Source organism: Myotis nattereri, assembly GCF_964212035.1.
Source record: "Myotis nattereri genome assembly, chromosome: 15".
Taxonomy (NCBI): domain Eukaryota; kingdom Metazoa; phylum Chordata; class Mammalia; order Chiroptera; family Vespertilionidae; genus Myotis; species Myotis nattereri.
The window spans coordinates 49,649,027-49,753,969 of record NC_138090.1 but is presented as its reverse complement, the minus strand read 5'-3'; the positions used below and the strand labels follow the sequence as shown (position 1 = coordinate 49,753,969).

Genomic DNA, 104,943 nt, shown 5'->3' with positions numbered 1-104,943 from the left:
TTTGGTGCCTTCTCATCTTTATGAAACTGGACATATGTGTAACTCAATATATTTTTAATATTAATTTTAAAAAAAACCAAGATGGTGGGAAAACCTATATAAGTGAGTTCTGTGTACCCTGAGACAAATACACCTTTTTAGAAGGTCTCTCTTTTCTGATAATTTTTCTTTATAGAGGCAGAATGTGGGCATTTTCCTCACCCAAGACAGATTCACAGCTATTAGCGTGTTGATGTTTCAGCATTTTTGCCTTAAATTTTTTTTTCAATTTATGTTCTGCTACTTTTGCCAGATCTGCTCCTTTGGGGCCAAGGTCTCGTGCATTCCTTGGGCATTTTTTAAGAATTTGACTGGGGCGGGGGGCGGGGGGAACCATCCAGATGTGGGAAACATCGATTGGTTGCCTCCTGTACACAGTCTGACAGGGGAGGGGCGGGTGTCAAAGGCGCAACCTACGCATGTGCCCTGACCGGGAACGGAACACACAGCCTCCTGGTGCATGGGACGACGCTCCCAGCCACCCAGCCAGGGCCATTTCTCAGTCATGCTTCCAGCTCTGGATACATGAACAAAGAGCAAACTAGTCGAAAATGAAAGGTTTCTGGGCCCTGGCCGGGGAGCCGTCGGTAAGAGCACTGTCCTGATACGCCAAGGTTATGGGCTTGATCCCCAAACACATGCAAGAATCAATTAATGAATGCATAGCTAAGTGGAATAACCAATCAATATCTGTCTCTCTCTCTCTTAAAAAAATAAAAAAGGAAAGAAAAAGAAAGGTTTCCTTCCAGTCAGTCACTCGCCCAGTTACAACCTCCAGGGACACTCGGGTGATTCTGACGAGCTTTGCCCAGCACACCTGGCGTCTAAGAGTGTTTGGGGCCAGCGATGACCACAGTGGCCATAGCAGGTCTCTGTGGTGGGCGGCTGTGCTGAGCCTGCCAGGTGGCCAATCCTACAGGGAAGTCACTTCTTGACAGATGGGGAAACTGAGGCTCACAGAGGCACAAGGACCTGCCCAAAGCCACAGAGCTAATCAGTGCTGGGGCTGGCATTTTAACCTTCCTGTTCTAAGGTTTTTGCTAATTTCTACACTTACACAGTTTTATCGATACCTGGCACTCAGAGAAAAACATCCCCAAAAGATCTGCTCTGTTGGCATTGGCTGGCTCCAGTGGGCACGCCAAGCACTTCCGCCTGACGTCTCTACCTGGACTGTGAAATGGGGAGGGGGTTCTGTGTCTAGACCTCTCCCCACTCTTTGGGCATCTTGACCCTGGGCTTTTTCCTGCTTTGCCCTGTGAATATGGCCCCGAGATGGGAGCCCGACAGTCCCGTAGGTTCATCTAACTGGGTGTTGAGGTCCAGAGGGCCTCCCTGGCTGGAGACGACCAAACCAGCGGCTAGAAACATTTATTTTCCTTCAGCTGGTCCTGGACCCAAACCTGTGCTTCCCTGCAGGTTAACCTCCACCCCAGTGGGAACAGTGCTGGCTGCCCTCCACCGTCTTCCCCTGTTGGCCGCTTTGGACACAGTCCATCCCTCTCTTTTCAGAAACACTCAAGCTTCCAGCACACACTCGCCTGGTCTCCTGTCTTCTGGCTCCCTCCCTGCCCGACCCTCACCCGTGGGTGTGTCTCGGGGCTCTGTACTCATCCTCACGTCTTCTCCTTCTTCCAGAGGTCGCAAATGGCAGCCCGGCGGCCTCATCAGACCCACCAGCAGATTTTTGTTTGGTCCTCAGTGTGTTTTGTCTTTAATTTGAGTGCCTTTGGGCGGGGCAAGCACTCTCCAAGTTCGCCACAGTCCCCATCATTCCCTACCGTCTTACACCCGTCCGCTTCACACATTTCCATCACCTGCCTGGTCCGTGAAGCCATCCGAGTTTTCAGAAACCCCTGCTACACACACTGTCTGGGAAACCACGCCCACTTTCCCTCCTCGAGTAACACCAGTGTCTCCTACTCCACCTTTCGTTGGTGTGGGAATCACGGTCCGAAGTCCCCGGCCTCCCTGCTCCCTCCCTCCCCCAGACTCAGCAGCTGTAGGCAGGGATCGGAAACTCAAAAGCCTACAGGAGCCAGGCAGGCCACATAAATGAGTGAACTAGCCAGGTATAAGGAAAGTCAACGGCCAGAAGTATCATCAAACTGCATCTTTACTGAACTATGGTGAATGCATGGAACATAATACAAACATGTTGGGTACTGGACTTTATATTTCAAATTCAGAGTTGAAAAAATACAAATTGAAAAATAGATCTAATTATTAAATTTTTCTCTTTTGTCATTCTCTTGCTCCTTTGAGGTGAAGCCAGAAGGCTGACACCACCCCTTCCGCCCGAGAAGGAAGCGTCAGGCCCGGGGGGCACGGTGGGATGGGCTCTAAAGAATTCAGCCTTGAACCCTGGGAGCGGTGTTTAATTTGATTCCGTTTGGTAACGGAAAACCGCCTTTCACAACGGTGGGGACCTCCGCTCGTGGGGACTCGGGACAACTACTGGAGAGCCGCGGGGCCGGCTCCGGGACCAGCTCCCTATTGCACTGTGGCTCCGTAACTGCGCTGCGTGGCCTGCATTCGCACGCCCAGCATTGCCCAGCAAAGGCAACCTGGCAGTGTGAGTCCATCCTCACAGAGTCTGGATGCAGAAAGCCTTCGGGGAATTCGGTCTTTAACCCCACAATTTGGGTAAATACTGTCGGGTCATGTCTTCCATTTCTGGAAACCAACTGCAGCCAAGGAAACGGAGGCAGAATATTCCTTGCTCATGGCTTCCCGTCTTTGCCAGGACTGGGCAGACATGATCATACATTCAAGTCGCTGTTGTGAATGTTCTTGCGCAGAAAAAGTGTTCGAAGGGTCATAACCTTGACCCCAAGTCTTTGACCAACTTTCACAGGGAAACCAAAGTGTGGCTTTTGCCTCATCGGAAATGAACCAAGCAGACTGGTTGCAGCAGTTCTGCCTTCTCCCACACGTCACGTGACGACCAGGCCAGAGGGCTTCTGTGGAATACACTGGCTCAAGCTCACCGTCAACCTGCCTGTGACGAGCGCACAGAAGCTCCGTTCCAGGTGACTGATACAATCACCTGACTGTCCTCACCAAACGCTGCCACCTTGGACTGTGAGTCCCGACAAGTTCCCCTGTGACATAGGTCATTACATCACCACAACTGTCTGTGGCTGTGCTTAGGAGTTCGGACCTGTCTACGTAAAACTTTTCATTTCTGCAAATACACAAAAACAAGCCTTTTCCCAGCGTTGGGCCTGCCTGGCACCATGTCACAGGCTTCTTCGGTCACATGAAAATTCTCAACTTCACAAATAAATAAAGCTCACTGGGCGGAAGTCGTTCATGAGCAGAAACAGAAAAGGCCACAACAGATCTGACTCTTTCGAGCAACTGGACTTGTCAATCTTCTGATTTCTCTTCGGCACGCCGCACAACGCAAATCAACGCCTGCTCGACTTAGATAATGGCCCAGACAGACATGTCATCTGCTCCTTTATAAACTCGCCGTGTGTCGGAGGTTTTAATGCCCAGGTAATTCTCTTCACATCACTGTGAGACTGCATGTGGCAGCCACGTCATTTCTCTGGTTGGCTTTCCAAACGCTACTGACACTTGAGGCCCTTTTTCAGTTCAATGAGCATCGCATCTCGTGTCTGGTCTGTATACTGGTCGAAGTTCTTACTGTGCTTTGATTCATAATGACGTTTCAGGTTGTACTCTTTCAACACAGACATGATTTTTTTGCATATTAAACACGTAGGCATGTTCTTCACTTCCACAAAGAAATAGTCTCGCTCCCATTTTTTTCGAAACACGGGGCCCTCTCGTTCTCTCTTTGGTTGTGACACTTTGATAGAGACATGAGTACAAGAAAGATTTCACTTTCCTCTGCACGCTACCACAGGAACAACTACAGCGACAACGGTGGGAGAGCCAAGAGGGAGTGGTGGGGACTGTGGCGAATTAGAGAGCACACGCCCCATCGAAAGGGGCAGCTCCAGCCCGTTGTTGCTAGGCAACAGGGCAGGCCAGGGGTGCCAGATCTCCTGACTTGTCAAGAGAAGCCAAGACTACAGATTTTGTGTGTGTGTCTGTATGTGTGTGTGTGAGAGAGAGAAAGAATTATCCTGATTTTTACAACTAACTCTTTAGGAAAAAATACCACGTATGCTAACACAGGGAAGGCCAAACAAAACCCATCTGTAGAGTGGCCCATGGGCCACCATATTGCAACCTCTCTCCCGGGACAGGGCCCAGGAATCTAATGTTAACCAGCGTCCCAAACAACGTGGATGCTGGTGGTCCATAGTGGACCACGCTCTGAGCAACACTGGTCTAGAGTTTGACAACAGACAGCTGACTCTCTGCCTCCAGGGAGACCACCCACAAGCCCCGCACCTGGGCCTATTACCAGCTGCCCTCTGGACTTGTCTCTGAGGACACCCTTCAGATCCTTTGCCTCACCACATCTCGAACCTGCTTCCTGCTGGGGTTCCACCCCAGGGACAGCCCCACTGTCCATCTATCCAAAGCCCCTGAAGGTAGGTCTCCGACTGGGACCTCTTTCCACATGTGATCTCATCCACTCTGTGACTTCAACCACCAAACACACATCTTCTAAGGACACATCATGAGCTCCCACCCTGGCAGCTGTCACTTGAACATACCTTAGACCATCAGCATTCACCACTGGCTCCTTCCCCCAATCCCCTAACTCAGAGAAGCCCCACCACCTACCAGCACCCAGGACAGGTCCTGGGGGCCCACCTCAGTGCCCCCAAGCCCCCAACTTCCTTCACATGGCACACCAGTCCCCAGCCTCCATCCCACCCCAGCCTCCTCCCCATTTCTCTGACTCCTGGCAGACCAAGGCCCATCCCCTGCTAGTAGCTTCTGTGGTTCTTATGTCCCCAGGACAAACCTCAAACTGCTCAGTTTGGAGCCTGAGCGCCCCCACCTGGTGCCTGCCTGCCTCACGTCTCCCCGAGCCAGGCTGTACCAGACCGCCTGACTCCTCACTGCCGAGGCCAGGCGTCACCAGCCTGGGCCTCGGGATGTCTGCTGCAGCAAGAACAAGGACAGAGATGTCTCCCCCCGGTCTCCTCCTGCCCAGTCCTAGGGGACGACAGTGACGGGAGCCGGGGCATGTGTTAAAAGGAACTTTATTGGGTGTTGGGGGTTCAGATGAGATCCATGAGGATGTCGTCCTCCATGACGCTGGGCTGCAGGCCCGGCTGGGGGACCGGGCCCCGGGGACCCCCGCTCAGCAGCATCTGACCTGGGGGGGGGGGGGCGGGGGGAAGGGACTGCATCTCCCAGTCGTCCCTGGGGCCCTGAAGGGCCCTGGGGCTACTTTCTCCCTCCTCCTCAACTTAGTCCAAGGCACTAAGTTGTCTAGAAAGCCCTGGGGGGACCCGTCAGAGGCGCTTTCTGGCCCCATCTGGACAGAAACGTGCTGTTTCCCGTATGCCTTTGGAAGCCCACCCCCCAAAACCTCTCTCTGGCCCTAAGCCTACATTTCCCAGCAAACCCCAGAGAACACACAAGAGAGGGATCATGGGGAGAGCTCTTGCCCTCTAGGTTTTTGGGCCCCTAACCCTCAGAACTCCCCAAAAGCCAAGCAGGGATGCACTCTTCTTGAATTCCAGGACTTTGCTTCCCAGGAGCTCTGGTAATGTTAGGGCTCCAGCCCAGGGGCTGCTGGGACACTCAGTCCAGACCCTGGCCTCCCCCAGACCTCCTTACCTGGCAGTGGAGCCCGCGGGGGAAGCTGTGCAGGCCAGGACTGGGCAGGTGGCGGGTGCAGGAGGGGGGGTCCCAGCTGGGGCTGCCCCAGGCCCTGGTGTGGTGGGGGCAGCAGCGCAGGGGCCCCTGGTGGCTGGAGGTGGTGAAGGGAAGCCTGCTGTGGGGGCACCCCCGTCTGGGGCTGAGGGAACAAAAATGTGGCTCAGAGGCCCCAATGAGGAGACCCCGCCCAACCACGGGGCCTCTGGCACAGAAAGTGCTCAGAGCGTCTCAGCCAGTCATCTGTGTGGCGTCTTCCTTCAAAGAAATCTGAGCAGAAGCCCAGGGAAGACACAGACAGGAGCTGGCGGGCTGGAGCTCACACCTTCTATGAAGCCAACCTCCCTCCTCCGAGATGAAAGGTCTAGAACTGTCAGAGCCCAGGACCCGTGTTCCCAGATGCCCCCTTCACCCCAAATCTCACCGGCGGTGGGTTAAGGAGGAGGCTCCGCAGTTGGGGATTGGCCCCAGGGTTCTGGGGCCGAAGGATGGGTCCAGGAGGGAGCGGGCCAGGAGCTGCTCCGGGAGGGCCTTGGGCAGCGCCTGGGGGAGCCTGGGCAGCACTCTGGGGCTGGGGCTGCCCTACGGCTGCAGAGGCCCCCACAGTGCCCTGAGGCTGGGGCTGCGGTGGGCGGAGCTGGAGCTAATGGGAAGAAATGCGGGTGAGCAAGAGGCTCCAGACCCCTCGGCCTCCACAGCCCTGGCCCTGGCCCTGCTGGCTTTGTCCTCACCAGGTTCGGGGAGGGCCTGGCCTGGTCCTCCAGAATTGGGCCCAGCCCGGGCGGTGCCTGCTGCGCCCCCATCTGCACAGGGAGAGAAGGAGCAGGTCGCTGAGTGCGTGCGGAGCGGCTCTGAGAGGATCACTCACACGCCAGAGATCTGAGCCCGGAAGGGAACCTTTAAGGAGCTGGGAACATTGCTTTGAAGGTGAGGGTCTGGGAAGGAAACTTTACGATCCCAGGTCCCAGGAGGGGCCTGTGTCTTGGAGATTCCATGAGGTCACTGAAAAGGGAGAGAAGGGTCGCAAAGAAATGTGGGGATGGGACCGCACCTGGATGCCTGCGTCTTGGGAGAGGAGTAAGTGGCTGGTGTTAGAGCCCCAAGGGGTGCCTGGGGGGTTGGCCATGAGTTCTGGGGCCCAGGTGGGCAGGCACTAGGAGGGGCGGGGATGGGCCAGGGACCTGCATCGCTCACCCCGCGCTGCTGCTCCAGCTTCTGCTGCTGCACCTGCTTGTGGTTGGTGATAACCTGGCGGATGCCGTTGACAAAGCCGCTCTGGTCGTAGGGGATGAGGCCCATGAAGATCTTCTTCTTGGACGAGTACAGGAGCATGAGCACGCGCACCTCACAGGGGGCTGTGTGGGGGAAGTGCACGCAGCCCGCCTGGGGAGAGAACCAGAAACAGTCACACCCTGCAGGAGGAGGTATCCCACCCTCCCGGTTCTAGAAGGTCCTAGAAGCCCCAGTTGAGGAGAGGCGAGGTTTCTGCTGGGAAAGGCTGAGGAGACTGGAGCATTGCTTGAAGTTGCTCCAGAAACAAACTGAGTTGCTTAAAGGAGCGCTGAGAGCCCCGAAGGCCAGGGCCAGGCCCAAACACGGGGCTGGGTCCCGCTCCGCAACCTTGACGCCCACCTCCACCGCGTGAGGCTGCTGGGAGGGCTCACAGATGAAGAGAGGCTTCAACACAGAGCGGGGACCTGAAGCACATCGGACCCATGGGATGCAAGACCCTTAGGGGATGCCACACCCTTCCTGGCCGCAGCCTCTGCCAGTGAGAACGGAAGACAGCAGCACTAGCATCACACCATGCACACCCGGCATCCTGGCCACAGCTGGGCACACAGGAAGTGCCGAGAAAACGTTATCAAACGTGAAGTGAGACCATAATACACGGAAGCTCAGAACAGGGGCTCTTGCAGGAGGTGGGGCTGATGAGGTTGAAGAGCCACCTCTGGGACCTTGGCCAAGTGAGTTTCCCTCTGAGGCAGATCCTGCGAGCTGCCCTCCCCGCCCTTCTGCCCGGGGCAGCAGCGTCTGGGCCCCGGAGCCCTGCATCTGCCCCAGAGATGAAGCCTGCTCGGGGGCGTGGGGAAGTGTCTGCTTTCCTGAAGAGACAGGGACACATGACGGATGCCACACTTCCTTCTTGCCTTCCTGCATCAAGTCACGCAAGATGCCTGCAGCTTCAGGACCATCTTGTGACCGTACGAGAGAAGCCAACAGAATCTTGGCCCTGACACCCTGGGGCGGCAACACTCACTCCAACGGCCGCCTGCCTCTGGACGTCCGGCTGTGTCAGAAACAAACGCCTGCTGGCACAGCTCGCTCTGGGGACGTCCTTCTCAGAAGCTGGCGGCCACGCTGTGAGGAAGCCCAAGTCACACGCAGAGGCCGCGGGTGGGCACTCTGGGGGCGGGCTGAGCTGAGCCCCGAGCCGACAGCCTGTGCCATGTGAGTGAACCTCGAGCCTCTTGCCCAGTGATGGCGAACCTTCTGAGCTCGGCGTGTCAGCATTTTGAAAAAACCCTAACTTAACTCTGGTGCCGTGTCACATAGAGAAATTTTTTGATAGTTGCAACAAACACTTATATTTTTGATATTTTATATATTTAAATGCCATTTAACAAAGAAAAGTCAACCAAAAAAATGAGTTCGCCTGTCACCTCTGACACGCGTGTCATAGTTTCGCCATCACTGCTCCAGCCCCTTCGAGCTCTCAGACAGGTGGCCAGCCTCAGCCATCACCGGATGACAACCCCACAGAAGCTCCCAGCGAGACTAGCCCCGCTGAGCCCAGTCTACCCACAGAACCATGAGGGAAAATGGTTGTAGCCCCATCCCTATCATCTGTTTGTTCTGCTGGCTGGGTGTGTTCTTGGAGCTGGCAGCACTCCTGACGCTGAGGATCGCCTTCTGTGCAGAATGTCCCCGAGGATTCCATGAGGGAAGCCACCAAAAGTTCCCTGTCCTGGAGGAGGGCTGGGCCCACGGGACGGACTCGGCATTGGACCTGTTCGAGCGGAGGGAGACCTGCCTCGGGGCTGTGGGCTGAACTGTCCTCCCAAATACATGTGACCTGATTTGGAAATAAGGTCCTTGCAGATGTAACGAGTTAGAATGAAGTCATCAGAGTGGGCCTTAGTCCAATGGCTGGTGTCGATATAAGAAAGCAGGACAGGGGACTCTTCCCCCTCCCTTCGTGGGAGTCTGTGCTTGTTTCTCGATAAATGTCCACCCTTTGCTATAAAAAAAAAAGCAAGCAAGCGGGACACACGGGGAGGAGAATGCCACGCGCAGGCACGGCACAGACAGTGAGGGCGGCCATGGGAAGACGGAGGCAGGGACTGGAGTTGGGCTGCCCGCTGCAAGAGGCCATGAGGGTCCTGCCCGCTGACCCGGATTTCGGATGCTGGTTTCCCGAACTGTGAGAATAAAGCTCTGTTGCTCTCAGCCCCAGGAAACCAACACACCCAGCAAACCTCTGTCAGAGCCACCTTCTTCCCGATGCTCCTGCCACATCTCACCAGGGAGTGGAGTCCCACCGGGCACATGTTATAGTTATAAGCGAGCGAAGGCTCTGGAAGAAGCTGAGGGGGCCAAGCTCACAAAGCCCACCAACCGGAACAGTCCGCAACCCTGGTCCCCCCGGCCCAGGACTCACAAAGCCGTTGCCCATGATGCGGTAGAGGCCTTTGAGCGACTCCAGGTCCTTGTTGGTGAAATGGAACTGGACCATCCTTGAGTTCCGGAACAAAGGGCCCAGTGTGGTCTGGGGAGACACAGCGTGCGGAGTGGGGAAGTGAGCACAGGTGGAAGGGGCAGGAGAGGGGTGAGGAAAGAAGGAAGGGGTGAGGGGAGAGGGGAGGGGTGAGGAAAGAAGGAAGGGATGAGGGGAGAGGGGAGGGGTGAGGAAAGAAGGAAGGGGTGAGGGGAGAGGGGAGGGGTGAGGAAAGAAGGAAGGGATGAGGGGAGAGGGGAGGGGTGAGGAAAGAAGGAAGGGATGAGGGGAGAGGGGAGGGGTGAGGAAAGAAGGAAGGGGTGAGGGGAGAGGGGAGGGGTGAGGAAAGAAGGAAGGGATGAGGGGAGAGGGGAGGGGTGAGGGGAGAGGGGAGGGGTGAGGAAAGAAGGAAGGGATGAGGGGAGAGGAGAGGGGTGAGGAAAGAAGGAAGGGATGAGGGGAGAGGGGAGGGGTGAGGGGAGAGGGGAGGGGTGAGGAAAGAAGGAAGGGATGAGGGGAGAGGAGAGGGGTGAGGAAAGAAGGAAGGGATGAGGGGAGAGGGGAGGGATGAGGGGAGAGGGGAGGGGGGAGGGGAGAGAGAAGGGGCAGGGGTTGGGGCTGCTCCTGCCTGCCACTCACCAGCAGTTGCTGGGGGATGAGCTGCATGATCAATTTCTGGGGCCACTGCTCTGTTTTCCTGGGGCGACGCGAAGAGAGGTGTCAGGAGGATGCAAACCCCAGCCCGCCCCGCCCCCCGACAGTCACCTACAGGTTCTCGCCCTGATTGACGTAGACCTGGCAAGGCAGTGACCGCGTCAACTTGGTGTTGGCGTCCACGGAGGCAGGTTTGGGTTTCTGAGGGGGAAGGAGAGGATATCACAGCCAGGGGGACCCAGGTCTCAGTCCGCTCACCCCCTCCTGCCCAACCCTGGAAGCCCCAAAGCTCCGGATCGCCCCAAGTTTCAGTCCTAAGAACCCTGGGCCCCTCCTGAGTACCATCTATCCCACAATTCTCTAGTCTTTCCACAGATGTTGAGATCCCCTTCTTGCCCCCACATCCCACAACCCTCTGTCTCCCTCATGCTACACCCCCTGGGTCTGTCTGCGCCCAGAATCTGAGACGCCTTGGTTCTTCACCTGCAATACAATTCCTACCACCTCCTTAGTCCCAACCTGGGCGTCCGGGGGACGACCTGGGACCACAAGCCCATGACCCTGTGGGGGCCCTGGTCTCACCTTGCACCCCGCCAGGCCCAGCCCTGACCCACCTGCCCAGGACTCCTCAAGCCAACTCACCTCCTGCCACTCGAGGACCCCGCTCCAGGCCAGGAGCTTGTTGGAGACGGACTGCTGCCCCCCGAGGGCCGAGGCCCCTAGCTGGGCTGGGGAAGGGCCACTCACCCCACCTGGGGCAACCGTGCCCGCCTGCTAGAGGGTAGAAAGGAGGGTGGGGAGGGGGTCAGACCAGCTCCTGGGAGGGACTGTCCTGAGAGACAGACAGGCCAGCAAGAACGGGACAAAGGCCTCTTCCTCGGTGTCCCCGTGGCCATCCCTCAGATATAAACACTCTGATCCTGGAAGATTCCAGGACCCAGAGCAGGAGCCCGTGGGATCATCAGAATAATCTTCGTCCACCAGGAACCACACCCACACCCTTGGGCCCTCCTCAGGCAGGCAGATTGCTTGTCCTCTGCACGGTGCTGGCCGGGGGCAGACGGGGGAGGGGGCAGTGGCAGCACGGGGAGGCACAGGGACACCTACCATGGACGGGGCCCCAGGCTGCGCACTGGGGGCCAGGCCCTGAACAGGAGCCACCGTGGAGACCAGGTTGGGCTGGGAAGTGGGAGACGGCTTGGGGGCGCCAGGTGGCCCCTGTGGCAGCGCAGGGGCCTGGGCTTGGCTGAAGGGGGGACCCACTCCGGGAGCCGCCTGCTGGAGAGGGTTGATGGGCGAGACTGCGAGAGACCAAGGGAGAGGTGGGGCAGGTGCCCTGGGAGAGGCCTGGCCGCCCCGCTGCCCCCGCCTGCACTGTCGCCCCCGGACTCACAGCGCGGGCCCAGCCCAGCCTTCTGGTTCTTGGCAGCCTCCACTGCATTCTGAGCAGCCACCTGAGCTGCGCTCAAGTTCCCGGGAACCTGGAAATAGAGGGGAGGGGCTGAGGAGGACCATGCACCCCAGTCCTGGTGTCACGTGGGGCCACCCCCCCACAAGGCACAGGCACCCCGACTCCAGGATCACAGGAGCTCACGACTCCCATCGCCCCACAAGGACATGATTCCTCGTCCCCAAGAGTCCCACCCTCTGCAGGTCTCAAGGGAAACCCCCCTCACTCCTCAGGTGCCAGCATCCAGCCAGGCCTCCTCCAAGGGGCAGGGCTCCCACGAGGCCCAGAGCCTGTCCCTTCCTGGGGTGCCCATACCTGGTACTGCTGGGGGACGGAGGGCAGAGGCTGCTGGGGGGCTGCCGAGAGCGCAGCACTCGAGGATGGAGCCGGAGGCAGGGAGACAGGCTGCTTTGGCTGGAGGGGGCCTGGGGCCGAGCCACCCCCGACTGAGAGCCGAGGACGGACAGCGGAGCCCCGTGAGAAGTGGTTGGAGAGGGAAAGGAAATCCAAGTCAGAGGGAGTCAGCCGGCGAGAACACCCCCATCCCCCAGCGGCGGGCAGGCCTCACCGGGCAGCACGAGTCCCCGCACCAGCACCATGTGCCGTGGGTCCTGGCTCACGTCTGCTGGCGGCTGCAGTGGCTCCAGCATGGCCGGGGGGGCTGCCTTTTCGAACAGAAGCCGCAGGGCAGGCAGCTTCCGAGGGGACACGATGGAGAAGTGGATCCCTCGCTGCAGGAGAGGGGACGAGCAGTAAGGACTGGGCCACAGGGGCCAAGCCCCCGGCTACTACACACACCTGCTAGGTGGCTGGATGGCATGGACCCTAAAACCAAATTCCCATCAGGCTATGGGACAGGGGACCGCGAGACCTCAATTAGCTGCCCCAGGGGATTCTGCGACCCGAAAGTCCAGCCCCCCCCCTCCCCCACATCCGGGGGTCCTCACCTCCCCAATCTTTTGCACAAGATTTTCCGTTGTGCACCCAGAGTATGTGGTGCTCTCGACAGCGGGCAGCAGGTATGGGGGCGAATTACAGATGAGGAGGCAGACGCGGTGTGTCTGGCCACTGCCAAGAACGAGGACAGATGTGGAGCAGGTGGCAACAAGGCCCTGAAAAGGGACCCAGACCCAGCACAGCAGAGGTACAAGGACTCTGCCCACAGGAAGTCAGGAGGAATGGCCCCATTTTACAGCGGAGAACAGAGGCCTGAGGTTCCTGACTGACCCCAAGTCGGACAGCGCACAGGGGAGACAGGAGTCCGACACCCCCTCCCGATGAGGCACCAGCCGGGGGCCACTTCCGGGTTCCCAGCCCTAACTCCCCGGTGTGGGACGGGGTGGAGTCCTGCGACAGGCAAAGCGGGTTCTGAGCCCAGTGGACAGAGACCAAGTGGACGGGACACGCGACCCGCACCGGGTGCACTCACATCTGCTCTCGCATCTTCTTGAAGTCATCGAACAGCTGCAGGGCCGTGCTGAGGCCTTCCGCAATGAGGCTGCAGCTCTCGCCGCCCCCGCCCATGAACCTGCACGAGGCCAGGCTGTCAGTCCTCAGGGTCCCTGTGGCACCTCCCAGCCCCAGGCTACACGTGCCATCCCCTACCCGGCACAGGACTGTGCGCCTTGGGAGGGGGACGCTGTGAGTTCCCTGCTCGATCCCCAGTGCTGGCACAGTGCCAGGCCAGGGGCCAGGGGACATCTGTCATCTCCGGCGAGGGAGTCTCTCTAGGAAGAGGCCCCATCAGAGGATGGACCAGGGAAAGGGCCTGGGACCCCAATCCCCGTGCGCCTCCCGCCCCGGGCCATCTCTCCCTCCTTAAAGCCAGCCCCAGCCTCGCCGTCCCAGCCTGGGACAGAGGCCCCTCTGCTCCCAGTGCTATGGGCTGAATCGTGTCCCCAGGAAGAGACACGCTGAGGCCCTAACCCAGGACCTCAGAATGCGTGGTATCGGAAAGCAGGGCCCTCACAGAGGTGCTCAGGCCACACTGCGGGAAGGGCCCGCACCCAGTATGACCCGTGTCTTATAAAAAGGGGGAACTGGGACACAGACAGACACGCTGAGAGGAAAAGGTGACGTAGAGACACAGGCAGAACACCATGTGGAGACGGAGCGACACTGCCACCAGGCGAGAAATGCCTGGGGTGACCAGAAGCCGGGAGAGACAGGAACGCTCCAGAGAGCACCAGGCCTGTCCACCCCTGAGCTCGGACTCCTGGGTCCTGACCTGAGAACCGCAGTCCTGCTGTTCTGAGCCACCCAGCTTTTAGTACTTGGCTCCGGCAGGTCAGGGACGGAGACCAATTGGACGGAGCCATCCCTAGGATGTGCCCGAGGAGGAACAGGGTCTCAGACACCATCGGACACCAGCCGAGCTGAACTGTTCACGTCTAAATGATTACTTTTGCTATGTAAAGTTCAGCTCAATTTAAAAACATAATTTACGAGGGAACGTGTAACCAACCAACCACTTCGAGATCCTAAAAGTTGTTCCTTACCGAACACTGAACATGAGCAATCTGTTACCAACTCAGAGAAAGATATGTGACAAATGTTCTGCCCAAAAAATGAGGACAACTTGAAAATGGGAAGCAAGGAAAAAATACAGTCAGTTGTAAAATGTTTTGTTTTAAAAATATTTTATTGATTCTTTACAGAGAGGAAGGGAGAGGGATAGAGAGTTAGAAACATCGATGAGAGAGAAACATCAATTCAGCTGCCTCCTGCACATCTCCCCACTGGGGATGTGCCCGCAACCCAGGTACATGCCCTTGACTGGAATCGAACCTGGGACCCCTCAGTCCGCAGGCTGACGCTCTATCCACTGAGCCAAACCGGTCAGGGCGTAAAATGTTTTAAACGTCATAAAGTTGCCCGGCCAGCGTGGCTCAGTGGTTGAGTGTCCATTCCGTCTATGAACCAGGTGGTCACAGTTCGATGCTCCATCAGGGCCCATGGCTGGGTTGCAGGAGACAACAGATCAAGGATTCTCTCTCATCACTGATGGTTCCATTTCTCTCCCTCTCTGAAATCAGTGGGGAAAAGAAGAAGAAGAAAAAAAAAGCCCAGCCGGTGTGGCTCAGTGATTGAGCGTCGACCTATGAACCAGGAGGTTATGGTTCGACTCCTGGTCAGGGCACATGCCCAGGTTGTGGGCTCCATCCCCAGTGGGGGGTGTGCAGGAGGCAGCCGATCCACGATTCTCTCTCATCATTGATGTTTCTCTCTCTCTCCCTCCCTCCCTCCCCTTCCTCTCTGAAATTAACGAAAATTTTAAAAATAAATAAATAAACATAAAATTTATGATACACTTTAGCTCCTAATAACCCCGCTGACACAGACACAAAGTAAATAAAAAACAAACTGAAAGTACTCTGGGTGCTCCCACTTGCCCCATTTGTCCAGCCCGATGTCATCACCTCAAAACCTACAGTGCCCACTTTCACCAGCTAGTAGGTCCCTGGAGGCCCCCGCGGTACAGGTCCAATGAAGGAGTGTGGTCAGCAGCCAGCCCTGACCGAGGGCTCCCTGCGAGCCAGGTCCCCCGCCCAGGAGGGTCGGGACTTGCCCGTCTTATGTGCCTGACTCCTCAGTGCCTCGGACGGTTTGCTCTGCAAATGTCTGTTGAATGAATGAATGAACGAATGCCTGTCCCAGTGCCACGGGGCAGACTCCAAGGGCTCTTCCCCTTCTAACTTGTCCCTTCTGACCTGAGTCACAAGCTGTAGGAGGGAAAACCGCCTCTTCTGTAAGACAGGAAATGTGACATCAGAAACGCACCTTCCCAAACCAAGGCCGATTAAAGTCACACTGCGTGCTTTGTTCCCGAAGTTCCCACGCTCCCGGGGAAGATAAGATCCCCCCAGTGCGAACAAAACCTGCCGACTCTCTTTGTGATCTGTGACCGACCTGCCCGGAACATCTCAGAAACTGAATCCAGATGGTTACACAGGGCTGATAAGAACGGTGGCGACAGTGAATGTAAAACAATAGCTTAGAATGTTTATCAACCGGCTGCAGCAGTGGCATACAGCACACAAAGCGCTCTCAGTTGCCTGAGGACAAAGCACACGCTAAGCTGATGACCGGGAAGGCGGCTGTGTGGTGAGGGTGTTCGGAAAGCACTCCCAGCCCTGGCCAAGCAGCTCAGGAGGCCAGAGCATCACCCCCTGTGCCAAGGTGGGGATTCGAGCCGTAGTCAGAGCACATACAAGAACCAACCAATGAATGCATAAAGTGGGACAGCCCTAGCTGGTTTGGCTCAGTGGACAGAGCATCGGCCTGCGGACTGAAGGGTCCTGGGTTCGATTCCAATCAAGGGCACATGCCTGGGTTGCAGGCTCGATCCCCAGTAGGGGGGCGTGCGGGAGGCAGCCAATCAAGGATTCTCTCTCATCATTGATGTTTCTATCTCTCTCTCCCTCTCCCTTCCTCTCTGAAATCAATAAAAACATTTTTTTAAAAAAAAGTGGAACAACACATCAGTGTGTCTGTCTCTCTCTCCCTTCCTCTCTCTCTAAAGTCAATCAATCAATAAAGCTTTAAAAATAAAAAAATCAATCGATAAAAAATGTCTATTTATATATATAAAGAAAACATTTCTCTCTTAGCTTCCTAGTGCCCTTAAGTTTTTAATTCAGGGGGTTTGACTGCTTTTCCCGATACTTAAACCCCCATCGGAAGATGTGGTTTGTGGTGATTGTCCTCCCTATAGCTTTCACTCATTCATTTATTCAGCCGAGGTTTCCTGCCCCCTCTTGGGTGCCAGGCCCCAGCTGGAAGCCAACACCCAGGGTCCTGGACATGCACAACCCAAAGGTGGGTGTGGGGCTGTGACAAATGAGCACCCTGAAGTCATGGGGGCAAAAGAGGGAGCAGCTGGCTGCTCGTCAGAATCAGGGGCGGGCGCTGAAGGTGGGTCTGGAAGCCCATAAAGTTTGCCAGGGAGAGTCGAGTATGAAGTGCCTTCTGGGCAGTAGTTCATTCACCCACTTGTTCCATCAGGCTTTCCTCCAGCCCCCTTTGCGCCAGGCCTCCCGGACTGAGTGCTAGAAACTGAGGGACATCAGACTTGGACTCAGGCGCCAAGGAACCCCACTTAACGCTGTTCATGTCTTGTCCACCACAGTCTATCCCAGCTGTTCCCAACCGGGGTTGGTTTCACCCGCAGGGACATTTGACGGTGTCTGAAGACATTCTGGTTTGTCACCATTGGAGGGAAGTGGCTGCTGACATTTGGTGGGTAGAGGCCAAGGATCTGCACCAACAGCGCAGAGGCGGAGAAACCCTGCTCTCCCCTGACCACGAATTCTAATGGCCATGAGGGAAAAGCAGGTGTCACCTGCCCACGGAACCTCCGGCACCCAGGCCAGCACACAGTCCGGAACAAAGCGAACAACTGCTGAAGGAACGGAATGAAAGGGCTCTGACCACTGACCAGACCTGACTTCACACAGGACAAAGACCAGCTCCTGTGATCCTCCCAGCAATACTGGGATAGGAGCTACCTACCGCCATCCACTTGCAAACCAAGAAACTGAGACACAAAGTAACAGCAAACACTCAGGTGGCACTGGATCCATGCCAGGCACTGATTTAAATCACCCACTCACGCCCTGGCTGGTTTGGCTCAGTGGATGGAGCGTCGGCCTGCGGACTCAAGGGTCCCAGGTTCGATTCCGGTCAAGGGCATGTACCTGGGTTGCGGGCACATCCCCAGTGGGGGGTGTGCAGGAGGCAGCTGATCGATGTTTCTCTCTCATCGATGTTTCTAACTCTCTATCCCTCTCCCTTCCTCTCTGTAAATCACTCACTCATCTCATCCCCAATGCACCCCTATGAAGGCATGGCAGCCAGGCCCCCGGTGATCGCCACCTCCTGCTCCTCACCCCTTAGTATGCCCACCCCTCAAACACTGACTACAGCTGACTGTGCATCAGACGGAATGCGGCAGAAGTGAGGATGTATGGCTTCCAAGACTTGCTTTTAAAAAGCCTGTGGCTTCCTCTTTACTCTTTCTGGTGGATGGCTCCGTTTGAGGAAAGCCAGCTGCCGTGTTGGGCGGACACTCACGCAGCCCCGACGGGAGCCCTGGTGGCCAACAGCCAGGAAGGCGGTGGGCCCTCCAGCCGACAGTCACAGCAGGAGCCACCTGGGAAATGATCCTCTGAGAACCAATCAAACCTCTGGTGACTGCACCGTCATGAGAGAGAGCCTGAGCAAGAGCTACCCAGCTAAGCTACTCCTGAATGCCTTACAGCAAGGGTCCTCAAACTACTGCCCGCGGGCCACATGCAAATACAAATATTGTATTTGTTCCCGTTTTGTTTTTTTACTTCAAAATAAGATATGTGCAGGGTGCATAGGAATTTGTTCATAGTTTTTTTTTTTTAAATTATAGTCTGGCCCTCCAACGGGTTGAGGGACAGTGAACTGGCCCCCCTGTTTAAAAAGTTTGAGGACCCCTGCCTTACAGAAACCGCATGAGATAATATATGCTTGCTTTTAAGCCACTGAGTCTTGGGGTAACCTCTTATGTGTCAACGGATAAGCAATGCAACAACTGACGAATACAAGTACAGATGCTCCTGAACGTACACCCAAGGAAACCCATCGTCAGCTGAAAATATCACAAGTTCAAAATGCATTTAACCGCCCTGACCGGTTTGGCTCAGTGGATAGAGCGTGGGCCTGCGGACTGAAGGGTCCCGGGTTCGATTCGGGTCAAGGGCATGTGCCTTGGTTTCGGGCACATCCCCAGTAGGGGGTGTGCAGGAAGCGGCTGATCGATGTTTCCCTCTCATCAATGTTTCTAACTCTCTCTCCCTCTCCCTTCCTCTCTGTAAAAAAAAAAAAAAAAATCAATAAAAATATATTTTAAAACAACAGAAAACAAAATGCATTTAACCTCCCGGACACAGAGCTTTACCTGGCCGGTTTGCATTGAATGCCTATCGCTTGTGCACCATCACAAAGTTGGAAAAATCTTAAGTCAGGAACCGTCTGTCTGATTAGCACACACACACCCCTGAAGCGTAAGTTATATTGGGCACAGAGAGCTCAGGGGGGCCTGGGCCTGGGACTGCTGCGATCTGGCTCCAGGCTGTGTGCACCTGCAGGAGTCTGCAACGTTAACTGACGACATTCCGTGCAAAGCCCAGAGGGATCCGTCCAGGCCCGGTCCCCTGCCCCTGCACTCGGGCCTCAGTGAGCCCTGGAAAAGGACTGGGGTAGAGATGAGGAACCGCGGGCAGAGAGTGGAGAATCACGCATGGAGGACCAGGCGGTGCTGAGCTCCAGGCCGCCTGGAGCAGGCATTTCTACCTCCCAACCCAATGGCAGCATCGCGGAGCACACAGAGCCCATCCCAGAAGTGACTGATGAACAAAAACACAATCCCCCGCCCCGCCCCCCCCAACCCCAGGCCCTTCAGCCACCCGGGGTGACGCCGGCCTCCATCCGCCCACGGCCCCTCACAGGGCCCCCCAACCCACCCCCAGCACAGAGGGAAGCTCACTTAATGCCATCGAGCCAGGTGACGAACTCATAGGCGCTGCTGGTGGGAGCGTGACACTGCACGTAGGACTCGGGAGCGCAGTCCACCGTGTTGAACACCACGAGGCTGTACTGGGTCCCCCCATACTGGGAGGGGGGCAGGGAGCTCAGCTAAGGTCTCAGAGAGCAAGGAGTGGCTCCCGGCCCCTCCTCCCTCTGACCCAGGAGCCCAGACCCCCTGACCCTCCTCCCTCAGACCCAGGAGCCCAGACCCCCTGACCCTCCTCCCTCAGACCCGGCGGTCCGGACCCCAGCCCCTCCTCCCTCAGACCCGGGGGTCCGGACCCCAGCCCCTCCTCCCTCAGACCCGGGGGTCCGGACCCCAGCCCCTCCTCTCTCAGACCCAGGGGTCCGGACCCCAGCCCCTCCTCCCTCAGACCCGGGGGTCCGGACCCCAGCCCCTCCTCCCTCAGACCCGGGGGTCCGGACCCCAGCCCCTCCTCTCTCAGACCCAGGGGTCCGGACCCCAGCCCCTCCTCCCTCAGACCCGGGGGTCCGGACCCCAGCCCCTCCTCCCTCAGACCCGGGGGTCCGGACCCCAGCCCCTCCTCTCTCAGACCCAGGGGTCCAGGCCCCAGCCCCTCCTCCCTCAGACCCAGGAGTCCAGGCCCGCAGCCCCTCCTCCCTCAGACCCAGGGGTCCAGGCCCCAGCCCCTCCTCCCTCAGACCCAGGGGTCCAGGCACCCAACCCCTCCTCCCTCAGACCCGGGGGTCCGGACTCCATCCCCTCCTCCCTCAGACCCAGGGGTCCAGGCCCCCAGCCCCTCCTCCCTCAGACCCAGGAGTCCAGGCCCGCAGCCCCTCCTCCCTCAGACCCAGGGGTCCAGGCCCCAGCCCCTCCTCCCTCAGACCCAGGGGTCCAGGCACCCAACCCCTCCTCCCTCAGACCCGGGGGTCCGGACTCCATCCCCTCCTCCCTCAGACCCAGGGGTCCAGGCCCCCAGCCCCTCCTCCCTCGGACCCAGGAGCCCAGACCCCCTGACCCTCCTCCCTCAGACCCAGGGGTCCAGGCCCCCAGCCCCTCCTCCCTCAGACCCAGGGGTCCGGACTCCATCCCCTCCTCCCTCAGACCCAGGGGTCCAGGCCCCCAGCCCTCCTCCCTCAGACCCAGGGGTCCAGGCCCCAGCCCCTCCTCCCTCAGACCCAGGAGCCCAGACCCCCTGACCCTCCTCCCTCAGACCCAGGAGTCCAGACCCCCTGACCCTCCTCCCTCAGACCCGGGGGTCCGGACTCCATCCCCTCCTCCCTCAGTCTCAAGAGTCCCAAGACTCACGTCTCCCCCGAAGTCCGTCTCGGCGGGGGGACCACCATTAAAATACCTGTGAGAGTCGGAGATGAAAAGTTCGGGGTCAGGCAAGAGGCTGCGAAAAACGAAAGTCGGAGGGCGGGGCTGGAGTTGTGCAAATGGGACTCACTCGATGGCCGGGAGCAGGTAGTGCTTGCGGAGCCCCTCGAAGTAGGGCCCCAGGTTGGCGGTGCCCTCAATCACAAACACCACGTCAGCGACCAGGCCCCCGGCGCGAGCCGGGCCCTCGGACCCGGGGACCATGCCCCGCGAGCTAGTCGCCACCGCGGCAGAAGCCTCCGCGAGCTGAGCGGAAGTGCGCCTGCGCTGCGCGTGCACCCGCGCCGAAAACCTGTGCGCCTGCGCTGCGCGTGCACCCGCGCCGAAAACCTGTGCGCCTGCGCTGCGCGTGCACCCGCGCCGAAAACCTGTGCGCCTGCGCTCCGCGTGCACCCGCGCCGAAAACCTGTGCGCCTGCGCTGCGCGTGCACCCGCGCCGAAAACCTGTGCGCCTGCGCTGAGCGTGCACCCGCCCCGAAAACCTGTGCGCCTGCGCTGCGCGTGCACCCGCGCCGGAAGGCTGTGCGCCTGCGCTCCGCGTGCACCCGCCCCAAAAACCTGTGCGCCTGCGCTGCTCGGGCACCCGCGCCGGAAGGCTGTGCGCCTGCGCTGCGCGTGCACCCGCGCCGGAAGGCCGTGCGCCGCTGGGGACGCGCGCGCTGCCTTAGTGCGGGGCACCCGGGGCGCGTCGGTTCTATTACCTCCTCCGCTCTCACCCACCGGGTGCAAGACTCAGAAAGGGCATAGCGAACGCCTCTGGGGCCTGATGTGAAAGAATGAGTCCTTGGTAGGACTGTTGAGAGCGGAATACATGGAAAGCGGCACCGTCGGCCGTCATCTTTGAGCGGGCTCTAGTTCCGACTCTAGTCTCAAAGGAAGGGGCTGAAGACCTAGTTGCTATGCAACGCTCACGCTGTCCTTTTTCTTTTTCTAACACAGGTTCTCAGTGAAGTTCTTTCTGGAGCAGGGAGATGGGGGTGATTTGGCAACGCTTTGAGGTTGCCGTCAACTCGGAAGGCTTTGCAGCTGTTTCGTTTTTCCACGCCCCACCCCCAACCACCGGAAGCCAAACCCGAGAGGAGGTTGCCAGGCAACGCTTGATAGTTGTCTTCTGGGAGCCGGGCCGGACACTGGCCTAGAACCTAAGTACATTCCAGGTGAATAAAACATGTAAATGCAACAAGTGAAACCATAAAAAATATCTGAAGGAATAAAGAAACACACTGCATAATCCTGAAGACTTGGGGAGAGTGTCTTACCGTTACAGCAAAGCCAGAAAACGTAAAATACTGATTTGTTCGCAAAAGACTCCCTAAAACAAGTTGGGGGGGAAAAAAAAATACGACCAACTGGGAAAGTCAGTGTCACTTACGTGTTGACAGAAATGTACTACATAAATACATCTTACCAATAAATAAAAACTCTTAGGAAAATAGAAATACTTTTATTTTTTCATGGGAAGGATCATAAGCAGGCTTTTCTCACACAAAGTAAAACAGCAAATAAAAAAAACTGTTCGCGTAAAAAGGGCTAATGGAAAGTGCAATGATAGAGCATTTTACTTTGTCGCGTTAATTCACCCTGGAAAGAGTAATGTCCACGGGGCTGGTGTAACCAGAGGGTTCAGACATGGCCCAGTGCAGGTGTCAATCAGGTCAACTTGTTCCAATGCAGATTGTAAATATTTGTTAAAATGGTGCCTATCCTTGGCACGTCGTGGGATCGCTGTTTTGTCACATTTATGTCCTCCATTCCTTCTTTTATATTTTCTTTCCTGAAGCCTTTTAAGTCCCCAACATATTTTACCTCTACATGCTTAACTGCCATCTCTAAGAGCTGTATTTTTTTTTAACATAACCACTTTGCCATTATCAGACCCTAACAATATTATTTCTTAGTTTCATCTAATTTCCTCAATTATCTCAAAATATATATTTTTTTAAATTGCTGTTATTTGCATCAGGATCCAAACAAAGACTAAACGCATGGACATTACATCTCAATTTTCATCTAAATTGGGCTCCTTTTTATGCCAGTGTGATTCAATTTTTAATAAAATTACAAGATTTTAAAAAGGAAAATGGAGAAAGGAAAAATGATCCACAGGTTAAAAAAAAGATTAAAATGGTACCTAAAATCAAAATCTGCCCTCTTAACTATAAGAAAACTTTTACTTAGATAAGGTAAATGTAGGACTGGTTGAATGAATGATTTTTAAACTGGTGTTCTTCAAGAATCCTACCCTCCCCCCCAAAAAAGACAGCGAACCAGAAATTAATTTTTTAAAAAGCGAGAGGTTGGAGTAGAATTGTCTGCTGGAGGTAGGAGGCTACACTGGAGTTAGCAAGAGCCTGAAGGCAGCTGTGAATTGGAGAACTTAAGGTTGGTTCTCCCACCGTAGCTGGTTCGGCTCAGTGGATAGAGTGTCGGCTTGCAGACTGAATGGTCCCGGGTTCAATTTCGGTCAAGGGCACATGCCGGGGTTTCGGCTCAATCCCCAGTAGGGGGCGTGCAGGAGGCAGCCCGTCAAGGATTCTTATCGTTCATGTTCCTATCTTCCTCTCCCTTCCTTTCTGAAATCAATAAAAATATATTTGCCGAAACCAGTTTGGCTCAGTGGATAGAGCGTCGGCTTGCGGACTGAGAGGTCCCGGGTTCGATTCCGGTCAGGGGCATGTGCCTGGGTTGCGGGCACATCCCCAGTGGGAGATGTGCAGGAGGCGGCTGATCGATGTTCCTCTCTCATCGATGTTTCTAACTCTCTATCTCTCTCCCTTCCTCTCTGTAAAAAATCAATAAAATATATTTAAAAATAAATAAATAAAAATAAAAATATATTTTTTTAAAAAAAGATTGATTCTCCCACTAAGCAAGGGCCTTCTTCCAGGGCAGCTGAATTCGTTCCAGATTGGTAACACTCCTGATAACCTGCAAAAATAGAAGCAAGGGCTCAGGACTCAGATCAGCATTAGCACAGGGATCGTATTTGTGAAAACGTGTTATTTTGTTAAACTGTCAACTTTCTACTTTGGAGAAAGGATTTGGGGAGGAGTGTTTGCACATTCTGCACGACACACGATCCTATAAATTCATCACAGAAATATGTTTGTGATTCTGGGACGGGATCTCATCTTCCTTTTTCTCCTAACAAAAACAACCATCTCATTTGGTGGTTACTAGGCAACACTTGCAGGACCAAACCATCCTGGAGGGGGAGGAAGGAGATGGTGTTTCTCTCCGTTTTGCTCTAAGGAAGGGTGCTATAGCGATTCCTCCCGAGGCTATGTTTGAGCTGTTTACAGCTTTCGGATGGAGATTAGGCTGATGGGCGGTTGCTAGGCAGCACCTTGGCACCAAGGCCACCTTTGAGCAGAGCACAGCTGTTTATCAATTTACCCACTTGGTGGTTGCCAGGCAACGCTTTGGCCTGGTCACTGCCTTCAAGCTAGGCTCTTCGGTATCTTCTGTAAATAAATGAAGTGAAACTGTTATCTGAGGGGTGAAAGTCCTCTTTTCGAGGACCCCAAGCTGGGCTCTTTTTCCCTTTGTGTTATGAAGCCAGTAAGAGACCGAAAGCATTAACAGTGCAAACTTTATTCAATTAAAAAGCAAGAGCTTAGCCGAAACCGGTTTGGCTCAGTGGATAGAGCGTCGGCCTGCGGACTGAAAGGTCCCAGGTTCCATTCCGGTCAAGGGCATGTACCTGGGTTGCCGGCATATCCCCAGTGGGAGATGTGCAGGAGGCAGCTGATCGATGTTTCTCTCTCATCGATGTTTCTAACTCTGTCTCTCTCCCTTCCTCTTCATAAAAAATCAATATATTTTTTTAAAAAAGCAAGAGCTTAGCTCTCAAATCGGCTTCTCCCAGGATCCAGGAAGGAAATATTTAGAGGGGGGCGGGAAGGGGGGGGTGGTATGAATGGTTTTTCCAGATTCTGCCTTTTTTCTGTCTTTTTGTGGTTCCTTCCATCATCATGGTGACTGCCATTATCATGGCACCTGCAGGCGTGTCAGATTGGACTTTATCAGATTTCTGGTCTCTGCAGGTCACTTTGGCAGCCACCTTCTCTTAGATGTATTTTTTTTTCCCTCCTCAATTACAGTTTACATTCAATATTGTTTTGTATTTTTACAAAATACAGGTTTACAGCAAATTCAGGTTTACAGCATCATGGTTAAACAATCTTAGACTATATAGTGTTTCCCCCCATTGAGCTCATTTTAACTAGTTCGTTCTTGCGAAGGAACTATTAACTGCCGGCCTTCCTGTTCTCAAAGATAAGCATAGAGTTAGGGTGGGGTAGGGGCTCAGCTAGGTTAAATAGATCTTTTGTGGGATAGCTGATTTTCCTCTTTCTTATTTTCACTCATTCTTGAGGGGTGCTGAGGGTCGAAGGTCAGCCATCCATAACTTCTTTTGGCTGAACGTGAATCCTTTCCCTTGATAATCTTCATATATGTCATTTCAGAGAGGGAGAGGGTGAGATAGAATCATCCATGATGAGAGAGAATCATTGACCAGCCGTCTCCTGCACGGTTCCTACTGGGGGCTAAGCCCTCAACGAGGACATGTGCCCTGACCGGGAATCGAATCATGACCTCCTGGTTCATAGGTCAACACTCTAAGCCACACCGGTGGGCTGGAAAATTGGTTGGGGTATATAGGGGATTGTGCAGCCATGGGGCATACCCAGTCTGGTGGCGGTGGATGGTGTGTAAGGGGTCCAGGGGAAGGCCTTCCTTGGGCAATTTAAGGAAAGGCTAGCCTAGGACCCCTGACCTGTAAGGTTTACACATCAAAGACGGGTCTTAGTCCAATCGGACAGATGTGGGTGGGCAGGGTGGAGCCTATGGGACAGAGGTCAGATTGAGATTGGGGTTTCCTGGAGCTCCTGGCTGAGAAGGGGATGTCTGGGGATGCTGATGACATACCCAGCAATGTTTTATTTTTCCTTCTGCGGCTATTTGGGGGATGTTAACCAAACTACTGCTCTCCCAAGGCAGGAGAGCAAAACTGGCTGGTGGAAAACAGGACAGGAGAAGGAGGAGCCCTAAGAACTCCATGTATGTCTCAGCAGATAACTGCACCATAGCAACCGATGGGATTCTCTCTTTCAGGTACAGCACAGGAAGTGCTGAAGTCTTAGGGCTGGAGCCCGCTCGTGAGGCAGGAGTGGCTAATATCCTGGTGGGTGTTCCTGCGGAACAGCGGCTTGAGGTCTGATACAGGCTCACGCGCAGGAGTAGCGTGGGTTCTGGGCAGCCTCAGGTTCTGGGCCCATCGCCTGTTTGACCCTGGTGAGATGGACCCAAGGCATTATTCCCTGCAACTTAAGGGCAGACTTGGTAGTTAGAATTACTAGTAAATAAGGCCCTTTCCGTGTGTGCTCCAACTGACCTTGGGCCGTTCTCCCTCCAGATAATTATTTATTTATAAGGTTTCTTTTCCTTTTTAATATGTTTTTATTGATGTCAGAGAGGAAGGGAGAGGGAGAGAGAAATAGAAACATCAGCCGAAACCGGTTTGGCTCAGTGGATAGAGCGTCGGCCTGCGGACTGAAAGGTCCCAGGTTCGATTCCGGTCAAGGGCATGTACCTGGGTTGCGGGCCCTTCCCCAGTGGGGGATGTGCAGGAGGCAGCTGATCGATGTTTCTCTCTCATCGATGTTTCTAACTATCTCTCTCCCTTCCTCTCTGCAAAAAATCAATAAAATATATTTAAAAAAAGAAAGAAAAAAAAAGAAACATCAATGATGAAAGAGAATCATTGACTGGCTGCCTCCTGCACGCCCCCTACTGGGGACTGAGCCAGCAACCCGGGCATGTGCCCTTAAACGGAATCAAACCCGGGACCCTTCAGTCCACAGGCCGACGCTCTATCCACTGAGCCAAACCGGGTAGGGCCCTCCAGATTTTTTGCTAAACCCAAGGGAAAGAGGCTGAGAAAATATGAGGTCTAGCCCTGGCCGGTGCGCTCAGTGGTTAGAGAGCCCGGCTGTGCATCCAAGGGTCGCAGGTTTGATTCCCCGTCAAGGGCACATCCCTGGGTTGCAGGTTCCATCCTGGTAGGGTGTGTGCAGGAGGCAACCAATCTCCGTAATCAGATGTTTCTCTCTCTCCCTCTCCCTCCCTCCCTTCCACGCTCCCTAAAAATCAATGGAAAAAATATCCTCAGGTGAGAATTAACAACAAAATGTGAGGCCGGGTCCCAGCGAGCTGGGAAGGAGGTAGCAGAGAAGGAAGTGACGTGACCATGGATCAGAACGGGGCAGGCCCGGCGGAACTGGAAGAGGGTCAGACGTGTGAAGCGACAGCGTTGGACAGACAGTAAGAAAACACACATTACAACAGAAACAGGATATGCCTTAGATTGGGCATCTTACCCAGGAGCTGCCTGAAATTCCTGGGCTTACGGTTTCTCTCACCTTTTCCGGGGCCCCAAAGTGATCTCCTTACTCCGGACGGAACCGAGACCTTAAGCCGGGCGCCCCCAACCTACTTGGTCCAGGGGGTCTTCTCGGCGCCCACTCCCTCCTTGACCCGTGCCCAAATTTTGTTTTTGGTATCACAGCCCTCTCCTCCCCCGCCTCCCCCGCCCGCCGCACTTAGCAGCCGAGAATCAAACCACTTTTGGGGACGGGACAGACTCCGAAGCTTTACGTGTACAATCCGCCATCTTTGTTCGGGGCAGCGTGACTTCCGGTCGGGGAGGAAGAGACCCTCACCGGGTTTCCGGGAGATGCTGGAATCGAGTTAGTTAGAGGAGAGGTTTGCGTTGGATTCTTCCAGTCAGCATCCCATCTCGCCCTCTGGCGGTTTCGGATGGCAGCCAGATTTAGTGGGACTCCGGTCATTCTCCAAGACGGGCACTGACCGCTTTCACCAAGGGGTTGGGGTGGGTTCCAAATGGGGGAGGAGGGGACGGAGGGCACGGTGCATCTGCTGTGCCTCGCGGCCTCCAGCGGAGTCCCCCTGTTCTGCAGAAGCAGCCGCGGCGGTGCTCCCGCCCGCCAGCAGGTGGGGCTCTGGACGTCTGGATCTCCGAAATTGAAGGGGGGTAGGAGCTTGGCCTTGGGTCTTCCAGGGAGCAGGGGCTGGGGGAGTTGAGTTTAGAGGTCTGAGGGGTGCAACAGACTAAAAACTCAGTTTCCCTGGCCAGGAGGCGCCAGGGGACCTAGAAAGGGGAGGGGATTGGGGGCCCCTGTCTAATGTCCTCAACCTTTCCACAGCTCCCGTTCTCCGTCATCGGCTCCCTCAATGGAGTCCACATGTTTGGGCAGAATCTCGAGGTGCAGCTGAGCTCTGCGAGGACGGAGGACACCACCGTGGTGTGGAAAAGCTTCCATGACAGGTCTCCAAGTGTCGCTTGCAGCAGGGACTGGGCCCTGTTGAAGACGACCTCAAGGCCTGCCAGCCCCCCAAGGCCAGCTGTTACCCTCTCTGATCTCTGAGTTTCTCTGTATGAGAAGCGGGTTGTGCCGGAGGAGGAGGATGTAGCTAGCAGCCAGGATCTAGGGCAAACTACTGGCCTCGCTGCCCTGTTCCCTGGCCTGGACTCATTCTTCCTTCTCACCTTCCTTTCTCACAGCGTCACGCTCATTGTTCTGTCATCTGAGGAGGGCACCTCGGAGCTGAGACTAGAGAGGCTGCTCCAGGTGGTGTTTGGGGCCATGGTGAGACTCCCCAGGCCTCTTTTGCAAACCAAGGAATCTGAACTCTCAGCATCCTTCTCCCTGAGACCCAGCAGTCCAGCCCCCAGCACCTTTCTCCTCCAAAACCTAGGAATCCTGGCTCCTAGTCCCCCCTCCCTCCGACTCATGAGTCCAGATCCCCAGCCCCTGCTTTCTTCTAAGACGTCCAGGGCCCCTGCTCTCTCATATGGTTCTTCTAGGTTCTTCTTGTGGGACTTGAAGAACTGACCAACATCAGCAATGTAGAAAGACTGAAGAAGGAGTTGAGGGTGAGGCTACTGATATTTGGGGACTACAGTGCCCAGCAGCCCCTGGGGCAGCCTGCCCCGTGGATTCTTGGGGCAGCTCAGTTTTCTGACCCTGGAGTAGGCCGACCCAGAAGGGCCACGTTTTTGAGGGGGAGGCAGCAGATCTAGGTGCCTCCCTTCTCCCTCTGCTAGGCCTGTTACCGCCTCATTGACAGCTTCCTGGGGGACTCGGAGCTCATTGGAGACCTGACCCATTGTGTGGACTGTGTGGTTCCTCCAGAGGGAACCCTCTTTCAGGTATTGGGGAAGCCTTGGGAACTCTTAAACCTGACTTTATGGCCCCGTCTCAGTCCTCATCCTCTTACCCCTGGACCATTGCCTCCACCTCTTCCCATCCTCAGGACTTCCAGTCGAACCCCCACTTGGCCCCAGAAAGATCTTTTTACACCCAGAGCTGACCCAGCCCCTCCCCTTAGTACAGCCCTCTCATGGCTTCCATCCCCCCACCCTCCCCCAGGACAAAGTCCCAGCCCTTGCCCAGTTGCCTCAGGGGTCCCAACAATTTCTCAGATTCCCTGCCTTAGTATATGCTGTTCCTTCTGTCTGAGGAATCTCTATTTACCCTTTTAAAAATACTGTTCTTGTGGATTCACCAGGTATGGCCACCTCCAGGAGGAGCCTTAAGGTGGTTGATTGTACCTACTTGGCACACAGTAGGACTCAATAAACCGTAGCTGCTGCTGTGATTGTTAGCTTCAGTAGCTCATGCTGGCAGGGCAGTAGATGCCTTACCTGTTTAACTTCACGATGTGACTTGGGGATTGTAACTGCATGTGGCGGTGAAGGAGTCCAGGCCCAAGGAGAGTGAGACACTTGAGCATGGCCACAAGGCAAACTTGGAATTGTGTGCCGGTCTGTTCCCACTCCTCACCCATGTAGGAAGTCACTGTGCCCCTAGTCTGTTCCCACTCCTCGCCCATGTAGGAAGTCACTGTGCCCCTAGTCTGTTCCCACTCCTCGCCCATGTAGGAAGTCACTGTGCCCCTAGTCTGTTCCCACTCCTCCCCCATGTAGGAAGTCACTGTGCCCCTAGTCTGTTCCCACTCCTCGCCCATGTAGGAAGTCACTGTGCCCCTAGTCTGTTCCCATTCCTCGCCCATGTAGGAAGTCACTGTGCCCCTAGTCTGTTCCCACTCCTCGCCCATGTAGGAAATCACTGTGCCCCTATTTGTGTCTCCTTGCCCAGGAAGCCCTCTCTGGGTTCGCGGAGGCTGCGGGCACAGCCTTCGCTAGCCTCCTCGTGTCGGGCCGGGTGGTGACAGCGACAGAAAGCTGGTGGCGGCTGGGGATGCCGGAGGCCGTGCTACTCCCCTGGCTGGTGGGATCCCTGCCGCCGCAGGCCGCACGGGACTACCCGGTGTACCTGCCGCACGGGAGTCCCACGGTGAGTGGGTGGGCCCGGCAGAGCGAAGGTGGGGGCCTGGGACACCTGCGCCCGCAGGGGTGAGACCTAGAGGCGGCGTCGCGAGGAGGCAGGGCTTGCAGGAGCTCTGGCCCGCTCACCCTGCGCCCCCGCTTCAGGTCCCGCACCGCCTTCTGACCCTGACGCTGCTGCCGGGCTTGGAGCTGTGTCTGCTCTGCGGGCCGCGCCCTCCCCTCAGCCAGCTGGATCCACAGGTGAATTGGGGCCACGTCCGGCTTTCCCCCTATTACACCCTCCACCCGCCTCCACCCGCGTTTCCCGGCCCCCCTCCCACCACCCCTCCCGCCCCAGTGCTCCTACTCGGTGCCGCCCCTTGGCAGCCCCTCCCGGCTGTGCTCCCACCACCCGTTCACCCCCGCTTGGCTCCTCGCCCCATCCTCGACCCCCTTGCCTTCCGCCCCTGCGGCCCCTAGGCCCCTACCCCCCTCCTCCGTGGCCACGCCGCGGGCCCCTGACACTTCCCTGACCTCCCCGCGGCGCCCGCAGCTTCTGGACCGCTGGTGGCAGCCGTCGCTGGACTCGCTGCGGGCCTGCCTGCCGCTGGGACCCCGAGCTCTGCCCGCTGGCTTCCCCCTGCACACGGACATCCTCGGGTAGGGCTCGGAGGGAGGGGAGGGTGGGTTGGGGTCCGCATTCCTTCCTCCCTGGTCATGACACGCCCTTCCCCACAGGCTGCTGCTCCTCCACTTGGAGCTGAAGCGCTGCCTCTTCACCGTGGAGCCTTCAGGGGATAAAGGTGACTGAGGGGGGCCGGGGCGGCGGCCGAGAGGGCCCTGGGCCCTGAAAGGCGGGTCACCTGTTCTCCTTTCAGATCCTTCCCCTGAGCAGCGTCGGCGCCTCCTCCGTTCCTTCTACACCCTGGTCACCGCCATGCACTTCCCACCAGGTCAGCGGTGGGCCCAGCGCCCCCTTTGCACAGACTGGGACTCCGAGTCCCAGGTCACGCAGGAGGGAGTGGGGGGGGGGGGGGAACTGGTAGGACCCGGCCGGTATGGGGCATGGTTAAGGCCTGGGCATCCACGGGTGGAAGGAGGGGCAGGGATGCCCCGACCTGGAGGTGACACTCTCCTGGGTGATCTTAATAGTCTGTTGCCAGATGCTTTATATGCAGCGACTCCCGTCATCCTCAGAGGTGAGGGTTACCTGCTGCTGTATAGTCACCCCCATATTACAGATGAGGAAACAGGCTCAGCTACTAAGCAGCCGAGCGTAAGTCACAGGCCGCTCTGCTGCTTTAAGTACAGGCTTTCCCCATAGTCGGGGGAGGGGGTGCCACAGAGTCCAGGCTGGTTAGGAAAAGTTCTAGAGCCCAAGAGCCCTAGAGAGACAAAGGAAGGGGCCTAGGACAGTGGTCGGCAAACCGCGGCTCGTGAGCCACATGCGGCTCTTTGGCCCCTCGAGTGTGGCTCTTCCACAAAATACCATGTGCGGCGCGCACGTACAGTGCATGCGATTGAAACTTCGTGGCCCATGCACAGAAGTCGGTATTTTGTGGAAGAGCCACACTCAAGGGGCCAAAGAGCCGCATGTGGCTCGCAAGCCGCAGTTTGCCGACCACTGGCCTAGGGTGACGCTGCCCACCAGTGAAGAGCCTGATGAGTGTAGCAAAACGGTAAACAGCAGCGCCTGGGAGAGGCCGAGGACTGCTCCCCCCTAGCTGTTGACTCCAGCTCCCCACCAGCTCCCCACAGTGGGGTGGGGTCCCTGGGGGTCCACCACCCTCGTACCTGGAGCTGAGTGCCTGACACTTGGTAAATATCACCTGCGTATTTGCCATCAGTTTCTGAGTGAATTGTTGGGGTGCAGAGTATCCCCAGGAAAGAGGGGGACCGAGGCTGGGCGGGGAGAGGGGCAGCTGAGTGAGAGCCTGCAGCCTACAGGTCACTGACAACCGGTTGGAGCGGTGAGGCCCTTGCCTGTCGGGAGTCAGACTCAGGCCCAGGAAGGGGTATGGCTCCCGCAGGTTGGCAGCCCAGTGGTCCACACCCCACTGCTCACTCAGCCCGTCCTGTCCTTTCCCCAGAGCCCGGACAGCAGGAGGAGAAGGTGGAGGACGCAGTCCAGCGGGCTCAGGTGCCGAGAGCCTGCTACCTGGTCTCAGGGACCGAGGAGCCAGGCACAGGATGGCGTCTGGTGGCCCTACAGTTGGGGCCCCGGCGGCTGCTGCTGCTGCTGTCGGCTCAGAGCCCCTGCCATGGGCTGCGGAGCCTGGCCACTCGCACCCTGCAGGCCCTCACCCCACTCTTCTGACCACGGGGCGTGAGCCACAGACAGGAACCGGGCTGTTAGCGTCTCTGTTTATTGGGTCACAATAATACACAGCCCCTGGACGGGGAGGGGGCAGGAGGGGCCACAACAGGGTGGGTGGGAGGGGAGGAGGCGCCTGCTTCCCTGGCCCCTCTCCCCTCTGTGCTTGGGGGGGGAAGGGAGGGAGGGGGCTCCCCCAACCCCCCAGAATGTAAACAGCAGCAGATGAACAAAAATAAAAATACAAAAGGCCGGAGGAAAGTCCCAGGCACCCCCCTACCCTGGGGTCTTCCCTGTCACCAGCGGAGGTCCCCTCACTGCTCCGTCCACCAAAGCTCCCTCAGTCCTAGGGGCTTCCTGGCGCCGGCCACACTTCCGGGGGCAGGGTCCGGGGCTCAGAACTGCTGGGCCAGCAGCTCGCACAGGTGACGGGAGACAGGCTCCTTGCTGGTGCGCAGGGTCAGCCGGTACATCTGGGGGGAGCAGGGGGGGACTCAGGGAGGGGGCAGAGGGATAGGGCAGGCAGGTGAGAGGATGGGGAGCCCAGGGGTGGGGGGGATACAGGGGAGACAGGAGATTAGAAGAGAGAAAAAGGAGAAAGGGGTCGGGAAGGTGATAGAAGGGACAGGAAGTGGGAGTAAAAATGATGGGAACAGGCAAAGAATGAAAAATAAAAAGAGGCCAGGAAAGGTGGAAAGGATAGAGACACAAACCAGGGAGGGGGGAAGGGGAGTGGAAGATGAGCCAGAGGATTGGGGGGCGGGGGGATCTGCTGCAGGTGAGGGGGTACCGCTCACCTGAGCCTGGGCGTTGGGCTCCAGCCGGAGCAGACAGCCCACCTGCAGGGCTTTCGTCTGGATGATCCCGGCCCCCACGAAGTTCTCGGGGTTGGGGTCCACGTTGTCCAGGAGAGCGGAGCCAAACCCCAGGAGCTGGGGAGGGAGGGCGGCAGCCGTCAGCGGCACCAGATCTGCCAGCTCCCAGAGGGGCGCACAGCTCCCCAAACCAGCGGGAGTGGGCGCTGGCCGCATGTTACCGACGGGGAAACTGAGGCTCGGAGTGACCAGCCTCCGGTCCCCACACCCCCGAGTTGGGGAGAGGCGGGCTGGGACGTGGCCTCGGGCTCCCGCTGGGTCTCCCCGTCCCTCACCTTGGCCTTCGTGACCTCGGCGTCCATGGGGTGGGTGGCTTTGAAGATTTTCTGCGCCTCCTGCTGGGGGCTGGGCGGGAAGGTTCCAGTCAGGGCCGGGCCGCCCGCCCGCCCGCCCTTCCGGCCGCCCGCCCTGGGGCCGCCCGGCTACTCACAGGCTCAGCTGCTTCCAGCGCTGGAAGAAGTCCTGGGCCGCCATCTCCGTTGGCTGGAAGAACTTGTTGATGGTCACGGGGAGCTTCAGGGTGAGGGACTGCGGGGCGCCCCCATACCTGGCGTGGGGGAGCGGGCGCCGTCAGACCCCGCCCCTCGCCCCTGAGGCCCCGCCCACCCGCACCCCGGCCCGGACTCACCGGAAGCGCACGGACAGGAGCGGGGGCGCCAGGAAGTCCCTCAGACACTCGATGTTGAGCACCTGCTGCACCTGCGCCCCGCCGTCCACCTGCGCGGCCACGCGCTTGGTCTGCACGGCCAGCTGTGCCCGCGGTCAAGGAAGCCAGACTGCGGGTGCCCTGGGCCTGCCCTCGGCCTCCTCCCGCCGCATCGCCTTTCACACGGGGCCCGGCGGCCTCTCTCACCCCCACCCGCACCCCGCACCCCGCACCCGGGTGGACCCCAGCTCCCACCGCCTCAGTGACGTGCGCCCTCACGTGGCCTCCCCCGGCCTCATCTGCGACGGGACGTGGCGCCCTCGGTGCTCAGGGACCTGGTCCGGCACCAACGCCCAGTGTGGCCGGCGAGGGGCGTGCAGGCCGTGCTCTCACCGCCTCCCTTCACGCAGCGACCCAGCGCTGGGCCTTCTGCCTCTCACCCCCGCCCATGCCCCTGCCCATGCCCCTGCCCATGCCCCTGCCCCTGCCCATGCCCCTGCCCATGCCCCTGCCCCTGCCCAGCAGAGCTGAGTGTTCAACAGGCCCCTGGGAATGGTGATGGGTGAAGCAAAGAACTAAACATAAAAAGACCCTCAGAGTTTGGGGGTCTAACCCCGGTTTCACAGGCTGGGGACGGACCGCAGAGGGGAGGAGGGACTGGCTGCTCAAGCACTGCCTGTCCCCCTTCCAGAGTTTTCCGCCAGAGTTTTCCTGCTGCGCAAACCGCCCCCTGAGGAGGAAGCGGAGGGCCCACACAGAGGCAGCGACGGGCCCGGGACTCACAGGACGGGCTCAGGTCTCACCGGGACCCGGGCTGGCCCTCGAGCTCAGGAGGCGCTAGAATCCTGGGTGCGGAGCGGACAGCGGACAAAGTCAGGACAAGGTCTGGAAGGGGCCTGGGGCAGCAGGGGCTGCAGGGGCACCGCCTCCGCACACCTATCTCATCACTTCACGTCCCCTCCTGTCGGGGAAAGGACGCCCCTCCGACCGGTGGCACCGAACCTCTGAGCTAACAAGCGCTCCGGCTGTCAGGCAAGAGGCTGAAGACGGTGTCGGCCTGGGTCCGTCTGGTCCCAGGAAGGCGGACCCGGAGCCAGGGGGCGGGGCCAGGCCGAGAGGATATGAGTCTGGAGGTCCCCCGGGTGGACCACCGTGGGCGTGAAGCTCTGGAACTGGACTGAGGTCTTGTTGCCGTAGAAGAGATACATGCGGCCTGCAGCGGCGGGAGGCGGGGAGGCGGGCCTCCGTCAGCCCCGACTCCACACCCGGGCAAGGTGTCCCCGAATCCCCATCCTCACAGCCCCCCCCCACACATACCCAAGTTCTGCCGGAACTCTGACTTGACTCCAATCTGCAGCAGCTGGTTCTCAAACAGGACCCCATTGTTCTTACACACGAACCTGGGGGAGCAGGGAGGGGGGAGCCCAGGATGAGAGGGTGCTTGTCTGGGCTCTGCTTCGTGATCCCCGCCTTCCTCACTTCCCTCCTGATCGCTCCCAGACTCACTTATTGAGCAGTTCATCAGCCTCTGGGATGGGCGACCCGAAGTCCTCCGGCCCTGGGCTGCAGGGAAAGGAGTGAGATGGGAGGGGCTGGGGGGAGGGAGGTGCTGATAGAGGTAAAGGCCTGGAACTGCCTCATGGAAGGAGACAACAGGCCCTGAGAGGGCAGAACCCCACAGTCCATACACCCAGATTCCCCAGAGAACCACAGAGAACCCCACAATGGGTCTGGTGATTGCCTCTCATGGGAATAGGCCTCCAGCATGTGCGGCTCCCCACCCCCCATCAGAGGACCCTATTTTCACTCCCTTCCAAGACCTTGACTCTACAGTTAGTTCAACAGGAAGCCTTGCTGAGAGCTCCCGTCCCCTAACCCTCCCTAGGGACACAGTCTGCCCACCAACCCCCTGAGGCCACCCCTTACTCAGCAGCTGGCGCTGGGTCAGCCAGCAAAGCCATGGGGCTCTCAGGAGCAGGCGGCTCCAGCTCGCTGGGCCATCCAATCCCAGAGCAGACAGAGAAGACAGGCGTGGCAGGCAGCCAATCCCAGACAGGCAGCAAAAGGGCCAAAGAGAAAGAAGGAGGAGGGAAGGAGAGAAGGAAGAGCAGGCTGAGACACGGTGACGGGAAAGGACAACAACGGGAGGCCAGGGGCAGCCGGGAGCCCAGCGTGGCCAGAGGGAGGAAGGAGGCCGGAGAGGCGGCAGCCAGGTGGACAGAGGCACAGGGACAGGGAGGGAGGAACGAGCTGGGGGGAGTAGACAGAAGACGGGGAGCCCAGAGCCCGAGGCAGACGGTACCTGAGGAAGGCCTCCTCGGGGGTGGGCCCCAGGCCGGGCTGGGCGACTGGGCCATCGGAAGAGACGTCCACCAGGAGGTTGCCTGCACCCGCGGGAGCCTGGGGTGCCGCTGGGGGAGGGGCTGCCCGCAGCCCCAGGAGGTCGGCGGAGGGTGAGGGTGTCGACTGCAGGAAGTACAGTCGTAGGTGAGAAGAGACGATTCCCCAGGGGGGCCCTCCCCGTGGCCCAGTCCTGGGGGACTCACCACCGTGCTGGGGGTGGGCTCCACACCCCCGTTGATGTCGTTGCTGCTTGCGTCCCTCCGGCCATCGTCCAGGGCGCTGGCGGCTCCCGGCCCCTTCTTGCGCTTGAGCTTGGCCAGGATGGACGACTCGCGCTCGGGGAAGGGCGGCATCTCCTCCAGCACCGTGGCCTGGGGGTGGGGGGCGGGAGCAGGTCAGGAGGAGAGGGAGGGCGGGGCACAGAGGGGGAGGGGGCAGGTGGGGACCGGGCCCTGACCAGGACGTCCGTGCTGGCCACCGAGCTGAGGGTGAGGTACTCGACCGCGCGCTGCTGCAGCTCCACGTCCGCGTTGCGCAGCTGGGAGCCGGCCCGCAGCACGCCCTGGATGGTGGCCTTGGTCTCCGGGAAGAGGTTGATGAACTTGATGTAGGTGGACAGCAGCAGGGCCCGCGTCGCCACGCTGCACAGGTGGAACTTGGAGTGCAGCAGGGAGAACTGCACCGGGGGGCTGCGTGGGGAGCAGAGGTCAGCGTGCGGCTCCACCGTCTCTCCCACAAACCCCCCGCGGTGCCGCCTCCCTGGCCGGGACCCGTCCCAGGCGGCCCCGGGGCAGTGGCTGCGGCCACGCTCCCCTAGAAGCTCCTGAGAGCTGGGTTGTCTCTCACCCGCCAGGTTCGGGGCGAGGGGCCGAGGTTCCCATCATCACCGGCCCTGAGACTCCTGGGGCCCCCCCACCCCGGACCCTTCAGAAGTGCGTATGTCCATCCCCTCACCTGGAGCGGGGGTCCCCGGCAATCAGGTTTCCAAACTCCCCAAGGATGTAGCCGCCGACCTTCACCATGTTCTCGTGACAGGCTGGGGCCTGGAGCGCCTGGAGGCCGGAACAGGCATGAGTGCCGACGTCCTGGCTCCCGTCACTCAGCTGTGCGGGCGGGGCTGCCCTCGGGGCTCTCCGACGTGTGTGGGATTATAGATGGAAACCGAGGCCAGAGGGGTGAAGTGACTGGCTCCCGCTCCCACAGGCAGTGACACAGGGCAGAGGGAGTGGGCAACTGCTGCGGCCTGGGGATCGGCCACTGCCCGCGGACTGACCGCACGCTGGCCAGTGAAGGCCGGGCCCCCGTGTCCCTTGGAGAAGCAGGGAGACCAGGGAGCAGCTCTGTCCTGTCTCTGCCTCGATGCCCCCGACGGGGGTGCTGACCTCAAACACAGTCTTGGCCGCGTAGCCCTGGACGTCATCACGGTTGGTGACGATCTGCAGCACGCGGTACCACACCTCCTCACTCACATAGTCGCCTGCGATGCGGATGAGGTTGAGGATGGTGTCCACGTACCAGCTGTAGTCCACTGCGTACTTCTCAGCCAGGATGGCCACCTTCAGGACCTGCCAGCCGGAGGGAGGACAGGCATGCGTGTGTGCACGAGCGTAGGGTGTGGACTCAACTGGATCTGGGCTCACAGCTGTCCCCATCTGGAGACCCAGGGGTGCAGGCCCCCAGCCCCTCCTCCCTCAGACCCAGGGGTCCAGGCCCCCAGCCCCTCCTCCCTCAGACCCAGGGGTCCAGGCCCCCAGCCCCTCCTCCCTCAGACCCAGGGGTCCAGGCCTCCAGCCCCTTCTCCCTCAGACCCAGGAGTCCAGGCCCCCAGCCCCTCCTCCCTCAGACCCAGGGGTCCAGGCCCCCAGCCCCTCCTCCCTCAGACCCAGGGGTCCAGGCCCCCAGCCCCTCCTCCCTCGGACCCAGGCGTCCAGGCCCCCAGCCCTCCTAGGACTCACGATCTCTTCTCGGATGGCGTAGTCAGCAGTCTCAAGGTACCGCAACATCTCCGACACGATCTGCTTGGCGTTGCTCCGGTCGCACATGGCGTAGAGGAGGTCGGCCGCCCGCTGCCGCACGCTGACGTCCCGCTCCGTCTGAGGGAAGAGAGCAGGGGGTGTGTTCTGGGCTCCGTGCGGCATAGGGCTGGCCACCCAAGGGCCCCGGGGCCCCATGCCTCTCTGAGGAGGCGGAGGAGAGCCTGGCCCGGGGGGCGCCCCGAGATCACACCTTGAGGGCGTTGATGACGGTGTCAATGTGGGTCTTGACCGCCTCGTGGGAGAACTCGGAGCTGGCCAGCGTGCACATGCTCTCCAGGGCCAGGTAGCGCAGGTTGGTCTCGCGGTGCTGCAGGAACTGGCCCAGCTGGTTGCAAGCCCGCACCAGGAGATTGGGCTCACTGCCAGCGAGAGAGAGAGAGAGAGAGAGAGAGAGAGAGAGAGAGAGAGAGAGAGAGAGAGAGAGAGACACACGGGACATGAGGAGGCGGCCTCGGGCGAGGCTGGTCCATCCGCACCATCCTCAGGACCCAGGTCATGGCCGACCCGGTGACCCGGACATCGAGGCCACAGCCCAAATAAAGAGCCAGGAATTCTGCCTGCCGGGAGGGAGCCGCACCAACCTAGCAGGGTGCCATCCTCCTCCTTCTACCTCAAGGTCACAATTCCCAGACCCGCTCCCCTAGGACCGGGGCTCCAGGCCCGCCCCCGCCCCCGCCCCCGCCCTGGTGGGCACCTGTCGTAGTGGATGATGAGGCTGATGGTCTCGAAGAGGATGGCATTCTTGGCATTCGAGTGCTGGACCTTCTTGGACTTGGGCGGCTCCTGGGCCTTGTTGAGCACAGTCTCCAGACACTCGACCAGCCTGCCCTTCACGGCCGCGTCCTCTGAGGAAACGAAGGGCACATCCAGGCTGAGCTCTGCCGGCCCAGCTGACCTGCCGGGGGCGGGGGCCAGGCCACGGCCCACCTTCCACAGGCAGGGGGCCGCCCTGCAGCAGCGGCCAGGGCCCCGGGTGACCAGAGAAGGGGGGAGAGATGCCGAGAGGACCTGACTCCACACCTGGGCGCTCGTCCTGCTGCGCTCTGACAGGGCTGGGCAAGCAGCCCCACCTGTGAGTCTGTCTCCCTTCTGCAGCACCGATGCTGTTTAGGTTCCTCACAGACCAAGTTCCAGGAACCTTCCCCGGAGACACCCTGACACCCAGCGCTCCCACGGAGCGGACTGAGTGTCTGAGATAGACAGACGCTAACCACAAGCTCCCACGATCCCCACAGCTGCCTTTCCCTGCGAGGTGAGGCAACGCCGTGGACAGAACAGCTGCCACATGTTCCAGCAGAAATGCTGCACCACATCCATCAGGCATTCAACAGCAGGCAGTGAGTGGGGCCCTGGCCGGTATGCTCAGTGGGTAGAGAATTAGCCCTCGGACTGAAGGGTCTTGGGTTCAATTTCCGGTCAAGGGCACGTACCTGAGTTGCAGGTTCCATCCCTGGCTCTGGTCAGGGTGTATGCGGGAGGCAACCAGTTGATGTGTTTCTCTCACATAGATGTTTCTCCCTCTCTCTTTCTAAAGATCATGAAAAATATCCTCCAAAGAAGATTAAAAACAAGCGGGTAATGGGGGGGGGGGGGGGCGCAGGGGACTGGGGAGACTATTCCAAACTAAGAAAATATTTGTGGTCCTAGATTATGCTGCATTTTGTTAAGCCATAAAAATAATGCTGTGTGCCGAAGCCGGTGTGGCTCAGTGGATAGAGCGTCAGCCTGCGGACTGAAGGGTCCCGGGTTCGATTCCGGTCAAGGGCATGTACCTTGGTTGCGGGCACATCCCCAGTGGGAGATGTGCAGGAGGCAGCTGATCGATGTTTCTCTCTCATCGATGTTTCTAACTCTCTCTCTCTCTCCCTTCCTCTCTGTAAAAAAAATCAATAAAATATATTAAAAAAATAATAATAATGCTATGGACAACTGGGGCAGTTTGGTGCCTGGATTGCAAATGACACTGTGAGGCTGTTTTGAATCTTCTGAGGTATGATGAGGGCACTGAGGCTTCATACTGCGTTCCTGGGAGACGTGTGTGGAAATATTTCAGGGTGGGGAGTGTTCTGATGTCACTTATCGTCGAGTAAGGCAGCGGCTGTCTGAGCGCGTGAGGAGGGCACGATGCAGCAGCAGAGGCATCCGGGCGCTACCTCGCCGCTCTGGGAAGTTATCTCTGTGTTTGAAACTTTTACTAATAAACAGCTGGCGAAAGCCAATGCCCTGGAATAAAGGCGGCAAATCTTCCAGATTAAGGGAGATGTATGAGAACTGAAAATCAAATTCGGGACTGGTACCTCGATTAGATCCTAGTTTGAACTGACCGAGGGAGACTGTTTGGGGGAAATTAGGAAACAGTGGGATTACAGAACATTGGGGAATCGTTGTTAGTTTGAAGTATGAATGTAGAATTGCTCTTGGGAATGAAAATCGCCATAGTTTTGAGAAACACATGACAAAATATTTAAAGGCAAAACATCATGATGTCTGTAATTACCTTTAAAAAAAAAAAAAATATATATATATATATATATATATATATATATACACACACATATACATATATTTTTTACTGATTTCAGAGAGGAAGGGAGAGGGAGAGAGAGAAAGAAACATCAATGATGAGAGAGAATCACTGATCAGCAACACGCCCCACATTGGGGACCAAGCCCACACCCGGGCATGTGCCCTGCCTGATCAAGAATTGAAGTGACCTCCAGGTTCATAGGTTGACACTCAACCACTGAGCCACGCTGGCTGGGCTGTAATTACCTTTTAAATATGTCAGAAACACATAACAAAATAAGAGCGTGCCGCCCTAACCGGTTTGGCTCAGTGGATAGAGCGTCGGCCTGCGGACTGAAGGGCCCCAGGTTCGATTCCGGTCAAGGGCATGTACCTTGGTTGCGGGCACATCCCCAGGGGCTGTGCAGGAGGCAGCTGATCGATGTTTCTCTCTCATCGATGTTTCTAACTCTCTATTCCTCTCCCTTCTTCTCTGTAAAAAAAATCAATAAAATATATTCAAAAAAATAAGAGCATGCCTACAAGAAACACATGAAGTCTAGGTGATGGGTATTTTCTACTTGTTTGTATGCTGGAATTTTTGATGTTGAAGTTAATCTGCGCCTGGATATCTTTTCCATTGATTTTTATAGAGAGTGAAAGGGAGGGGGAGAGAGGCAGAGAGAAGGAGAAACATCAAATGTAAGAGGGACACATTGATCGGCTGCCTCCTGCCCATGCCCCAACTGGAGCCTAAGATCGACCTGCAACCCAGGTATGTGCCCTTGACCAGGAATGGAACCCACAACCCTTCGGTGCACAGGACGCTCACCACTCACTGAACCACACTGGCCAGGGCTGGAAATTTTTTCGTAATACTTGTTAAAATAATTGCTTGGGCCATGGCTGCCATTTCCACAATGTGAGAAAGGGTAGGTGAGGTGCCCACCCTGGGCACGTCCCAGAATTATAAGGTGGGATTTCTGAGGTGGAAGTGGGCTTAAGTTCTACCAAACCCTTCTTTTCTTTAATATATTTTATTGATTTTTTGCAGAGAGGAAGGGAGAGGGATAGAGAGTTAGAAACATCGATGAGAGAGAAACATCGATCAGCTGCCTCCTGGACATCTCCCACTGGGAATGTGCCCACAACCAAGGTACATGCCCTTGACCAGAATCGAACCTGGGACCCTTCAGTCCGCAGGCCGACGCTCCATCCACTGAGCCAAACCGGTTTCGGCTACCAAACCCTTCTTTACAGCATGAGGAAGAGTCAAAGTGCAAGAGGCTTCCCCAGGGCCACAGACAGAGCTCATCGCTGGCTTCCACAGGCGGGGGGGGGGGGGGCTGCGGAGTTGCCTATATCACACACTCACTTAGAGCGTGTGCACACATACACTTGGACATGCACACAGAGAAGCATGCACACACACATATGTATACACACATGCACATGGACATGTATGCACAGACATGTACAGAATGCATATACACACCAATGTATGCACACACAGACAAGCATACGCAGGGACATGCACAGGCACACAGACATACACAGACATGCCTGCAATGCCTGCAGAGACATGTATGCACACACACACACAGAGACACACACACAGACACCCTTGCACAGACGTGCTGGCTGTAAAGATTCAGAGCTGCCATCAGCCCCAGGCTCCCAGCAGGTGCTTAGCACGCGGCTGAATGGGAGGGAACTGGTTCCTCAGGCACCGACTCTGTGCTAAGCACCTCAGACCGGGGCCCCTCAGTACCGCTCTGTGAGGCCAGACAGGCGAGCCCCCATGGAAGGGGGAGGGGCTTAGAGCATGGATTCTGAAGCCAGGCTCTGCCTCAGTCTCTGCCAGGCCTGGGAAGGCCACGTCTCATCTCCAAGCCTGTTTCCCTGCCTGCACATTGCAGGGGGGGTTCCCCTCACAGCTCTGAGGGGGTGGGGCAGGGGGGGAACAGACATTCCCATGCAGGACCTGGCTCTTGGAGGCGCGTCATCCATGACAGCTTTCATGACAATGGGGACATGAAAACCCTAACAGAGCTACGGTCATTCAAACAGCACGGCCTGGGCAAGACCTTAGACAGGGACCTCCCCATCCAACAGGGCCTGGGTTTTCTCATCCGAAAAACAGGCCTGACAACAGCCCCTGTGTCACAGGCTGGAAAGCGAGTGTTGCTCAGGAGGCTCTGGCCCACCACAGGGACCACAGGGGATCAGCAACGCCAGTGATCTGTCCGCATCTGTGCTACAAAGGGCGGGCCACTGGCTTCATGCGGCTCCCGCCTGGAGCCTTCCTGGCAGGTCCTGGCCTCAGGGCTCTGCCCCTGCAGCCGAGGGACAGGGCTAGCAGCACTGGCTGCCTCTGAGAAGTCCCGACACAGACCCACAGCACCACCCGCCTGCCCAGCGGGCCAGAGGCCCCAGGTCCCAGCCCAAGGGCCGGCGGTACCTGGCGGGGGGTAGCACTGCAGCAGTCGCAGGAGCTTCACCGAGAGCCAGGGCGCAGGGACGAAGTAGTAGGTGTAGTCCTGGAGGTCCGTGGAGGCCGAGGAGACGATCTGGGGGCAGGAACAGGAGGTGAAGCAGGGGCACCAGGCTGGGGGGGGGCAAACGCTGCCTTCCCCAGGGAGTGACGGGGAGGATCTGGGAGAGCCCGGCTGTGGGGGCACAGGATCTGCCCATCTGATTCCCTCACTGTGCGTCCCGATTCAACTCTGCACCCCCAAAACCCTGGCTGCATCCACCAGCGCACACATTGCACCCACTCGCTGGAGATGTTTCCCCACAGGCCTCCCCCGAGACTGGAAGCTGCTCAGGGGCAGGAATTGGGTCCCTGGGCCTCATACAAGGTCAGACCCCAGAAAGGCTCAGGGTAGACAAAGGTGGAGAATCAATGAAAGAGCGTGTGACTTTGTTTCCTCATGGCAAACTCCTACTCAACCCTAAAACCCCCTTCTCCAAGAAGCATTCCCACCATGCTCTGTGCCACCTCCATGATAGTATTGTGCCCGACCCCCAATGTCACTTTCTGCCTCCCCCACCAGGCTGGCCCACGGGACTATGTGGATGTGTGGGGAGTGAATAAAAGAATGACGGAATGGCTCCACCGGTATATATAGCTCAGTGGTTGAGTGTCAACCATGAACTAGGAGGGCACGGTTCGATTCCTGGTCAGGGCACATGCCTGGGTTGCGGGGCCCATCCCCCAGTGGGGGGCGTGCAGGAGGCAGCCGATCAGTGATTCTCGCTCATCATTGATGCTTCTATCTCTATCCCTCTCCCTTGCTCTCTAAAATCAGTAAAAATTCATTTAAAAAAATTAATTGAATGACTGAGCTGGTGTGCTGATCTCTTGCCTGAGAAGTCAGGCCCCTTCTTCCCTCCCCAGAAAACGTTTATATTGACTCCGAGTCCCAATTCAGGGATCACCACTCCCAGATGCCTTCCCGGGTTCCCTGGGTAAAGTGCTTCCTTTGGGGGCCTACAACGCCCTATGCTACCTCAACAGCACAAGCCTCCCCTTTACCGTCATTTGTGACTGAGCAGGCCTGCCCCGCACACGCCCCTCCTCCAAGAGGAAAGGGGGCTTCTTGAGGCCGAGGCCTGATGCATCCCTGTTCCCCACCAGCCCAGAGCCAGGCTCACAGGAAGCCCCGGGGCCGGCTCCCAGGACAGGGCATGGGGGAGGAGAGGAGAGAGGACGGAGCGAAGGGGGAGGCATGGGAAAGGAGTGGAGGGAAAGCAGAGAAAGCAGGAGGGAGAGACAGAGGGGCAGGCGGGAGGGAGGCACGTACGGATGGCAGCTCTCACTTCCTGGGTGCTCTCCACGTGCCAGACCCCGTTCTAACACTTTAGATCAGTGGTTCTCAACCTTCTGGCCCTTTAAATACAGTTCCTCATGCTGTGACCCAACCATAAAATTATTTCCGTTGCTCCTTCATAACTGTCATGTTGCTACTGTGATGAATCGTCATGTCAATATCTGATGTGCAGGAGGGTCTTAGGCGACCCCTGTGAAAGGGTGGTTTGACCGCCAAAGGGGTCGCGACCCACAGGTTGAGAACCGCGGCTTTATATGGATTAGGTCACAGCAGCTATGTTGTGAGGTGGGCACTAGGATCATCCCCATTGAACAGAAGGGACAACTGAGGCCCAGAGAGGGGAAGCCGCTTGTAGCCGAGCCAGGAGGAACTCAGCTCAGAGCCTGGGTTCCTAACCACCAGCTGGGCTGCCTCCCAGGGAAAGCAAGAAGGGCCAGGGACCAGAGAGGTGCCCCGGGGACAGGGACGGGAGGGCCCCCACCCGCAGCCAGCAGCGAGGCCACACCCACCCTGCTCAGGCGAGACACAGCCAGGGAGATGCACGTCTTGAAGTCATCCGGGTTCTTCTTGCAGAGACAGGTGATGAGGCTGACAGCAGCTGTGACCACGCCCTGCGGGGCAGATGAGTGGCAGGTCAGGGCCTGGTGGGAGGTCAGACTGGGGACAAGTGTGCAGGCTGCGGATCTGAGAGCAGAGATTCAGGAACGCACAGGGGTGGACTGTGGGGGGGAGGGGTGTGTCCTTAGGGGTGCATAGGTGTCACAGTGGGGCTCAGGGACACGACCAGCACTCACTGGGGCTCAGAGCAGAGGGTGGGTGGGGACTAGGAGGACCTGGGGGTGTGGGATTGGGACCGAGGCCAGCGTCTCTGTGCTGGCTGGGCAGGCAGTGGGCACTGGGGAACCTCTGGGTGTCAGACACACAGGCCGGGCTTCTTCTGAGGGGCTGGGCGGGTGATGGTGTTGGGGACACTGGACAGGACCCCTGGGCAGCCAGTGGGTGTCAGGGACGGGGATGGGCGTGCCTCGGGACACCTGGGTGAGTAATAAGTATTGGGGGGACCGGACCAGGGTCTCTAGGTGCCTTGGTAAAGGCAGGGACTCGGGTGGGGGCCCGGGCATCCAGGGCGGGGTGGGACCCCCTGCCTCCAGGTGGACATCAAGGGCAGGGATGGGGGGGGGGGCAGAGGCACCAGGTCTCACCATGTGCTGGTCATTGAGCAGGTGCACGACGCGGGCCGTCCACTCGCCCATGGGCACCAGGTCGGGCGAGGCCTTGTAGAGCCGCAGCAGACACAGGGCCGCACTCTGCTTCACGCTGTCCATGCTGTCCCTGTGGGGACACGACGTGAGGTGGGTGGGTCAGCGCGACCCCACGACTCCAGCCCCGCACACCTCCCCGCCGCTCGCTCCTCCCAGGCGGACCCGGGACCCAACCTGGCGCTGCTCTCATGGCCCTTGTGGGGCCACTGGCACAATGTCAAGCCTGACTCTGCACTTATTAAGTGCCTACTGGGTACCATCACGCTGCAGGCACTGTGGACAGACTAGTGAGCAAATTGGTGCAAACGCCTGTCCTCACAGAGGTCCCGTCCTAGCCCAGCCGTTGGCATCGAGGCACACTGCGCCCAGCCGCTGTTGTGGGGGAAGGTGCCAGGTGAGCAGAAAACTCAGTAACTGAATGAGGAAAGACAAAAATCTCTGCCCAGAACGCCCCGCCCCCGTGTTCCAGGGGGCAGCACGGGAATGTTCACGGCGGCCTGCCATCAGATACAACCCGAAGCAGCGGGAGGTGTCGCAGGCCCCGGCAGGACTAGCGGCCGTCTCTCACCGGCATCATCACGGCTCACAGCCCTTACTCGGGCCACACTCTGCACCAAGGCTTCTACTTATCAAACTGCTTAACCCTCGCCACAGCCCTCCAAGGGGGTGAATTCTGTCATCATCTCCGGTTACAAGCCGGGAAACGTCCAAATACCAAACCAAGAAGTGAGAGCTACTTAGCAGCTTGGTGGAGTGAAACCCAGACTGTGATAACATTAAGGGGAAGTTTGAAACAACATAATCTGGGGGACTGGGCCCAGGTACTAAAGGACAAAACCACCTGATTTAGAGGACAGGGAGGGAGGAGGGGAAGAGATGATCAAGGGACGTGAGCGGGGATTCAACTGCGGCTGTTTCATCGTTGTTGTTTTTTAAATATATTTTATTGATTTTTTTCAGAGAGGAAGGGAGAGGGATAGGGAGTTAGAAACATCAATGAGAGAGAAACATCGACCAGCTGCCTCCTGCACACCCCGCACTGGGGATGTGGCCGCAACCAAGGTACATGCCCTTGACCGGAATCGAACCTGGGACCCTTGAGTCCGCAGGCCGACGCTCTACCCACTGAGCCAAACCAGTTAGGGCTGTTTCATCATTTTAATAAACGTTTTTTAAATATGTTTTTAGTGATTTTTAGAGACAGAGGATGGGAGAGAGAGAGAAACACCGATCGGTTGCCTCCCATATGCATCCCAACTGGGGATCGAACCCGCAACCTGGACATGTGCCCTGACCAGGAATTGAACCGGCAACCTTTCAGTGCATGGGCCCACGCTCAACCAACTGAGCCACACCGTGCAGAGTAACTATTTCTTCTTTTTTATTTTTATTTTTTAAATTTTTTTGTAAATATATTTTTATTGATTCCAGAGAGGAACGGAGAGGGAGAGAGAGATAGAAACATTAATGATGAGAGAATCATCAATCGGCTGCCTCCTGCACGTCCCCTACTGGGAATTGAACCTCCAACCCAGGCATGTGCCCTTGACCGAAACTGAACCTGGGACCTTTCAGTCCGCAGGCCGATGCTCTATCCACTGAGCCAAACTGGCCAGGGCTATTTCTTCTTTTTTAGAGAGGCACGGTACCATGTGACTCAGCAATTCCGCACCTAGGCATCTACACCAAGTCACACAAATGTGAACGTTGTCCATGATCACAGGAGGTGGGGCCTTTTTTATAAATAAATAAACAAGATGTGGTCCATCCAACAAGGGAATACTATTACTCAGCCATAAGAAGGTATGAAGCACTGATCCAGGCTACAACACGGGTGAACCTGGAGGACATGATGCTGAGTGAAAGGAGTCAGACACAAAGGCCACAGGATTCCATTTGTAGCAAATGCCCAGAACAGGCGAATCTAGAGACAGAAAGCAGGTCAGTGGTTGCCTGAGGCTGGAGAGGGAGGCGTGTGGAGTGGACTGCTGAGGGCTGTCGGCTTCTTCCTGGGATGATGGAAATGTTCTGGAATTAAGTTAGTGGTGGTGGTTACACAACGTTGTGAAGATACTAAAGATTGTTGAATTGTGCCCTTTAAAATAGTTAAAATGGTGAACTTAGCCCTGGCCAGGTAGTTCAGTTGGATAGAGCACTGTCCCATATACCAACATTGCAGGTTTGATCCCAGTCAGGGCACATACAAGAATCAATCAATGAGCACTGGCTGGTTTGGCTCAGTGGATAGAGCGTCAGCCTGTGCACTGAAGGGTCCCGGGTTCAATTCTGGTCAAGGGCACATGCCCAGGTTGTGGGTTCGATCCCCAGTAGGCAGTGTGCAGGAGGCAGCCAATCAGTGATTCTCTCTCATCATTGATGTTTCTATCTCTCTCTTCCTCTCCCTTCCTCTCTGAAACCAATAAAAATAGATTTTCAAGAAAAAGAATCAATCAATGAATACATACATAACAACAAATTGACGTTTCTCTCTCCCCCACCCTTCTTCTCTCTAAAAATCAATCAATAAATTAAAAAGTTCATTTAAAAAGAGGTGAACTTCATGTTATGTGAATTTTACTTCAATTAAAAAAAAATCTACCTAAAGAAACATTCCCACATGCCCCAGTCATTGTCAAGGCCGAGTCTTCAGTATGAACAGTCCAGCCCGCACTCAGACCACCCAGCCTGGCCCACACTCTGGCAAGACCGGGGCCCCTCGGCAGTCACTTCCCCATGCGCATACATGTCTGTCACACTGGCCCCTTTTCCAACCTCGCCGGGTCCAAGTTCTTGCGCTCAGGGTGGCCAGGACCATCTCGCAGCTCTCACCACCACTACCCACGCCCTCCCCCATGGAAGTCTCCTCTGTGTCTGAGCCGGGGCCCACCGTGCACCCCCTCCCCTCCGCTCAGATCCCAACACGCTGGGCCGCCCGGGCTCTGCCTCCGGTCCTTCTCTGTCCTGCCCATGTCCTCCCCGCGGGACTTAAGAGGCAGGAGCTTTCATTCCCAAGATGTTGGTCCCCGGCCACACAGGGCTTCTGGGCACAGGGACTGTGGCGGGTCCCAACTGACATGTGATGTGTGTACGTTACACGCCACGTTTCAAAGACCTAACACAGAAACACTGTAAGACAGCCTGGGGATGCCAAACCGGTTTGGCTCAGTGGATAGACCATCGGCCTGCGGACTCAAGGGTCCCAGGTTCGATTTCGGTCAAGGGCATGTACCTTGGTTGCGGGCACATCCCCACTGGGGGGGAGTGCAGGAGGCAGCTGGTCGATCTCTCTCATCAATGTTTCTAGCTCTCTATCCCTCTCCCTTCTTCTCGGTAAAAAATCAATAAAAAAAAAAAAGACAGCCTGGGGAATATGGCTCAGTTGGTTGGGCGGCATCCTGTGCACCGAAAGGTTGCCGGTTCGATCCCCAGTAGGGGGCGTGCGGGAGGCAGCCAATCGATGTTTCACTCTCACATCGGTTTCTCCTCCCCCTTTTCTCTCTAGAAATCAATAAAACAGAATCTTAAGAACATTTCCCCCCATCCCTTTGTTTCTCTGGGCTGCATTCCCATTCATTTCTTCAGTTCTACTGCCTGTTTAACCTGCTTTGATCACTGTCTATTCTGCTGCTAAACCAGACCACTCAATTTTTTAAAAATATCGGTGATATTTCCCAGATCTGCTTGCACTTTGCTCGTGTTTAAATCATTTTCATCTTCCTTGGAGCCTATTACACACACTTATTTTACATCCCATAGGACGATTCTAATTTGACTGTTTTTTTCCGTTTTCTTTCTGCTGGTTCTCCCTCGAGGTGCTTGCTTCCTGTGTTTAGTGATTTTCGACTGTGAGCTACTCACGGAACTCTGGGCTGCTTCACCGGTGGGAACCTTTGAGGCCTGTGGAGAAGGTGGGTTTCTCCAGAAAAAGGCGTCTTTGCTTCTGTCAGCCACTGGGGTCTACCAGTTTGCAGCACTTGACACTAAAGCTTGGCTGAAGGATTTGTGGATGACCCAGGTAGGCGGAAATCAGGCTGAAAACCAGTATGCACGCTGCTCTGTGCCAAGGTTCAAAACAGGTAACTTTGCTTACATCTCCTAAGGGTTTATTTCCAAATCACGCTCATTCTGAAGTGTGGTCTCTGGAGCCTCTCCTTGGAAAAGCTTTGTCTTCTGTCCCCAGAGGCTGCAGGGCCCCCCAAACCAATACTGGGTTCACGCAGTTCAGGGAATGCCCTCTAAGCAAGATGTGGCTACAGCACTTGGCGCATCTCCCGGTGCCAGGCTCCGCTTAGCTCGTGGCCTGTCCTTACTTTTGGCTCATGAACATTGACGAATATTTCCTCTCCTCTCTTATTCAATATTGACAGCTGGGTTTCAAAAAGAGCGTCAGGAATCTAGTCCACATGTTGCCAGAAATAAAAGTCTTACCTGTCCCCACACTAGGCTGAATGATCTTTGGTTGATTTATTTTATTTTATTATTATTTTAATCCTCACCTGAGGATATTTTTTTCCATTGATTTTTCGAGTGGAAGGGGGGCGGGGGGAGAGAGACACATCGATTGGCTGCCTCCCACAGGAGTCCAAACTGCAGAGCTGGGGAACCCTGCAACCCAGAGACATGCCCTTGACCAGAATCGAACCCAGGACCTTTCAGTCTGCAGGCTGACACTCTATCCGCTGAGCCAAACCAGGCAAAGCTCGGCTGTTAAAATTACAAAGTGACTCATGTCATCCATCCACCTGCCTCCTCCCATCAATTACAATACAATCTGAACTTCTCCCTCTCTCCTGTTCACCACACTCCTTCCAAAAACACTCTCTTGATTCCATGAACGCAGAAAGCTCACGCCAACCTCAGGACCTTTGCACTTGTTGCTCCTTTTGCCTGGGACTCTTCCTCCAACGCTTTTGAATGATTATGTTCTTATCAATCAGTGTCAAATTACATCACCTCCTCAGAGAGGCCCTCCCTGAGAATCTAATGTAAGTGGCCTCCCCCACGACCTCCAGGACCCCCCACCACCCTATTGTGTTTTCCTCTGAGTATCAGTCACGGTCTGAACTCACCTCATGTTTTGTGTATGTGTTTGTTCTCTGGCTCTCCCACTACGCGTAAGCTCGGCAAGGGTGGGCACCAGTCCTTGCTGCTCGCCTCTGCCTCCCCCGTGCCCATAACAGTGCCACAGCCAACAATTCCTCCTCACTTAGGCCTCAGCCTCATGCCACTTCCTCTGGGAAGCTCTCCCTGATTCCCTCTGGCTAGGTCAGGCTGACCCCTACTCAATGCTCTTAGGGGTTCCTATCCCCCACAGCATGGTTTTGAGAGGAATTAAATGCTTCATCCTGCAATTATTCAATCAATGTTTCTCTCTCCACTCTGGCCTATGAATGCTGGGAGGACACTGACCATGCCCACTCCTGGTCATGTCTACATCCCCAGCAATCAGCATGATGCCTTGCACACAGTAGATGCCAATAGACACTTGTTGAATGAATGAATGGAGATGTACAATTTCTGGAGGGCTGTCACCAACATAACTGGAGGTTATCACCTCTTCTACACTAGATGTCAAAGGTCAGTTCATCCGACAGGCATCGCACTGGCTGTGCTGGGGGGCTGCCTCACACTGCCGTCAGCTGCTCAGTGAGATGAGGAGACACATCACAGGGCTGCCACAGAACCCCTGGGGTTCCAAGCTCAGCGTGGGCTCCACATCCTGGCTGGGCCTGTCTCCCCCACTGCACCCCCTCCACAGGTCTCCAGTGACTCACCCGGCCACCAGGATGCGAGGGATGTCAGCAGCGAAGGCCTCGCCCATCTCGCGGCTGCCCACGTTGGCGATGCAGTGCAGGGCCAGACACATGAAGGTGGGGTTGCGGCTGGCCAGGTCATTCTTGATGGCGTTGTTGATGAGCCGGATCAGCTCAGAGTTCGAGTTCACCAGCACCGAGATGAACAGGTAACCCTGGGTGGGGAGGGAGGTGAGGGCAGGGCAGCCTGTGGTTAATTGGTCCTAGGCCCCAACTCTCATACCCTAGAGCAGTGGTTCTCAACCTTCCTCATGCCGCGACCCTTTAATACAGTTCCTCATGTTGTGGTGGCCCCCAACCAGAAAATCATTTTCGTTGCTACTTCATCACTGTAATTTTGCTACTGTTATGAATCATAATGTAAATATCTGATATGCAGGATGTATTTTCAGGGGTCGCGACCCACAGGTGGAGAACCGCTGCCCTAGAGTCTATATACTTCCAGGCCCCTCCTCCCCAGACCCAGGAGTCCAGGCCCCCAGCCCCTCCTCCCTCAGACCCAGGAGCCCAGGCCCCCAGCCCCTCCTCCCTCAGACCCAGGAGTCCAGGCCCCCAGCCCCTCCTCCCTCAGACCCAGGAGTCCAGGCCCCCAGCCCCTCCTCCCCAGACTCACTATCTGCTTCTCTGTGTACTTGTTGGAGCTAAGCAGGTTCACGGCTTCCATATGCCCGAAGTCAATGTCATGGCCAAGCAGGAAGATGAAGAGCAGTTTACAGACATACTTTTTCTTACTGTAGCCATCCAAAGCTTTGTCCCCTGGGGCCAGAGGAAGGAGGAAAGGGTGAGGCAAAATGAGGAAGGAACACCCCTGCAAGTCCCAGGAGTCCCAGCCCCCTCCTCTCTCAGACCCAGGAGTCCAGACCCCCACCTACCTTTGAACTTGGAGCGGATATTGGCCAGTTCCTTGTTGATTCTCTTAATCTCCGCCTCCTTGCTCTTACCTGGGGAGGGAAGGCAGGGCTGGGGGTGAGGGTCCTGGAGCGGAGCCACCTGCCCCATTTCCTTGGCAAGGGCCCTCGGAGATGGAGGGCAAACTCTGCATGCTGGGGCCTCGGGCCCTGGGGCGGAGGACATGCCTGGGCCCCATCTCCAGCTGGGAGCTTCAGGGAAGTGATCAATAAGGCTCATGGGTCTCTCCAACCAGAGCAGGCGCCCGGCGCACACTTCAGGGCCACCCCTGACTCCCTCCTCTCACCGCGGCCCCTGACTATACTCTGCCTGAGAGCTGTCCCCACCCACGGCTCTGCTTACCCCTGCACAGCCTGGCAAAAAGCACGATAAAGGAATGAATGAATGAATGAATGAATGGCTCGCCTGGCTTCTGGCTGTCCCCCGGGATCCTCACTCCTACACATCCCCACTCGGCGTCTCCTGAAAACCTGGTCCTCCCACAGCTTCCCAATCCGACGAAGGTCCCACTGCGCCCCAGTCGGCAGGCCAAGGCCAGACCCCTGGGTGCTGAGTGCTCCCCGCGGCCATTAGCCAGGTGACTCGCGCACGCGCACCTGGGGCGTAGCCGTTCCAAACTGAGGCAGCTGTAAGCGGCAGGGCCACACCAGATTTAGAAGACAGTGGGGGCGGGGGCAGCAAACTATCTCGTAAACATTTTAAAAGACTGATTCCATGTTGAAATGACAATATTTGGGGTATATTGGGTATCATGAATATACTGTTAAAATGAATTTTCCCTTTTTTATGTTTGTATTGATTTCGGAGAGGAAAGGAGAGGGAGAGACAGGAACATGGATCAATGATGAGAGAGACTCACTGATCGGCTGCCTCCTGCGCGCCCCACTGGGGATCAAGCCAGCAACCCGGGCAGGTGCCCTGACCAGGAATTGAACTCTGACCTCCTGGTTCATAGGTCGATGCTCAACCACTGAACTACACCGGCCAGGCTCTTTCTACCTTTTTTTTTAAGTGGCCACTGGGAGAAGGTGTAACCGCCACAGGTGTGGCTCAGCACTGTCCCAGGGCCCACCAGGGCTCCCACACAGCCCGGTCACCTCCTGGGGTACATGTCATGGGTGTCTGGGTCCACCTGTCCCCCAGACCCGACCAGAAGCTGGTTGAAAACAGGGTCAGTATCTGCCACTTTGGGTAGCAACCCCATGTTCCAGGGGCTCCCTGAGTGCCTGAGCTCAGAAAAGGCATGAAGATGTGAATAAGGGCCCTATGAGGTGCGGGGTGACCCCTCCCCGCCTGAGGAAGGAGCGGAGGGCCCGCAGGTGAGGGTGGGAGGTCTCTGGGACGCGGGAGGTACAGGGCCAGCCCTTCAATGATGAGTCTGAATTGGCCTTTGTGGCCCCAGAGGCCATCCGATCCTTCATTTATTAATTACACGTTTCCTGAGGCTCTGGGGGCCGGGCCTGCGTGGGGCTACACTGGGCACCAGGACCCCGTTGGACCCGGTACTTTGGATCCATTTCAGGGACCCCTGGCCTGGTGGGCGCAGGCAGGGGGCTTCCTCCCCACTCCCAGGTGAGATGTACAGGGATGGAGGCTGCGGGCAGCGCCAGGCCTTGGCGGAGGTGAGGACATCTGAGGAAGGCTGTGAAAGATGAGGAGGGTTCAGGAGCAGTTCACCAGCCAGGCTGCCCAGAACTCCGCCCAGAGTACCTGCTCAGGGGTGGCCGGGAGGCTAGGACAGCGCCTCCCTCTGGGGGCAGGGTGGGGCCGTGACCACCAAGGGCCCACGCCAGCCCCTCAAAGTTACTTCGCATGCTGTGCTAGTCCTACCCTGAGAATGGCCGCACCTGCTTCCCATGCTGCTTTAAAACTATTCTGTAGGGACCAGGAGAAACAATCTCTCATAAATGGATCACATATCACCAAGGAGCTGAGTAAACTTGACCACAGATAGACGGATATTTGAACGGCAATTAAATTCTCGAGGCTAGCGTCCTCTCTGGCCTTCACTTACACCTCTATTAAAAGCTCCGAGAAGCACGCAAAACGAACCTATGGTGTTGGATGGCCCAGCGGTGGCCATCCCTGGGAGCAGAGAGGGCTGGGAGGGTGTGGGGAGCCAGGCTGGGATGCGGATTCCGCACCTGGGGGCCGGTTACGTGGCTGTGTTCAATCAGGGAAAATTCGCCAAGCTGGTCGCTTATGATCTGTGGGCTTTTTTGGGAGATATATTTCCCTACATGTACATGTGTATACAAAATACTTACATATTAAAATTACATATTGGTTGCTGGCTTGATCCCCAGTGGGGCGTGTAGGAATGTATTCAATCATAAAGAAGGCAACATCAAACAGATATGGATACCTTAAAGACCATGTAAAGAATATGCATATGTGTGTGTGTGTTTTCTTTAAAGTATCCACAGCTATTTGGTACTGTTTTCCGCATAATATATACTTTACTAAAAAGAATTCACAGAGGAAACGGATCATCGGGTCTCTAAAGAGCAGGGGCCGCAGCCCTGGAGGGAGAGCATCAGCCATGTGCGCAGCCTCTGCAAAGGTCAGAGGCAAGAAACAGCCCGGTGCCCAGAGACAGCGCATGAGTGTGGCTAAGGGGGTGCCCCCTGGGTAAAGGGGCTGCAGGCAGGGGTGACAGAATGGGCTAATGGAAGCAACGGCTTTCTAACATCCAGGACCAGTCAGCTACAAGGGATGAGCTCACCATCACAGGAGGCATGCAAGCATTTAAAAGGGTTTCCCTGCCCTGGCCGGTTTGGCTCAGTGGACAGAGCGTCGGCCTGCGGACTGAAGGGTCCCAGGTTCGATTCTGGTCGAGGGCATGCACCTTGATTGCAGGCACATCCCCAGTCGGGGGTATGCAGGAGGCAGCTGATCAATGTTTCTCTCTCATCAATGTTTCTAACTCTATCCCTCTCCCTTCCTCTCTGTAAAAAAATCAATAAAATACATTTAAAAAATAAATAAAAAGAAAAGGTTTTCCTTTATCTTCAAACATTTCCTGGGTGAGGCTCAGAGATAAGCGACAGCAGTCCAGTGCTTAGAGACCCTGGATGCAAAGGAGGCTGACGGGCAAGTCTCAGGACTGTGGACACAGGCCAGCACAATGGGGCTGGGTGGCTGGCAGCAGCTCCTGAGATTTGAGGATCAAAAGATGAGGCAAGCCCTGGCCAGTGTAGCTCAGTGGTAGTGTCAGCTCATGCACTAGGGTCTCAGACTTGAATCCCTGTCAAAGGCAGGTACCTGGGCTGCGGATTTGCTCCCCGCCCCCAGTCAGGGCGCTTGTGGGGTGCAACCAATTGATGTGTGTCTCACATCAATGTTTCTCTCTCTCTCCTTCTCCCTCCCTTTCACTCTCTCTGAAAATCAATGGGAAAAATATCCTCCGGTGAGGATCAACAAAAGATGAGGCTAAAATGGACCAGGTAGAAATAGGGCAAGTGTGCTCTGGGCAGGAGGACCGGCCTGTGCAAGGGCCTGTAGACTAGCACAGAGGGCGCGGCCAGACCAGCCGGCCCCTCCTGGGTGCTCTGAGGGGACTGGGGAGCAATGGGGGGTGCGGGTCCCTCTTCTGCCTGTAGCGATGGCTGTAAGGGACATGGGGGTGGGAAAAGACCACCCTCTTGCCACAGACCAGAGCAGGAAACTGCTGACTGTGCTGAGGATATGCCCTACTTGAGGCTCTGGTTACGGGAGATAAAGCCGGTGAGGGTTTACGCCAAAAAGGCCTAGGGGCGGGTCTCTCGCTGCCACCAAAAGCATCCTAACAGCCCTGACTCCACGCTGGAGGGAACCAAAGCACTTTCACTGAGGTCACCGTCCCTGTCACTTCAAGTGTCCACAGCCGGCTGGGCAACTACTATTCACGAGGTAACAATGCTCCATCCATACAATCCTGCCCTCATGGGTCTCCCACACAAGTCCAAGCAGCGCTGGGTCCTCAGAGAGGATTCTGGGAAATGACGCTTCCTGACTCTGGACCACCATCCGGCTCAGAGCATGCTGGCCCTGTGCTGTCCAACACGGGAGCCACGGGCCACATGTGCTGGAAATACGCCAGTGTGGCTGAGGGATTGAATTCCTAATCTTATTTACTCTTAAGAAATGTAAATTGAAAAACCAATCCTCAATTCAGTTACTGAGAAAGTATGTTTGGAACTTGAGTACCCCATGAATCTGTTTTATGAACTTTTTTTAAAAAAAATGGTTTTATTGATTTCAGGGAGAGGGAGAGATAGAATCATCAATGATCAGAGAGAACCACTGATCCGCTGCCGCCTGCACACCCCCTACTGAGGGATGGAGCCTGCAACCCAGGCATGTGCCCTGACCAGGATTTGAACCGTGACCTCCTGGTTCATAGGTCAACCTCTGAGCCACACCAGCTGGGCTACATTTTATGAATTCTTAGTCAAGAGCAAGTATTTCCAATGAAAATGCAGCCTTTGAATTGAGAAAGGAACATAAACTGTCTCATTAACCATTTAAAAACTATCGATTGCACATTCACATAATGTTTTGCACACACTGGGATAAATAAAATGTATAAAAATTCATTTCACTGGTTTGTTTTACTGGGTTAGACTGCGCTCATGTGACCACAGTCATCACCATCCCTTAGGGAGAAAAAATTCTCCTTGAGCAACCAAGTCACACCCTGTCGGTCCCCAGCTGGAAGGCAGCTGCAGGCCCTGCCTGAGCTGCCGCCTAACATTAGGGTGCACATGCCTAACATTAGGGTGCACATGCCGATCTGTGAACCCTCAACAGATCACATCAGGTCCCCCATGGCAGGGAGGTGTGGCTGCTCCACTCCTGGGGGATCCACAGGGTGGGGAGCAGTCCTGGCACGCACGGGGGAGGTGCTGAATTTGACAGTGTGTGTATGGGGGGGGGGGGGGGTAGGGTGGAAGGGGATGGTATGCTAACGCTGGAGAACCACCAAACTAGGACTCATTCTTTCTGTTCTCTGCACAGTGGCCAGAGGGAGCCTGTAAAAATCTGAGTCAAATCCTGTCCTTTCACCGAACCGGTTTGGCTCAGTGGATGGAGCGTCGGCCTGCGGACTGGGGGGTCCCGGGTTCGATTCCAGTCGGGGGCATGTGCCTGGGTTGCGGGCACATCCCCAGTGGGAGATGTGCAGGAGGCAGCTGATCGATGTTTCTCTCTCATCGATGTTTCTAACTCTCTATTTCTCTCCCTTCCTCTCTGTAAAAGTTCAATAAAATATATTTATTAAAAAAAAAAAAAAAAAAATCCTGTCCTTTCTCCACTCCAAATCTCTCCTGGCTACAATTGTCCTCAGAGTAAAAGCTAAGTCCAGACTATGGCCCCCAGGCTCCGCACACCCACTTCTGACCAATCTCCCACCCTGTCCCCCAGCCTCCTCTAGCTTCACATCAAGCACAGTCCTGCCTCAGGGCCTTGGCACAAGCTGTTCCCTCTGCCCAGAATGCCCTCCTCCACTTCTATGCCGGCCCAATTCACCCACTACATTTGATTCTTTGCTCCAAACATCACCTTTTCAGCAAGAGGCTCTCTGACCAGACTATACAAAAGCACCATCCCTAAGCTTGTTCCCACACCCCCCTTCCCTGCTCCGTTTCCCTCCAGCACCCTGTGTGGACATGCCACCTGTGTGGACACCTGGATACTATATAATTACTTGTGTATTGGTCCATCTCCCCCCTAGAATGGGAACCCCACCAAGAGGGGCTTTAGTTCCCTGCTGTGGTCCCATCACCAAGAACAGTGTCTGGCACTCAATCAGTGCTCAGTAAAGGTCAGTTCATTTGTTCATTCATTCATTCATTCAGTCAGTCAGTCAGTCAATGGGCAAATATCTCCTGAGGACTCCGGTGGGCCAGCTCCTGCAGTGGGCAGACTGGATCCAGAGGAGGATCAGACCAGGGCCCGTGCTCAGGGGCTGGGGGAGATGTCACAGACGGAATGGGCCACAATGTGGAGTGGGATGCGCCCTAATGGGTTGCTCAGCACCCTTCCCCCCATTCACTCCCTCAATAGCTCGCCTCAGGGTTGGAGGGACGGGAGAGGTGGCAGCCCAGCCCCAGCCCCGGGAGCTCCAGGCAGATAAGTCCCCCCTCTCCTCCCGCTGTCAGGCCAGGACCACACCCTCAGGCTGCACCCCGCTTCAACCTCTCTTATCTGCAGAATTTGCCCTTCCTGGCCCTCCGCTGAACCTGCCCTTCATCTCCCTCTAGATCTCCTCTCTGAACTCCACTGTGCTCTTCAGATCTCCCCGTGATGTCTCTGCCTCCTCGCCCTCCTCACCTGGTCATTGCTGAGCAGTACTTCTTCCCTCATCCCTTCTCTTCCCTCCCTCCTGCTTGAAACCCTCCAGTGCTCTCAGGACAAGCTCTCTGCCCCACTCCCCAGGTCCTAGGCTTAATCTCGACTGGGACCCAGGACCTTTGCACTTGCTGGCCCTATGCCTGCCCAGTTCTCCACTTCCCTGGGCCCGCCTAACTGCTGCACAGTCTGAGCAAGATATCAGCTCCATTCCCTCAACTTTGAGGCCCTCTCCCTCACGGGACCTAGGACAGGTACAACATTTTTCCGCTTAAAAAATTGAGGTAGCCCTAACTGGTTTGGCTCGGTGGATAGAGCGTCGGCCTGCGGACTGAAGGGTCCTGGGTTCGATTCCGGTCAAGGGCATGTACCTTGGTTGTGGACACATCCCCAGTAGGGAGTGTGCAGGAGGCAGCTGATCGATGTTTCTCTCTCATCGATGTTTCTAACTCTATCCCTCTCCCTTCCTCTCTGTAAAAAATCGTTAAAATATTTTTTAAAAAATAAAGAATTGAGGTATAGCCCTGGCCAGGTGGCTCAGGTAGTTGGAGCACTGTTCTGGACACCAAAAGGTTGAGGAATCAATCCCTGGTCGGGACGAATACAAGAGGCATGGATTGATGTTTCTCTCTCTCTCCCTTCCTCCCTCTCTAAAAATCAACTTTAAAAGAAGAAACATGTATCCTCAGTTGTGGATTAAAAGGGAAAAAAGTGAAGATATAATTCACATACCCTAGAGGTCACCGCTTTATTTTGTTGTTGTTGTTGTTTTAATGTATTTATTGATTTCAGAGAGGAAGGGAGAGAGAGAGAAGCATCAATGATGAGAGAGAATCATTGATCGGCTGCCTCCTGCATGCCACCCACTGGGGATCAAGCCTGCAACGCAGGCATGTGCCCTTGACTGGACTTGAACTTTGGGCCCCTCAGACCGCAGGCTGATGCTCTATCCACTGAACCAAGCCGACTAGGACCAGGTCACCACTTTTAAAGTGTGCAATTCAGTGGTCTTTCGCGTATCCACAATGTTGTGCAACCATCAGCACCATCTAATTCCAGAACGTTTTCCTCACCCCAAAAGGAAATCCTGTACTCATTAGCAGTCGCTCCACATTCCACGATCCTCAGCCCCAGGCAACCACTAATCTGCTTTCTGTCTCTATGGACTTGCCGGTTCTGGACATGTCAGATACATGGGAGCCTACACTTTTGTGTATATGGCTTCTTTCACTTAGAAGGTGCACCATGTTGTAGCATCTATCAGTACGGCATCCTTTTTAATGGCTAAATAATATTCCGCTGCATGGGCGGAACATCTGTTTATCATCTGTCCATGGACATTTGGGTTGCTTATTTCCACTTTTTGGCAATTGTGGAAACATCCGCTATAAACGTCTGTATACAACTTATTTGTGTGTGTGACAAGAACAGCTGCATTTTAGGGGCAGTACCTGTCTCCTTAACAAGGGCATAGACAAGTCTGTCCTATTCACCAATGTCCCCAGCACCCATGATAAGGCTTGAAACACACCAGCCACTCAACACATATTTGAGAAAAGGAAGGACAAGAGGAAGCCCCAACGCATTTGGTGAAATCACCTCCAGTGCCCCCAAGTTCGACCTCCCCTTTGTCCTCTGGCTTCCCTCTCAGGTCCTGCAGTGACACTGGCCTGGCTTCTCTTTCCTGCTCCACCACCATGATTCATTCAATCCCTTTGCAAATCCTTCACAATTGATCCCAGACCTAACTATCTCCCCACATTTCCTTCTCACCCCAGTCAAGCCAAGACCATCTCACACCTGGACGCCCGCAACAGCCCCCTAATTATTTCCCTGCTTCCACGCACACCTCCTCCAGTCTGTGCTCTTCACGGAGGCCACAGGAATGACTTTAAAACATCAATAGGCCCGGCCGACGTGGCTCAGTGGTTGAGCGTCGACCTATGACCCAGGAGGTCACGGTTGATTCCTGGTCTGGGCACATGCCTGGGTTGCGGGCTCGATCCCCAGTGTGGGGCGTGCAGGAGGCAGCTGATCAATGATTCTCTCTCATCACTGATGTTTCTATGTCTCCCTTCCTCTCTGAAATCAATAAAACTATATCTTTTTAAAAGGAATTCTTATAAATAAAATATCCATCAGCTCATGCCCCTCCTGTGCTCAAAACCTGCCGCCGCTTTCGTTTCACTCAGAGAAAGGCCAAAGTGCTCACTGACCCACAAAGCCCTACACATTCCCGCACCCTCTCTGCCCTCAGCTCCCACCCTCGGCTCCAGCCACACAGGCCCCCTCACCCTGAAGTGAACACACACTGAGCGTGCGCAGCCTCAGGACCTTCGAATGCACGGTTGCCTTGCCTAGACCCCTCTTTCCTCCAAAACTACAGAGCTCACTCCCTCACCTCACTCAGTCTCCACTCAGATGTCTGCAGGGAGCCACCTCGGGGAGGCCTGCACCGAGCTCCCTGTCCTCCTGCTCCCCGCTTCCTTATATTTCTTCACAGTGTGACATTGTGTCACTTATTGCCAGTTATCTGTGTTTATTTTCTGTCTCCCTCCTGCCATGGTGCCCCCGAAGGCAGGGATTTTTGCTCATGCTGTAGCCCCAGTCCCTGGAACAGTCTGGCACACCAGGGGTCTAAAGTACTTGTCAACTGAATGAATGAACCTTCAAAGGTAAGATGCTGTTATGCTGGGGTTTGCAGACAAGAAAACGGAGCATCGGGGCGGTTAAGTGACTTGCCAAGGGTCACATGGCTAGCAGGTACCAGAGGCAATGCAGGCACACTTGCTTCTTCTTCTTTTTTTTAAATATATTTCTTTATTGATTTCAGAGAGGAAGGGAGAAGGAGAGAGAAATAGAAATATCAATGATGAGAGAGAATCATTGATCAGCTGCCTCCTGCATACCCCGTACTGGGGTTCAAGCACGCAACCCAGGCATGTGCCCTTGGCCGGAATCGAACCTGGGACCCTTCAGTCCGCAAGCGGATGCTCTATCCACTGAGCCAAGCCAGCTAGGGTAAGGCACACCTGCTTCTAACAGCTGGCCCCCCACGGAGTTCACAAACCCCTCATAGCTCCACCCCTTTTCATAACAACCACATCATCTCTCCTCCACCTGATGCCAACAGTTCCCACCCCTCCTTTTCACCAGATCTAACGCATCCTAGACCCTTCCATACCTACTAAACCCTAAACCAATCCCTGGGCACCTAAGAGGGGCCACTGCTCCAGACACAGCAAAACAAGAACAATAGCCAAAGATCTGTCTCGTGCCTGGAATGCGGGAAAGGCCCCGTCTACATACATCATCACAACACTCTCATCAGCAAAGTGGGGACAGCCTTATCCCTCCTGGCAGATAAGGAAACAGAAGTGAGGTCCCTCATTCAAGGTCACCCGGCTGGGCGGTGACAGCCCTCGAACCCAGGTCTGGCCGGCCCCAAGGCCACGCGCATAGAGTCCGGGAAGCTCCTGACAGCTCCCAGCAGCAACACCTGCTGTGAGGAGTTGGGAGCTGACTTGGCACCAGGCCTCCCATCACCGCGACAGTCCTTCCTGCTGGCGCTGGCTGTCCCCATATTGCCGTGGTCAGGCTCCAGATTCCAGACTGTCCTCCTCCCTGGACCCCGAGCCCAGGCTTTCCCCCACCCCCACCCCCGACCCCCAGCTCTTCAGACCTCTTCCCCACGAACCCCTAAGGCCCCCTGGCTCTCTCCCCTTTCTGGAACATCCCCTGGGCCCACACCTGACGGTGTCCTCTCCTTCCCAGGCCCACAGCTCCCTGTCGCCGGTCCTCCCAAGCCTCTCCACGGGCAATGTCTCCCCTGGGTGCCCTCTGAGCCCCTCCTTTCGCCTCAGTCACCCTCCAAGCCCCTTCTCCACTGCCCTCCATCCTCCTGAGCAAGCCTCCATCCTGGAGCCCCTCGACCCTGCCCCAGGGTCCCGCCACAGTCCTTCCCCTTCCCATCTCTCCTCCCCAGGCCCCTAGGACTCTCTGTCCCTCCCGGGCGCTCTCTGTGCCCTGGCCAAGAGCCCCGGTGACCTATCTAGCCCCTTCCCTCTATGACACCCTCTCACCCAGGCCCTCGAGCACGGCCCCATTGGGCTTCCAGGGTTTTACGTCCTCCCAGTCCCTTCTGGCCTCCCCCCCCCCCCCAACACGGGGTACCCCCGACACACACCCATGCACCGCCTTCCCTTTCTATCTGCATCAGGGATCCCAGTCTAATAGGACCCCCAAGCTCATCATTCCCGGGGACACCTCTATGCCCCCATCCTCGGAACCTTACTAACCTCCTCACCTTTAAGACCCTCTCGGGCGTCTCTTAACCACTCCATGTAGTCACCTCAAGAGGCACCCTAAGCCCCTTCACTCCCCCACCTCGAAGTTCCCCCGGGGCCCTATTTACCCTCTCCCTCCACGACCGCCATGGTTTTCTACCCCCCAGGCAAGGTAACCCCCAACCCCTCAATTCATCGCTCCCCGCCTCCAGGGTCCCCCCGGCCGCACGCTCACAGTTCCGGATGTCGGAGATGAACACCGCGAGCCCCCGCATCCCATCGCCCTTGGATACGGCCGGCATGATGGCGGTGGTGTCGGCTCCAGGCCTGGCCCGGCTGGGCACGGCGCAGCGGGGGCAAGCAGGCGGGGACCGGGAGGAAAAGGACCCCAGGCAACGCCAACGAGCGGAGCCGGCCGCCGCGGGGGGGGAGGACGGGCTGGCGGGCGGGCGGGCGGGCTGGAAGGCCGCAGCACCGCCCCCAGCCCCTCCCCTCTCCTCGGCCGCCTGAGGTTTCACCGCCCATTGGCTCACGTTACTGCCGCTCACACGCGGGCTCTCCCTCGCTCCCTCGCTCATTGGCCTCAGGACAAAGGCACGCCGCAGCGATTGGTCCTGCGCCCCGCTATTTCCGTTTGGGAGGAGGCGTTGCCCAAGAGACGGGCGGAGTTCGATTACGTACGGTGGGCCCGCCCCCTCCGCGCGGCCGGGTCCGGCCGTGATTGGATCAGGACGCTCTCCCGTAAGCGAGGGATTGACGTGAAGGAAGGCGGGGGAGCGGGCTCGAGGAGGTGAGACTTGCGTCGGCTGAGGCCAATGGGCGAGGAGATCGCCCCCGCAGGCATCGCGGATTCGCCGTGTCCGTCCTAGTCCCGCCCCCGAGTGAGCGGTTATATGGAAGCGGGGAGGGCGATGAAAGGTGGCTAAGGGAGGGTGTCACTCGGCTGGGCTGGGATAGGTGGAGCGCCGCCTGCAATTCCCTGCCGCAGAGAAGGATGTGGGAGGGACGAGAAAGCGTGAGGTGTTTACTGCGCAAGCGTCTGTCTGTTCCCCTTTCTCCCTAATCTCCTCCACCCACGACTCCTTCAATCTTCTTCCAAGAAGAGGTCCCTGTCCCTGCCTCCTCCCCTGTCTGGCGGCCGAGAAGTTCCGACCTAACTTCGTGAAACCTGCCGAGGAAACAGCCAATTCATATCCAGTGGTTCTCAACCTGCTGGCCCTTTAAAACAGTTCCTCATGTTTTTACCCCCAGCCATAAAATTATTTTCGTTGCTCCTTCATCACTGTCATGTTGCTACTGTGATGAATCGTCATGTCAATATCTGATAGGCAGAATGGTCTGAGGCGACCCCTGTGAAAGGGTCCTTCGACCGCCAAAGGGGTCGCGACCCACAGGTTGAGAACCGCTGCATTAAGCAGAGGCGAAAGCTAAGGTCCAGAGAAGTTGACTGTCTTGCCCAAGGTCACACAGCCAGGAAGGGTCAGCCAGATTTACATTACGTGTTGGCTTTTCATCACTTCTCAATATACAATGCTTATTTTTTATTTTTATTTTTTTGTTTTGCAAATCATAACGCCATTATACAGATAGCAAGTCAAAATTGTGAGTCTCCTCCTCCTCCTCCAGCCTTGGAGCTCCTCAGCATGAATGGGACCTGAGCCCTGACCGGTTTGGCTCAGCGGATAGAGCGTCCCGCCTGCAGACTGAAGCGCCCCAGGTTCGATTCCGGTCAAGGGCATGGACCTGGGTTGCGGGCACATCCCCAGTGGGGAGTGTGCAGGAGGCAGCTGATCGATGTCTCATCGATGTTTCTAACTCTCTATCCCTCTCCCTTCCTCTCTGTAAAAAATCAATAAAAATATATTTAAAAAAAAAAAAGAAAAAAGAATGGGACCTGGTACTGAACAACGCTGGTTAAAAGGAAGTAATGGGGGGGTCCGTTGTGTTGGGTCCCCGGAACCCGCTTTGGGGAAGGCAAGGCCTCCGGAACTGGACCGCCCCGGGGCCACTGAGAAATGTGGGGCAAAGGGTACGAGAAGAGTCCACGTCTGTCGCCACAGGATGTAAACCCCACCCACCATCCTTTTCTAATCTCCGACGCCTGGTATTCTTGGAATGAGGCTTTGGGGGAGTGTCCTCGCTCCTGGGAACGTCCAATTATGGGTTCTAGGAAGACGGGCATGGCTCAGCTGCTTTAGTAACCAAGAGAGACCCTTCCTAATAACGGTTGGCGGGAGACCCGCCCCATTAAAAACAGTAACAACAACGAGAATTATTAGGACCCCGAGTTGGAAAGAGTCCTTTTTATTCTTATTTTTATTTTTATTTTTTTAATCCTCACTGGAAGATATTTTCCCCCATTGATCTTTAGAGAGAGAGCGGGAGGGAGGGAGGAAAACACCGAGAGAGACATTGAACCGGGGCCAGGGATGGAACCCAGGAAATGACCCTTCAGTCTGTGGGGCCCACTCTCTAACCACTGAGCTAACCAGCCAGGGTGGAAAAAGAGTCCTTTTTATGAAAGATACAGTAAGCATCCCAAGGACAGGAGGAGTCCATTCCTGACACGGGAGAAAGCACTTTCTCCCTGAGGACAGCACCATTTTTTAAAAAAAATTATAGATATTAGTAGTGGAGTTTGAGTTGTTTGCTTTATGGGGGATGTGAAGGGAGGCATCCAGATCCCAAGAACAGGAAAGGGCAGGGGGGAAGCCACCCCTTCCCCGCCTCCTCTCTCCACCTGCCTCTCACCCACCTCTTCCCACCCTTTGCCCAGAGCCTCTGGGGTTTGGGGGTGGGTCGATGGGTCGATGGGGAAACTCGGTCCTCTCCCAACCCCGTCCAGGGCCCATGAAGTAGCCAAATTTAATTTGAAAGACAGGGCCTAAGGCAAAAGCGTTCTGAGGTCTACCCGGGAACCAGATTAAGGAGGCTTTCACCTGGAAGGCCTGGGACTGTGTGACCCTGTGTGGGGGCGGACATGGCGCCACCGGCAGGAATGGGTTGGGTGCACTTTACCCCAGTTGGATTCGAGCAGCGCCTGCTGAGAGAAATACAGTGGGAACCACAGATACCATTTCCCGTTGATTCCAGCAACATTTTTAAAGAAGGTGACGCCCTGGCCGGTGTGGCTCAGTTGGATGAGCGTCGCCCCACACACCGGAAGGTCCCCGGGAGGGCACATGCCCGGGTTACCTGTTGGCTCCCCAGTAGGGGGCATGCAGCAGGCAGCCCATCAGTGTGTATTACATGGATGTTTTTCTCTCTCTCTCCCTTCCTCTCTCTAAAAAAAAAAAATCAAAAAAACATATGTTTCAGCCAGGCTAAAAACATATTTTTCTAAAGTAAAAGCAAAAGTGAGCCCTCGCCAGTGTGGCTCAATTGGCTGAGAAAAGACCCATGAACCAGGAAGTCGCCAGTTCGATTCCCAGTCAGGGCACATACAGAGGTTGGGAGCTCTATCCCCAATGGGGGGCATGCAGGAGGCAGCCAATGGACGTTTCTCCCTCATGAATGTTTCTATCTTTCTCTCCCTCTCCCTTTCTCTCCCTCTAAAATCAATAAAAACGTATTTTTTAAAATTATTTTTAAAAATACATTTCTATTGATTTCAGAGAGGAAGGGAGAGGAAGAGAGAGATAGAAACATCAATGATGAGAGGGAATCATCGCTCAGCTGCCTCCTGCACGTCCCCTACTGGGGATCGAGCCCACAACCCAGGCATGTGCCCTTGACCGGAATCAAACCGGGACCCTTCAGTCCGCAGGCCGACCTCTATCCATTGAGCCAAAGCAGCTGGGGAACAAACATATTTTTTTTAAGAAAAGAAAGAGAAGGTGAAATAAATGTTAATAACATTTTATTTAACCCAATGTGCCCAAATATGACCATTTCCACATATTTGGCATTCTTATTTTTCTGTCTTTAAAAGTCAGTGTTTTTTTTACTTATACCGCATCTTAGTTGTTCGCCATATTGCAAGGGTTCAGTAGCCATGAGCCATTAAATCTGGCTGTGACAGCATAAAATTATAGGACTGGATTTGAGCAAGACCATTCTGGGGCTCAGGGGCTGGCCCATTGCTAAGTTTTAAGACCAGGAAATGAACAAGTCCACATTTGGGGATCTAAATGAGGTTTGGGCAAGTCATTTCTGGGTGTAAGACAGAGCATTAAGAGGGGACCCCAGAAGCCCCTAGCAGTGGTTCTCAACCTTCCTAATGCCGTGACCCTTTAATACAGTTCCTCATGTGGTGACCCCCAATTTCATTGTTACAAATTGAACATAATGAAAGCATAGCGATTCATCACAAAAACAATATGTAATTATATATGTGTTTTCCGATGGTCTTAAGTGACCCCTGTGAAAGGGTCCTTCGACCTTCCCAAAGGGGTCGCGACCCACAGGTTGAGAACCGCTGTTCTAAGACTTTGACCTGAGCAGATCAACTCTTGATTTTCTCCAGAAAAAAAAAGAAACACACACACACACACAAAAACTGGATTCACCCCGTTTTCCCATGTTGGCAAACCAGCCCTCCATTAATCACGCAATCACTTTGCCAGAACGCCACCTGTCCCTCACCCCAAACCAAGGCGAGAGTAGACCCACAGTCACCTCCCTCCATCGCCATTGCCTCACCCTGGGCAGGTCGCCACCGCCATCATCTCTTGCCCGGAACCTTGTAATGACATCCATTGCTGCTTTCCCCACTGCTCTCCTAGCAGCCCGCAGTTCATCCTTCACAGGCACCCAGCGAGCTTTTTCCAATATCGACCAGCCGTGTCCTTCCCGGCTTAAAGGCCCCAGCCACACTGGTCTCCTCTTGGCCGCTCTGACCCTCCAGACACATTTCCACACCCCTACCCCAACCCCAGCTTTTCCTATGGCTGCCCCTCGGCCTTCTGGTCTCAGTGCAAGGGTCCCCTGAGTTGGGGAGGACTTCCTGACTTAGGGATTTAATCCTACCAGACCTGAGGCCCTGAACCTAACTGTCCCCTATACCTGGGCTCCTTAGTGACATGCAAACAAGCGGTTAGAATAAGATGGAACTTGGAGACATTGTAGAAAGTAGGTCTACCTTTCATCTACCTTTCATCTAGCGCCAATATTCCACCTTTGTGTGGAAATTACCGAAAAATCGGTACAGCGGTCTGGTAGGGTAAGTAACCCCTCCCACTGAGCTCGGCCTGCGCCTCCAGGGGGTCCCAGAGCCAGTGCACCGGCTGGACGTTGAAGCACCATCCAACTGCCTCCGCCAGTGACACTCTCAAGGGGTACGTACACTCAGTGGGCACCAGTGGGGTGGGCCCCTGCACAGCTCACCCTTCACAGTGGATGGTGGCAGCCAGTCCACGCAGCCAATGGGCCTGCGAGGATAAACTCCTCCCATTGAGGTCCCAACTGCAATCAGGGCTCAACTACAACAGGAGGGTGGACGCAGCCCACATGGCAGGAGGGGCAGGCGGGCTGCACCTGAGTGCCCAGCGCAGGTGGTCAAGGAGGCTCTGCCGCTGGACCCGACAGAACACCTACTGCCTTAGGCCAAGCGCAGGAGAAACAGCAGCTCTACCGAATACACAAAACCCAACGCAAGGAGGCCGCCAAAATGAGGAGACAAACGCGTCCCAGATGGAAAAACAGGACAGAGCTCCAGGAAAAGAACGCAATTAAACGGAGACAAGCAATCCACCAGATGCGAGAGCTCAAAGACACTGGTGATAAGGGTGCTCAGTGAACTTCAGGAAGAGTAGATGAACGCTAGAATTTAAAGAGATCAGAAACATAAGCACAGAGACAGGAAGCATAACAAAGAACCAATCAGAAACGAATACATGGGCTGGAACGAAGAATGCATTACAGGGGATCAACAGTGGAGTACATGAAGCAGAGAATCCAATGAGATGTTTTAAAGATGCCCTTTCTGGGTAGCTCAGTCAGTGGGAGCATGGTCCTGATATGCCAAGGTTGCAGGTTCAATCCCTGGTCATGACACATACAAGATCAACAAATGCATGCACAAATAAATGGAACAACCAGTCATCTATGTTTCTCTCTCTCTCTCTCTCTCTCTCTCTCTCTCTCTCTCTCTCTCTTTTTCCCTCCCTCCCTTCCTATCTCACTCTCTAAAAATCAATCAATAAAAAAAAATTTTTTGCCAAAACCGGTTTGGCTCAGTGGATAGAGCGTCGGCCTGCGGACTGAAGAGTCCCGGGTTCGATTCCGGCCAAGGGCATGTACCTGGGTTGCGGGCACATCCCCAGTGGGAGATGTGCAGGAGGCAGCTGATCGATGTTTCTCTCTCATCGATGTTTCTAACTCTCTATCTCTCTCCCTTCCTCTCTGTAAAGAATCAATAAAATATATTTTAAAAAAAAATAAATAAATAAATAAATAAAATTTTTTTAAGACAAGGAAGCAGAAAACACCCAATCAGAACAGCAAAAGGAAAAAAAGAATTTAAAAAAAGAGAATAGTTGCCCTGACCGGTTTGGCTCAGTGGATAGAGCGTCGGCCTCGGACTGAAGGGTCCCAGGTTCGATTCCAGTCAAGGGCATGTACCTTGGTTGCGGGCACATCCCCAGTGGGAGGTGTGCAGGAGGCAGCTGATCGATGTTTCTCTCTCATTGATGTTTCTGGCTCTCTATCTCTCTCCCTTCCTCTCTGTGAAAAATCAATAAAATATATTTTAAAAAAGAAAAAAAAAAAAGGAGAGAATAGTATAGGAGCCTCTGGACAATTTCAAGCATATCAGCATTCACATCATGGGGGTGCCAGAAGGAGAAGAGAGCGAGCAAGAAATGGAAAACCTATGTGAAAAAATAACGATGGAAAACTTCCCTATCCTGGTGAAGGAAAGAGATGTACAAGTCCAGGAAGCTCCTAGAGTCCCAAACAAGATGAACCGAAAGGGGCCCACACCAAGACACATCATAATTAAAATGCAAAAGGTCAGCCTGGCCAGTGTGGCTCAATGGGTGAGCATCGGCCCCTGAACCAGGAGGGCATTGCTGGTCAGGACACAAGTCCAGGTTGCAGGCTTGATCCCTGATAGGAGGCAGCTGATTGATGTTTCTCTTTCATCGATGTTTCTATCTTTCTATCCCTCTCCCTTTCTCTGTCTAAAATCAATAAAAATATTTTTAAAAGAGACATTTAAAAAGAAAAGAAAAGAAAAAAATTAAAAATACATTTTTAAAAGTTAAAAAATAATTTTTAAAAATTCTAAAAAGACATTTATCTTAAAAATAAAAAAAGCAGGCCCTGGCTGGTTTGGCTCAGTGGATAGAGCATCGGCCTGTGGACTCCAGGGTCCCAGGTTCGATTCCGGTCAGGGGCATGTACCTTGGTTGCAGGCACATCCCAGTAGGGAGTGTGTAAGAGGCAGCTGATCGGTGTTTCTCTCTCATCGATGTTTCTAACTCTGTATCCCTCTCCCTTCTTTGTAAAAAATCAATAAAATATGTTTAGAAAAAATAAAAATAAAAAAAGCAGTTAGTCTCCTACAAGGGAGCTCCCATAAGACTGTTGCTGATTTCTCAACAGAAATTTTGCAGGCCACAAGGGATTGACAAGAAATAGTCAGTGATGCCGAGACCAGTTTGGCTCAGTGGATAGAGTGTCGGCCTGCGGACTGAAGGGTCCCGGGTTCAATTCCGGTCAAGGGCATGTACCAGGGTTGCGGGCACATCCCCAGTGGGAGATGTGCAGGGGGCAACTGATTGATGTTTCTCTCTCATCGATGTTTCTAACTCTCTATCTCTCTCCCTTCCTCTCTGTAAAAAATCAATAAAATATATTTTTAAAAAAATAGTCAGTGATGAAAAGCAAGGACTGGGGTAACCCATTTTGGACCCCCTTCCTGCAGCCTCTCGGTGCATGGGATTGAGCTCAACCAACTCAGCAACACTCTCCAAGGCATGACTGTCTTTTTTTCTGTTTGTTTTGTTTTGTTTTGTTTTGACATGACTATGTCTTAAAATAGAGGGGAAACTGCCTGGCCAGCATGGCTCAGTGCTTGAGTGTGGACCCATGAACCAGGAGGTCACGGTTCAAATCCAGGTCAGGGCACATCCCCTTGTTGCGGCCTCCATCCCCCAGTAGGGGGCGTGCAGGAGGCTGCCGATGGATGATTCTCTTTCATCATTCATGTTTCTATTTCCCTCTCCCTCTCCCTTCCTCTCTGAAATCAATAAAAAATATATATATTTTTCACCCTGGCTGGTTTGGCTCAGTGGATAGAGCATTGGCCTGCGGACTGAGGGGTCCAGGATTCGATTCCAGTCAAGGACACACGCCCAGGTTTCGGGCTCAATCCCCAGTCAGGGGCGTGCAGGAGGCAGCCGATCAATGATTCTCTCTCATCATTGATGTTTCTATCTCTCTCTCTCCTCTCCCTTCCTCTCTAAAGTCAATAAAAATATATATATTTTCAAAGGGGTGAAACTTGGACACAAAGGTAGAGAGGAGCAGAGAGCAGACAATATGAAGACACAGGGAACGATGGCCATCTGTAAGCCAAAGGACACTGGAGGCCACTGGAACCCAGGGGAGAGGCCTGCCCCTGCCATAGACTCTCTCTCAGCCTCAGAAGGAACCAACGCTGACACCTTGACATTGGACGTCTGGCCTTCAGAATGGAGACGGTACATTTCTGTCATTTAATCCCCACAGTCGGTGGTACTTTGTTTCAGAAACCTCCGGAGACTAATACAAACCCTAATCCTTCGGTGCCTACCATTCACTATAGTTCCATGGTTGTTTAGATTTTCTTCTTAAAAAAAAAAAAATATTGCTCTAACCGGTTTGGCTCAGTGGATAGAGCATCGGCCTGCAGACTGAAGGGTCCCAGGTTCGATTCCGATCAAGGGCATGTACCTTGGTTGTGGGCACATCCCCAGTAGGAGGTGTGCAGGAGGCAGCTGATCGATGCTTCTCTCTCATCGATGTTTCTAACTCTCTATCCCTCTCCCTTCCTCTCTGTGAAAAATCAATAAAATACATATTTAAAAAAAGGATGAGAGAGAATCATTGATCAGCTGCCTCCTGCACGCCCCCTACTGGGGATCGAGCCTGCAACCCAGGCATGTGCCCTGACTCGGAATCGAACTGTGACCTCCTGGTTCATAGGTCGTTGCTCAACCACTTAGCCACGCCAGCTGGGCTGTTTAGATTTCCTGAATAGGCAAAATTCACACACAAAGACTCAAATCCCCAGTGCACGCATCAAAGAGCTTTGCCAAATGCCCGCGCCACCATCACCCGGGTTTGATTCCCTTTCTATCACTTACCGGCATCTGGTGTTCTTGCCTGTTTCTTGTCTCTTGCCCTCGGGCATCCTCCCAGTCCCTGAATGAATGTTAGATCCTCCTGGACTGACTTCCATCCTCATTCACCACCGGCTCCCAGGTCCCAGGAAAGTCCAGGGGATCCAGTGAGGAATGTGGGGGACTGGGTGAGCCCACGGTGACCCTCAGGGAGAGGGAAGTTGGCCCCTCCCAAGAAGCAGTGGGTCCCCCCATTGTAAGTTCTGGCCCGGAATGAATGACTCCATTGGGTTCTGAAGGGGAGGGACATATCGGGGTGGAACTAGAATCTGGACAAGAAACGTTTACTGAGGCCCCTGGGGGAACATGCTGAGCCAGCACCTCCCCCCCTGCACCCCCGCTCAGTGAGCCCAGTGGTTGGGTCCTTTGTGAGGCAGGCTTGTGGAGACAGGAACTTTGAGGGTCAGTGACCAGAAGAGGTAGAGAGTCTCAGAGGAAGGAGCCCCTGGGAGCAGGGCCCCCACACGCCATGGCCAGCGTGGTGGTGAAGACGATCTGGCAATCCAAGGAGATCCATGAGGCAGGGGACCCCCCGGCGGGCGTGGAGAGCCGCTCCCAGATGATCCCAGAGGCTCCTGGGGGGGTGACCAGCCCAGCCAAGGGGATCTCGAAGAAAAAGAAGGCTGTGTCGTTCCACGGGTGGGTTCATGGCACCCTGTCAGCTATGGTCCTGGCGCCCAGCACTGCCTCCCCCACAGCATGAGTCTCGGTGTGGGTGCTGGTGAAGAGGAGGGGGCAGGGAGGGGCAGGCGAGGAAGAAGACAGGGGAAGGGAGGACATCAAAGGAAGAAGAAAGCCAGGCCGGTGTGGCTCAGTGGTTGAGCGCCAACCCATGAACCAGGAGGTTACCATTAGATTCCCGGTCGGGGCACAGGCCTGGTTGTGGGCTCGATCCAAAGGGGGCATGCAGGAGGCAGGCGATCCATGATTCTCTCTCATCATTGATGTTTCTATCTCTCTCTCCCTCTCCCTTCTTCTCTCTCAATAAAAAACATATTTTTTAGCCCTGGCCGGTTTAGCTCAGTGGACAGAGCGTCGGCCTGTGGACTGAAAGGTCCCAGGTTTGATTCCAATCAAGGGCACATGCCCGGGTTGTGGGCTTGATCCCCAGTAGGGGGCGTGCAGGAGGCAGCCGATCAATGGTTCTTTCTCATCATTGATGTTTCTATCTCTCATTCCCCTTCCTTCCTTTCTGAAATCAATAAAAATAAAAATAGACATTATTTTAAAAAGAAAATAGGTAGTAGGAAGAGGAGGAAGCAGAAAGTAGGCGGTGAGGTTGGAGTCAGAGAATATGGGATATGGAGATAGGGAAGCAGGAGGGGCCATAACCCACGGAGGCTACATCTTTTTTTTTTTTTTTAATTGATTTCAGAGAGGAAGGGAGAGGGAGAGAGAGAGAAACATCAATGATGAGAGAGAATCATTGACCGGCTGCCTCCTGCACGCCCCACACTGGGGATCGAGCCCGCAACCTGGGCATGTGTCCTGACCGGGATTCGAACCGTGACCTCCTGGTTCATGGGTTGATGCTCAACCACTGAGCCACGATGGCTGGGCTGATGCTATGTCTTGACCCCCCTGCCCATCTCTCCTCCCCAGGGTGGAACCTCGGATGTCTCACGAACCAATGCACTGGTGTCTGAACCTCAAACGGTCCTCGGCCTGCACCAATGTGTCCCTGCTCAACCTGGCTGCCGTGGAAGCCACGGACTCCTCCGTGACAGACTCTACCACGGAAGACAGCAGCTCGCTGGCGCTGCCCGTGGCCCCCACCTCCCCCACCCCACCCTGGACTCCAGATGATCCAGATATCACGGAACTACTGGTGAGGGGCCCCAGCCGGGGAGGACGGAGGAGTGTCTGTGTGGCTCTGGTCACTTTTTGAAAAAAAATAATATTTTTATTAAAGAGGAAGGGGGAGAGAGAGAGAGAGAGAGAGAGAGAGAGAGAGAGAGAGAGAGAGAGAAACTGAATGATGAGAGAGAATCATTGATCGGCTGCCTCCTGCACACCCCCTACTGGGGAAGGGAGGGCTGGGGATGGAGCCTGCAACCCAGGCATGTGCCCTTGACCGGAATCGAACCCGGACCCTTCAGTCTGCAGGCTGACGCTCTATCCACTGAGCCAAACCGGCCAGGGCTGGGAGTTGGTCTTTCGCTCATACAGTCACGTCACAATGTCCCGGGTAAGGCCAGGGTCACAAAGGATGAGTCAGCCCAGGCCCCTGCCCTGAAAAAGCACCCAGTCAACACCTGCTTCTCGCGCTGTCTCCCAGGGACCGACTGGGGAAATACATCCTTTAATAGAGGCCATGCTGGGAGCCCAGAAGAGGAACCTCACCCCAGGATGGGTGCATCTGGGCGGGGTTCCTGGAGGAGACAGTGTGAGAACTGCGCTTTGATTAGAGGAGTGGTTGTTCTCTGAGGGGTTTACCTAAGAATCGGGGGGGGGGGGTAAAGCCGGGAGGTGATCAAGATCTGTGAGAGCTTAGAGAGTTCCCCACAGAAGCACAGAGGGAGGCAGGCCTACAGCTTGGTCCTTTTACCGCCCCCACCAGCCCCGCCCCCGGCCAGGCTGCCCCAGGCCAGCCCTGACCTGGGTGCGATGTGGACACTGACAATGACACTAACAATAACCAGTAACAATAACCAGGATTGCCTGGCCCGTGGGGCTCATCCATTGGGTTGTGTCTCCTCCCAGGCACCGCAAGGTTGCTGGTTTGAGTCCCAGTCAGGGCACCCGTCCAGCTTGTGGGCTCGATCCCTGATAAGGGGTGTGTGTGTAGGAGGGAGGTAGCTGATGGATGTTTTGCTCTCACATGGATGTTTCTCTCTCTCGTCTCTCTCTTTCTAAAAATCAATATTTTGTAAAAAGTAAGTCCGGATAGCATTCTTAAGGTAAGTATTCTTTAATTTATTAAATATATATTTTTTTAAAATATATTTTATTGATCTTTTACAGAGAGGAAGGGAGAGAGATAGAGAGTTAGAAACATCGATGAGAGAGAAACATCGATCAGCTGCCTCCTGCACATCTCCTATTGGGGATGTGCCCACAACCCAGGTACATGCCCTTGACCGGAATTGAACCTGGGACCTCTCAGTCCACAGGCCAACGCTCTATCCACTGAGCCAAACCGGTTTCGGCTAAATATATTTTTTATTGATTTCAGAGAGGAAGGGAGAGAGAGATAGAAACATCAATGATGAAAGAGAACCATTGACTGGCTGCCTCCTGCACGCCCCCTACTGGGGATCGAGCCCGAAACCTGGGCATGTGCCTTTGACTGGAACCGAACCCGGGACCTTTCAGTCCGCAGGCCGAGGCTCTATCCACTCATCCAAACTGGTTAGGGCTAAAAATCAATATTTTTAATCTTCAAAGAAACGAAGACAATAACGATGCTCATAATGATGCTAATGAGATTCACTGGCAGTGACTGAGCACTTCCTATGTTTGGGAGCCTCAGTTCCCTCATCTGTGAAATGGAGATGCGTGTATTTGTTCTTACAGACACATTTCTTCAACGCCTACAATGTGCCAGACGCTGGTCTAGGAGCAGAAATAGATAGCAGGATCCAAGACAGGGTTCTGGATGTAACCGCACCCACTCCCTGCGGTTGTCATGACAACGAAGTGCCGTTCATTCATGTAAAACGTTTCGCACACAGTAGCCAGCTGTAAGCACAGCATAAGTGCTGGCTGTTGGTGTCATTCTTTTTACCTACCCTCATTTCACACGTGAACTTATTGAGGCACCAAAAGGTTAAAGAGCATATCCGATGCCCTGGCTGGTTTGGCTCAGTGGATAGAGTGTCGGCCTGCGGACTGAAGGGTCCCGGGTTCAATCCCGGCCAAGGGCATATGCCTGGTTTGCAGGCTCGATCCCCAGTGGGGGGCGTGCAGGAGGCAGCCGATCAATGATTCTCTCTCATCATTTGATGTTTCTATCTCTCCCTCTCCCTTCCTCTATCAAATCAATAATATATATATATATATATATATATGTCTAGAGAGGTGGAGTGACCTCTGCAAGCTCAGAGTTGATCAGAAACAAGGTCAGGATTGGAAGCCTGGGGGGTTGACACTAAAGCGAAAGTCCTTTCTGTGCCTGGAAGACTCCCCTGGGGCTGGTGGGGGGCCTGGGAAAGGTAGACCGAGCCTGGAGGCAGGGAGGCCGGAGGAGGCTGGTGGAGTAGGAGGACCAGTGGGGAGAAGGGAGCAGGGCCGCCCCGTCGGTGGGACGGACGCCGGGAGCCATCCCTCCCCCAGGCGGAATGCTGTCCTCCCTGTGAGCGCGGCTCGGGCAGTGCAGGCCACGCTTTGCCTCCCGCCAGAGCCGTTTCTGAGTCACACCCGCAGGGGACTGTGCTGCCTCAGAAAGAGCCCTGGGCCGCCAGCCGGGATCAAGGCCGATGCGATGCGGCCGGCCGCCAGCCCGCGCGGGGTGCGGGGAGCAGCAGCAGCCTCCTCCCGGCCTCAGGTTCCTTCTCTGTGGAACGGAAGCGTTGACAGCCAGCACCTCGGGGAGCGTGCAGGAGCAGAGTGCTGCTCAAATTTTCTGTCTCTTTGCTGATCATCTGTCTAGTTGTTCTATCATGGAAAGTGAGGTATTGAAATCAATCATGAATGTTGAATCGTCAGTTTCTCCCTTCAATTGTCATGTATTTTTAAGTTTTGTTAGGTGCATATATATTTATAATTGTTATATCTTCTCAGCAACTCAACTCTTAACGGTTTTGCCAGGTGTTTTTTTTTATTGATTTTATGAAGGGGTGGAATTTGGGGGAGGGGTTGACTCCACTTTGCTGTCTCCTTAAAACAGTATTTATCACACTTGCTCTCCACAGCAATCATGCAAGAAATGTGATATTGTCCCCACCTTACAGTGCAGGAGACTTGTTCTCTCTCTTCTCTTTGTGTATCAGTTCAGCAACTGTGAAAGGAACCAAAATAACCTGTTTATTTCTCACATAAAGATCTCAACAAATAGAGCGGGCCTGCCCTTCAAATGCAGAAGGTTACAGGCTCCTGTGTTCTGATGGCTCAGCTATTAAGTCACAAGTTTGGCTGCTGAAACTAAAAGACACAAACAGCCCTGGCCAGGTTTGCTCAGTGGGTAGAGCGTCAACCTGTGGACTGAAAGGTCATGAGTTCTATCCCTGGTCAAAGGCACATACCTCAGTTGCAGGTTCGATCCACGGCCCTTGCCGAGGCACATGCGAGAGATAACCAATCGATGTGTCTCTCTCACATTGATGTTTCTCTCTCTTTCCCCCTCCTCCTTCCCTTCCATTCTCTCTAAAAATCAATGGAGCCCTAGCTGGTTTGGCTCAATGGATAGAGCGTCTGCCTGCAGACTGAAGGGTCCTGGGTTCGATTGTGGCCAAGGGCACATGCCTGGGTTTCGGGCTTGATCCCCAGTAGGGGGCGTGCAGGAGGCAGACAATCGATGATTCTCTCTCATCATTGCTGTTTCTATCTCTCTCCTTCTCCCGTCCTCTCTAAAATCAATAAAATATATATTAAAAAATAAAATCAATGTAAAAAATGCCCTCAGGTGAGGATTTAAAAAAACCCACAGAACAGCATAGCTTAAACAAGATGGAAACTGTCATCTCTCATCTGTAAGCCTCCAGAGGTGGTTGGAATCTAGGATGGGAGGCCCACAGTGTCGGAATTCAGGCTTCCTCTATCTCAGGGATGGCGAACCTTTTGAGCTCGGCGTGTCAGCATTTTGAAAAACCCTAACTTAACTCTGGTGCCGTGTCACACATAGAAATTTTTTGATATTTGCAACCATAGTAAAACAAAGATTTATATTTTTGATATTTATTTTATATATTTAAATGCCATTTAACCAAGAAAAATCAACCAAAAAAATGAGTTTGCGTGTCAGAGGTGACACTATCTTGTTCTGTCTTCCATCTCATGCTCCAAAATGGCTTTAGCCACCAATTTTGCATCCCCGCCAGTAGGAAGAAGGAAATGGGGCCGTTCCCTCCTCTTTCCCTTATCAAAGGCATGACTCACAGACATTATCTTCATTGTTCCCACTCACATTCCTCGGCCAGAACTTAGTCACATGACCACAGCTGGCTACAAGGGAGCCTGGGAAATGTAGTCTCTGGCTGGGAAGTCATGTGCTAGGCTAATTTCTGTAAATGTGGAAGAGCTGCGAGTGGACCCTGCCTCATGGGTCCCTCCTGAGCCAGTCTGGCAGGAATCACAGAGCATTTTATGGAGATGAAAGATAGCAATGATCCAAGGCCACCTGGGGATGTCCCTTGTCCACCCCGGTACACAGCACATGAGACGAGACGGCCTTGTCAGATTTTAAACCCAGAACTTAGGCCACCTCATGCGCGGTGTCCCTGGGTGGACAAGGGACATCCCCTCTCTGAGCCTCATCTGCCTCTCTCGCAGAGCGGGCCAAATCATCTCAACAGGCGTGGCTGTGAGGAAGGAAAGAGAAAATGTGTGTACGTGCTTGGCCTGGAGCGCAGTGCCTGCTTGTGTCCAGAAAGTGGGTCACCTTTAGAATCCCCCAGCGCCTGGAGAGGAAGTCAGGGCATGTGCCTCGACAATTTATCTTATTTATGTCTGTGGATCCTGCAGGCTTTGATCCCAGTGTTCGGCTGATACCATCTTCCTTCCTCCACCTGTCTGAGTGCTCCCCCACCCCCACTCCCTCCTGGTCCTACTTATTGTGCGTCCCACCACCAAGCCGAAGCCAAGTCCGGCCCTGGCTCTCGGGGCAGGAGTACCTGGAATCAAGGTCACGCGGCCACTCTAGGGCAGAATTGAGGGGTGCCCTGAGCCTTTTCTCGGTGCTAGACTTGTTCCTGGGCTTGGGGTTTTGCTCCCACCCACCCGTCTCTCCTCCTTCCCCAGAGCGGGGTCAATAGTGGATTGGTTCGTGCCAAGGACTCCATCACCAGCTTGAAGGAAAAAACCACCCGGGTCAATCAGCATGTGCAGACGCTGCAGGTGTGCCCTCCCCCCAACACCTCCTCTTCCTCCAGGGCCGCTTGGCTCTCTTAGGCCCCTCCACCAACTCAGGAGCCTGTAGCCCAGCTGGGAAGCCAGAGGCTCAGAAAGGAAAGCAGTTTTCCCAGGCCTAGTCTCTCCCCACACGGGGTGGGGGGCAGGAGGGGGCAGAGTGGGGTGTCCCCTGTGTTCCACGCCCTAACCCTGCCTCCTCCCTTCCACGCTCCAGAGTGAGTGTTCTGTGCTGAGCGAGAATCTAGAGAGAAGGCGGCAAGAGGCAGAAGAACTGGAAGGGTACTGTAGTCAACTCAAGGTGAGCCTGCTGGGAGGGGGGGCAGGAGAGGGGTGGGGGGAGCAGGGAGTGGACCTAGGAAGAGGGTGGGGGGAATGGAGTGGGTGGACATGAGAGGGTGGGGGAGTGGAAAGCAGCACAGGACAGGCTGAAGGAGAAAGTCATCCCTTTAACCAAGGGAGCCAGGCTCCGAAGCGGTAGAACCATAGGCAGGGGGCAGACTCTGGCTGTGGGGGCGAGGGGGGGGGGTGTGCCTTGTTATCTGGGGTGAAGCCTGTATGGAAATAGAGGGGAAGGGCAAGGAGGCAGAACTGGAATGGGAAGGCAGGGCCCCTGCCCTGGTGTCCTGACCCAGGAGAACTGCCGGAAGGTGACCCGCTCGGTGGAAGATGCTGAAATAAAAACCAACGTCCTGAAGCAGAACTCCGCCCTGCTGGAGGTAAGGGGGTCGGGGGTGTCCCAGGACTGGGGACAGGGTACTTGGTCAGACTTCAGGCGGGCCTTTCCCACCCAACCATCACCCCGCCCCCTTCATGTTCACGGTCATGCTTTTCTGTGCACGGTAATAGTCAGGTCCAGGACGCGTGTTGGACTTCGAGCGGGAATGTCCGTGGCGCCCATATGCCCACACATCTCCCGGCAAAATGTTGGGAAAGTTTCAAGTGTTCTTCCCAAACGGAGAGACTGACACCTCGGAAGACTGCAGTGGGGGGTGGAGGACTTGGGGGGTGCAGGGCTGAATGGAGACAGGGAGGCAGGCATCTTCAAATGGGAGAAAGGTCCCCAAGTACCGGCAAGGGGGAGTCCATTTAGACTCCAGGCTGGACTTCCCAATATCCTGTCCCCCACGCCCATCTCAGGGACTCACTGGGTGGATCTGGGGTGGAAGTGATAGTGGGGGGCAAGGGGCTCCACGCCCTAACCCTGCCCCCCCTCAGGAGAAGCTGCGCTACCTCCAGCAGCAGCTGCAGGACGAGACTCCCCGGAGGCAGGAGGCTCAGCTGCAGGAGCTGGAGCAGAAGCTGGAGGCCGGCCTGTCCCGGCAGGGCTGCTCGGGGCCGCCAGGGAGCCCCGATGACCCCCCGCGTCCGCGCAGCCTGGCCTCCGGCTGCTGGGGAGCGGGGGCCCGGGCCGGGGAGGGCCTCGTCATGAGTGAGCAGGAGGTGCAGAAGGTGTCTGCCGGCCTGGAGGACCTGAGGTGAGTGGGTCCTGGGGTCCAAGGCGGGAAGATCTTGGGGGGCAGGGCCCGGGGGGTGGAGCCCTGAAGAGCCTGGGAGGGCATGTTTCAGGAGGTGGTGACCTAGAAGGGCAGGAATTGTGTGTGTGTGTGTGTGTGTGTGTGTGTGTGTGTGTGCGCGCGCGCACAGACGTGGTCTTGGGGTGGCGGGCACGATGGGGACGGGTCCGAGCCCAGCCCTGACCAGCTCCTCACCTTTCCCCTCCAGGCGGGAGGTGTCCTCGCTGACCGCGCGGTGGCACCAGGAGGAGGGGGCGGTGCAGGAGGCCCTGCGGCTGCTGGGGGGCCTGGGCGGCAGGCTGGACGGCTTCCTGGGCCAGTGGGAGCGGGCGCAGCGCGAGCAGGCGCAGACGGCGCGGGGCCTGCAGGAGCTGCGGGGCCGCACGGACGAGCTGTGCACCATGTGAGGGCCACGGCGCGGGGCGGGGCCGCGGGGGGCGGGGCCTCGAGGGGAAGCGGTGGACCAATCAGCTGGGACCAAGAGGGCCCGACCAGATACTGACACGAGGAAGCTCCTATAGGAAGAGGCTGGCCATCCCTAGTAAGGCCTGAGGGGCGGGGTCAATTAGAGACGGTTTCCCACACCTTCAAAGGACAGAGGGAGGAGCCAAGTAGGCTTAGTGAGAGCCCATTGGAGAACGAGGAGGGGGGGTCTTTCAGCCCTAAAAACATAAAAGGCCCTGGCTGGTTTGGCTCAGTGGGTAGAGCGTTGGCCTGCGGACTGGGGGGGTCCCAGGTTTGATTCTGCTCAAGGGCGCATGCCGGGTTGCAGGCTCCATCCCCAGTGAGGGGTGTGCAGGAGGCAGCTGATCAATGATTCTCATCATTGATGTTTCTCTCTCTCTTTCCCTTCCTCTCTGAAATATATATTTTAAAAAATAATTTTTAAAAAGCCTACAAAAAAAATCAAAAACATAAAAGGAGCCTGGGCCAGTGCGTCCAATGGTTAGAGCCTCAGCCTGAGCACTGAATGGCCTCAGGTCGGATTCCCTGTCACAGGCATGTACCTGGGTTGCAGGTTTGATGCCTGGCCCCCATGGGGGTGCATGTGGGAGGCAACCAATGTTTCTCTCTCTTCCTTCCTCTCTCTCACCCATTCCCTACCTCCCTTCTATTCGGTCTAAAAAGCAATGGGAAAAATATCCTCGGGTGAGGATTAACAAAATAAAATTTTTAATTTTTAAAAATAAACATAAAAAGAGGGGCCAATCAGAGCAGAGAGGGGCAGGCAGGGCGGGGTATTAGCCCTGCTGGTCACGGGCACAGCCTGGCTCGGAGGGGCGCCTTCGAAGCCCTGGCTATTGTTCCACTTCAGGGTGGAGCGGTCAGCCGTGTCCGTGGCTTCGCTGAGGAGCGATCTGGAGGGCCTGGGCCCTGTGAAGCCGATTCTGGAGGAGCTGGGGCGGCAGTTTCAGAGCTCCCGCCGAAGTTCCGACCTCTCCATGAGCCTGGAGCGGGCCCCCCAAGGCTCCTGCACCCGCTGTGCCAGGTAAGGGGCCCAGGCCTGGCTCTGCGCGTGCGTTCCCTAAAGACAAAGCATGGCAGGAGCTGGGCGTTGGCGGGAGTGGGAGGGAGGGCACCCCAGGCATGTACCGTAGGACCAGCAGTCCTGGTGCATTATGGGAGCCACATTTCCCACGTGGAGTCAGTATCTCCTGGAACACCAGAAAGTCTTGATATAGTCAAGCAACCTAGACTTCTGGTGCATTGTGGGAAGATTGGGATGTGACAGTGGTTCTCAACCTTCTGGTCCTTTAAATACAGTTCCTCATGTTGTGACTCAACCATAAAATTATTTTCGTTGCTATTTCATAACTGCAATGTTGCTACTGTTATGAATCGTCATGTAAATATCTGATATGCAGGATGGTCTTAGGCGACCCCTGTGAAAGGATCATTCCACCGCCAAAGGGGTCGCGACCCACAGGTTGAGAACCGCTGGTGGAGGCTGGGTTTATGGGTGCATGGTGGGGAGGTGAGACCTTGGTTTATCAGAGCGCCCAGGGACACCATGTTCTGGTCCTATTAGGAAGGGGGCGGACTTCCAATACGAGGTGGGATCAGATGGAACCAGTCCATTGTGGGAAGTCTGAGCTTTTGATGGACTGAGGGCCATCGCTGCCCTTGGGGAGTGGGACTCCCAGGCATTGTGGGAACTCCCACGCTGCGGAAACCAAAGGATAGCTCAGGCACTGCAGGCTGGCCCCGTGCAGGGTGGCGAGGCTGCATGGGTGCTCAGCGGAAAGGGGCCCCGGGTGGAGGCTGGGCGGTAGGCGTCCTGGGAATGGAGTTGGTGCCAGGCTTCTTTCACCTGCTGACTCCCCTCCCGCAGCCAGGGGCAGCAGCTGTCCACGGAGTCCCTGCAGCAGCTGCTGGAGCGTGCCCTGACCCCGCTAGTGGACGAGGTGAAGCAGAGAGGCCTGGCCCCTGCCTGCCCCAGCTGCCAGCGGCTGCACAAGAAGATTCTGGTACCAGGGCCCCGTGGGCCACCACACCCCACTTTTTTGTCAGAGAGGGGGCGGGAGCCCCGGGCTCGGGGTGGGAAGACTGAGCTGTGGGCAGCAGGGAGGGGTACGGGGGACACCGGGCTCTGATGATTAGGGGCAAGCAGTTTAGAAGGTTGAATTTAGAGGCATTTTGAAGAGAATGTCATTTTGTGGACATTTTAGAATCCAGCACAGGTTCCATTGGTCAATTATTTTTTTTTTAATATTTTTTTATTGATTTCAGAGAGGAAGGGAGAGGGAGAGAGAGAAACATCATTGATAAGAGAGAATCATTGATAGTCTGCCTCCTGCACACCCCCTATGAGGGATGGAACCCGCAACCCAGGCATGTGCCCTTGGCCGGAATCGAACCCGTGACTTCAGTCCACAGGCAGACACTCTATCCACTGAGCCAAACCGGCTAGGGCTCCGTTGGTCAATTGTTAGGGAACCTTGGTGGCGGACATTGCCCAGAGCATGATGGGACACTGTGGGACGCAGGAGACAGACACATCTACAGCTTCGTAGGATGCAAACCTGGTTTTCTGTGGGGCTTAAGAGAGGCCACATATTACACAGGGTCACTGAGGTCGGACAGGGAACGCACGTCGCAGTAAACCAGTGCATTTTGGGAAGTGGGGCCACAGCTCTGCCTGGGCCGTGGCACCACAAACTTCAAGCCCAACAGCTAATGGAACTTTCCGTCCTGATGGAGTGTACGCAGGGAGCTGATGTCTTACGGGCTCTGGCCTGACGATAGACGTTGTAGCGGGTGAGACAGACGAGCGAGGCAGTGAGGGACATTGGTGTGGCAGAGCTCTGGGCCAAGGGGCCCGGTGCATGCTGGGACACAGGGGACCAGAGCACGGAGGACCACTATTGTGACAGAGATGCTGGTCGGTAGCTAAGGAGACGGGAGGTCTTAGGGGATGCAGAAGGCCACCACGTGAGGGATTCTGGGGGCCAAACACACATCCAAGGCATCATGCTCCGTGGGCATTTGGGGAAAATAAGACGGATGCCGGTTTAGTGTTTGCTGGGACACAGAAGGCCAGGGCATTGGGGACAGGCGGAGGGGCAGACCCAGGTTCAGCACACAGGGGAGTTTGGAAGGCCAGGGCATTGTGGGACGCTGGGGTCCGCTGGAGGCATGATAGGGTACCTTGAGGGAGGAATGTGGGCCCCATGGGCCCCTGCCCCTGGCCCTCCGCGACCCAGCTCCCTCCACCCCCAGCCCAGTCAGGCAAGCCCAGCGGCGCCTACACCCCTCTCCCCAGGAGCTGGAGCGCCAGGCCCTGGCCAAGCACGTCAGGGCAGAGGCCCTGAGCTCCACCCTTCGCCTGGCCCAAGACGAAGCCTTGCGGGCCAAGAACCTGCTGCTGACGGACAAGATGAAGCCGGAGTGAGGAAGGAGGCTGAGGGCATGGGAGGAGGGTGAGGTCTTGGGGGCCGGGCCTGAGTCTCCCCCTCCACCAGCCCCGTGGCACCCGGGCCCACCAGCACCGACCGCCCACTGCCTGTCATTGCAGGGAGAAGGTGGCCTCCCTGGACTATCTACACTTGAAGATGTGCTCCCTCCATGATCAACTCAGCAACCTGCCACTTGAGGGGTCCACGGGGACAATGGGAGGAGGAAGTAGTGGGGGGACTCCCCCCAAACGTGGGGGCCCTAACCCGGAACAATAAATGGCCCCTCATGCTGGCATGAACTCTGTCTCCTTTTTGGCACCAAAAGATGGTCAGTAATTTGGATGCACACCATGTGGTCCTCAGCTAACAGACGTCTCCATCCCAGAGAGATGCTGATGATGGGCCAGGTCTTTGGAAAGAAGGTAGGGGGTAAAAGAAGGTACTATGATGCAGTCTGTGTCAGTCGACCAACCTTTTTTAGGGTAATTTTTCCTAGGTCATTGCCTATTGCTGTGCAAAGAATTATCCCCAAAACTTAGCTGCTCAAAGCAATAGCTGTGTATGATCTCACAATTTCTGAAGGCCAGGAATCTGGGAGTAGCTTAGCTGGATGGCTCTGGCTCAGGGTCCTCACGAGTTTGCAGGATGTGAGCTGGGGCTGCAGTCATCTGAAGGTGTGACTGGGGCGGGAAGGCTCGCTCTCATGGCTGTTGGCCAGGGGCTCCGCTCCTCATGCCAGCTCACTTCTCCCAGAGTGGCAGTCTGAGAGAGAACAAGTGTCTTTGGTGACCTAGGCTGGTCACATGGTGTCATTTCCCCTTTTTATGTTCCTTGGAATTGAGTCCAAATCTTACTCAGGGGTCGTGTCAGAGCATTTGCAGACATATTTTAAAGAGACTGTCAATTTGTGGACATATTTTAAACCGCCACCGTAGTGCTATTTTAAGCTTTTAATCAAAGTATAATATAAACAGAGTAGCTCACAAATGAAAAGCTCCATGAGCCCAGCCAATGTGGCTCAGTGGTTGAGCACTGACCTATGAACCAAGAGGTCACAGTTCGATTCCCAGTCAGGGCACATGCCCCGGTTGTGGGCTCAATCCCCAGTGGGGGGCCTGCAGGAGGCAGCCAATCAATGATTCTCTCTCATCATTGATGGCTCTATCTCTCTCTCCTTCCTCTCTGAAATCAATAAAAAATATTTTTATTTATTTTTATATATTTTATTGATTTTTTACAGAGAGGAAGGGAGAGGGATAGAGAGTTGGAAACATCAGATGAGAGAGAAACATCGATCAGCTGCCTCCTGCACACCCCCTACTGGAGATGTGCCCGCAGCCAAGATACATGCCCTTGACTGGAATCGAACCTGGGACCCCTCAGTCCGCAGGCTGACGCTCTATCCACTGAGCCAAACCAGTTAGGGCAAAATATATATTATTTAAAAGCTCCATGAGTTATCATGAAATAGACATGTTCCTGTAACCACCACCGAGATTTAAAAATTCAGTTTAGCCCTAGCCGGTTTGGCTCAATGGATAGAGCATCGGCCCGCGGACTGAAGGACCCCGGGTTCAATTCCAGTCAAAGGCTGGATCCCCTTGTTTGCAAGCTCAATCCCCAGACCTGGGCCAGGGCCTGTGAGGGAGGCAACCAATCGATGTGCCTCTCACATCAGTGTTTCTCTCACTGTGTCTCTCCTCCTTCCTTTCACTCTCTCTAAAAATCAATGGAAAAATATCCTCAGGTGAAGGTTAACAACAAAAAAAAAAGGTTGGGAATGTCATTAAAATAAAGGAATTATAAGATAGTGGAGATATTGCCCTGGCCGGTTTGGCTCAGTGGATAGAGTATCGGTCTGTGGACTTCGGGGTCCTGGGTTCGATTCCAGCCAAGGGCACTTGCCTGGGTTGTGGGCTCAGTCCCCAGTGGGGGGCGTGCAGGAGGCAGCCAATCAATGATTCCCTCTCATCATTGATGTTTCTATCCCTCTCTTCCTCTCTGAAATCAATAAAAATATTTTTTAAAAAATTTAAAAAGCAACTACATGTTTAAAAAAAGATTGTGGAGATATTAAATTTATAAAAAAAAACAACAACAACAAAAAAACACCCACAAATAACTACTTTGAACACTTAAAATAGACTTTGATGTAAGGGATTGGCTGCACAGGTGATGGAAGGCCCGAGGGCCGAAAGGAGATGAGAGGGAAGCCACAGATTAGCAGCAGCCGGAAGCCACGACCACCTTGGGATGGAGGACAAACAGAGGAGGTGATGCCATGGAGTTAAGGGACCGAGTTCACCTGCTAGAAGCAGAAAGCACGGCAGGGCAGGTCCGTCCAGTAAGAGCCGCGGCCACCTCAGAGAAGCACCCTGAAGCAGAGGCCGCGGGGCACGCCTGCCGGTCCCCACACCCCACCCCACCTCCTGCCAGTGTCGCAGAGGAAGCCACTGACCACCACTGTCCTTGCGGCCATCGTAGCGCCATCGTGGTCCATTGCCGCAGCCACTGGATCCCCTATCACTCCAGCTGGAACTGCATCCCCGTTGGCAGGGATGGTGACACATCTCCAGGGGGCTGCTGCACACGGTGGGTTACCAGCACCCCATTCCTTGTTGGCAAGGGGCGTACCACTGTGTGTGCACCCTGAAAACGAACTAAACCACCCCCCCAAACCCCACCTTGGAGAATCTGCCCCGAGTTGCCCACAGTGGCATCAGTCACGGTATCTTCAGGCGACAAAAAGGCACACCATGCCGAAACCGGTTTGGCTCAGTGGTTAGAGCGTCGGCCTGCGGACTGAAAGGTCCCGGGTTCGATTCCGGTCAAGGACATGTACCTGGGTTGCGGGCACATCCCCAATAGGAGATGTGCAGGAGGCAGCTGATCGATGTTTCTCTCCCATCGATGTTTCTAACTCTATCTCTCTCCCTTCCTCTCTGTAAAAAATCAATAAAATATATTTAAAAAAAAAAAAAAAGGCACACCAGTTATTTTAACAGATGGTGTCTGTCACCTAAAGAAACGTTACGGTAGCCACCCCCTGCTTATTCGCAGTTTCACTTTCCATGGTAAACCCCAGGGTAGAAGATGTGTAATGGAAAATTTCAGGAATAAACAATTCCTTCGTTTTAAACTGGGCACGATTCCACGCGGCATGATGAAATCCCACGCGGACCAGCTCCATCCCGCCCCGGGCATCAATGATCCCTTTGTCCAGGGTCTCCACGCGTTAATCTCTTAGTAGCCACTTGGTTATCAGATCGACTGTATCCCAGTCGGCACTCATTAACCCTCCTTTCCCTTTATCAATGACCCCAAAGCCAGGCACGTTCATGACAGCGCGGGGTGGGGCAAAAGTAGGTTTACAGTTGTGAGTATGGGGAAACACAGCTTACTCTTGGATTATCATTTATTATCGTATTGTTTTCTATATGAACAACTGCAAGCCTGTTTTTGCCCCACCCAGTATATTGTTAGACGTGTTCTATTATTAATTACTGTTAACCTCTTACTGTGCCTAATTTATAAATTAAACTTTATCATAGGAATGTATAGGGGGAAAAACAGTATATATAGGGTTTGGTATACATTTTATATAAATATAGATATATACATATACATACATAAATATGCATATACATATACATATACATAAATATGCATATATATATATATATATATATATAGTATATATACACTGAGTGGCCAGATTATTATGACCAGCCAAATTATTATGACCACCCCATCAGTACTTCGTTGGGCCACCTTTCGTCTTCAATACTGCAGCGATTCTTCTTGGCATTGACTCCACGAGATGTTAAAAGGTGATGCGAGGAATCTGACACCATGCCTGATGAATAGCACTCTCCAGTTCTGTGAGATCTGATGGTTGTGGATCCAGCTGCCTGATGGCTCTTTTAACTTCGTCCCACAAATGCTCCATTGGATTGAGATCTGGTGATTGTGGGGCCACCTGAGCAAGGTAAAACCTCCCTCATGTTCTTGAAACCACTCCCGCAGGATACGAGCACCGTGGCATGGCGCATTGTCTTGTTGGAAGAAGCCGTCTCCATTGGGATCCGCCATCAACATGATAGGATGAACCTGATCAGCAACCATACTTAGGTAGGTGGTGCTATTCAGACGTTTATAATGGTCTGGCCCTCTAGCAACTTCAGCGCGAAATGATAGCTAATTTGCCTACAAACGTCAGGTGGTCATAATAATCTGCCCACTCCGTGTATATATAGGCTTTCATGCATCCACTGGGGGTCTTGGAACGTATCCGCCCAGGATAATAATAAAGGGAACTACTGTACTTAGGTATAAAGGGTTGGTAACTAGGTAACCAAAAGGCAAAAGCATAACCTGATGGTATCACGGTGCGATTCACTACAGCAAGCAGCTACCGCCGTGGGCAAGCAGAGCAGAGGATAAAGTTTAGCATGATTGACAGCAAGCGCCTGGGTGAGGTTCCCACTGCAGAGGAAACTCAGGCCGCCAGGGGGCGCTGCCCGGCCAGCGCCGGCGTGTCTGAGCGCGGAGGCCCGCCGGGCGCTGCGACCCTCCCGGGAAGCTGCGGGCGAAATGGTGCTGACGTTCCGGAGGGTGGGCAAGGTTCGGAAAAGTGGCAAACTAGACTTACCAGCGGTTACCAGAAGGAACCGCCTCAGCCAGGGTGAAAAAATCTGCTGGGTGACGCTGGTGGGAACCAGAAACTGACGGGAAATGAGCAGAGCGCCCACAGGAAGGAGCGCGTCCCCTTTACGTCCTCCGGGCGTCGGGTCTCGTTGGCGCCCCCTCCTGGCCAAGTGCAGCACAGCCGGTGGGCGAAGCGAAAGTGGTTTTCCGAGTCCCAACCTCAGATTCACAAAGCCCAGAAGAGGCGGATGACCTAACCGGTTTGGTTCAGTGGATAGAGCATCGGCCTGGGGACTGAAGGGTCCCAGGTTCGATTCCGGGCAAGGGCAGGTACCTTGGTTGCGGGCACATCCCCAGTGGGAGGCGTGCAGGAGGCAGCTGATCGATGTTTCTGACTATCTCTCTCCCTTCCTCTCTGTAAAAAAATCAATAGAATATATTTTAAAAAGAAAAAGAGGGGGATGGATTTGAAACCAAAAGGTAATAGCTTAATAACTGGCACACTTAACCGTAGAACGTGCCAGGGGCCAGCGACAACTGAGTCATCCAATACCTCTAAGGCCCAAATGTATTTTTAAGAGAACTTGACTGCATGAAAGACTGTTTTCCTGGATAGCTAGTCTGAATGCCGTGCTGAGGTTAACTCCATCCAAATGACATCTTTAATGCAAGTTGAATCAAGATCCCCATTAGATTATTTTTAGAAGATTTAACCCAATTATTCTAAAGGTCTTCTGAAGAAATAAGTAAATGAAAGAAGCCACTTTTTTTTTTCTATAGAGAATAAGCTAGGTCTAAAGCCTATGTTTTAAAATATAAGGTAACATGCCCAGCTGGTGTGGTTCAGTGACTGATTGTCAATCTATGAACCAGGAGGTCACGGTTCGATGCCCAGTTATGGCACATGCCCAGGTTGCAGGTTCAATCCCCAGTAGGGGAGTCAGGAGGCAGGTGATCAATGGTGGTCTCTCATCATTGATGTTTCTATCTCTCTCCCCCTCTCTTTTTCTCTGAAATCAATAAAAATATATTAAAAATAAATAAAATAAAATATAAGGTGACACTAATCAGTTTGGTCCTGAAAGATTAAAAAGATGACAAACATTAAAACTTCATATATAATATATTTGACAAATATGTCATCATAAAGCAACCACGAATAGTGAAATTGTTCAAAACATTATTTTGGGGATTAAAAGTGTACAAATCAGTGGCATGAATTACACTCACAATGTTGTGTAACCATCACTACTATCTTTTTCCAGAACTTTTCATCATCCCAAAGACAATTCTGTACCCATTAAACAAAACCTCACTCCCCATTTCTCCCTCCTCCCAGTTCCCGGCAGCCACCGGGAATATCTTTTCATGTGCTTATTGGTTATTTGCATATTTTCTCTGGAGAAATGTCTATTCAAGTTCTTGGCCCATTTTTGAATGGGCTTATTTTGTTGTTGTTGCTGCTGAGTTGTAGTTCTGGATATTAACTCCTAGTCAGACAAATGCTTTGCAAATATTTTCCCCCATTACGTGGGTTGTCTTTTCACTCTGTTATATCCTTTGATGCCCAGGTTTGGATTTTTTTTTTAATATATTTTATTGATTTTCCACAGAGAGGAAGGGAGAGAGACAGAGAGCCAGAAACATCGATGAGAGAGAAACATCGATCAGCTGCCTCCTGCACATCTCCCACTGGGGATGTGCCCGCAGCCAAGGCACATGCCCTTGACCGGAATCGAACCTGGGACCTTTCAGTCCGCAGGCCGACGCTCCATCCACTGAGCCAAACCGGCTTCGGCCAGGTTTGGATTTTGATGTCATCCAATTTATCTATTTTTTCTTGCGTTGCCTGTGCTTTGCTGTCATGTCCAACAAATCATTGCCAAATCCAGTGGCATGTAGCCATTCTCCTGTTTTAAGAGTTTAAGGTCTTAGCTCTTCCATTGAGGTCTTTGATCCATTCTGAGTTGACGTTTCCATGTGGAGTGAGGTAAGAGTCCAGCTTGGTTCTTTTGCATGTGGGTACCCAGTTTCCCAGCACCATTTATTGAAAAGACTGTCCTTTCCCCACTGAGTGACCTTGAGTCCCCTTGTCAGAGTTCATCTGACCACATACATGAGGGTTTGTTTCCGGCTCTCTATTCTATTCCATGGGTCCCTACGCTTGTCCTTAGGCCAGTACCACACTATTGTGCTGACAGTAACTGTATCATAAGCCTTGAAATTGTGAAGTGTGAGATGTCCAACTTTGTGCTTCCTATCCAAGATGGTTTTGGCTCTTCAATGTAGAGTGGATTTTTCTATTTTTGCAAAAAATGCCGTTGGGATTCTTTTTTTTTAAATTATTGATTTTTTTTACAGAGAGGAAGGGAGAGAGAGAGAGTTAGAAACATCGATGAGAGAGAAACATTGATCAGCTGCCTCCTGCACACCTCCCACTGGGGATGTGCCCACAACCAAGGTACATGCCCTTGACCAGAATCGAACCCAGGACCCTTCAGTCCACAGGACGAAGCTCTATCCACTGAGCCAAACCAGTTACGGCGCCGTTGAGATTCTGATGGGGATTGTGTTGGATCTGTAGAATGCTTAGGATGGTACTGACACCTTAGCAATTTTACGTTTTCCAACCCAGGTTCACGGGATATTAACAATTTTTAATCACATAAGTGGCTCACACGACTGGCTTAAATATTCCTCCAAACACCACGTTAGCTCACTGTGTCAATAATATCACGTTAATTAGACTGGATGAATGAGAGTTGGCAAGTGCATTGATAAGACATGAGCCGCCTCCACACCCCGACTGTGGACAATTAGCGTTGGGGCAGCAGGAACTGGGCTGAGAGCTTGTGGGCTGTTTGACTGGGATTGGCCTTGGGTGCTTGGGTTAGTGTGACTGGAGGTGGGAATGCAGTAATCTGGGCTGATGCTAGGGCAGCGGTTCTCAACCTGTGGGTCGCGACCCCTTTGGGGGTCGAATGACCCTTTCACAGGGGTCGCCTAAGACCATCGGAAAACACATATATAATTACCTATTGTTTTTGTGATGAATCACTATGCTTTAATTATGTTCAATTTGTAACCATGAAAATACATCCTGCATATCAGATATTTACATGACGATTCATAACAGTAGCAAAATTACAGTGATGAAATAGCAACGAAAGTAATGTTATGGTTGGGGGTCACCACCACATGAGGAACTGTATTAAAGGGTCGCGGCATGAGGAAGGTTGAGAACCACTGTGCAAGGAGCTGTCACTGAGGTTGTGCTTGTAACTGGGAATTCACGGCTGGGCCTGGGGCTGGGGGGGCCGTCCCCTCCCTCCCCCACCCCTGCCCCGGCCAAGAGTAGAGCGAGACCACACACCCAGCTCACACATGTTTATTGGACCAGATGCGGGGTTCCAAACCCACACAGGGTGCCTCCGTCCTGCACCAGCCCAGCCACAGAGCCCCGCCCACGACTTCCCGGGGAGACCAGGTCCGGCCGGAAGAGATCACAGGTTGGTGGGCGGCAGGGGTGCCCCGGAGCCCCTAGTGGCCGGGGAGAGACCCACGCCTGTTCCCCGCGTCCTCCTCCCCCCGCCCCCGGCACCCTCGCTTCAGACGCTGCCCCTCCTGGAACAGGGAGGCCACGTCCAGCAGCGCGTCCTCAATGTGCTGCCCGAGCCGGTGCGAGTCCTGGAAGGAGGAATGGGTCCCGTCCAAGGGGAGCTGGGGGAGGGGCCCCTGCAGGGGGGCTGGGGTCTGCGGGAGAGAGGGCTGGGGGGCAGGTCGGGGCTGGGGGTCTGGACTCGGTTCTGGAGAGGAGGGAGCTAGGGGTCCAGACTCCGGGGTCCTGAGGAAGGAGGGAGGGGGGTGGATCGGTGGGTCTCACCGTTTTTGTGCTTGATTTTTTGCTGGAAATGTGGAAGGTGACCGTGTCATCCCCCATGAAGATGTAAGAAACACCGTAGCCGTGGTCATCCACCTGGAAAGGGACAGGGCGAGGGGAACAGAAGGCCCAGGTGCCTCCCCACCAGGAGGCAGGTGTGCAGGCTGCCAGCGCCCCCCTCGGGGTTCAGGGCGCCGGGTCCGCCCGTCCCACTCACAGGCCCAAACCCTCCACCGGAGGACACGTAGTCGGGGTAGTTGTGGACGTCAAACAGGTGGGTTTGCTGCACGGGGATCTGGCTGGTGGCCAGCTGCCACTGCTCCGAGTGAACCTGAGGGGAGGAGGACGGTCACAGACACGCCCCCCCCCAAAAAAAGAGAGAAACATAGACTCGCAGGTCCGCGCCCCCTGGCTCCGCTCCACGCCACACAGCCCTCGCCCTCTGACCTGCCCCCGAGCTGCCCGGTTTCCCTAAATCTGCCCCCACCTGCACCCTGCCCTTCTTCCTTCCCGACCACCTCTCCGCTCTCCTCCTGGAACCCGCCCTGCTCGTCTCACCCCTCCTGACACGCCCCTTTCTCCAAGGCCACGCCCACCAAGGCCACGCCCCTTCTTCCAGGTGGCCGGGCATCCCTCTCCCTGGAACCAGCCCCTCCCATTGCTGCCTGAGACCACGCCCCTCTCCCCTTCGCCCCGCCCCCTTTCCCTTCCCTCTCGCCTGGTCTCCCCAGCTCTCTCCTCTGCTGTTACCTCCTTTTCCCAGCATCCCCCTCTCTGCCCCCAAGTGCCTCCCTCGTCTCTAGCCCGTTCCCTGCACCCCAACCTGGTCCAGGAAGGGCGCCTGCAGGTGGAGGAGCTGGGACACGATGTGGAGTGCGAACAGGTGGCGGTCCACGCCCTGCCCGCTCATGGCCGCCTTCAGCAGAGCCTGGTGCTTGTCCACCGCCAGGCGGAACAGGGAGAGGCACTGGGAGTCCTGGGGTCCCGGGGAGGTCGCAGGTCATGGAAAAACAGGAAGTGGGCTTACTGCGCGGGGTCTGTCACACCCCGGGCCTCACCCCAGCTTGCAACACCCCTGCAAGGCAGAGACAGCAGCCCTGTTTTACAGATGGAAACGGGCTCAATGCGGGAAAGTCACCTGCCCAGGGGCACGGAGCAAAGCAGAAGCAGAGGGGTTCCCAGGCCTCCTGACACTCCTTCCACTGAGCCACATAGGCAGGGGGAGAGGGGGCAGAGGTGCCTGCGGCAGAGGGCGGGGGCGGGTGTCTGAGCAGAGAGGTTATAGAGGGAACAGGAGCAATGGTGCCAATGGAAGTCACAAGGTCACATAAGTTAAAAATCAAAGGTTAAATCATCAAAGGGCTGCACTGTGGCAAAAGGGCTCCCTCTTGGGTGCTCCCGCCCTGTCCTGTGAGACCCCCATTAAAGTCTATATCAGTCCAGCCGGTGTGGCTCAGTGGTTGCGTGTCAACCTATGAACCAGGAGGTCATGGTTCGATTCCCGGTCAGGGCACATGCCCAGGTTGCAGGCTCAATCCCCAGGAGGGGGAGTGCCGGAGGCAGCTGATCCATGGCCGCTCTCATTGATGGTTATCTCTCTCTCATATATACATACATATATGTATGCGTGTATCTGTGTGTGTGTGTATATATGCCTGTATCACACTATGCTGAACTATCTCCGTTTCCCCCATCAGTGAGCTCCTCGAGGTCCGAGTCCAGGCCTGTCCTCCCTGCCCCTCGCGCCCCCAGCAGCTGCTCCATAAACATCTGCAAGGGCACGAGTGGGGATGTGGAGGTGACCGTAGCCTCAGCTGAGGCTCACACCCACTGTCTTCTCTCTGTCCTCCATGGCTCGCACGAAGTTGCAGGCTTCCCGCGTGCAAGACCGCACCGTCTCCGTCCGGCCTTCCAGGAACAGGCGCGTCATGGCCGACTCGTAAGTCAGGCAGAAGCGACCCCTGTCCTGGGGGACAAGGAGAAGAGAAGCTGTCACCTGGGCTCAGGAAGTCCTCGCAGACGTGGCCCACCTCTGGGCCTGCAGCCTCCTCCCGCCCAGCAAGGTGTGGTTGTGGGAGAGGGATCAGATGGCAGACCCGCCCTCCGGCGCGGCTCCGTTGGCTGGGCATCGCCCTGTGCACCAAAAGGCTGCTGGCTCGCCCTAGCCGGTGTGGCTCAGTGGATAGAGCGCCGGCCCTCGGACTGAAGGGTCCAGGGTTAGATTCTGGTCAAGGGCACGTACCTCAGTTCCAGGCTCCATCCTGGCACTGGTCAGGGTGCGTGCGGGAGGCAACCAATCCATGTGTCTCTCTCTAAACATCAATGTTTCTCTCTGTCTCTCCCTGTCCCTTCCACTCTCTCTAAAAAAATCAATGGAAAATGATAAAAAAAAAAAATCAATGGAAAAATATCCTCGGGTAAGGATTAACAACAACAAACAACTAAAAGGTTGCTGGCTCAATCCCCAGTCAGGGCACCTGCAGGGGTTGAAGGCTCCATCCCCAGTAGGGGGCATGCAGGAGGCTGCCGATCAAGGTTTCACTGTCACATCAATGTCTCTCTCTCTCTCCCTCTCCATTCTTCTCTCTCTAAAAATATTCAAGAAAAAAAAACTACCTCTGGGGGGAAAAGATAGTGGACCCAAATGGCCAAGAAGACTCACGAAAGGGGCTGCCGTGGCAGGCCTCGGGGGACCAGGGAACCGAGTTCCTGAGAGGGGGTGGGGTCAGGGGACCTCACGGACCCGGAAGTGGGCCAGCTGCAAGGCCGTCTGGATGAAGCTGTCTGAGGACAGGTGGCAGCGTCTGATGAAGCTCTTGCCGAAGCGGGAGAAGGGGAAGACGTGGCAGTCCGTGTCCCCGGACAAGGTCTCGGCCGCCCTCAGGGCGAGCGCGATGGACAGGTGGACCTGCCAGGGGAGGCGGGAGGGGAGGCCGGGTGAGAGATGGAGGGAAGACGAAGGTGGGGAATGAGGCCGGAAGTGGCGATGGGGATGGAGTTAGGGTTGGGGGGATCATGGAAGTTGGGACGAAGAAATGAATGGAGTTGAAGGGCTAGGGCAGTGATGGCGAACCTTTTGAGCTCGGCGTGTCAGCATTTTGAAAAACCCTAACTTAACTCTGGTGCCATGTCACATAGAGAAAATTTTTTGATATTTGCAACCATAGTAAAACAAAGATGTATATTTTGATATTTATTTTATATATTTAAATGCCATTTAACCAAGAAAAATCAACCAAAAAAATGAGTTCGCGTGTCACCTGACACACGTGTCATAGGTTCGCCATCACTGCGCTAGGCTATAGGTGGAGACAGGGAGGCCACTGCAGGCAGGAATGGGGCTGTGGATGGGCCGAAGTCAGGGTTGGGGCTGGAGCTGGGCTGGAGTTAGGATTGGGGTTTCAGATGGGTTTGGTGCTGGAAACAGGATTGAATTTAGGATGGAGATGGTGTTGGGTGGAGATGAGTTTGGGTTGGGGATGGAGTAGGGGATGAGGTTGGTCTCGAGGTTGAGTTTGGGGATGAGAGTGAGTTTAGAGTCAAATCCAGGAATCTGGGGACTCGGAGGAGAGGCCTGGCAGCCCAGACTCACCTTGTCTGGAAGGTCCCAGTGTAGCCGCTGGGGCCGGGGCAGGGAGGGCTCAGGGTGGCCCTTGCAGTGGCCGTCCACCGAGTAGCCCAGCTGGAAGCATTCAGTGGCCAGAGTGAACTGTGTACAAATGCAGGCAGTCAGGGTCCCTGCCTCCCTCTGGCCCGCAGCCACCTAACCGGGGACCTCTTGGACCAGGCCCTTTTGAGCCTGGGGTCAGTCCCTGCGAAGGAGAAACCCCTCATGTTCACAAGCGGGGTCTCAGGTTCAAGTCCATCGAGAGTGGGAGCGATGCTAATACCCAACGGCGGTTCCTATCCCTGACCTTCTGACAGGTTCTTAGAACACCAATGGCTGCCCAGCCCTCCCGAGGACCGCCCTCAGCATCCATTCTGACTGAGCAGGGCCCACACCCTGCTTTTATTACTGTTAAATATTGCTAAATATCTTTTTTTTGTCTCTCTCTTTTTTTTTATTAGTTAAGGTATTACAAATGTGTCTTCATCCACCCCATTAACCCCCAACCTCCCCCCCCCCCCCGCGCACTAAATATCTTATTTTTAAAAAATGTATTTCTATTAATTTCAGTGAGGAAGGGAAAGGGAGATAGAAATATCAATGATGAGAAAGAATCATTGATCGGCTGCCTCCTGTATGCCTCCCACTGGGGATGGAGCCTCCATCCCAGGCATGTGCCCTGACCGGAATCGAACCATGACCTCCTGGTTCATAGGTCGACGCTCAACCACTAGCCACGCCGGCCGGGCCTGCTAAATATTTTAAATCAACCCTGACCGAGCACCTGCTACCCTCAGCGTGGCACTTCTCTCTATCTTACTCTATGCGACATCTCGTTCAACGTGGACATACGGAGGTGATATGTGGACATGAACAGCCTGAGGGTCTGACGTGGAACTGAACTGTGTCTCATTTGCCAAAATATTCCCATTTTACAAACGAGAAACGGGCCCAGGAGAGTCTGCGCTGATCTGGGCTGCTCCCGAGGTCTGGAGGGGCCTCCCTGCCCCCCTCACACCCTGCTCCCCACCCTGGGCCCGTCCATCCCTCATGCAGCACCGGAAATGGGGCCGATGGGCGGCAGGCACCCCCCTCTGATTTAAAATGAAATAAAATGGAGACTTGAGGTTCTCAGGACTGGATGGGACTTAAAGGTAAAAGGATGGAGGGGAGTAACTTGCCCAGGGTCACTCAGCCAAGCTGAGAGGCGTTTCCAACTCAGCGATGATGATGTGATTCAAACGTCCCCTCATTCTGGCCTCAGAACATTCCGGATTCACAGTCCTGCTCTGCAGCTCCTGGCTCTGTGACTGGGCAAATCAGCTCCCTTCTCTGAGTCCCAACTGCCCACCCAGGCCCCCTGCCTTGCTGGGTGGCCCTCTCCCGTCTCTCCTTTCTCTCTCCGACCTCCACTTCTCCTCTGACCCTCAGTCCGGGGGAGGAAGGTCTCTGGAAATGGGGGGGTCCCCAGGGGAGGCGGGGGGACTGCCCTACCTCCCACATGTGCCCTGAGACGGGGCAGTCCGCCCACGAGTGCTCCACGCTGAGGCCCAGCTTGCCGTTGGAGAAGACGATGAGGGTGAAAGACTTGTCATACCAGCTGCGGGAGAGAGGTCGGAGGGTCACCAAGGAGCGGGCCCAGGAGGGAAGTCGGGGTGCCCTGAGGGCCGTGTGGGCATTTCTGGGTGGGGAGACTTTTCTGGAATCAGGGCTGGTGTGGGACCTCCAGGAGGGCGGGGCCTCCAGCTGGTGGCTCTGGATGGGCTCTGGGCCGGGTCCCAGGTGTGAAGAGCTGGGGATTTTGAGAGAAGGTACCAGGTAAGGTGCGAGGCTCAGGGGGTGCTGGGAGGTCAGGGCACGTTCCCAGGGGCCTCAGAGACCAGGGTGACTGGTGGGCCTCTAGGAAGTGTCTGAGCGTCTCTAGGTCTTGGGTTTAGGACGCCAGCATTCAGGTCTGGGGGTCTCGGGGTTCTGAGTCTGAGATCCCAGGCTTGGGGTCCGGGCTCTGGGGATCTCTGGGTCTGAGGGTCCAGGTCTGGGATCTGGGGTTCCAGGGTCTGGGTCTAGATTTCTCTGGGTCCGAGGTTCCCAGGTTGCAAGGCATTGAGTCTGGGGTCCTCAGATCAAGAGGGCCATTGGGTCTGGAGGTGCCCCAGAACTGGGGGGTCTGGGTCTGTGTGTCCAGGGCCCAGAGTATTAGGTCCAAACACGGGGTTCCGGTCGCAGGTCGGGGGGCGGGGGGTGGTCCAGGCCCAGGGCTGACTCACCGGTCGTGGCCCCGGCCAGCCAGCAGGGCGTGGGCGTAGGCGTCCAAGGAGGCCGCGGGGTCCTCCCTGGTGAGCCCCGCGGGCTCCGAGTCCAGCGAGACAAAGAAAGCGGCCCCTTCCACCGCCTCCAGGGCCTCCCCCGCGCGGCTCTTCAGGGACCTCCGCGCCTGCGCCCACAGGTCCCTGTTTGGGGGGGCGGGGGACGTGCCTGAGCCCCGGAGCCTGCCCAGCCCCCACCGGCCCCCAACCCCCGGGTGGCGGGGCCCATGCGCCCCTGCCCTCGCCCTCACCTGGGCGCCGCGGTCAGGGCCGCCAGGTGCTCCTCGTGGGGGCAGGCGGGCGAGGGGTCGTCCAGGATTCGCTGAAACTGCTGCTCCAGGGCGCGCGGGGACAGCAGGCCGCTCGGGGAGTGGGTGCCCACGCGGAAGAACCGGCCCCGGTGGAACACGGCCACGTGCCGGCTGTCCCGGAGGTGGCGCAGGTGGTCTGGGTGGGTGGGCAGAGTGTGCGGGCAGGAGGGTTGGAAACATTAAGAATAAGAATAGCAACTATGGCCCTAACCGGTTTGGCTCAGTGGATAGAGCCTTGGCCTGCGGACTGAAGGGTCCCAGGTTCGATTCCGGCCAAGGGCATGTACTTTGTTTGCAGGCACATCCCCAGTAGGGAGTGTGCAGGAGGCAGCTGATCGATGTTTCTCTCTCACCGATGTTTCTAACTCCCTCTCCCTCTCCCTAACTCTCTGTCAAAAATCAATAAAATATATTTAAAAAAAAGAATAGCAACTATGCCCTGGCTGGTGTGGCTCAGTGGCTAAAGCCATGGCCTGCAGACTGAAAGGTCTCTGGTTGGATTCGGGTCAAGGGCACATGCCCGGGTTGCAGGCTCGATTCCCAGTAGGGGGTGTGCAGGAGGCAGCCCATGGATGATTCTGTCTCATCATTGATGTTTCTCTCTCTCTCTCCCTCTCCCTTCCTCCCTGAAATCAATAAAAATATATATTAAAAGAAAATAATAGCAACCACCTACTTCCTAAGCGGCTTGCACTGTTCTGGGCACCCATCTACCCCTCACCACCCTCTGTGTCCTTATCCCATCTGAGAGATGGGAGGTTGAGGCCCAGAGAGGACGACTTGCTCAAGGCCACACGGCTGGGAAGACGGAGCTGGGATGCAACCCGGCCTCGGGCTCCAGCACACACGCTCTTGGCTGCTACACTGTCCCGTCTCCCAGAGCCAGGAGCGGAGAGGGTCTCACCTTTCTGGGCCCCAGGCACCCGCGTGGTGTTGAATATCTTCTCATACTGGGCGGAGCACAAGGGCCGCATTCCCATCAGCAATGTCTGCAGAAGACCTCAGGCTCGGGAGCTGCCTCCCCGCCCCCACCCCCACCCCCCCACCCCCGGGGCCCACGCAGCCCCGCGGCCACAGGATCACGGCCTCTGTCCCCCAGGGCCGCCCTCTTACCGGCAGGATCTCCTGGCGGTTCAGGCGGTGGCGGTAGAGGAGCAGGGCGTGCACAGCGTTCCCAGCGCGAGCAGCCTGCACGGGGGTGGGCGTGACATACAGGAAGTCCTGGGGGCCGGGGAGGGGGCAGCAAAACGCCTGGGGTCAGGTTTGCCCCTGATCCCCAAACACAGACGGGTCCTGCCCCCAACAGAGGGCGAATAGTGAATTCAAGACAGTGATTTGGGTCACTGACCCTAAACCCCACCTTTTATCATTGTATGAGCCCCACTCCCTCCTCAGCTCCTAGCCCCCTTCTCCCCTCTCACCATCATATAATAGTTGCTATTCACCATCAGCGAGTTGCGGGAGCGAAGGTACACAAACTCTTCCCACCAGTCACTGACCTGGGGACGGGTCACAGAGACGCAGAGCTGGGGTGGCCGGGCCAGTGCAGGGGGGGCAGTGGCAGGGCCGAGCCACCCCAGACTTGACTGTGTCTGACAGGGAGGGCGGAGCCCAGTGCAGGAGGCCAGCCTGAGCAGTCGCTAGCAATAACCTAGAAGCTCCACTCATGCTGTGGAATATTACGCAGCTGTTAAAAAGAACAAGGTGCCCTGACCGGTTTGGCTCAGTGGGTAGAGCATCCGCCTGCAGACTGAAGGGCCCCAGGTTCGATTCCGGTCAAGGGCATGTACCTTGGTTGCGGGCACATCCCCAGTAGGGGGTGTGCAGGAGGCAGCTGATGGATGTTTCTCTCTCATCGGTGTTTCTAACCCTCTCTCTCTCTCTCTGTAAAAAATCAATAAAATATATTTAAAAAAGAAAAATAATTATTCTCCCCTTAAAAAAAACAAGCTATATCTGTATTAGTGACACGGAGTGAGCACCACGGTGCTGCCGATGGCAAAGGCTGGGCACACAACAAGATATGTTTATCGATCCCATCTGAGATTAAAAAATCAACAACCAGGCCCTAACCAGTTTGGCTCAGTAGATAGAGCATCAGTCTGCAGACTGAAGGGTCTCAGGTTCGATTCCGGTCAAGGGCACGTGCCTGGGTTGCAGCCTCGATCCCCAGTGGGGGGGGCGTGCAGGACTCAGCCGATCAATGGTTCTCCCTCATCATTGATGTTTCTATCTCTCTCTCCCACTCCCTTCCTCTCTGAAATCAGTAAAAAAATATATATATTTAAAAAGAACATCAGAGTGTGGAGAGAGGGGCTCACACTGCTGGCAGACGACAGAGTTCAGAGTACTGGACAGTGCAGAGGAGCCGGAATATTGGAGCATCTGGGGCGGGTTTACATCATTGGAGCGTGGGGGCGGGGCTGAGATTGAGTAAGGGGCGGGGCTCAGGATGCCCGGTGTCTAGGGCCTCCAATCGCCGCAGGCCTAGGGGTTGTGGGCGGGGCGTGGGGCGGGGCGTAACCCTGCCTGGTCAGGGGGTTGCGCTCGGACCTCTGCCTTCCCCACAAGGGACTCACGTAATTGGACGCCCACCAGGACTTGAGCTGCAGGTACCACTGCAGCAGCGACGCCTGCAGCCTCAGGAATTCCTGAGCCAGGCCCGCCGTCCAGTCGAAATCCTCGTCCGAAAGGACAGGCCGGACGGACTCCAGGTACTGAGGGAAGAGGCGGAGAGGTAGGCAGGTCACGCCCCCAAGCCCGCCCCGCCCGCCTCTCTCCCATCCCCAGGGACCGGCCCACCTTGCGCACGGTGTCCTGCACCGAGGGCACTGGCTGGCGCGGCAAGGAGCGCTGGTAACTGAAGAGCATTGGGTGGCGGCCGGAGAAGATGCGGACCAGGGCCTGGGGAAGTGGGGATTGTGGGTCATCAAACCCCTCACTGGGGCTGGGGACGTGGGTGAGGTGTGTGTGGCAACCCACAGGGCAGATGGGACAGATACCCGCCCAAAGGGGGACAGAGACCCAGAGAGAGGGGGACAGAGACCCAGAGGGAGGGGCACAGACACCCAGAGGGAGGGGGACAGACACCCAGAGGGAGGGGGACAGACACCCAGAGGGAGGGGGACAGAGACCCAGAGGGAGGGGGACAGACACCCAGAGGGAGGGGGACAGAGACCCAGAGGGAGGGGCACAGAGACCCAGAGGGAGGGGGACAGAGACCCAGAGGGAGGGGGACAGAGACCCAGAGGGAGGGGGACAGAGACCCAGAGGGAGGGGGACAGACACCCAGAGAGAGGGGGACAGAGACCCAGAGGGAGGGGGACAGAGACCCAGAGGGAGGGGGACAGAGACCCAGAGGGAGGGGCACAGAGAAGTAGGTCCCCACAGTGTCCGAGCAGGGCTCTGTCCCTCACATACCAGCCAAGTCTTGGTGGGTGAGGACATGGCTCCGTGGGGTTCGAGGAGCCAGCCATGGTAGGACAGCAGCAGCCTGAGAGCCACGTGAAGTGTGAAGATCAGGGCTCCCCAGAGGCACGAAGCAAACAGTGCGGCCGCCAGGACCCCGCGAAGCCTGTGGTGCTGTCCACCCCTGGGCGGAGAGAGAGGAAGGGCTGGGCCTCCTGGCCTCAGAACCCCCTCCCCTCCAGCCTCACTCAGGCCCCTGCCCTCCCTAATATTCTCTCACTGGTCTTCCGGCTGCTGGAGGCTTATCTTGTGGAACTAGAGTCAGTTAGAGGGTCCAGTTTCCTCATTTGTGAAGGAGGCAGGATCCTCTCTCAGCACCCTCCTCTTCCCAGGACTGTGGGGACCCCAAGCTTCTAAAATCATGTCTCACCGTCTCATGGAAACTGGTAGGTGCTTAATAAGTGTTATTTCTACTAAAAGGACACTTTTCCCTCCCAGATATCAATTACACTCTCAGCGCGGTTCTCAAAGTGTGGGCCTGCACCTGGGAGCTTGCTGGGAATGCAGATTCTGGGCCCTGCCCAGACCTAGGAAGACAGAATCTGTTGGGATGGGGTCCAACAATCAGTGTTGGGTTTTTTTTAAATGTTTTTATTGAGTCTACAGAGAGGGAGAAGAGAGAGAGAGAGAAACATCAATGTGAGAGAGAAACATCGATTGGTTGCCTCCTGAATGCCCTCAACTAGGGATGGAACCTGCAACCCGGGCATGTGCCCTGACCAGGAATCAAACCAGCAACCAACCATTCAGTGCATGGGACAACACCCAACCAATTGAGCCACACAGGCCAGGGCAGCAATCAGTGCTGTCTTTTGAAAATATGTTTTATTGCCCTGGCTGGTTTGGCTCTGTGGATAGAGCATCGGCCTGCGGACTGAAGGGTCCCAGGTTCGATTCTGACCAAGGGCACATGCCTGGGTTGTGGGCTCGATCCCCAGTAGGGGATGTGCAGGAGGCAGCCAATCAATGATTCTCTCTCATCATTGATGTTTCTGTCTTCTCTCCCTCTCCCTTCCTCTCTGAAATCAATAAAAATCAATTTAAAATGTTTTTTATTGATTTTAGAGAGAGAAGAAGGAAGAGGGAGAGATAGGAAGATAGATGAGAGATATTGATTGGCTGCCTCCTGCATGCACCCCCACTGGAGATGGAGCCCGTCACCCAGGCACATGCCCTGATCGGGAATCAAACCGGGGACCTCTTGGTTCATGCGTCAATGCCCAACCACTGAGCCACACAGGCTGGGCAGCAATTGGTGTTTGAACAAGCCTTCCCAGGTGGTTCCAAATTAAACTCAAGTTTAGGAAACTGGCCTACAGTTTGCAACGTTGCTAATAGACATGGGAGCAGATCCCACCTGGAGGAGCTGGGGGAGTCGCTCCCCGCTGTGCACAGGGTAAATCCAGTCTTCCTGGAAATTTCTACCTCCAATCCAAGAGCAGGCCTTTGGGACTGTCTACCCCAAATCTGCCTTCTTCCTTAGGGGCACTTATGCAAGAGTTAGACCCTGCCACTTCACCGTCATCTGGTTGCCAAATCTTTCCCAAAGCCGACGGCAACGACTGTAATATGACAACCGGTCCCCTTTAACAAGCTCCTGGCACCGTACTGAATATTCCACATGGGTGACTTGAATTCTTCCAACCACCCTAAGAAGCAATTATCATTACCCCCAGTTAATAAATGAAAACTCTGACACCTAAACTGGTGAAGTCTCTTACCTAAAAGTGCACAATCAGAGACTAGCAGAGTTCACACTTGCATCAGTAAACATCACCATATCTGAGACATTTTCTAGTTTGTCACCATCCCTCTTAACAAGAAGCAGCCAGGATGGAAAGAAGAGAGAAAAGCACCTCCTTTTTTATTGATGTGGTACCTTTAGTAATCTGTCCCTTTTCTTTAGCAGGCACAGCACACCGGTAGAGAAACTTACTAGGTGGAGGGAAAGGAACC

At 55.3% G+C, this 104,943-nt stretch overlaps 5 protein-coding genes across 19 annotated transcripts in view; 2 read left to right on the top strand and 3 right to left on the bottom strand.

Annotated features, from left to right (window-relative positions):
* Window positions 1-2,137: 2,137 nt before the first annotated feature.
* Window positions 2,138-20,760, bottom strand: MED25 (mediator complex subunit 25). 5 transcript variants are annotated; one of them, XM_081108207.1, is made up of 18 exons: window positions 20,588-20,760; window positions 20,446-20,491; window positions 19,135-19,259; window positions 13,048-13,146; window positions 12,566-12,686; window positions 12,187-12,349; window positions 11,934-12,064; window positions 11,562-11,649; window positions 11,276-11,469; window positions 10,811-10,942; window positions 10,284-10,369; window positions 10,154-10,211; window positions 9,458-9,565; window positions 6,991-7,179; window positions 6,528-6,599; window positions 6,221-6,439; window positions 5,758-5,938; window positions 2,138-3,859 (listed from the first exon to the last, which is right to left on the bottom strand). In XM_081108207.1, exons 1-18 carry the CDS (start codon window positions 20,719-20,721, stop codon window positions 3,615-3,617), a joined length of 2,391 nt encoding a protein of 796 aa, XP_080964333.1. In that variant the 5' UTR covers window positions 20,722-20,760; the 3' UTR covers window positions 2,138-3,614. The 5 variants fall into 5 exon arrangements, with proteins under 5 accessions (XP_080964333.1, XP_080964334.1, XP_080964335.1 ...); XM_081108208.1 differs by having other exon boundaries at window positions 10,811-10,939; XM_081108209.1 differs by lacking the exon at window positions 2,138-3,859 and adding an exon at window positions 5,158-5,290.
* Window positions 20,761-26,714: 5,954 nt separating this feature from the next.
* Window positions 26,715-32,414, top strand: FUZ (fuzzy planar cell polarity protein). 4 transcript variants are annotated; one of them, XM_081107689.1, is made up of 12 exons: window positions 26,831-26,844; window positions 27,501-27,534; window positions 27,747-27,940; window positions 28,106-28,190; window positions 28,409-28,477; window positions 28,649-28,753; window positions 29,703-29,900; window positions 30,038-30,133; window positions 30,426-30,532; window positions 30,611-30,675; window positions 30,751-30,825; window positions 31,963-32,223. In XM_081107689.1, exons 3-12 carry the CDS (start codon window positions 27,786-27,788, stop codon window positions 32,187-32,189), a joined length of 1,182 nt encoding a protein of 393 aa, XP_080963815.1. In that variant the 5' UTR covers window positions 26,831-26,844; window positions 27,501-27,534; window positions 27,747-27,785; the 3' UTR covers window positions 32,190-32,223. The 4 variants fall into 4 exon arrangements, with proteins under 4 accessions (XP_080963816.1, XP_080963815.1, XP_080963814.1 ...); XM_081107690.1 differs by lacking the exon at window positions 27,501-27,534 and having other exon boundaries at window positions 26,715-26,844; window positions 27,747-27,868; XM_081107688.1 differs by lacking the exon at window positions 26,831-26,844 and having other exon boundaries at window positions 27,256-27,534; window positions 27,747-27,868; window positions 31,963-32,414.
* AP2A1 (adaptor related protein complex 2 subunit alpha 1) lies at window positions 32,223-63,349 on the bottom strand. Of its 2 annotated transcripts, XM_081107684.1 has the most exons (24): window positions 63,260-63,349; window positions 52,372-52,440; window positions 52,113-52,255; window positions 51,461-51,654; window positions 45,627-45,756; window positions 44,934-45,035; window positions 43,053-43,161; window positions 38,781-38,931; window positions 38,277-38,445; window positions 38,006-38,143; window positions 37,433-37,615; window positions 37,005-37,102; window positions 36,508-36,739; window positions 36,254-36,421; window positions 36,010-36,173; window positions 35,634-35,699; window positions 35,214-35,270; window positions 35,025-35,107; window positions 34,832-34,920; window positions 33,690-33,814; window positions 33,492-33,608; window positions 33,337-33,406; window positions 32,984-33,118; window positions 32,223-32,659 (listed from the first exon to the last, which is right to left on the bottom strand). In XM_081107684.1, exons 1-24 carry the CDS (start codon window positions 63,324-63,326, stop codon window positions 32,582-32,584), a joined length of 2,937 nt encoding a protein of 978 aa, XP_080963810.1. In that variant the 5' UTR covers window positions 63,327-63,349; the 3' UTR covers window positions 32,223-32,581. The 2 variants fall into 2 exon arrangements, with proteins under 2 accessions (XP_080963810.1, XP_080963811.1); XM_081107685.1 differs by lacking the exon at window positions 35,634-35,699.
* Window positions 63,350-72,819: 9,470 nt separating this feature from the next.
* TSKS (testis specific serine kinase substrate) lies at window positions 72,820-85,045 on the top strand (the record flags this gene model as incomplete). Of its 3 annotated transcripts, none has more annotated exons than XM_081108731.1 (11): window positions 72,820-72,989; window positions 73,953-74,178; window positions 79,248-79,343; window positions 79,573-79,656; window positions 79,991-80,074; window positions 80,574-80,833; window positions 81,081-81,275; window positions 82,188-82,361; window positions 83,205-83,340; window positions 84,636-84,760; window positions 84,888-85,045. In XM_081108731.1, the coding sequence occupies 11 exons, from the start codon at window positions 72,820-72,822 to the stop codon at window positions 85,042-85,044; spliced, it is 1,707 nt and encodes a 568-aa protein (XP_080964857.1). In that variant the 3' UTR covers window position 85,045. The 3 variants fall into 3 exon arrangements, with proteins under 3 accessions (XP_080964857.1, XP_080964858.1, XP_080964856.1); XM_081108732.1 differs by having other exon boundaries at window positions 84,593-84,760; XM_081108730.1 differs by having other exon boundaries at window positions 79,964-80,074.
* Window positions 85,046-92,787: 7,742 nt separating this feature from the next.
* CPT1C (carnitine palmitoyltransferase 1C) overlaps window positions 92,788-104,943 on the bottom strand; it is a 15,438-nt gene continuing 3,282 nt past the window's right edge. For 2 of the 5 annotated variants that reach the window (XM_081108460.1, XM_081108461.1), the window contains exons 4-19: window positions 102,940-103,111; window positions 102,322-102,423; window positions 102,099-102,236; window positions 100,941-101,018; window positions 100,633-100,740; window positions 100,424-100,508; window positions 99,460-99,655; window positions 99,170-99,352; window positions 98,397-98,502; window positions 96,888-97,004; window positions 96,039-96,203; window positions 95,127-95,261; window positions 94,119-94,271; window positions 93,513-93,626; window positions 93,299-93,391; window positions 92,788-93,102 (exon numbers count right to left, since the gene is read on the bottom strand). In XM_081108460.1, coding sequence (XP_080964586.1) covers window positions 92,956-93,102; window positions 93,299-93,391; window positions 93,513-93,626; window positions 94,119-94,271; window positions 95,127-95,261; window positions 96,039-96,203; window positions 96,888-97,004; window positions 98,397-98,502; window positions 99,170-99,352; window positions 99,460-99,655; window positions 100,424-100,508; window positions 100,633-100,740; window positions 100,941-101,018; window positions 102,099-102,236; window positions 102,322-102,423; window positions 102,940-103,111 — 2,092 coding nt within the window. In that variant the 3' untranslated portion in view covers window positions 92,788-92,955. Of the gene's footprint in view, window positions 93,103-93,298; window positions 93,392-93,512; window positions 93,627-94,118; window positions 94,272-95,120; window positions 95,262-96,038; window positions 96,204-96,887; window positions 97,005-98,396; window positions 98,503-99,169; window positions 99,353-99,459; window positions 99,656-100,423; window positions 100,509-100,632; window positions 100,741-100,940; window positions 101,019-102,098; window positions 102,237-102,321; window positions 102,424-102,939; window positions 103,112-104,943 lie in introns of all 5 variants that reach the window. The other 3 variants (XM_081108459.1, XM_081108463.1, XM_081108462.1) reach the window with 3 other exon arrangements.

Bases quoted from the DNA above. Each gene is read 5' to 3' on its own strand.
- MED25 (XM_081108207.1), bottom strand. From the start codon at position 20,721: ATGGTCCCCGGGTCCGAGGGCCCGGCTCGCGCCGGGGGCCTGGTCGCT. The intron at 13,147-19,134 runs GTGAGCTTCCCT...GGCCTCGTGCAG, and splicing joins ACCTGGCTCGATGGCATTAA to GTTCATGGGCGGGGGCGGCG. The intron at 7,180-9,457 runs GTGAGTCCTGGG...TTCTCTCCCCAG, and splicing joins GCATCATGGGCAACGGCTTT to GCGGGCTGCGTGCACTTCCC.
- FUZ (XM_081107687.1), top strand. From the start codon at position 27,424: ATGGGGGAGGAGGGGACGGAGGGCACGGTGCATCTGCTGTGCCTCGCG. The intron at 28,191-28,408 runs GTGAGACTCCCC...TGGTTCTTCTAG, and splicing joins AGGTGGTGTTTGGGGCCATG to GTTCTTCTTGTGGGACTTGA. The intron at 30,826-31,962 runs GTCAGCGGTGGG...TCCTTTCCCCAG, and splicing joins CGCCATGCACTTCCCACCAG to AGCCCGGACAGCAGGAGGAG.
- AP2A1 (XM_081107684.1), bottom strand. From the start codon at position 63,326: ATGCCGGCCGTATCCAAGGGCGATGGGATGCGGGGGCTCGCGGTGTTC. The intron at 38,446-38,780 runs GTGCCCACCAGG...TCTCGCTGGCAG, and splicing joins CTCATCATCCACTACGACAG to TGAGCCCAATCTCCTGGTGC. The intron at 35,108-35,213 runs GTGAGTCTGGGA...CTGCTCCCCCAG, and splicing joins GCTGATGAACTGCTCAATAA to GTTCGTGTGTAAGAACAATG.